Raw genomic sequence first — 121,898 nt, 5'->3', positions numbered from 1 at the left:
ACACACACACACACACACACACACACACACACACACACACACACACACACACACACACACACACACACACACACACACACACACACACAGACATATTTGTGTTTTCTTCACCTTGAGGTCTTGAAGTCTCACTGGTCAGCAGTCACACAACTAATATCTGTAATCACTTAGCTTCAAGCTGTAAGTAATGTTGCACGTCACATAACAATAATCACCAAGGCACAATACGTACAATCATACAAATATATCTGTTTGTTTTATTGAATAATATTCTATAGTAAGACATCTCCTCTCGAGTCAGGTGTGAGTTACTATAGAAACACGTCTGATGGTAAACATCTCCCATTGAGTCAGGTGTGAGTTACTATAGAAATGAACTCAGGTCTGATGATAAGTATCTCTCCTCCAGTTAGGTGTGACATACTATAGAAATGTACACAGGTCTGATAGTAAACATCTCCCCCCGAGTCAGATGTGAGCTACTATAGAAATATACACAAGTCTGATGGTAAACTCAGGGAGAGGGTGAGGAGAGGGGCCTCTGTGTCACTAGTTACTGAAGAAGATGTGTCATCCCTTATTGTGGGAGTTGGTAAATGGTGGTGCATGCATGTTATGAAAAACTGATCATGTCAACCTGGACTTGTTGTCCTTATTGCAGACTTCTGGACTGTTTAGTATCCTGTTAGTCCTCCTTGCTGGCTGTTAATCCTTGCTGAAGACTGTTTGTCGTCCTTGCAAGTTGGTTGTCCCCATGGCAGATTGTTAGTCCTCGATGCATTGTTATTACACTCTAGTCTTTTTGTTGTGGCTGCAGAGTTAGTAGATCCATCTCTGCTCTATCGCCATGTAAAGTCGCACCTGTGTTCATTGTCCCCTGGGAACGGTGGGAGGGGTCAAAGGAGTCAGCCCTTCTTTCATTGGCTCCATCTGTGCCAAGGCCCATCTTATTAATAAGTATGGCTCTTGTTGGAAGACGTCTGTAACTTTTGGAAGACAAGAGGAAAGGATTGAGATCAACCAAGAGCCGAGAGGAGAAAGGAGATGGCGTGGTTAGTTTTTGGAAGACTTGTGTCACCCTAACGCTGGGCCCAGTGGGTGCTGGGACAGTCTGGACATTGCTGGGAATGGTCATAACTGACTGACAGACCAGTCCCTCTAGGATTTCGCAGGGATGTTTTGTGATATTTTTGCTGGGGGAAATGTTTTATTTTGCTGCAGCAATTCTGATAGTCTGCATGGCAATATGCAGTGATTTTGTCCAATTTGTTGTGAAAATGCGCTAACGAGGGAAAAAGTTTATTGGAGTGTAGCTTATTTTTCCTATATTTAACTGTGTAGCTTAATTGAACTCTATGTGGTAAATGTGCAGTGATTGGTTGGAATTGCAAGCCATATTTTTGTGCTGCGTATGGGTCTGTTTTATGCGATAATGCAATGATTTTACTCTTTTATGAGGAAATAGTGCTGTGATGCAGGGAATTCTTGATTTTGCTAAATAATTTGCCAAGGCGGAATCCGGGAGGGACTGACAGACAGGTGCTGGCTTTAAGAGGACAGATCTATCTGACCCTTTGCATGTTTCCACACACTTTTCCTCTGACTACATTTACAGTTTAGTGTTAAATCTCTTGCACCCTGTGTAACTCAATCACACTGTAGGATTCAGTGAGTGCATCATTTAGCATTCTGTGGGAATGATGAACCAGTGTCTTTACCACTTCACCCCACCAGAAAACTTTTGTTCACCTACAAAACCACACTGAAGGGAGGATTGGTCTGAGGAAAGCAAAAACCTCCCTCCCTTAAGTCTCCATCAGAAAAACATGACAAAGCAGAACAAAAGAAAACACAACAAGAAACATTTATCACATTCATTCTTCAAGATATTTTCTGAAAATATGTCAACACAAGACCTCACATTTCACAGATATTTTTTTTTACACAGACATAGCTATATAGTAATATTTATATGAAACAATGAGCCAGGAGAGCACCATTCAAAAGGGTAAGTTTGTTCTAAATGACAGCCCCTATACCTTAAACATCCCTGTTTAATCACAATGGTTACTGTAAGCCAGACTTTGGTCTTGGCAGTACCGTCAAGTCCTTCAGAAGAACCCTATAAGCGTTCATTATTATTATTATAACGTTTAGCCACTCTTTTTTTCTTTTTAGTATGAGAGAGGTGTTCCCCGTTTGACCCCAGTTTTGATTCGAACCCAAGACCAAGATCCTTGTAACATATAGAGTGCACTCTAGTGGAGTTCTATAGCAGTGAACTTTGAATACATTCCCTGGTTTTCCCAACCAGAAACTTGGACCAAAGTGCCCGGAACTTTGCAACCGTAGGCCCCACTGTCTCAGAAAAGGACTGTAAAAGTACAGAAAAACCAGGCAGCTCAATGCATGGCCAAATCATACTGGCCAGTGGTAATGGTCCAGTTCTATTGGGCTATTGGTCTCTAAAGTGTGCCATAAGATGGAATAATATCTCCCCCACAGCTGTTGTGAAAGAGGCCACTTTGTCCAGTTTACAGGTTGGAATCGGACAACACTGCTCTGAGTTCATTATCAACAAACTTGGTTTGCTCCCCCCTCTGCACCTAAGGGAAATTATTGCTCTCAACGCTAGACTATTGCTCTCCAGCTTGGCTTTTATTGAGTCTATTGATCGTCACTCTCATGCCCTCTTTTTCTATCTTTTCCTCTTTCTTTCTCTCCTTTTTCTCTCTCACACACTCATACACACATACAGGTAGGTCATTACACTCACTCAGTCAGTCTTACACACACCTACATGTACAAAGACACACACACACATAGTGTGCTACAGCGAAGGGTACTGGGCAGTAGACACATAGAACACTAGTTGGGGAGATTGAGCAGGAAATGAAGCGTGACTTCCAAGCACATATGAGAGGGCATGTGTGAACCACATTCTCAATGTCACTACCCCTCACTTCATGGGACCTGCTCTGTCTTAGGCATACACCTCACCAAATATTGATCTGCCGTTCATTCGCCAGGTTGGTTTTAGGGACCACTTGATGGTGGGCGGCAGTCAGCGATTCTACATGTTTGCACTCTGTTTGCAAATTACAGCTGGCAGTCTGTTCAGAGGTGTTAAGTACTCTAAGCTGGCGAACGCTACCGGTGTTTTTATTTTTGCCTCAACCAGGTAAAGATCTCTCTGGCATACTCTCAATATCAGAATCTAAGAGCCCTGCCTCACATTATATTTCAGAACTATTTAACTTTCTCTGCTTCACATCCAATTTCAGAACTATTGAACTTTCTCCGTCTCACATTCTATATCAGAACTAGTGAACTTTGTTTGTCTCACATTCTATCTCAGAACTATTGAACTTTGTTTGTTTCACATTCTATCTCAGAACTTTGAACTTTCTCTGTCTCACATTCTATCTCAGAACTATTGAACTTTGTTTGTTTCACATTCTATCTCAGAACTTTGAACTTTCTCTGTCTCACATTCTATCTCAGCACTTTGAACTTTCTCTGTCTCACATTCTATCTCAAAACTATTGAACTTTCTCCGTCTCACATTCTATATCAGAACTAGTGAACTTTGTTTGTTTCACATTCTATCTCTGAAATATTGAACTTCCTTTGTCTCACATTCTATCTCAGAACTATTGAACTTTCTCTGTCTCACATTCTATCTCAGAACTATTGAACTTTCTCCGTCTCACATTCTATATCAGAACTAGTGAACTTTGTTTGTTTCACATTCTATCTCTGAAATATTGAACTTCCTTTGTCTCACATTCTATCTCAGAACTATTGAACTTTCTCCGTCTCACATTCTATCTCAGAACTATTGAACTTTGTTTGTCTCACATTCTCTCAGAACTATTGAACTTTGTTTGTCTCACATTCTATCTCAAAACTATTGAACTTTGTTTGTTTCACATTCTATCTCAGAACTTTGAACTTTCTCTGTCTCACATTCTATCTCAGAACTTTGAACTTTCTCTGTCTCACATTCTATCTCAGAACTATTGAACTTCCTTTGTCTCACATTCTATCTCAGAACTTTGAACTTTCTCTGTCTCACATTCTATCTCAGAACTATTGAACTTCCTTTGTCTCACATTCTATCTCAGAACTATTGAACTTCCTTTGTCTCACATTCTATCTCAGAACTATTGAACTTCCTTTGTCTCACATTCTATCTCTGAACTATTGAACTTCCTTTGTCTCACATTCTATCTCAGAACTATTGAACTTCCTTTGCCTCACATCAGTGACATGGCAGGAGATGTTTTGAAACAATTACTGCTTCACATACAAGCCAGTGAATTATATGCGTTACAGCTGGATGAGTCAACAGACGTGGCGGACCTGGCACAGCTCCTTGTATATATCCGTTACATTTATGGGGGGTCAATTAAACATCCTCTTCTGCAAACCACTGGAAACCAGGACAACAGGAAAGGATATTTTGTAAGTACTGGACAGCTTTGTGACAGCAAATGGACATTGATGATCTAGATGTGTTGGTATCTGTACTGATGGCGCAAAAGCCATGACAGGGAGACATAGTGGAGTGGTAACGGGCGTGCAAGCAGTTGCTCCCAACTCCACTTGAGTACACTGCAGCATCCAGTGAGAGGTTCCTGCTGCCACGGGAATGCCTGACAGCTTGAAAGACGTTTTGGACACTACAGTGAAAATGGTTAACTTTGTTAAGGTCCCTGAACTCTTGTGTATTTTCTGCACCATGCAATGATCTAGGAAGCGACCATGTAACGCTTTTACAGCATACAGCAGTACACTGGTTATTAAGGCACAAAGGATTGCCACGTTTTTTAAAAGCTTAAAGTTTTCTATACTGACTGTAATTTTCACTTGTCTGACCTCGTGCATGATGACGAGTTTCTCACACAACTATCCTGTCTGGGTGATGTTTTTTCTCGCCTGAATGATCTGAATCTAGGATTACAGGGACTCTCCACAACTATATTCATTGTGCAGGACAAAATTGAGACTATGATTAAGAAGTTGGAGCTCTTCTCTGTCTGCATTAAAGGACAACACATGTCTTTCCATCATTGTATGATTTCTGTGTGCAATTGAACTCAAGCTTACGAACAATGTCAAATGTGATATAGCAAAGCACCTGAGTGAGTTGGGTGAGCAATTACACAGGTACTTTCCTGAAATGGATGACACAAACAACTAAATTCGTTATCCTTTTCATGCCCTGCTTCCAGTCCACTTACCGATATCTGAACAAGAGAGCCTCACTGAAATTGCAACAAGCGAAAATTGAATTTAATCAGAAGCCACTGCCAGATTTCTGGATTTGGCTGCGCTCAGAGTACCCTGCCGTGGCACATCACGCTGTTAAGACACTGACGCCCTTTGCAACCAGGTACCTATGTGAGAGTGGATTCTCAGCCCTCACTAGCATGAAAACTAAACTAAACACAGGCAGAGTGTGGAAAATGATACAATACAAGCCAACATTGTAGAGTTATGTGCGTCCTTTCTCATTAACCTGTGGTGAGTTATTCACAATTTTAGATGAACACATAAGGTTTTATGTAATATGGTTAAATGAAGAGCAAAATTATTGATTATTATTATATTATTATTTGTGCCCTGATCCTGTAAGTGCTCTTTGTCACTTCCCACGAGCGGGTTTGTGACAAAAACTCACACTCATTCTTATGTTTAATAAATGTATCGTATAGTTTGTGTGTTTCAGGCTTACAATGATGGCAAAAAACAACATTTGAGAGTGCGCTGACCCTGGTGCTGGAGGGGGTACGCAGCTGGAGGTTGAATGTTTGAAGGGATACAGGACTATACGGGGCGGCAGGGCAGCCTAGTGATTTGAGCGTTGGACTAGTAACCAGAAGGTTGCAAGTTCAAATTCCTGAGCTGACAAGGTACAAATCTCTCGTTCTGCCCCTGAATAGGCAGTTAACCCACTGTTCCTAGGCCGTCATTGAAAATAAGAATTTGTTTTAACTGACTTGCCTAGTAAAAAATGTTTTTTAAAGGTTTGGGATCCACTGCTCTAGACCATCTCAGACATACTCTCGTCCTTAATAACATGCAGAAAACACCCATCTCACAGTCTGTACATTCTGGAACATTTGTATCTATTCTCCCTCTCTGTGTGCATTCTTCTGTAATGTTGGTCAACATATTTACAGGCAGTCCACTGCGACTGGATTTTTCTAAGCAGGATTCTCCAAGAGACTGTGGTATAAGTCTCCACATTGGCTGGATATTAAAGGAGGTCAGTGCAGTGCTGCTCTGTAATATACAATGGCATGCTAGCTCACTCTAACAGCATAGTCGCCATGGCAGGAACATGCTACGCTGCTATGTACAAGGTCAGAAATGTCTTTCGGCATTTTACTGTACATATCCCCATGCCTAGAAAAGCAACCTTCTGTACACTGGGCTGTTCCTGTATATGTTGTGCTGTGCTGTTGTCCACAATTTGTTTTAGATTTTATTGCCCATTGATACCTGCAGCACTCTCAGGCCAATAACAATACCGTGACAGTGCTGTGTTTGAAAGGTGGCCATTTGCCCCACAAATGTCACCTCCCCAGAGAAGGACATCACAAAGAGAGCCCTCCCAGTGCCCTATGTTCAGGGTGAAGGACATTGCAGAAGTCACCTCCCACTTAACACACACACGCACGCACACAAACCCACACATGCACACACAGGCATGCACACACAATGCACTCCCAAAATAAACTCACATATTCCCACAAACATCGCTACACTGGGGGAAGAACACAATCACAAACAGCCACGCACACAAAGAAATCCATATTTGCGAGTGGATTCCTCTGTGCTGATTTGATAAGGCTGGTGAGTGGATAAGGAGTGGGACGTCTGTAGAATAGTAAGTAGGGGCTCCAGCTCAGAGCCTCCTCAGGCTTTGATGTCAGCTTTAAACTCGGCTTTATGTCGGCAACAGTTGCCAAGCAAAGGATACACTCAACAATCACTGGCATTACCTTTCAGGTGACAGAGAATCTAATCAATTTAAGTTCTCTGAAATACTGTATTTTTGTGCATTATGGTCAACAAAAAAGAGCACCACAAGCTGAGTTAGGGAGGCTGGCAAATAGGGAGATTGTTAAGCAGGCGCATTCATAACCACTCACTCAGTAACTATCTCACACACTTGCAAAAAAGCTGACTTTCTCTTTTAACACAGCCCAGCTCTTAAAGAGACTCAAAACTGTACAAATATTGCAGAGACTAGTTACAACATTTTACACAAATGTAGGTGAATAATTCAAGCAATGATGGCTGTATTCCATAAAACCCCCTGGAAAGAACCTTCAAAGAGTTACATCATAATAACATAGCCTCATTTTGGGCCCATAGGGTATTTAGCTCCATCACGCTCTCACATGCTCAGAGTCAGCCTGCTGATCACAAACTGAAATCATCTCTGTCAGGCTACTGTTATGTGGGCCAGACATGGCAGTCATGTACAAGTCGGGGCTCTCATAGTTTTTTGGACATGGTGCTTTCATGGCTCCAGAAGGGAAAATGGCTATTCACTTCAGATAATGGAATACCCTGAAATTTCTGTCTGTGAGATTATTGCAAAGTTATACAGTAGTTGAATCATCATTATCACCATAATCACCGTAACCATTGTAATTATTATTATCATCATCATCCTCATGATTTATTATCATAAACTTCTTCAGTTCCCTCCATTATTACCTTCCTCATTGTGATTGATCGTTAGAGAAAGGAACTTTGAAAGAGGGAGATAGAAAAGGTCATCTTGTAGCCTGTAGATATAACTCTGATCCCAAAAGGGCTTGCTTGACTTGTCTCTTTCAACAGATGATTTGGCTTTTTTGAAATTGATTTGCTGACTGCAGTTCAACAGACAGCCCTGCTACCAAATAAAAATAGATCCCCCCCCCCCGATGTTGTCCAATAAAACATCATTTTGATGTCCCGCCTCCGGCTGTGAGGTGTGTGATTTGCAGGTGGACAGATGGTGGAGGCCAGGCATAGTCACACTTTCACCGCGGTGATTGCCATTAATTAGAAGAGTGGACTCGAGAGTAGTAATTATGATGACATGAAGTGATTATTGTTACACACCTCTCTCTCACACATACACACAGACACAATCACACATTTGCACATCAAAATACAACAATTATAAATTAAAGTGTGTGCGCGAGTGGAGGTGATTTCTAGAAACTAGGACAGGTGATGGGAAGGCAGTAGATGAATGACAGAGAGATTATACAGGCTGTGCCTTTGGTAGTGAGTGTGCTAGAGGAGAAGGGGTAAAGGTGATTGACAGGGAGGAAGGGTGGTGGTGCTGACTTGGGCCCTTGTCTATCTTCCTCTCTGGTGGCAGGTGAGAGGAATTCCTCCCAGACCCAGACCTGATGGGCTGTTGACCCCTGACACTTCATCATGGTGCAGCCCAGTGCACTTCTGGGGAAAGGGGACCATTCCTCCAGCCAGCCCAAGTGCATGATGGGCGATTAAGTCCCTATTTAGTTCTCAGTGTCACTGCTGCCCTTCCCCCACCATCGGTCCCCTGTGCTACGAGGCATCAGCCTTGGGGGCTTTTTTTTCTTTCCTGCAGTTCTTGATGGAGAAAGTTCTTTCATGACGTTCTTCTGACGTCTTCACTGTCTTCTGGGCAGGGCCTTCTTTCTCTTTCTCTTTCTCTTTCTCTTTCTCTTTCTCTTTCTCTTTCTCTTTCTCTTTCTGTTCGTTGACTAGCTCGTGTAGCGATGGCTCCTTATACATGGCAACTGTGGGGCAGATAAGGGAAACAGTTGAAGTGTCCCAATGGTGAACATAAGCATCTATAAGCATTTATAATAACTTTACACGTTTCTGATATATCCCTGTTTAGTAAAACAATCAGCACAGCATGGACAGGAGGGCACGTGACCAACCTTCTATAACTTTAGGCAGGAAGTGTGCAGCACCTTTGGTCTTCTTCACCCGGTTGCCCTTCATGACTTGTCCGTCGCGGTTGATACCGATATACCAGGAGCGGCCCGACTGGCTCTGTCTGTAGAGCATGGAGGAGTACGTCACGTAGTAGTTCTCAAACACACTCTCCTTGAACTTACACTCGGGGGTGAAGTGTTCCTAAAGAGGGAGACAGAGACACAGAGAGAGAGAGAGAGAGAGAGAGAGAGAGAGACAGAAGAGAGAGAGAGACAGAAGAGAGAGAGAGACAGAAGAGAGAGAGAGAGAGAGAGAGACTGTCACATTAACAAACAATCAGGCAAACTAAAACAAACATCATGAGAGGAACTGCTATACACATTCAGTTAACACTGAAACACAAACATACATTCATACAAATGTATGCATAGTATGTGCTCACACATACTGTACACAAGCACACACAAGCTCAGTGAAAAACAGATGAATTATGAAAGTTGTGTCTAAAGGGAATCGAAGGGAAAGCTAGGATTCTATGTGTATTCATGTTTCTTTGAAAGCGAGAACATCCTGGTCTTTGGGGAGAAGGGTGTGGAGTGATTTCACTCGTAGTGAGGCATTACATTATAGCATCAGTGGTACAAACTTAACACAAACTAAGGTACAGAGGAAGAGACAAACCACTGGGAAATCCACCTACAAATACAAACACATAGTATGCAAATTAACAAATATACACATATTAACTTACTTTGGAAGCAGATGAAAGTTCAGAGGCAGAACAAATGGTTCAAATGGAAGTCCCTTTCAACCTTCAAATGAAAATATTCAATCCAGAGCATTCACACTGTCCTACTAGGTGACAGTGAACACACAGCAGCACCCACGGCTTCCAAAGTTAAATCTTTCAAACAGTTAGAACACAGTTATTGGCTGTTAGCACATATCCCCAGTACCCACACCAGTGCTTAACCCTCCTACCTCTAGCACTAACATAAGGACCATTAAACCCTGCAGAATGTTTCCTGGTGATTGTAACCACTAGCGACAGGTATACATCTCTCTTAGTCACCGTCAGGGTCCTTCCCCTGTCAGAGAGCAAACCCAATCTGCACGATTGATTTAGTGAGAGCAGCAGGGCAGAAACAGCTGACTGGATACTTTCTCTGAGACTTAGGGAGATTGGTGGAGATGGAGGACTCGTCAGGGATGAAGGAGCTCCATGGTCACACATTCACAGATCATCACCTCTCACCTTCAAGGTGCTGTGGCATGCATGTCTGGGAAAGCCAATCACGTGCTGTATCTACGAGTGGTACCATACCCTTGCCCGCCCACCCTCACCCCTATTCTCTGTCGTACCCCCGGTACCACCTCAGCCCCACCCCTATTCTCTATCGTACCCCCGTACCACCTCAGCCCCACCCCTATTCTCTATCGTACCCCCGGTACCACCTCAGCCCCACCCCTATTCTCTATTGTACCCCCGGTACCACCTCAGCCCCACCCCTATTCTCTATCGTACCCCCGGTACCACCTCAGCCCCACCCCTATTCTCTATCGTACCCCCGGTACCACCTCAGCCCCACCCCTATTCTCTATCGTACCCCCGGTACCACCTCAGCCCCACCCCTATTCTCTATCGTACCCCCGGTACCACCTTTTCTGTCGTATCCCCGATACCACCCCAGCCCCACCCCTGTTCTCTATCGTACCTCCAGACCACCCCAGCCCCACCCCTGCTCTCTATCGTACCTCCAGACCACCCCAGCCCCACCCCTGCTCTCTATCGTACCTCCAGACCACCCCAGCCCCACCCCTGCTCTCTATCGTACCTCCAGACCACCCCATCCCCAGCCCTGCTCTCTATCATACCTCCAGACCACCCCAGCCCCACCCCTGCTCTCTATCGTACCTCCAGACCACCCCAGCCCCACCCCTGCTCTCTATCGTACCTCCAGACCACCCCAGCCCCACCCCTGCTCTCTATCGTACCTCCAGACCACCCCAGCCCAACCCCTGCTCTCTATCGTACCTCCAGACCACCCCAGCCCCACCCCTGCTCTCTATCGTACCTCCAGACCACCCCAGCCCAACCCCTGCTCTCTATCGTACCTCCAGACCACCCCAGCCCCACCCCTATTCTCTATCGTACCTCCAGACCACCCCAGCCCCAGCCCTGCTCTCTATCGTACCTCCAGACCACCCCAGCCCCAGCCCTGCTCTCTATCGTACCTCCAGACCACCCCAGCCCCACCCCTATTCTCTATCGTACCTCCAGACCACCCCAGCCCCACCCCTGCTCTCTATCGTACCTCCAGACCACCCCAGCCCCACCCCTGCTCTCTATCGTACCTCCAGACCACCCCAGCCCAACCCCTGCTCTCTATCGTACCTCCAGACCACCCCAGCCCCACCCCTATTCTCTATCGTACCTCCAGACCACCCCAGCCCCACCCCTGCTCTCTATCGTACCTCCAGACCACCCCAGCCCCAGCCCTGCTCTCTATCGTACCTCCAGACCACCCCAGCCCCAGCCCTGCTCTCTATCGTACCTCCAGACCACCCCAGCCCCACCCCTATTCTCTATCGTACCTCCAGACCACCCCAGCCCCACCCCTGCTCTCTATCGTACCTCCAGACCACCCCAGCCCCAGCCCTGCTCTCTATCGTACCTCCAGACCACCCCAGCCCCACCCCTGCTCTCTATCGTACCTCCAGACCACCCCAGCCCCACCCTGCTCTCTATCGTACCTCCAGACCACCCCAGCCCCACCCCTGTTCTCTATCGTACCCCGGTACCATCCCAGCCCTGCTTACCTATAGGTACATTCCACCTCTACATCACAGAGTTATTTATAGATCTTCTGACAAGTCTGATATCTTCAGCTGCACTCACACACACCAGAGGAGATCAATAGATGATCTGCTTCATTCATTATTAATCAGGCTGGAGAGAGGCCTGCTCCCCTGGACCTGCAGGGGAAAGCAGTGCACGAAGGCATTTTCAATGAGTCTCCAATCACCATAACCCAGGACTCCACCACTGACCTATGTGTCCCCATAACCCAAAACTAAACCTCTGATCATCACCAGGCATTATAACCCATCACTAAGACCTAGATTACCTTAAATTCTGAAATGACCCTCATGGTAACAACCTTCGTTCTCTGAAATTATACCATCAGAAAAACCCACAAGGCGACTTCTGAACATTACCATGTTGATAATCCTTGATGAATTCTGTGGAATGATCCTTGTGATAACCCACTTCCTCATCATAACATCTATCTAACAGCATTTTGTAGCCAGGCGTCTCCTGAGAATTCCTGGCAAGATGTCAGCAGAGAGGAATTACCCTGATCATAACCGACTGCTAAACCCCTGAACTAATCATCCTGATAACCCCCAACTCAGCTACCATGGCTGCTACAGTATATCTAACTCACACAGCCTAGTTTCTGTAATTACCATACCTTTAATCCATGACTCAGCCTCAAGGTAACCCACTATCTATCTTTGCAGTATGGTAGAGGACTCCCCATGATGTGACCTTCAAACCTACACTGATTTAGCTACCTTCTACCTTTGAGCCCACCTTAAGAACCAGTTGAGTAAATATGTGTGTGGAACCTGACAGGGAGGGTCACCCTTTTTAAGTGCAGAAGAGGGACATTTTCATTTAAAGATGAGTGCTTGGACTAAAGTATAAAATGGAATAAAAATCTCATCCTTCACTGGTGACTTATTGACTGACTCAGGCGGGTTCCTTCCCCTGCATCTCCAGCCAGAATGAATTCTAATGAAATCCTGCGAGAGAGGTAATATCCAGCGTCCGTGCAGAGAATCCTGAGGATGGGTAGAACCTCTTTATCATGCAAAGCAGTATCCCTACCTTCCCCTCCCCCTCTCTCCTCCTCTACCTCCTTCTCCCTCAGCCAGCCCTTATGTCTGATTACATCTACCTACCTGCTCCAGGACGCTTAACTCCTAACACCACCTTATGCTACGCTGCTCTGCTCTGTTCTCCTGGAACAATAATCAAGCCAAGGACTCAGACCAGGGGCTAGCACACCAGGCAGCTACAAGCTACACCTAACAGTGTTTACACAACCTTTCAGATCAATTGGTGTAACTGGTACCTCTTCTCCAGCCATGCAGTTGGGTCCATTCATACATGTTCATAGTGGGGGAGTTCTCTCCCACTTTTAATTTGAGGCCTATTTTAACACTGAAAAAGCAGTTTCTAAATTAAGTTAAAACATCAATGTGACATTATTACATACAAAGATATACGATGACATTTAAAATTGTAAATGTAATAAAACAACAAACTTTTCTATGGAGTTTTTATGACATGCGCCCCATTAAAAGACCGGTAGCTTCCCGGTAGCCTTCACATGTGTAGCTTGTTGTTTATGTTTGCCAATCAAAGAGTCAATACAGGCACTGTTATACTGTATGGGATGATACAAAGTTAGCTAGTCTTGGCTGTAGTCAAGTTGCCTTGGCTACTGCATCTCTCCCTCTGTCTGCTCCTCCCATCTCACACACACGGGCCCCTCCGCTGCGGCAGCAAAAGAGCTCCAGCCTCTCTCTCTTGCACAGCAGTGCTCACGTTAAAACAGTACCTAAAAAAAACATAGGTATTTTGAATATCTAGATATCCATCAAAAATGTATGATACTGTTCGAATAGTGAAATTATTCAAATGCCCGTTCCCTAGCTAAAAATTGAGGTACTGTTTCCTTGGCGTAGTCCTCTGTATTGCCACCAGGGGTTGTAGTGACACATTAGGCAGTCCTGCCTGTGTCTGTTGATCACCCCCAGCAGTCCCTTGGTAATCTAGGGCCTTTTACCTTTCCCTGTCTCCTCCATCCTCTGTGACCCGGAAACCGATAATTGGTCAAGTGGTCGGGGAGAGTGTCATTTCGTTAGTAGGTGAACGGAAGAGTGTCCTCCTCGATATAGCCATCTTTCATCGAGGATAGTCATGTGTATCCTACCTATGTCTTTCACGGAAGAGTTTTTAAAACCAGCTTTTGTTTAGTCAGAGGAGAAAAGCATGCATACTTTTAAAAACATATGCTACTTCTGGTTTTAGCTCGAAAATGTTTTTACACAACTAATTAATTAGCTTTTATCACTTTATACATTTATTTTGGGCTACACCAATGTAATCTTCAATTACCTGATTTCATACAAGCAAATCTCCCCGATTACCTTTGACATTTTTCAAAAATAGGAAAGAGAGAGGATGGAGTAGAGAGATCACAGGAGTTGAGCAAATCCAATTAAGAAAAGGCCTAGGATATGCTGTGAAATCTGCCTATCTGTAGTAATCCCGCCATGTTTCCATGCTGCTGCATTAACGCTGCAGCAGCAACCCACCTTCAGATCGTAACTTTCACTGACTCTCCTAATGGGTCTTTCCTCTGGCTGTGTGTGTGTGTGTGTGTGTGTGTGTGTGAGAGAGAGAGAGAGAGAGAGAGAGAGAGAGAGAGAGAGAGAGAGAGAGAGAGAGAGAGAGAGAGAGAGAGAGAGAGAGAGAGAGAGAGAGAGAGAGAGAGAGAGAGAGAGAGAGAGAGAGAGAGAGAGAGAGAGAGAGAGAGAGAGAGAGAGAGAGAGAGAGAGAGAGAGAGAGAGAGAGAGAGAGAGAGAGAGAGAGAGAGAGAGAGAGAGAGAGAGAGAGAGAGAGAGAGAGAGAGAGAGAGAGAGAGAGAGAGAGAGAGAGAGAGAGAGAGAATGTGTGTGTGTTTCGAAGTGTGCAGAGGCGGGGGACACCTGCACATGTTGTTGATGCATTTAGAACCAGGTGCAGATGTTCTGTGACATGGCACATTACATAAGTCAATAAGGCATAGATGCACTTTTAACCCCTAGAGTCGTTTGATGCACGTTTATGTCACACAGTTAAGCCATTTGTATATTGAATAGCTCCCCGGTCTACACAAGAGGATCTGGACAGGAAAATCGTCACAACAATGTCTGTAAAACCCAAACCATTAGAGCTACAAACGAGTAAGTCACCACCATCAAAAGATGAGACTATCAGTTGTTTTGTTCCACGACACACACAAGTTTCAGGGGAGTCATCTGAAGGTAACGGGCTGTAAAAATGGCAGAACATGCATAGGAGGTAAAAAGCTCCACGAATAACGTGACCAAACACCTTCAGTTTTCTTATATCGTTCATATATAGGACAGGCACTTCAAAACCTTCCTTTTGGACTGTCTGTTTTGCCATGTACAAATGTGTTATTCAATGCGTTTCTAAGGGCTATAGCAGTAAAGGCCAATTTTTTATATAAATGCTTTATATACCTACAGGGTCCTAAAATTCAAAATAAAATGGCTAAATTATAAATTTTATGACCGTCTTAAAATAATTATATATGTTAGCTTAGTAGATATTGTGGTCTGAGGGCTTAACCACCACATGGCCCTTCTTTAGTGGTTTATGATGCCACAGCCTGGTATGATGTGTGTGCAACAACTGAGCAGAGTAGGTGGGGTCTAGGGGATGTGTAGTGATGTCTACTGGCTAATCTACTGTACAGCCGTCTCTGGGTTGGCTGACATGTGGAGAATCTGTTGATGTGATTCACGTGGGAGGGGAGTGGCAGCTATGACCACGCATCGACCTCTCATCCCTTTATTCCTCCATTTGTCACCCGCTGCTCAATGTCCCGTTTATGGGAGAGAGAAAGCGGAGGGAGATGGAGAGCGGGAGAAAGATAGAGAGATATTGTACTTGTGATGTTTCTGTTTCATAAAAAAAGGGTGTACTTCTCTGCATGTGTATTGGGTTTTTAAGTGTTTGTGTGTATGTGTGTGTGTGTGTGTGTTGTGAACAAAGAGCATTGCTGACAAATGTATCAGGGCTGTAGAATTTACCTAAGACTATCACAAAGACTAGAACAATGGCTGTCACTGGTGCTGCAGGCAAGTCTACATCTCTTACTTAGTACTTACTATCTTAGCAGAGAGCCTTGGTGCTGGACTAATGATAAATGAATAGAAAGAAGGAACCCTGCCTGCAGACAGTATTACTTCTAGCTAAGTGCACTTAATTGCCTGGATGGCAACATGTCTCCCTCTGTACCATTCCATTCCATTTCTCTCTACCTCATCCCTTCTTTCTCTATCCCTGCAGTTTTGCCCGATTACTTTTCTCTTCTCTCTCCTGTTCTTTCTCCCCCATTGTGATGGAGATGATGCTATCTGGCTGGCTGTGTTGTCCTGCATCTCAATGCAGCCCTCGCAGGTGACAAATGGACTACACAGCCATTTATCAGGAAAGGTCTCTCTCTCGCTCTCTCTCCGCCTTTCCTTCTCCCTCCCTCTATCTCTCTATCACGCACACACACACACACACACACACACACACACACAAACAAACGTCCAAATGTCCGAACACGAACACCACATAACACAGTGATTTATATTTACAAACACAATAACAGTTACTCATACAAGCACAAACCATACAAAACACTATTAACCAACACACACAACAACCACTACACAAATACACAAAAGAGTGTACACTGAGTGTATAAAACATTAACACATTTAATTTTTTATTTTTTTTTATTGAATATCCAAAACATATTTTTAAAGAAAAGAAAATAATAAAAAAGATAATTAATTCCATTCCCCACACCCAAGAACCCCCCCCCCCCCCCCCATGCACCAACAACCAAGAAAATTAACTCATGAGAAAAAAGAAAAAGACAAAACAAAACAGAAAACAACAATGCAAAAAAAAAAACAAAGACATCAAGGACAACTAAAATCATAAGAGCAAGGCCAACTGTATATATTTGAGTGTATGTCTGGCACTAATTACATATGTGTGTGTCTGTGTATGTGTGTATTTGAATGAAAAAAAAAACACTGCCCCTCAGTGTCATTCAAACTTACTTTTTATTATGTTTTATTTGACTTTATTTTTTATACTTTATCTTTGACCATCATTCTATCTCCTGCCCAGCAACTCCACTCCCACTTGTCTCCAATTCCACATCCCAACCCTCAGATTCCCTCAGCCCATCGCACCTATCTCTGTAGGCCACCCTCTTCGGATTTCTATACAACATATATCTTTCAACTATGCTGTGATGTTTAACGTACAATTTCAATCAATTTAATCCAATATAATCCATAGATTGCGATTTGAAGATAATTGACTGACCCAGTCTCTCCAGATCTCAGTACTATTGCTAGGGTCAATTTTCTATCAATGTTATGCATTTTTAGCCCTTCCTGAACCTGAGACAGGCTACCTGAGGGCAATACCAAAATAAATTGTCTATCGATTCTGTATCCTCACAACAAAATCTGCGGAGCTTCGATGATTTTATGCCCCAAATATTCAACATATTGTTGGTGGCAAGAATTCTACATAATAATTTTAGCTGAAAAGCACGAAGTCTTGAATCTTGCGTCATTTTATACATCAACTCATACACCCTGTACCATGGAATCGGTACATCAAAAATCTCTTACCAACTATTTTGCAATCTCTATGGCACAGTTGTCAACATACTGGTCCTCAAATGAAACTGGTATACTTTCCAATTTATGCTATTTTTATTCCTCCGTCAGTTTTGATCCTTTATACTGGGCAGACAGACTTGTTCCCTACCTCCTCCAGCTGCCACCTGCTATAAACAATTTGGTTGTACTCTTGGATTGAGCAGACCTTCCTGTACAATTTTGATAACTCCATAAAATGCATATCCATTCCAATTTACAATATCATTTAAAAAATGATAAAATACCCTTTTCAAACATCTTTCCCATAAATACAGGTATTTTATCAACCAGCACATTTGAGTTCAGCCATAATATTTGTTGTAATATTTGTTCTATCTTTTCAGGGGGATGAAATAGAAATTGTAGCCAGCTCTGCAATGCTTTTTTTTAAAAAGAGAGATACTTTGAAAAAGTATCATATTCAAATAATCGAAAATGAGACATGGCAATCTGCACAAAGGCAAAAAGGACATTTTTAAACTATGGATGAGCTTTTCATAGTAATTTACTTGAGAACCATTTAGAATTCAAGTCAAACATTTGAATAAGTGAAGCTTTTAGAGAGGAGGTTAGTGCTTTATTATTTAATCTTCTCAACCCACCCAATTCATATTCATTACAGTATATAGATAGGCACGCTTTATTTTGTCTGGTTTAGCTTCCCAGATAAAGATAAATATTTTTTGCTCATATGATTTGAAAAACGAATCATCAGGAGTAGGCAGTGAGTAAACTGAGATATGACTAAGGAGTTAATCAGGGTATTTTTTTCCATAAATAGACAGGTATTTAACTCTCCATGGTTGCAGGATCTATCTAAGTTTTCTATTGAAATTCATTGTGGAGAGCTTATTTATATATTTTGTGATATGAATACCAAGTCAGCCCATTTTATAGGTAAACTGCAGGGTAATGTAAAATGTGTATTTTTTAAAGATCCAATCCGTAATATTGTAAACTTAATCATAATTAGGTTTTAGTCCAAAGAGTCCATAAAAGTTATCTAGATCTTCAATGAGACATTGCAGGGATCAAGCTTGTGGACTTGAGTCATCGGCATACATGGACACCTTTGTTTTTAAGCCTTGGATTTCTAATCCTCTAAGGTTGTTATTGGATCTAATTTTAATAGCTAGCATTTCACTGAACATAACGAATAGATATGGTGACAGCGGACACCCTTGTTTAACTCCTCTTGAAAATGTAAAACTCCCTTAGAAGTAGCTGTTATTTACTATTTTACACCTGGGGTTGCTATATATTACTTTTACCCATTTTATAAGAGAATCACCAAAATTGCCATTTATAAATAAAATCCAGTCTTACTTTATCAAATGCCTTTTCAAAATCCGTAAATGCCAGGCCTGGCTTCTTAGATGTTTTATGACGTTCTTGTCACAAGAAGTGGACCAAAGTGCAGCGTGGTGTGAATGCATCATTTAATAGATTACAAAAAACACGAAGTAAATTGTACAAAACCAATAAACAAATAATGACCGTGAAGCTATAATAAGCACTGTGCTAACACAAGCAACTAACATAGACAATCACCCACAAACAAACAGTGAAACCCAGGCTACCTAAGTATGATTCTCAATCAGAGACAACTAATAACACCTGCCTCTGATTGAGAACCATACTAGGCCGAAACATAGAAATCCCAAAATCATAGAAAAACAAACATAGACTGCCCACCCCAACTCACGCCCTGACCATACTAAATAATGACAAAACAACAGAAATACAGGTCAGAATGTGAACGTTTCTAGAAGTTGTTGTATAATATCTCCAATGTATCGTCCATGTAAAAAAAACACCCTTTAGCGGGATAATTTTCGTCAACATCCGCTGAATTGCAGAATGCCAAATTCAAATTAAAATTACAAAAAATATTTAATTTTCATAAAATCACAAGTGCAATATACAAAAACACAGTTTAGCTTGTTGTTAATCCACCTGGCATGTCAGATAAATAAAAAAAAGCTTTACAGCAAAAGTAAACCAAACGTTTATGTTAGGGCAGCTCTCTCAGCAGACAAAACATCACGAAAGTCAGAAAAGCAATCAAATGAATCACTTACCTTTGATGATCTTTGGATGTTTGCACTCACGAGACTCCCAGTTACACAATAAATGTTTGTTTTGTCCAAAAACCTCCATTTGGTTGGCGTGTTTTGTTCAGTCATCCACAGGCTCGCTCGCGTAGGTCACGACGGGCAGACGAAGATTCCAAATAGTATCAATAAGTTCGTAGAAACACGGCAAACGTTTTTTATAATCAATCCTCAGGTTAATTTTACAATAAATAATCGATAATATTTCAACCGGACGGTAGCTTTTTCAATAGGAGAGAGAGAGAAAAGGTCTGCTCCAAGCTGCTCACGCATGCGAAAATCTAAGAACACCCAGCTATCCACTGACTCGATGTGATCATGAAACTATGTCTATAGACTGTTCACACCATGTGGAAGCCATGGGGAAAGGAATCTGGTTGATATCCCTTTAAATGGAGGGAAGGCATGCAATGGAACAGAGAGGTTTCAGAAAAACTGCACTTCCTGGTTGGATTTTCCTCAGGTTTTCGCCTGCAATATCAGTTCTGTTATACTCAATATTTATACTGTTATATTGTTATACTCAATATTTTTGACAGTTTTGGAAACTTTACAGTGTTTTCTATCCTAATCTGCCAATTATATGCACATTCTAGCTTCTGGGCCTGAGAAATAGGCAGTTTCATTTGGGTACGTTTTTCATCCAAACATCAAAATACTGCCCCCTAGTCTCAAGAGGTTAATAGCCTCAAAAATATATTCCTCTGTAATTTGGCCTTTGCACTGATCTTTCTGTACATTTCTTAAACGTTATATATTTTTCTATTATTTCAAAATAATTCCTTACAGTAATCTTCATTCAGTGGGAGAGGATGAGACGGAAAATAGAACATCTATTTGAAATATTTAGCTTCCTCTTTTAAAATATAATTAGTAGAATCATAGATGACACCGTCTTCAGTAATGAGTTTCTGCAAATTATTTTTGTAAGTGTTTCTGTGTTGGAGATTCAGGAAGGATTTTGTGCATTTTTCTGCATATTCCATCCTGTTTGCTTTATTTTACATTAGATCGTTCTTGAATAAGTTCCTCAAGTTCTTTTTGTTTTTCCACTAACTTATTTTCTATCTCTGTAGTATTGTTTTTTATTGCCATCCACCTGTACTATAATGTATTTCCCTTGTTAGTCTTGTCTCTTTATCCAGATATTGCTTTTTTATTATTGAATTGAATGACCTCTGAAGGTACATTTAAAGGTATGCCAAACAATAAGTGGATTTGCTGTTCCTATATTATACTGGAAGAATTCAGTCATAAATTATTTTGTCTTAGTTAAAAATAAGTTGTCCTCCAGTAAACTTTGATAAAATTTCCAATATCCCCATCCACGTGGAAATTATATAAAAGTTATGTGAAGGCCAATTAGATGATGATCCGATTCCATTCTATTATTGAAACTTTTTCAACCTTCGACGCAAGAGAGAAAGAGACAAGAAAGTAGTCAAGATGACCAGCTTGATTAAGTCTCCTCCATGCATATCTCACTAGGTCGTGATTTTTTAGTCTCCAAATATCCACTATTTCTAATGTGCTAATAATATTTGTGATTTCCTTAAGGGAACAGTGATGATAGTTTGTAGAGTGATTTCCTTTACGTTCCATTGAGGTACTTAACACTGTGTTATAGTCTCTTACCATAATGATTTGATCATTTGTTGCCTGTAGGATCAATAAATTGATATAAATATTTTCGAAGAAGTATGGAACATCCTGATTTGGACCACAAATATTAATGAGCCAAATCTCTTTCTCATCCACTTTCATATTCAAAAAGATACATCTTCCTTGAGAATCATTCCTAACTACTTGCACATTCAGATTGACATTTTTGTTAATGAACACCATCACACATTTTGAGTTCTTTTGTCGATGACAGAAAATTATTTTAACACCCCATTCCTTTTTCCATGCAACTTCATCTTAGGATGTAGTGTGAGTTTCCTGTAAACAGTATACAGTTGAAGTCGGAAGTTTACATACAAATACATAGACAAATACATTGAGGTCAGGGCTTTGTGATGGCCACTCCAATACCTTGACTTTGTTGTCCTTAAGCCATTTTGCCACAACTTTCGAAGTATACTTGGGGCCATTGCAAATGGGAAGACCCATTGGCGACCAAGCTTTAACTTCCTGACTGATGTATTGAGATGTTGCTTCAATATATCCACAAAATGTTCTCTCCTCATGATGCCATCTATTTTGTGAAGTGCACCAGTCCCTCCTGCAGCAAAGCACCCCCACAACATGTTGCTGCTTCACGGTTGGGATGGTGTTCTTCGGCTAGCAATCCCACCCCTTTTTCCTCCAAATAAAATGATGGTCATTAAGGCCAAACTGTTCTATTTTTTGTTTCATCAGACCAGAGGACATTTCTCCAAAAAGTACAATCTTTGTCCCCATGTGCAGTTTCAAACCGTAGTCTAACTTTTTTTATGGCGGTTTTCGAGCAGTGGCTTCTTCCTTGCTGAGCGGCCTTTCAAGTTATGTCGATATAGGACTCGTTTTTACTCTGGATATACTTTTTTTTACCTGTTTCCTCCAGCATCTTCACAAGGTCCTTTGCTGTTGTTCTGGGATTGATTTTCACTTTTCACACCAAAGTACATTCATTTCTAGGAGACAGAACACGTCTCCTTCCTGAGCGGTATGACGGCTGCGTGGTCCCATTGTGTTTATATTTGCGTACTATTGTTTGTACAGATGAAGGTGGTACCTTCAGGCATTTGGAAATTGCTCCCGAGGATGAACAAGAGGTCTTGGCGGATTTCTTTTGATTTTCCTATGATGTCAAGCAAAGAGGCACTGAGTTTGAAATACATCTACAGGTACACCTCCAATTGACTCAAATTATGTCAATTAATGATGTCAAAATGATGTCAAATCCTCTGCCAGCTTGCTACCCATGGCCCGGCTAATCGTCGTGACCCCAACCAACCTCACTACTCACTGGACCCTTATGATCACTCGGCTAAGCATGCCTCCCCTTAATGTCAATATGCCTTGTCCATTGCTGTTCTGGTTAGTGTTTATTGGCTTATTTCACTGTAGAGCCTCTAGCCCTGCTCATTATCCAACCTTTCAGTTCCACCACCCACACGTGTGAGGACATCACCTGGTTTCAATGATGTTTCTAGAGACAATATCTCTCTCATCATCACTCAATGCCTAGGTTTACCTCCACTGTATTCACATCCTATCATACCTTTGTCTGTACATTCATTATACCTTGAAGCTATTTTATCGCCCCCAGAAACCTCCTTTTACTCTCTGTTCCAGATGTCCCAGACGACCAATTCTCATAGCTTAGCCGTACCCTTTTCCTACTCCTCCTCTGTTCCTCTGGTGATGTGGAGGTGATTCCAGGCCCTGCAGTTCCTAGCTCCACTCCCGTTCCCCAGGCACTCTTTTTTGATGACTTCTGTAACCATAATAGCCTTGGTTTCATGTATGTTAACATTAGAAACCTCCTCCCTAAGTTTGTTTTATTCACTGCTTTAGCAAACTCTGCCAACCCGGATGTCCTAGCCATGTCTGAATCCTGGCTTAGGAAGACCACCAAAAACTCTGAAATCTCCATCCATAACTACAACATTTTCAGACAAGATAGAACGGCCAAAGGGGGCGGTGTTGCAATCTACTGCAGAGATAGCCTGCAGAGTTCTGTCCTACTATCCAGGACTATACCCAAACAATTTGAACTTCTACTTTTAAAAATCCACCTCTCTAAAAACAAGTCTCTCACCGTTGCCGCCTGCTATAGACCACCATCTGCCCCCAGTTGTGCTCTGGACACCATATGTGAACTGATTGCCCCCCATCTATGTTCAGAGCTCGTGCTGCTAGGTGACCTAAACTGGAACACGCTTAACACCCCAGCCATCCTACAATCTAAGCTTGATACTCTCAATCTCACACAAATTATCAATTAACCTACCAGGTACCACCCCAAAGCCGTAAACATGGGCACCCTCATAGATATCATCCTAACCAACTTGCCATCTAAATACACCTCTGCTGTTTCCAACCAAGATCTCAGCGATCACTGCCTCATTGCCTGCATCCGTAATGGGTCAGCGGTCAAGCGACCTCCTCTCATCACTGTCAAACGCTCCCTGAAACACTTCAGCGAACAGGCCTTTCTAATCAACCTGGCCTGGGTGTCCTGGAAGGATATTGACCTCAGCCCGTCAATAGAGGATGCCTGTTTTTTTAAATAAGCATGCCCTATTCAAGAAATATAGCACCAGGAACAGATATAGCCCTTGGTTCTCTCCAGACCTGACTGCCCTTAGCCAACACAAAAACATCCTATGGTGTTCTGCATTAGCATCGAACAGCCCCCGTTATATGCAACTTTTCAGGGAAGATAGAAACCAATATACACAGGCAGTTAGAAAAGCCAAGGCTAGCTTTTTCAAGCAGAAATTTGCTTCCTGCAACACAAACTCAAAAAAGTTCTGGGACACCGTAAAGTCCATGGAGAATAAGAACACCTTCTCCCAGCTGCCCACTGCACTGAGGATAGGAAACTCTGTCACCACCAATAACTCAACTATATTTGAGAATTTCAATAACCGTTTTTCTACGGCTGGCCATGCTTTCCACCTGGCTACCCCTACCCCGGTCAACAGCACTGTACCCCCCACAGCAACTCGCCCAAGCCTTCCCCATTTCTCCTTCTCCCAAATCCAGTCAGCTGATGTTCTGAAAGAGCTGCAAAATCTGGACCCCTACAAATCCGCCGGGCTAGAAAATCTGGATCCTTTTTTTCTAAAATGATCTGCCGAAATTGTTGCAACCCCTATTACTAGCCTGTTCAACCTCTCTTTCGTGTCGTCTGAGATTCCCAAAGATTGGAAAGCAGCTGCGGTCATCCCCCTCTTTAAAGTTGGGGACACTCTTGACCCAAACTAATACAGACCTACAGTGGGGCAAAAAAGTATTTAGTCAGCCACCAATTGTGCACGTTCTCCCACTTAAAATGATGAGAGAGGCCTGTCATTTTCATCATAGGTACACTTCAACTATGACAGACAAAATGAGAAGGAAAACAATCCAGAAAATCACATTGTAGGATTTGTAATGAATTTATTTGCAAATTATGGTGGAAAATAAGTATTCTGTGGACAACTACAAATACCTAGGTGTCTGGTTAGACTGTAAACTCTCCTTCCAGACTCACATCAAACATCTCCAATCCAAAGTTAAATCTAGATTTGGCTTCCTATTTCGCAACAAAGCATCCTTCACTCATGCTGCCAAACATACCCTGGTAAAACTGACCATCCTACCAATCCTCGACTTCGGCGATGTCATTTACAAAATATCCTCCAATACCCTTCTCAATAATTGATGCAGTCTATCACAGTGCCATCCGTTTTGTCACCAAAGCACCATATACAGTGCCTTGCGAAAGTATTCGGCCCCCTTGAACTTTGCGATCTTTCGCCACATTTCAGGCTTCAAACATAAAGATATAAAACTGTATTTTTTTGTGAAGAATCAACAACAAGTGGGACACAATCATGAAGTGGAATGACATTTATTGGATATTTCAAACTTTTTTAACAAATCAAAAACTGAAAAATTGGGTGTGCAAAATTATTCAGCCCCCTTAAGTTAATACTTTGTAGCGCCACCTTTTGCTGCGATTACAGCTGTAAGTCGCTTGGGGTATGTCTCTATCAGTTTTGCACATCGAGAGACTGAAATTTTTTCCCATTCCTCCTTGCAAAACAGCTCAAGCTCAGTGAGGTTGGATGGAGAGCATTTGTGAACAGCAGTTTTCAGTTCTTTCCACAGATTCTCGATTGGATTCAGGTCTGGACTTTGACTTGGCCATTCTAACACCTGGATATGTTTATTTTTGAACCATTCCATTGTAGATTTTGCTTTATGTTTTGGATCATTGTCTTGTTGGAAGACAAATCTCAGTCCCAGTCTCAGGTCTTTTGCAGACTCCATCAGGTTTTCTTCCAGAATGGTCCTGTATTTGGCTCCATCCATCTTCCCATCAATTTTAACCATCTTCCCTGTCCCTGCTGAAGAAAAGCAGGCCCAAACCATGATGCTGCCACCACCATGTTTGACAGTGGGGATGGTGTGTTCAGCTGTGTTGCTTTTACGCCAAACATAACGTTTTGCATTGTTGCCAAAAAGTTCAATTTTGGTTTCATCTGACCAGAGCACCTTCTTCCACATGTTTGGTGTGTCTCCCAGGTGGCTTGTGGCAAACTTTAAACGACACTTTTTATGGATATCTTTAAGAAATGGCTTTCTTCTTGCCACTCTTCCATAAAGGCCAGATTTGTGCAATATACGACTGATTGTTGTCCTATGGACAGAGTCTCCCACCTCAGCTGTAGATCTCTGCAGTTCATCCAGAGTGATCATGGGCCTCTTGGCTGCATCTCTGATCAGTCTTCTCCTTGTATGAGCTGAAAGTTTAGAGGGACGGCCAGGTCTTGGTAGATTTACAGTGGTATGATACTCCTTCCATTTCAATATTATCGCTTGCACAGTGCTCCTTGGGATGTTTAAAGCTTGGGAAATCTTTTTGTATCCAAATCCGGCTTTAAACTTCTTCACAACAGTATCTCGGACCTGTCTGGTGTGTTCCTTGTTCTTCATGATGCTCTCTGCGCTTTTAACGGACCTCTGAGAGTATCACAGTGCAGGTGCATTTATACGGAGACTTGATTACACACAGGTGGATTGTATTTATCATCATTAGTCATTTAGGTCAACATTGGATCATTCAGAGATCCTCACTGAACTTCTGGAGAGAGTTTGCTGCACTGAAAGTAAAGGGGCTGAATAATTTTGCACGCCCAATTTTTCAGTTTATGATTTGTTAAAAAAGTTTGAAATATCCAATAAATGTTGTTCTACTTCATGATTGTGTCCCACTTGTTGTTGATTCTTCACAAAAAAATACAGTTTTATATCTTTATGTTTGAAGCCTGAAATGTGGCAAAAGGTCGCAAAGTTCAAGGGGGCCGAATACTTTCGCAAGGCACTGTACTACCCACCACTGCGACCTGTATCCTCTCGTTGGCTGGCCCTCGCTTCATACTCGTCGCCAAACCCACTGGCTCCAGGTCATCTACAAGACCCTGCTGGGTAAAGTCCCCCCCTATCTCAGCTCGCTGTTCACGCAGCACCCACCTGTAGCAGGCGCTCCAGCAGGTATATCTCTCTGGTCACCCCCAAAACCAATTCTTCCTTTGGCCCGCCTCTCCTTCCAGTTCTCTGCTGCCAATGACTGGAACGAACTACAAAAATCTATGAAACTGGAAACACTTATCTCCCTCTCTAGCTTTAAGCACCAGGTGTCAGAGCAGCTCACAGATTACTGCACCTGCACATAGCCCACCTATAATTTTGCCCAAACAACTACCCTTTCCCCTACTCTATTCATTTATTTTGCTCATTTTCATCCCATTATTTCTATTTCTATCTATCTTCCACTGCAAATCTACCATTCCAAAAATGTGTCCCGTACAATATGTTATTATTCCCCAATGTCCCTATTCTGATATCGCCCCCTTGCTTGTTATAAACATATATAAACATGTAGACAAAGACATAGAAAAGATAAACAAACAAGAAACGTAAAATTATAGAACAGTTCTCGACAATAGAGAGAGAGGTGAGAGAGGGAGAGAAGAGAAGAGAAAAGAGAGAAAGAGAGTGAGAGAAGAGAGCGAGATCAAGTGTGTATGTGTATGTATTAGTCCGCGTCTGAGTACGTGTGTGTTCATATCCACTTCATAGTGTTCAGATATTTTTACAGTTCCAATCAATTTTTCGTAACCTGAAGTCCCTGTAGAATTTAGTAAAGCCATGATGTTATGGAGCTGTCTCTGAATAGCTGTCCATCTATAAAGAGTTTGTCCACAATGAGAAAGGCACGCTTACCCCTCTCCCTCTGTTGCCTCTGTACAGGATATAGTCTCTTGTGATGTTCATTTATCTCCTGTGGAAATTGGTCATTGAGCCCGAATTTGGTCCCTTTAAAAGCTCCCTTCGCCTGCTTTTGTTCAGCTCCATTTGTTGGTATTGTACAAATTTTGCGATGATCGGTTGGGGACCCTTGGTCTTGTCGCTCCGAGTTCCAAGTCTGTGTACACAGTGGAAAGCCACCTTGTTTACAGTCTCTAGAGGAATTTTCATGATCGCTCCCTCTGGATTATTGGATGCGTCCTCAGGAATCGCAGAAATATTAGATTTTCACACATGCTACGACTTTGTATGTCTAGCAGCGACTCCTTGATCACCCTGTTTTCCCTGAGTAGACAATCCATTTTAGAATCGTGGATTTTTACCTTTGCTGTGAGTGCCTTGTTCTCTCCTTGGAACGTGAGAATTTCACTCTCGCTAAACTCCAAACTCCCCCCTCAGCCCTGCTACCTTCTCACACAACTTTTCCAGTGTTGCATGGATTCCAGCCAGAGCACTAGCCTCTACTTCAACGGTAAGTAAGTTGTCCGTGTCTGTAGATTAATCTGTTTTTATTTTTTTGGGGGGGTTAGAGTTCTTTTGTGAGGTAGTCGGATCTTTCCATGATGGAGAATGTTGTTCCTCCGTAGCTTAAAGCTGTTGGTACTTGTCAATTTCCCTCAGGATCTCCTTAGTATCCAGGTTTGCTCTTCACTGCAACCAGTCGTTTTTCAAAAGTTTTTAACAATGCGTCTTTCCAACGACAACGACCGGTGTCTGTAGTACAGCCACCTAGCACTGTTGTTTGGTTAGCAGTGTTTCCTAGCTGAACATGTTGCGGAATCCACGCGAAAACAAGTTTGGTATTCTTATTTAATTTAATCAATAGCGGTTTTGTTTTAATCAAAAATGACAAACCGAGTGTTTTCCAGCATACAGTGTTCTGCTGCGCACTCTGATAACGTGTGATTGAGAACACTTACTCTTTCCATGACATAGACAGACCAGGTGAAAGCTATGATCCCTTATTGATGTCACTTGTTAAATCCACTTCAATCAGTGTAGATGAAGGGGAGGAGACAGGTTAAAGAAGGATTTTTAAGCCTTGAGACAATTGAGGCATGGAATGTTGTATGTGTGCCATTCAGAGTGTGAATCGTCAAACTAAATATTTAAATGCCTTTGAACGGGGTATGGTAGTAGGTGCCAGGAGCACCAGTTTGGGTCAAGAACTGCAATGCTGCAGGGTTTTTCAATAGTTTCCCATGTGTATCAAGAATGGTCCACCACCCAAAGGACATCCAGCCAACTTGACACAACTGTGGGAAGCATTTGAGTCAACATAGGCCAGCATCCCTGTGGAATGCTTTCGACACCTTGTAGAGTCCATGCCCTGATGAATTGAGTTTGTTCTGAGGGCAAAAGGTGGTGCAACTCAATATTAGGAAGGTGTACTTAATGTTTTGTACACACATGAAAAAAAACTACATTTTACTATACAATTCTACAGTCCTTACTATAGAATTCTAGAGTAAACTGAAGTATACTGTAGAATACTATATATACTAGTATCCCTCAATACTAGTATCCCTCAATCATGTGCAGTACTTACTATAGAATGTTGTAGTATACTATAGTTAATACTACAGTATTTTCTGCAAAAAAAACACTGTAAAGACTACGGTAATATCCGCAAAAACACGACAATCCGTAAAAAAACAACCCTTTTTTTTTACTTTAGTAACTACTACAGTATTTAATTTGCATATACCCTGCCCATTCCCCTCCCCAATATCCCAATTAGTCCCACTCAAATGTAAGAAACTTACATGTCAAGTCTAGACCATGTATTGTGTTCCCTACAGGTTATAGAAAAGAGCAGGTTTGAACTATCCGTTTAGACCCCAGTCCTTCCTTCCTTCCTTTCTTCCTTTCTTCCTTTCTTCCTTCCTTCCTTCCTTCCTTCCTTTCTTCCTTCCTTCCTTCCTTCCTTCCTTCCTTCCTTCCTTCCTTCCTTCCTTCCTTCCTTCCTTCCTTCCTTCCTTCCTTCCTTCCTTTCTTCCTTTCTTCCTTCCTTCCTTCCTACCTACCTGAGAAAGCCTCCTCTTCTATGTCAAAGATAATTAAACAAAAAGGTTACAGTAAATACTACAGTCCGAAAAAAACATGACATTAATTCCTACAGCATATACTACAGTTTTCTTTTACTGAAGTATTTATACTATAAATACTTCAGTATACTACAGTACACTACAGTAAATACTACAGTTTTTTAGTCTGCAAAAACAGTACAGTGAATACAACAGTAAAGTCTGCAAAAACAGTACAGTGAATACTATAGTATTTGTACCATCGTGTACTATAGTATCATAGGCATTATAATTCAAGGTGTGCACAAGCAATTTACTGTATACTACGCACACATCAACACACCCATTAAAAAGGCAATCATCGGTTAATTTCAGAGGCCTGATTGACATGCATGGAAACTGCATCTGTAAAATCTAGAATCTCTCAATTGTGTCACCTCCCACCCACCATCTCTCTGTCTGTCTGTGTCTCACACACACACACACACACACACACACACACACACACACACACACACACACACACACACACACACACACACACACACACACACACACACACACACACACACCATCGCCCCATTTACTCACACATCTCCCCCATCTCATGGCCCAGGAGGGTTTTCCAGAGCACACAGACAATAAAATGGGTCAGGACAGAGCTGAGTACTATTTTTTACAAAAAAATAAGCCATTTTCCTGGAGTCTCCTACAGATATAGGGATGCTGATGCTGAGGCTCATAGCTTAGACAACAGAGCAGTGTCATGGAGTTCCTTGTCATTAGCTCCTTACTGTTCTCCTGGGCTCTATGTGCACTTCACTAGCCTGACAAGGCTGGCTGATTACGCTTTTACTGCAATGAACAGCTGACTTGAATAGAAGAGGACAACAAATCAAAGTCAGAGAGAGGATGGAGGGAGAGAAAGAGAGGGAGAGGGAAAGAGAGGATGGGGAGAGGGAGAGAGAGAGAGAGAGAGAGAGAGAGAGAGAGAGAGAGAGAGAGAGGGACGGGGAGAACGGGAGGAACAACCGTAGAGAGAGGGACAGCAGGAGAGAGAAGGTGAGAGAAAGAGATAGAGAGAGAGGAAGAGCCCTGCAGAGGTTTTCCCCGATAGCAGTGTCCTCTGTGTCTCTTGCTGTCACTCACCTCAGTCTCTGTGACAGTGATGAGCTTGTTTGTCACCGGTCAGAACATTTGTCTGCACTGTCATGCACTCTCCTGAGGTGACATCCCCCCTCTATCTCCAGCTGTTACAACACACACACGGACAGAGACAGACGGACGGAGACAGACGGACGGAGACGGACGGACGGAGACAGATAGAGAGACACAGACATGCTTGCATGCACCTGTGCACACACACACAATCACTCAACAGAATACATGACATATTCATCCTTGCCCACACACACCAGCTTACCAGTGTGTGACTGTAACACACGCCACCCACATAAGGTTACACATCATCAGCATAACATCACACACTCATGAAAACGTTGCATGAAAACACTCCTCATATAAAAGACACCCAGTCAACTCAAGGTTAAATAGACATCTGTGTGTGTGTGTGTGTGTGTGTGTGTGTGTGTGTGTGTGTGTGTGTGTGTGTGTGTGTGTGTGTGTGTGTGTGTGTGTGTGTGTGTGTGTGTGTGTGTGTGTGTGTGTGTGTGTGTGTGTGTGCGTGTGTGTGAAGGGAAGACACTGACTGGATGTTTGCAGGGAAGTACAGCAACAATATCTCAATGTTTCCCTTCGAAATCGTCTCTGTTCAGACAAGAGACAAAAGCCTTCTCATTGTCGCATGCTAATCGCCAGCTCAGGGATATTCTCTCTCTCTCTCTCTCTCTCACACATTGTGGGGTAGCTGTTACACCCTTACACATCCAATGCTCCAACAACTAACAAATGATTGTTTTCCGTGACCCTCCACACTTTCATGTTTCTGCCCTATATGCACTGTATGCTGGCAGATATTATGTATGACGTATGGCAGGGTAAAAAAAATAATACTTAGGTACATGCTCACACAAACAAACACGCAGCGAGAGAGAGAATGTTCCACCTCCTCTGTGTGCTAATACTATTACTCTATGTCCATTTGTTAGGAATTTTATGAATAATGACTAAACAATATCTACATTTAAATAGAACTTTTACTAATTAGTTAATCTTGATATGGTTTGTGTCTGGAGTGAGTGAGTTAAGGGGGTTGGAATAAACTTTTGAGCCTGTTTTGTCTTGGTCGATAGGAGGAAGGATATTTCATAACCTATGACGTCAAATGTTGTATATAAACTGTTTGTGGTTCCATGGCAGCGCGCTCCGAGAATAAATACTATTATCTCATTTTGATAAGACTGATCTCTATCTATTTTATGCAAATAAGAATCTTACAAATTCATATATAATAGACTGAGTGAATTTGATTAATGAACACATATGGGAATTATGAAATTCCTATGACACCATTAAAGGGAAAGATACCAAGTCAGTTGTACAACTGAATGCCTTCAACTGAAATGTGTCTTCATCATTTAACCCAAACCCCTCTGAATCAGAGAGGTGCAGGTGGCTGCCATAATTGACATACACGTCTTCAGTGCCCGGGGAACAGTGGGATAACTGCCTTGCTCAGGGGCAGAATGACAGATTTTTACCTTGTCAGCTCTGAGATTCGATCCAGGAATATTTCAGTTACTGGCCCAATGCTCTAACCACAAGGCTACCTGCCACCCCTTAAAGTAGCACCAAGCACAGTGTAGGTACTGTAATGGGCTACTTTCTTATTATTATTCAGATGTTTTTATGTTGTCTAGACACTCAAGGCACAGGATTCTTCCATCCTTAAATACACACAGAGCTTACAGTATAACATATTACCCAGGTACTCAGCTTGGTAAAGAGACAACACTGAACATTACATCTCCAGCGTGTATACAGACCCTGTACTATACACCACAGGATGTTGGGGAGGACGGGCTCCTGGTAATGTTTGGAGCGGAATAAGTGGAATGGTATCAAGTACATCAAAAACATGGTTTCCATGTGTTTGATGCCATTCCATTTGTTCCGTTACAACCATTATTATGAACCGTCCTCCCCTCAGCAGCCTCCACTGCTATACACACTGTCCTCAATCGCATAAAATTGCACATCGCAGATTCAACACAAATGTACGCCTGCAGGCTACAGGGACATGAAGCACAAAAAACAACAGTATATCTAAGTGTCTGCACAGGATATGCAACTCCAGATTGAAGTCAATTTCAGCCCCATGGACAGCAACATAATTCTCCTGGAACAGAGTTCTGCACCACGGACAGCAATAACACAGACAATAATTGAGGAGATTTAGCAACAGCGGTCGACTCCTGATACGGCTGTTCCAGCCGTTACATTGTCATTATAACTGTCATTTAGAGAGTCAACTCAAAGCTTCACGGAGTGTCTCTATTACTGGCGCTGGCCCATTGCCACACAGTCATTTCCTGAACATAACTATAGGAGACGGATTGTCCAGTATTTATTTTGGTTTATTTATTGTTGAGCATGTGGACTCACAGAGGTGTAAAGGTACCCGTCGCTGTTCATGCCCAGGTAGAGCCCTGTCTTCGCCCCCTGGATCGCCACGATCCTCAGACCCACAGGAATCAAGTTGAACTGTGCTGCAGAGGGACAGAAAGAGGGAGGGAGGAGATATAAACGTTAGAACATGAGACTAACATTCGACCGATCCAGAGTGAATCAAACAGAGCTTCCCTGTCTTCCATAGCTTCCCTGTCTTCCAAGTAATATGTGTCACCTCTGGATAACCCGCTCTTGCTGCGGGTGATTCCCTGATCCACCTCTACAGAGATGACACCATTCTGTAACATCTGACCCTTCTTTGGACACTGTGTTAGCAAACCTCCAAACAAGCTTCAATGCCATACAACACTCCTCCGTGGCCTCCAACTGCTCTTAAACGCTAGTAAAACTAAATGTAGGCTCTTCAACCGATCGCTGCCCGCAATCGCCCGCCTGACTAGCATCACTACTCTGGACGGTTCTGACTTAGAATATGTGGATAACTACAAATACCTAGGTGTCTGGCTAGACTGTAATATCTCCTTCCAGACTCATATTAAACATCTCCAATCCAAAATTGAATCTAGAATTGGCATCCTACAAATCGTCCTTCACTCACGAAGCCAAACATACCCTCGTAAAACTGACTATCCTACCGATCCTCGACTTTGGCGATGTCATTTACAAAATAGCCTCCAGCACTCTACTCAGCAAACTGAATGCAGTCTATCACAGTTCCATCCGTTTTGTCACCAAAGCCCCATATACCACCCAACACTGCGACCTGTATGCTCTCGTCGGCTGGCCCTTTCTACATATTCGTTGCCAGACTCCAGGTCATCTATAAGTCTTTGCTAGGTAAAGCTCCACCTTATCTCAGCTCACTGGTCACTAAAACAGCACCCACCCGTAGCACGCGCTCCAGCAGGTATATCTCACTGGTCATCCCCAAAGCCAACACCTTCTTCGGCCGCCTTTCTTTCCAGTTCTCTGCTGCCAATGACTGGAATGAATTGCAAAAATAGCTGAAGTTGGAGACTTATATCTCCCTCACTAACTTTAAACATCAGCTGTCTGAGCAGCTAACCGATCGCTGCAGTTGTACACAGCCCATCTGTAAATAGCCCATCCAACCAAATACCTACCTCATCCCCATATTTTTTTATTTACTTTTTTGCACTCCAGTATATCTACTTGCACATCATCATCTGCACATCTATCACTCCAGTGTTAATTTGCTAAATTGTAATTACTTCACTACTATGGCCTATTTATTGCTTTAACTCCTCATGCCATTTGCACACACTGTATTTTTTTTATTGTGTTATTGACTGTAAAAAATATTATTCCATGTGTAACTCTGTGTTGTTGTTTGTGTCGCACTACTTTGCTTTATCTTGGCCAGGTCGCAGTTGTTAGGGTGCAACACCTCACTAAAAACAGCTATGAGGAAAGACAAGGGAGACACAAAGGAAGAGAATGAAAGCATGTGGGAGAGATGGCGAGAGAAAACAAGAGAGAATCTCTCCAAGATGAAAGAGAGCATGAACAACAGAGAGGTTGAATGACAAACAGATGGCAGAAATAGACGGCAGGAAGGAGCAGAGACGGGAGGAAGGAAGAGAAAGGACAAGCCTATCTTCTATCTAGCCTGTCTCTTCTCACCATCTCTCTGAGGTGTGCTGGGTTTCAGGAGTGTTACTGAGCTCTTCTACAAAGAGACCAATGCAACCATCAGATCAGGAGAACAGAGAGGAGAGATTAGAAGACAGATAGGGTGGAAAAGATAGGGTGGAAAAGAGAAGGTACTAATGAGAGAGAAAAGGGAACAATTATTGCCTCCATATACTTTGAAATGTGCCCCCTAAATATCATTATCAAATTCACACCTATTCTGAAACCTATACCCATTGCAATAAGGAGCACAACGTCTTTGGCAACACGTGATGGTTGTCTGTTTATTTGCAGATCTTGCTGCATGTGAGGGGGCATCTGACTTCCCAATCTCTAAATATACTTGAATAAGAATTTTGTCAAATAAATACGTTAATATTGAAAGTCATTAAATAATTCAAATCCATATTAAAAGTCAATAAACAATACAATCAAGTAATGAACACTTGCAAAGTGAGCGGTCCTTGAGGATGTCTCAAGTGGTTATTTATTTACCTATTGCATAACCACTATATTCTTGTAGAATGGTGTCATAGTATATCAACAAAGTAGCCATATCTATACGTCTCTGTTGTTGGGATCTCTACCTCGCCATGCTACTGTCCACTCTCTTTCATACTCATCACTCTGTAGTGTCGTAGTCGCCACGGGCCAAAACCCTACAACAGCCTCCAGCCCAATCAAAGACTAGTCTATCTCCTCCACACGCTCCACTCCACTCGGCTTCTCACACAGACAGACAGCTGGGCTGGAGGAGAGCTGAGGACAGGCCCAGTCATCTCGAACACACATACACATCCCTCTCTGTGCCCCTCCCTTCCCCCTCTTTCTGATCCATTCTCTCCCCTCCATCTCTCCTTCTCTATTTCTTTATTGCTCTATTGCTCCATTTCACTCTCATTCTTTCTCTACTTCCCTCTGTCTTCTCTGCACATGACCTCACCGTATGTAGGATTTCATGGTTGAGTGATTTTTTTGCACCTTGTCATGTTAAGCATGTCACTAACTGTTTCAGTGATTCAAATAGAGAGTGTAACACTGAACGTTTCAGTGATTCAAATCGAGAGAATGTAACACTGAAGGTTTCAGGGTTTCAAATTGAGAGACAGTAACACTTAATGTCTCAGTGTTTCAAATTGAAATTGTAATACTGAATGTTTCAGGGTTTCAAATGGAGAGAGTGTAATACTGAATATCTCAGTGTTTCAAATTGAAAGTGTAGTATTGAATGTTTCAGTGTTTCCACGTCATTTCAACAACAAAACATCTAGGTGATAAGTTTGAATTTTGCAAAGTCCTCAACGGAAGAGAATGTTGTGTTTTTTTCACCCAACTTTGAACCTAAATCCAATGACATGGTGAATGTTCTTTGTTGATTTCACGTTGAATTGATGTTAGTTGACAACTCCAACTCGTCTATGCTCAGTGGGAAGTATCTTTTTGTGTTCTTTTACCATACCCCATGTACCGTCAAATAAAATACATATTTAACAGATGTTATTGCGGATGTAGTAATATGCAGTAATATCTAACAATACACAACAATGAGCACGACTCTAAAAGTAAAAGAATGGAATTAAGAAATATAGAAATATTAGGATGAGCAATGTCAGAGTCCGGAGTATAATATATATAAATATTCTGGTCAAAAGTTTTAGAACACCTACTCATTCAAGGGTTTTTCTTTATATTACATTTTTACCAGGTAAGTTGACTGAGAACACGTTCTCATTTGCAGCAACGACCTGGGGAACAGTTACAGGGGAGAGGAGGGGGATGAATGAGTCAATTGTGAACTGGGGATTATTAGTGACCGTGATGGTTTGAGGGCCAGATTTGGAATTTAGCCAGGACACCGGGGTTAACACCCCTACTTTTACAAAAAATGCCATGGGATCTTTAATGACCTCAGAGAGTCAGGACACCCGTTTAACTTCCCATCTGAAAGACAGAACCCTACACAGGGCAGTGTCCCCAAACACTGCCCTGGGGAATTGGGATATTTTTTTTAGACCAGAGGAAAGAGTGCCTCCTACTGGCCCTCCAACACCACTTCCAGCAGTATCTCGTCCAGGACCAGGACCAACCCTGCTTAGCTTCAGAAGCAAGCCAGCAGTTGTATGCAGGGTGGTATGCTGCTGGCTAAATAATAGTGAAGAAATCAAAACTATGCAATAACACATATGGAATCATGTAGTAACCAAAAAAGTGTTAAACAAATCTAAATATATTTTAGATTTTAGATTCTGCAAAGTAGCCACCCTTTGCCTTGACAGCTTTGCACACTCTTGACATACTCTCTACCAGATTCATGAGGTAGTCACCTGGAATGCATTTCAATTAACAGTTGTGCCTTGTTAAAACTTGTTAAGGATGCTGCAAATTTTCGCAGCTTTTTGTTAAAAATCGCGCAACATTTCAAAGTCCTGCTACTCATGCCAGGAATATAGTATATGCATAAGTGTGTGTGTATAGAAAACACTCTGAAGTCTCTAAAACTGGTTAAATTGGGTCTGTGGCTATAACAGAACGTGTTTAGGAGTAAAAATCCCTGGTAAAACTGTTTACCAAAAACACAAAAATAATATTCATCCGCCATTCAATGAATTGTCTAATATATAAAAAATATATGCGAATCCCCTGTAAACGCCTACAGCTTCCACACGATGTCGCCATTGCTGTCAATTTCTGACTCATTTATCCTTGGTTACGTCACGAATAGGCCCTTCCTGTCTTGAGGCGCACCACAGAATGTTGTGAAATTGAAAACATGGACGATGATTTCCAGACTTGCTGCTATCGAATACAGATCGACCCGTGATCAATTTTTGGGATTATTAACGTTTATTAATACCTAAAGTTGGTTTAGAAAAGTAGTTTGAAGTGATTTGTAAAGGTTTATAGGCAACTTTTATAATTTTAAAAAGTGATGTTGCGCCTTGTAAATGGGCATTTTCCAGGAACTGACTGGCCTTCAGCAAATGACATTTTGGGTATACAATGACGGATTTAAATCGGGAAAAAGACCCAATTGTGATGTTTATGGGACATATAGGAGTGCCAACAAAGAAGCTCGTCAAAGGTAATGAATGTTTTATATTTTATTTCTGCGTTTTGTGTAGCGCCGGCTACCGCAAAATCTGTTGTTTAGGTGACGTTTTGGTATTTTGGGGGGGTGCATGCTATCAGATAATAGCTTCTCATGCTTTCGCCGAAAAGCATTTTACAAATCTGACTTGGTGGCTAGATTCACAACGAGTGTAGCTTTAATTCATTACCTTGCATGTGTGTTTTAATTAAAGTTTGAGATTTATCGAGACATATACTATAGTACTATAGGTGGCGCTCTGAAATTTCCGCTGAGGTGTTCCTGTGCAGGGATCACGTCGGTAAGAGGTTAAAAGTTCATTTCTGGAATTTCTTTCCTTCTTAACACGTTTGAGCCAATCAGTTGTGTTGTGAAAAGGGATGGGTGGTATACAGAAGATAGCCCTATTTGGTAAAAGACCAAGTCCGTATTATGGCAAGAACAGCTCAAATAAGTAAATAGAAATGACAGTCCATCAATACTTTAAGATATGGTCAGTTAATCCAGAAAATGTCAAGAACTTTTAAAGTTTCTTCAAGTGCAGTCGCAAAAACCATCAAGCGCTATGATAGCTGGCTCTAGAGAGGACCGCCGCGGGAAAAGAAGACCCAGAGTTACCTCTGCTGCAGAGGAAAAGTTCATTAGAGTTACCAGCCTCAGAAATCGCAGCCCAAATAAATGCTTCACAGAGTTCAAGTAACAGACACATCTCAACATCAACTGTTTTTAGGAGACTGTGTGAATCAGGCCTTCATGGTCGAATTGCTGCAAAGAAACCACTACTAAAGGACACCAATAATAAGAAGAGACTTGCTTGTGCCAAGAAACACGAGCAATGGACATTAGACTTAGTGGGACTATCATTTCTTTTTCAACAGGATAATGACCCAACACACCTCCAGGCTATGTAAGGGCTATTTGATCAAAAAAGGAGAGTGATGGAGTGCTGCATCAGATGATCTGGCCTCCACAATCACCTGACCACAACCCAATTGAGATGGTTTGGGTAGAGTTGAACCGCAGAGTGAAGGAAAAGCAGCCAAGTGCTCAACATATGTGGGAACTCTTTCAAGACTGTTGGAATAGCATTCCAGGTGAAGCTGGTTGAGAGAATGCCAAGAGTGTGCAAAGCTTCTTCTTTTTTTTTTAAGAGTATGCAAAGCTGTCATCAAGACAAAGCGTGGCCACTTTGAAGAATCTAAAATCTAAAATCTAAAATATATTTTGATTTGTTTAGCACTTTTTTGGTTACTACACTATTCCATATGTGCTATTTCATAGTTTTGATGTCTTCACTATTATTCTACAACGTATAATAAATAGTACATGTATAATAGTAATACAATGTATAATACAATGTATAATAGTAATAGTAAAAATAAAGAAAAACCCTTCAATGAGTAGGTGTGTCCAAACCTTTTATGTGTAAGTATATGTAAGTATATATATATATATATATATATATATATATATATATATATATATATATATATATATACATACATACATACACACAGTTGAAGTCGGAATTTTAAATACACTTTAGTCAAATAGATTTAAACTCATTTGTTTCACAATTCCTGACATTTAATCCTAGTAAAAAAATGCCCTGTCTTAGGTCAGTTAGATTCACCACTTTATTTTAAAAATGTGAAATGTCAGAATAATAGTAGAGATAATGATTAATTTCAGCTTTTATTTCTTTCATCACATTCCCAGTGGGTCAGAAGTTTACATACACTCAATTAGTATTTGGTAGCATTGCCTTTAAATGGTTTCACTTGGGTCAAATACTTTGGGTAGCCTTCCACAAGCTTCCCACAATAAGTTGGGTGAATTTTCGCCCATTCCTCCTGACAGAGCTGGTGTAACTGAGACAGGTTTGTAGGCCTTCTTGCTCGCACACACTTTTTCAGTTCTGCCCACAAATGTTCTATAGGATTGAGATCAGGGTTTTTTGATGGCCTCTCCAATACCTTGACTTTGTTGTCCTTAAGCCATTTTGTGACAACTTTGGAAGTATGCTTGGGATCATTGTCCATTTGGTAGACCCATTTTGACCAAGCATTAACTTCCTGACTGATGTCTTGAGATGTTGCTTCAATATATTCATATAACTTTCCATCCTCATGATGGCATCTATTTTGTGAAGTGCACCAGTCCCTCCTGCAGCAAAGCACCCCCACAACATGCTGCTGCCACCTCGGTGCTTCACGGTTGGGATGGTGTTCTTCGGCTTGCAAGCCTCCAAACATAATGATGGTCATTATGGCCAAACAGTTCTATTTTTGTTTCATCAGACCAGAGGACATTTCTCCAAAAAGTACGATCTTTGTCCCCATGTGCAGTTGCAAACCGTAGTCTGGCTTTTTTATGGCGGTTTTGGATCAGTGGCTTCTTCCTTGCTGAGCGGCCTTTCAGGTTATGTTGATATAGGATTTGTTTTACTGCGGATGTAGATTATTTTGTGCCTGTTTCCTCCAGCATCTTCACAAGGTCCTTTGCTGTTGTTCTGGGATTGATTTGCACTTTTCGCACCAAAGTACGTTCATTTCTAGGAGACAGAACACGTCTCCTTCCTGAGCGGTATGATGGCTGCGTGGTCCTATGGTGTTTATACTTGCGTACTATTGTTTGTACAGATGAATGTGGTACCTTCAGGCGTTTGGAAATTGCTCCCAAGGATGAACCAGACTTGTGGTGGTCTACAATTTTTTTCTGCGGTCTTGGCTGATTTCTTTTGATTTTCCTATGATGTCAAGCAAAGAGGCACTGAGTTTGAAGTTAGGCCTTGAAATACATCCACAGGTACACCCCCAATTGGCTTCTAAAGATATGACGTAATTTTCTGGAATTTTCCTTTCTGTTTAATGGCACAGTCATCTTAGTGTATGTAACCTTCTGACCCACTTGAATTGTTATGCAGTGAATTATATGTGAAATAATCTGCCTGTAAACAATTGTTGGAACAATTACTTGTGTCATGCACAAAGTAGATGTCCTAACCGACTTGCCAAAACTAGAGTTTGTTAACAAGACATTTGTGGAGTGGTTGAAAAATGAGTTTTAATGACTCCAACCTAAGTGTATGTAAAGACGTGTAAACATACATTATGGGATGTATAGACATTATGGACAGTATGTTTATAGAATATATAGTATATCTGAAGAGTACATGGATAGATTAGTATATCTACTGCATGAATTGATGTCATTGGTGAATGGAGTGATGGGTGATACATCGAGTTGTGTGTTATCTTTGTGGGTAAGGTGTAGATATATCTGTAGGCCCAGCAGTATACCAGTATCGCTGTAAGAGAATAGGCCCCAGTACATCATCCACAGACACCAATAGCCTTGATCAGCAGTTGTTGAATGAGCAATCAACTGGTGCCAGTGACCAGACACAGAGAAATATACAATACCTGGGTGCTGGTCAGAATATGCCAAAAAACACAAAGACACTATACACCACACCACTACACACCATACTACATATTACACACACACACACACACACACACACACACACACACACACACACACACACACACACACACACACACACACACACACACACACACACACACACACACACACACACACACACACACACACACACACACACACACACACACACACACACACACACACACACACACACACACATTGACTCGTTTTAATTTAAAATTTGACCTGATCATTCTCTTTTATTTATGACCTTTTTCTGTTGGTCATGAACTTTCTCAAACAGGTATTACTGTGCATCACTCAGGGCAAATTATGCATACCTCCATATAAAAGCCTAAATGTAAGAAAATAAATGTGCCAAATGATGAGCTCTGTCAGAACTCATAGAAACTCTGCAAAGATGTCAAGAGACAAACATTTATTATACTTCTGGCATGAAACATAATGTGATATCATATATTCTGAAATGGTGAAAAAAAGGATGTGAGTAAAGACTACATCCCGAGGTCCAGGAAATTTTACCAGCCGAACAAGCCTTATTGGAATTTTTGTATTTGTATTTATTATGGATCAAAAAATGATGGAACAAAATGGTTGTCATAAATCCAGAGTCTGTATCGACCGTATCTTCTCGGCCTGCACAATAGTCAGAAATAGATTACAGGAAAATAAGCCTACTTTTGCATGTTGCATTGATTTCCAGAAAATAAGTATATTTTAGCCTATAAATTGATAAAGACAGGGGTTCATGGGAAATTTTATCACGCAATCTAGTCTCTCTACAAAGCACCAAATGCCTGTGTGCGTGTTAAAAATATTGTACAGGGTGTAAAACAAGGAGACACCTTATCACCCACTCCGTTTGCTATGTCTATGAATGATTTGGCGAAATAAAATACACAGTTAAATATTGGAATAAGATATGATGATGAAATGTTAAGTATACTCTTTTATGCTGATATTATTTTGATGGCAGAAACTGAACAAGACCTGCAGAAAATGTTCTTATTTGCAGTCAATTGGTGTGAATAGAAAAAAACACAGATCATGTATTTTAGTAAACCTGGCAGTAGGAGAAGTTGTTTTTCAGTTTTCAAGTGGGCCTTCGTGAATCAGCAAACAAAATAAATGAAGGGTGCTTAGCAACAACGAGAATAGCTTACCAACAAGGCTAATTCTGAGGAAGAGTAAACGTAAAAACGTCAGTCATCTGTTCGCATCCTGTACAATTGATTAAAGTGAGAAAAAAAAAATTACTCTGCCTTTTTTTCTCGAGTTCACCAACTCCTTTTTACTTCGAATTAGTTGTTTTGGAAGTTTTTCTTGGTCAGCCATTCTCATGTTTTTCAGTTTTGTTTTGGTAAAGAAATTCTTGAGTTTACTAGCAATTATAAATATTTGGGTCTTTATTTTCATGAACATTTGACCTTTCTGTACAGTACATCTGCCCTGGACAACGCAGTAAATATAGCTCTTATTGACAAAGCTTTTGTCCGGTTGAAATATTATTGATTATAGGAAAAACAAAAACACTCAAATATATTGGCTATGCCACGTATTCCAAATTGTATCAGACATGCGAGTGTCCTGTTTTGGACTATTCAACAGGAGTGTGGGGTGCTACGAGGTCTCTCAAAAACCTAACAGACATAACAGAGCAGTACGTTATTTTTTTAGGCATCCAAAAGTTTGCACCTAAATTGGCAATAACTGAAGACATTGGCTGGGAACCCTATGAGATGAGATGGAAGGCATGTATGGTGAGACTTTGGAATAGACTGATAGATATGCCAACTGTCAGAACAGCCAGCAATGTTTTTGATCGTGATCTCTCCATTGGGGGAGCCTGAGAACTGAAATGTCTGACCTTTTCCAACAGTCTGACTGTGAACATTTCTATGAAAACCAAATTAAGGGAGACATAGATGCTATTAAAAAACAACTGATGATGCCATATTAAAAGAAATGGGTGGAAGATATTAATCATAAACCCAAATTGAGAACCTTTTGTTTGATTAAGGGTGAATTCGTGTTTGAGGGATATATTATGTATAACCTACCAAAAAGCAAGAGATCGCTATGTGCACAGGTAAGTAAGATCAGGGATATTGCTCCTGCTTATTGAAACAGGTCAGTATAATGGTTAAATGGAAGAGGAAATACTATGTAACTAACTAATGTGACTTCAAGGAGATAGAGAATTAAATTAATTTAATCCTCTATTGCCCTTTCTACCATGATATACGCTTCTCCTTTTTACGGAAAGCCAACCAGATATGCCCTGGTATAATGTGGCTGAGCCATGAGGAGAAATTTAAACGTTTTTTGTCCATTGTGTATTTCTGTTTGCTGAATTTTTTATAAAGCCTGGAATAAAAGAAAAAAGGTGACCTATAATGACATTTAATTAAATCCAGACATAAAGCAAAGTGCACGAATGTATATAAATTGAGTCTAGGCCTATACAGTATGTCTCATGCTTTAAAAGGATGGGCCCCTTTTTTCAATTTTCGCCTAAAATGATAGGCAAAAATTAGATACCCAAATCTAACTGCATGTAGCTCAGGCCCTGAAGCAAGGATATTAATATTATTGAAAGGAAACACTTTGAAGTTTGTGGAAATGTGAAAGGAATGTAGGAGAATGTAACACATTAGATCTGGTAAAAGATAATACAAAGAAAAAAACTGTTTTTTTGTATTTGTTTTGTACCATACTGTGTGAAATGCAAGAGAAAGGCCATAATGTATTAATCCAGCCCAGGTGCAATTTAGATTTTGACCACTAGATGGCAGCTGTGTATGTGCAACGTTTTCGACTGATCAAATGTCGGGAAATTCGTAATTCGTTAATTTATTCATTCATTTATTCACTCATTAATTATTTCATTCACAACACACCAACCATCCTACACACACACCAACCATGCTACACACTACACACCAACCATGCTACACACTACACACCAACCATGCTACGCACCACACATCAACCATGCTACACGCACGCACACACACCAACCATGCTACACACACACACATACACACATACACACGCGCGCACATAAGCACACACACTACTCACACTTACAGAAGGAGCTGCTTTCGTCCCTTGTGCCGTCCATGGTGCCATCCGGATGCATCTGCAGGTAGTATCCGTGCTGACTGTACAGCCTGGTCACGATGCCTTTCAACTGGGGCTCTGCATTGAAAACAGTTAACACACAGCTTTATTAGACGGGGCCCATGGACAGAGACATACAGGGCCCATAGACAGAGACCTACAGGGCCCGTGGACAGAGACAGGCAGGGCCCATGGACAGGGACAGATAGGACCCGTGGACAGAGACATACGGGGCCCGTAGACAGAGACAGACAGGGCCCGTGGACAGGGACAGATAGGACCCGTGGACAGAGACATACGGGGCCCGTAGACAGAGACAGACAGGGCCCGTGAACAGGGACAGATAGGACCCGTGGACAGAGACAAACATGGCCCGTAGACAGAGACATACAGGGCCTGTAGATAGAGACAGACAGGGCACGTGGACAAGGACAGATAGGACCCGTGGACAGAGACATACGGGGCCCGTAGACAGAGACAGACAGGGCCCGTGAACAGGGACAGATAGGACCCGTGGACAGAGACAAACATGGCCCGTAGACAGAGACATACAGGGCCTGTAGATAGAGACAGACAGGGCACATGGACAAGGACAGATAGGGCCCGTGGACAGGGACATACAGGGCCCATAGACAGAGACAGATAGGGCCCATGGGCAGAGACAGACAGGGCACGTGGACAAGGACAGATAAGGCCCATGGACAGAGACAGACAGGGCCCGTGAACAGAGACAGACAGGGCCCATGGACAGAGACAGACAGGGTCCGTGGACAGAGACAGACAGGGTCCGTGGACAGAGACAGACAGGGTCCGTGGACAGAGACAGATAGGGCCCGTGAACAGAGACAGACAGGGCCCATGGACAGAGACAGATAGGGCCCGTGAACAGAGACAGACAGGGCCCATGGACAGAGACAGACAGGGTCCGTGGACAGAGACAGACAGGGCCTGTGAACAGAGACAGACAGGGCCCATGGACAGAGACAGACAGGGCCCGTGGACAGAGACAGACAGGTTCCGTGGACAGAGACAGACAGGGCCCATGGACAGAGACAGATAGAATAGTAGTGTAATAGATATTTAGTGGCGAGAGGAACTTGAAATTGCATAGAAAGGGTTAATAGCAGCGTGTCAGTAAGGAAGGCAGAAAAATGATTTTGATAGTCTGAATTTATAACACACACAACCAAATATGGCTTTTAAAAGGGTATATAAATTATTCAATTGTCAATGCAATAAAGCACACACAGATTATAAAGGGAAAGACAGGCAAATCATGGACATACCTCTCTTCCGGACAAGGTAAACACCTTGCCCTCTTCAAGGAAAACAACACCGATGTGGGCCCCTGCCGCTCCCCTTTCCTTAACACCATTGTGTCCTCCAAGCTCATCACTAAGCTCAGGGCCCTGTGTCTGCGCAACTGGGTCCTAGACTTCCTGATGGACCAATCCATTTGGTGAAGGTAGGCAACAACACCTCCGCCACACTGATCCTCAACACGGGGACCCCACAGTAGCCACGCACATCTCCAAATCAATCACCAAGTTTGCTGACGACACAACAGTAGTAGGCCCAGTGGTGGGCAGTCAAGGCCAGCAAGGCCTTCTCTGCTGGCCTAAACATCATCAGAATATCATTTTTTTGAAATATATTTTCCCACAAATATGTATTAAATTATTCCCCAGAGTAAGAGTTATACTCTTCATTTCATAGCTTTCCTCTTGGTTGCACTGCTTCCAGCCCCAGGTTGAGATTTGGAGGGCTGGTCTTTATGTTATATCTTTTATCCAATCATATTCAGCCATCATGTGTTGCCAGGGGTCTAAAATCTGCCCTCAGGCCTTCAGAATCAACAGTGCGGGCGCTTGTAGCTTAAAGTGAATGGAAATACAAATTTAGTGTCAGCCAAGCAGCTTTAGAGTTGGCTATTGTACGCCTGCTGGCTGGCTCCAGTGTTACACAGGAGCCAGCTAGCAGGCGTAGTGCGTGCACGTCTTTTGATTGGATTACCAATATTGAGAGGCAGGTCCTATGGGCAGGTCTATGCAGAACCTCAGAACTAGGAAACTGAATTTGATAAACAAATTAATTTGCTTAACAAATTAACAAGCTTTTGAAAACTTTTGGGGACACCCGAGTGGATCTACAGCTCAACGAACAAGCGCACAGGGCAACGGAGCTGCAGAATGAAAAGGTGAAGAAAAGTAGGGAAATATTGAAAAGACTCATTGATTGTGTCATGGCATCATAATGATGGTAATAAGAGGTGGATTAATTCGAGTGGGACTGTGTAGGACCTCACTGAAGGCCCAGGCCCCAGGCCCACGGCACGCCACTGAGTAGGCCTGATTACCAACAACGACGAGGCCGCCTACAGGGAGGAGGTGAAAGTCCTGGCGGAGTGGTTCCTCAACAAAATTAAGGAGCTGATTGTGGACTAGAGGAGACAGCAGAGAGAGCATGCCCCCATCCACATCAACGGGGACGCAGTCGAGAGGGTAAAAATCTTCAAGATCTATGGCATGCACATCAATGAGGTCCCTTCACACCTACAGCATGGTAAAACGGTGGAACAGGGCCTCCTCAACCTCAGGAGGCTGAAGACATTTGGCTTGGCCCCTAAAGACCCTCACAAACGTCTACAGATGCACGATCAATACACTCTTATAAAAATAATTTCCTTATAGAAGCAAAAATGGTTCTATCGCTTGCTTCATATATGGAACCCCTAAAAGTTCTATGTAGAACCCTTTTATAGGGTTCTTTGATCTGAACCCTGGAGGTTCTTCGTCACTGAACCAAAATGGTTCCATATAGAACCCTGCATGGTGCTATTTAAGAATTATGGCTACTACTTTTAAATCGTAATATTTTGATCTAAGAATATAATTTAATAAACAATTAAATAATGGACAAAATAATACCAGCATAGTTTTAAGCATTTATTGTAATTATATGCAAACATAGTTTGGAAATATGCGCTGGTGGCTAGCGAGGCATCTCTTTGTTTGAATGATGGCCCAGGTCAACTCTGGCTGACTTCTTTAGAATACAATACAATACAATACTTTGTCCATTGGTTACAGTGTCAACAGAAATGGGTCTTCTTCTTTGTTCTCAACCCCCCTCCCAAACAGCAGACCTCACACATACAGTTGAGACAAGTACAGGTTCAAGATGAATGACAAGCCCCTGGTTTAAGAGCATGTTGTGGGGTTAAGAGCCTTACTCAAGGTCCCAACAGAAAGGGAATATTTTGAGGATGTGAACCCAGCAGCCTGCCACAGGTCCCATCTCCTGCCACAGGTCCCAGCTCCTGCCACATGTCCCAGCTCCTGCCACAGGTCCCAGCTCCTGCCACAGGTCCCAGCTCCTGCCACAGGTCCCAGCTCCTGCCACAGGTCCCAGCTCCTGCCACAGGTCCCAGCTCCTGCCACAGGTCCCAGCTCCTGCCACAGGTCCCAGCTCCTGCTACAGATCCAAAAGAGCAAAAACAAGTTCATCTTCAGAAATAAACACAAGTTAATCTGCCCAAAACATGCCAGGCAGACATATCATTATTATGATGTAGAATAACAATTTACATGCAGTTGATGTCAGCAGCAGCCGAAAGAGAGATCCTCTGCCTCTGATAGTTCTGGGATACTGCCAGGCTTGAGAAAAACATAAATAGCGTGTTATAAGTAATGTAATGATTAACAAGGCTATTGAATCACCAAGATACATAATTTATTATAAATAATTTATACATAACTTACCTCCTCTCAGTCAGCAAAAGTCTTCTAATGGCTTCATGAAATATAGGCTAGTCCCCTCAATTGACTCCACACTGAAATACTGAAATAAAATAAATAATTTGCTATTTGCCAACATCAGGCTGGGTCTGTAGCTCTATTTGACAAATCCCATAATAGAAAATAATGTTTATTTGAAAGGGTTACTGTAACCTGCCTATCTTGTAAATGGACTAAATAAAGTAGCCTGGCGTTTTATGTTTAGCTAGCTTAGCAAAGTGCTCAAATTCTAATAACGTTATACTCTAATAGCCTGTATTTTATCATACAACTTTGGCTTCATGTATTTGAATTAAATGATACCTTAATATGTTGAAAAATAACATACTTATATGCTAGTTGCAAGTTAGTTCAGCCACTGTCCTCTTGTGTTGTCATGCTGGAGTGGATTGGCAGTTGTTTTTTGAATCGGAATGGCAGTTACATTTTTAATTGACTAAAAAGCTCTATATAGAACCCCCTTTACTAGCCATGCTAGTTGAATGTCCTCCCGTGTAAGCATCCGGAAAGTATGTTGCTAATATGTTTACGGTAAAATAGCATTGTATCTGGTCAAACACCATTTTTTCCAAACATTTACTAATGGTCGTTTTGCTATATTGTGAATAAAGAGTTACCTGTCTAACAGAACACCAGAACCTCTCCAACATAATTCAGGTAAAATCAGTAATTACTCAGGGCAGTTGTCTAGGCCTTTTACTTTTTTCAATCTTTACTAATGACATGCTAATGACACACTGGCTTTGAGTAAAGCAAGTGTGTCTATGTATGTGGATGACTCAACACTATACATGTCAGCTACACCAAACTGGAAGTCTTCCGACTAGCTTGGAAAGACAGTACCGTGCAGTATCGAAGAGGCCTCACTGCTGCTCGATCATCCTATTTTTCCAACTTAATTGAGGAAAATAAGAACAATCCAAAATGTATTTTTGATACTGTCGCAAAGCTAATTAAAAAGCAGCATTCCCCAAGAGAGGATGGCTGTCACTTCAGCAGTAACAAATTCATGAACTTATTTGAGGAAAAGATCATGATTATTAGAGAGCAAATTACAGACTCCTCTTTAAATCTGCGTATTCCTCCAAAGCTCAGTTGTCCTGAGTCTGCACAACTCTGCCAGGACCTAGGATCAAGAGAGACACTCAAGTGTTTTAGTACTATGTCTCTTGACACAATGATGAAAATAATCATGGCCTCTAAACCTTCAAGCTGCATACTGGACCCTATTCCAACTAAACTGCTGAAAGAGCTGCTTCCTGTGCTTGGCCCTCCTATGTTGAACATAATAAACGCCTCTCTATCCACCGGATGTGTACCAAACTCACTAAAAGTGGCAGTAATAAAGCCTCTCTTCAAAAAGCGAAACCTTGACCTAGAAAACATTAAAAACTAAAATCGGCCTATATCAAATCTTCCTTTCTATTCTAACATTTTAGAAAAAGCTGTTGCGCAGCAACTCACTGCCTTCCTGAAGACAAACAAATGTATACGAAATGCTTAAGTCTGGTTTTAGACTCTATCATAGCACTGAGACTGCACTTGTGAAGGTGGTAAATGACCTTTAAATGGCGTCAGACCGAGGCTCTGCATTTGTCCTCATACTCCTAGACCTTAGTGCTCCTTTTGATACCATCGATCACCACATTCTTTTGGAGAGATTGGAAACCCAAATTGGTCTACATGGACAAGTTCTGGCCTGGTTCAGATCTTATCTGTCGGAAAGATATCAATTTGTCTCTGTGAATGGTTTGTCTACTGACAAATCAACTGTCAATTTCGGTGTTCCTCAAGGTTCCGTTTTAGGACCACTATTGTTTTCACTATATATTTTACCTCTTGGGGATGTCATTCAAAAACATAATGTTAACTTTCACTGCTATGCGGATGACACACAGCTGTACATTTCAATGAAACATGGTGAAGCCCCAAAATTGCCCTCACTAGAAGCCTGTGTTTCAGAATGGCTGGATGGCTGCAAACTTTCTACTTTTAAACTCGGACGAAACAGAGTTGCTTGTTCTAGGTCCCAAGAAACAAAGAGATCTTCTGTTGAATTTGACAATTAATCTTGATGGTTGTACAGTCATCTCAAATAAAACTGTGAAGGACCTCGGTGTTACTCTGGATCCTGATCTCTCTTTTGATGAACATATATAAAAATAAAAAAATCCATCTACGTAACATTGCAAAAATCTGAAACTTTCTGTCCAAAAATGATGCAGAAAAATGAATCCATGCTTTTGTTACTTCTAGGTTAGACTACTGCAATGCTCTACTTTCCGGCTACCCGGATAAAGCACTAAATAAACTTCAGTTAGTGATAAATACGGCTGCTAGAATCCGGACTAGAACCAACATTTTTTATCATATTACTCCAGTGCTAGCCTCCCTACACGGGCTTCCTGTTAAGGCAATGGCTGATTTTAAGGTTTTACTGCTAACCTACAAAGCATTACATGGGCTTGCTCCTACCTATCTTTCCAATTTGGTCCTGTCGTACATACCTACACGAGGCTACGGTCACAAGACGCAGGCCTCCTAATTGTCCCTAGAATTTCTAAGCAAACAGCTGGAGGCAGGGCGTTCTCCTATAGAGCTCCATTTTTATGGAATGGTCTGCATACCCATGTGAGAGACGCAGACTCGGTCTCAACCTTTAAGTCTTTACTGAAGACTCATCTCTTCAGTAGGTCATATGATTGAGTGTAGTCTGGCCCAGGAGTGTGAAGGTGAACGGAAAGGCTCTGGAGCAACGAACCACCCTTGCAGTCTCTGCCTGGCCGGTTCCCCTCTCTCCACTGGGGTTCTCTGCCTCTAACCCTATTACAGGGGCTGAGTCACTGGCTTACTGGTGCTCTTCCATGCCGTCCCTAGGAGTGCACTAAGTGTTAGTGCGTCACTTGAGTGGGTTGAGTCGCTGACATGGTCTTCCTGTCTGGGTTGGCGGCCCCCCTTGGGTTGTGCCGTGGTGGAGATCTTTGTGGGCTATACTCGGCCTTGTCTCAGGATGGTAAGTTGGTGGTTGAAGATATCCCTCTAGTGGTGTGGGGGCTGTGCTTTAGCAAAGTGGGTGGTGTTATATTCTGCCTGTTTGGCCCTGTCCGGGGGTATCATCAGATGGGGCCACAGTGTCTCCTGATTCTTCCTGTCTCAGCCTCCAGTATTAATGCTGCAGTAGTTTGTGTGTCGGGGGGCTAGGATCAGTCTGTTATATCTGGAGTATTTATCCTGTCTTATCCGGTGTCCTGTGTGAATTTAACCTTTCTGATCTCCCCATCCCGGATCCGGGTTCGTGAATACAGACTCAAGCTCATTACCATAACGCAACGTTAACTATTCATGAAAATCGCAAATGAAATGAAATAAATATGCTAGCTCTCAAGCTTAGCCTTTTGTTAACAACACTGTCATCTCAGATTTTCAAAATATGCTTCTCAACCATTGCAAAACAAGCATTTGTGTAACAGTATTGATGGCTAACGTAGCATTTAGCATTAGCATTCAGCTGGCAACATTTACACAAAAAAACAGAAAAGCATTCAAAAAAATCATTTACCTTTGAAGAACTTCAGATGTTTTCAATGAGGAGACTCTCAGATAGCAAATGTTCAGTTTTTCCTGAAAGATTTGTTTAGGACAAATCGCTCCGTTTTCTGCGTCACGTTTAGCTATGAAAAAACCCCTGTATCCAGGATTGTGTAAATCTATCAGCAAGCTCATTAGCATAACACAACGTTAACTATTTATGAAAATCGCAAATGAAATGAAATAAATATGCCATCTCTCAAGCTTAGCCTTTTGTAAACAACACTGTCATCTCAGATTTTCAAAATATGCTTCTCAACCATAGGAAAACAATAATTTGTGTAAAAGTAGCTAGCTAGAGTTAGCATTTCGCGTTAGCATTTAGCGTTAGCATTAGCGTTAGCATCCAGCACGCAACATTAACAAAAACATAAAAGCCTTCAAATAAAATAATTTACCTTTGAAGAACTTCTGATGTTTTCAATGAGGATACTCTCAGTTAGATAGCAGATGCTCAGTTTTTCCAAAAAGATTCCTTGTGTATTAGAAATAGCTCCGTTTTATACATCACATTTGGCTACCAAAAAAAATCCATAAATTCAGTCCTCAAAACGCAAACTTTTTTCCAAATTAACTCCATAATATCGACTGAAAACATGGCAAACGTTGTTTAGAATCAATCATCAAGGTGTTTTTCACATATCTCTTCATTGATACATCGTTCTTGGACACATGCTTTCTCCCCTGAATCAAATGGTAAAGTAGAAGCAGCTGGCAATTGCGCACCGAATTCGACGCAGGACACCAGGCGGACACTTGGAAAATGTAGTCTCTTATGGTCAATCTTCCAATGATATGCCTACAAATACGTCACAATGCTGCTAAGACCTTGGGCGAACGACAGAAAGTGTAGGCTCATTCGTTGCGCAATCACAGCCATATAAGGAGAGAATGGAAAACAGAGCTTCAGAAATTCTGCTAATTCCTGGGTGATGCATCATCTTGGTTTCGCCTGTAGAATGAGTTCTGGGGCACTTACAGACAAAATCTTTGCAGATTCTGAAACTTCAGAGTGTTTTCTTTCCAAAACTGTCAAGAATATGCATAGTCGAGCATCTTTTCGTGACAAAATATCGCGCTTAAAACGGGAACGTTTTTTATCCAAAAATGAAATAGCGCCCCTAGAGCTCTAACAGGTTAAGTATGCTCTCTGTAATTCTCTCTCTCTTTCTCTCTTGCTTTCTTTCTCTCTCGGAGGACCTGAGCCCTAGGACCATGCCTCAGCTGGCATGATGACTCCTTGCTGTCCCCAGTCCACCTGGCCGTGCTGCTGCTCCAGTTTCAACTGGTCTGCCTGCGGCTATGGAACACTGAACTGTTCACCGGACGTGCTACCTGTCCCAGACCTGCCGTTTTCAACTCTCTAGAGACAGCAGGAGCGGTAGAGATACTCTGAATGATCGGCTATGGAACCCTGACCTGTTCACCGGACGTGCTACCTGTCCCAGACCTGCCGTTTTCAACTCTCTAGAGACAGCAGGAGCGGTAGAGATACTCTGAATGATCGGCTATGGAACCCTGACCTGTTCACCGGACGTGCTACCTGTCCCAGACCTGCCGTTTTCAACTCTCTAGAGACAGCAGGAGCGGTAGAGATACTCTCAATGATTGTCTATGAAAAGCCAACTGACATTTACTCCTGAGGTGCTGACTTGTTGCACCCTCGACAACTACTGTAATTATTATTATTTGACCATGCTGGTCATTTATGAACATTTGAACATCTTGGCCATGTTCTGTTATAAAAAAAATCAAATCAAATGTATTTGTCACATACACATGGTTAGCAGATGTTAATGTGAGTGTAGCGAAATGCTTGTGCTTCTAAATCCGACAATGCAGTAATAACCAACGAGTAATCTAACCTAACAATTCCAAAGCTACTACCTTATACACACAAGTGTAAAGGGATAAAGAATATGTACATAAAGATATATGAATGAGTGATGGTACAGAACGGCATAGGCAAGATGCAGTAGATGGTATCGAGTACAGTATATACATATGAAATGAGTAATGCAGGGGATATAAACAAAGTGGACTAGTTTAAAGTGGCTAGTGATACATGTATTACATAAAGATGCAGTAGATGATATAGAGTACAGTATATACATATACATATGAGATGAGTAATGTTGGGTATGTAAACATTATATTAAGTAGCATTGTTTAAAGTGGCTAGTGATATATTTTACATCAATTGCCATCAATTCCCATTATAAAATTGGCTGGAGTTGAGTCAGTGTGTTGGCAGCAACCACTCAATGTTAGTGGTGGCTGTTTAACAGTCTGATGGCCTTGAGATAGAAGCTGTTTTTCAGTCTCTCGGTCCCTGCTTTGATGCACCTGTACTGACCTCGCCTTCTGGATGATAGCGGGGTGAACAGGCAGTGGCTCGGGTGGTTGTTGTCCTTGATGATCTTTATTGCCTTCCTGTGACATCGGGTGGTGGAGGTGTCCTGGAGGGCAGGTAGTTGGCCCCCTGTGATGCGTTGTGCAGACCTCACTACCCTCTGGATGCTGTCTGTGTGGATGGACCAATTCAGTTTGGCTGTGATGTGTACGCCGAGGAACTTAAAACTTACTACCCTCTCCACTACTGTCCCATCGATGTGGATAGGGGGGTGCTCCCTCTGCTGTTTCCTGAAGTCCACAATCATCTTCTTAGTTTTGTTGACGTTGAGTGTGAGGTTATTTTCCTGACACCACACTCCAAGGGCCCTCACCTCCTCCCTGTAGGCCGTCTCGTCATTGTTGGTAATCAAGCCTACCACTGTAGTGACATCCGCAAACTTGATGATTGAGTTGGAGGCGTGCATGGCCACGCAGTCGTGGGTGAACAGGGTGTACAGGAGAGGGCGCAGAACGCACCCTTGTGGGGCCCCAGTGTTGAAGATCAGTGGGGTGGAGATGTTGTTACCTACCCTCACCACCTGGGGGCGGCCCGTCAGGAAGTCCAATACCCAATTGCACAGGGCGGGGTCGAGACCCAGGGTCTCGAGCTGGATGACGAGTTTGGAGGGTACTAATCTCCATCCGGCTCAGCCAGAAGAGGACTGGCCACCCCTCATAGCCTGGTTCCTCTCTAGGTTTCGGCCTTTCTACACCTGCATTGCTTGCTGTTTGGCGTTTTAGGCTGGGTTTCTATACAGCACTTTGATATATCAGCTGATGTAAGAAGGGCTATATAAATACATTTGATTTGAGCTACTACAGCGAGTTAAATCACTGCAACACTAGTTTCAGAATGGGCAAGGAATAAGTTAGTTGTAAATATTTCAAAAATGAAAAGCATTGTATTTGGGACAAATCATTCACTATACCCTAAACCTCAATGAAATCTTGTAATACATAATGTGGAAATTGAGTAAATTGAAGTCACTAAACTGCTTAGTGTAACCCTGGATTGTAAACTGTCATGGTCAAAACATGTCAATACAGCAGTAGCTAAGATGGGGAGAAGTTTGTCCCTAATAAAGCCTTTATAACAACACTATCAACAAGGCACGTCCTACAGGCCCAGTTTTGTCAAACCTGGACTACTGTTCAGTCGTGTGGTCAGGTGCCACAAATAGGGACCTCAGAAAATTACAATTGGCTCAGAACAGGGCAGCACGGCTGGCCCTTAAATGTACACGAAGAGGTTTCATTAATAATATGCATGCAAATCTCTCATGGCTCAAAGTGAAGGAGAGATATAATTAATCACTACTTGTTTTTGTAAGAAGTGTTGACATGCTGAATCAAATAAAATAAAACAGTATTTGTCACATGCGCCAAATACAACAGGTGTAGTAGACCTTAGAGTAAAATACTTAATTAAAATCCCTTAACCAAAAACGCAGTTAATAAAAATACCCCCTCCCCCCCACCCCCCAAATAAGAAATAAAAGTAACAAACAATGAAGAGCAGCAGGAGGTGTCTGTTTAAAATACTGGCATACAGCTGGGACACCCATCCATACCCCACAAGACATGCCACCAGAGGTCTCTTCACAATCCCCAAGTCCAGAACAGACTATGGGAGGCGCACAGTACTACATAGAGCCATGACTACATGGAACTCTATTCCACATAAGGTAACTGATGCAAGTAGAATCAGATATTTTTTTAAATGATAGAAATACACCTTAAAGAACAGTGGGACTGTGAAGAGACACACACACACACACACATGCACATGATAAGACACGCACTCTAAACACAAGTACACATGGATTTTGTATTGTAGATATGTGATAGTGGAGTAGTGGCCTGAGGGCACACACTTAGTATGTTGTGAAAAGTGTTATGAAATGTAACAATGTAATATTTTAAATTGTATATAACTGCCTTAATGTTGCTGGACCCCAGGAAGAGTAGGTGCTGCCTTGGCAGGAACTAGTGGGGGATCCTTAATCAAATACAAATCATAGCTTTCACCTGGATTCACCTGGTCAGTCTATGTAATGGTAAGAGCATGTACAGTCAGAACCTTTTTTAGTAAAGGGTTTTTTAATCTCATCCAACGAACCAAAAGGTTCTATATAGAACCCCAAATAACCTTTTTTTCTAAGAATGTAGCATTCTGTCGGGCTGTAACACTGCCTGGTACGGCACTGCCCACAACCGCAGGGTTCTCCAGAGTGTGGTGCAGTCAGCCCAACGTATCATCGGGGGCACACTGCCTGCCCTCCAGGACATCTACAGCACCCGGTGTCACAGGAAGGCCAAGAAGATCATCAAGGACCTCAGCCACCCGAGCCACGGCCTGTTCACCCCGCTACCATCTAGAAAGTGGAGACAGTACAGGTGCATCAACGCTGGGACCAAGAGACTGATGAACAGCTTCTGTCCCCAGGCCATCAAACTGTTAAACATTCATCATCTGCCGGCCTCCGCCCAGTACACTGCCCTGAACCTTACACACTGTTACTAGCCAGCTACCACTAGGTACCCTACCCTGCACCTTAAAGACTGCTGCCCTATGCACCTAGAGTCAATGAAAACTGGTCACTTTAATAATGTTTACATACTGTTTAATCCACTTTATATGTGCATATTGTAATCTATTCATGACTAATCCTATATAACTACTACCAACCACACCGTTTCTATTCATGCTGTCTATACACACCATTCACATACTATACATACTATATATACACATATAGATTTTGCATTTGAATTACTGTTACAGTGCTATTTGGGTTGTTAATTAGATTCGTTACGACATTTCATTATTTATTTTTTCTTTTGTCGGGGGTCGATTATTTATGTTCTTGTTTTACATTTTACTGCAATGTTAAGAGCTAGTAACAGAAGCATTTTACTGCAATGTTAAGAGCTAGTAACAGAAGCATTTTACTGCAATGTTAAGAGCTAGTAACAGAAGCATTTTGCTGCAATGTTAAGAGCTAGTAACAGAAGCATTTTACTGCAATGTTAAGAGCTAGTGACAGAAGCATTTTACTGCAATGTTAAGAGCTAGTAACAGAAGCATTTTGCTGCAATGTTAAGAGCTAGTAACAGAAGCATTTTGCTGCAATGTTAAGAGCTAGTAACAGAAGCATTTTGCTGCAATGTTAAGAGCTAGTAACAGAAGCATTTTACTGCAATGTTAAGAGCTAGTAACAGAAGCATTTTACTGCAATGTTAAGAGCTAGTAACAGAAGCATTTTGCTGCAATGTTAAGAGCTAGTAACAGAAGCATTTTGCTGCAATGTTAAGAGCTAGTAACAGAAGCATTTTGCTGCAATGTTAAGAGCAAGTAACAGAAGCATTTTGCTGCAATGTTAAGAGCTAGTGACAGAAGCATTTTGCTGCAATGTTAAGAGCTAGTAACAGAAGCATTTTACTGCAATGTTAAGAGCTAGTAACAGAAGCATTTTACTGCAATGTTAAGAGCTAGTAACAGAAGCATTTTACTGCAATGTTAAGAGCTAGTAACAGAAGCATTTTACTGCAATGTTAAGAGCTAGTAACAGAAGCATTTTACTGCAATGTTAAGAGCTAGTAACAGAAGCATTTTACTGCAATGTTAAGAGCTAGTAACAGAAGCATTTTACTGCAATGTTAAGAGCTAGTAACAGAAGCATTTTGCTGCAATGTTAAGAGCTAGTAACAGAAGCATTTTACTGCACCCACTGAAGTATCTTGCAAACTGTATACGCAACCAATAAACTTTGATTTGAAATATTTGTAACATCAACTAATAATGATGAATAACAGTTTAATAAAAGCTAAAGACAAAAATAGACAAACTGATGGCATGAACAGAGCCCCCGCGAGCACCTTATCTCTCTCTCTCTGCCCATTGTCTTTGCCAGTGCTGTTTTCAGCAAGGTTTTGGGTCATTGGAGGATTAAGTCAAGTGAGAGAACGAGCCTGTCTTCTGCTCCATAAAATATACATCAGCATCACACATTTATTTGTGATGGGCAAGAGAACAGGAGGAGGAGGAGGAGAAGAACTGAATGTTTCATGAGCAGGATCCCTGCAGTCTACTTTGTGTTCATTTAAGAAACCGACAGAAAAATAATCCTTGCAGCTCAGAGGCATCCAGCCAGCTGAGTCTGGTCCGGTTCACTCCGTCAACCTCTTCCTTTCCAAATCTAAGTTCCCCTCCTCACTTACCCTCCCCCTGCTCTGTGGGACTCCTAGTTGACAATCCCCCAGCAGGAGTCTGCAGGTGCCGTGGTGCCGTGCCTTAATGCTCAGTCACTCTCAGTTAGAGGGAACAGCCTGGTCCAGCTAGCAGGCTGCCTCTCCTCCACAATGCAGCTTTAATAAGGGGGATGAAACATGGATGAGTGAGGGGTTTGTGAGGAAACCTTGAGGACTGAGGGTCAGATGGTAGTTCCCATGTTTCTAACCTCCACCTCCGCCAGCCTCCCTTGAGAGCCAGGTAGGCAGGGCACTGCGCAATCCGCTCACCTTTTTCCTCACACTCAGGACAGTGTGTGTGTGTGTGTGTGTGTGTGTGTGTGTTTATGTGTGTGTGTACTCACTATGTGGGTATGTGATTGGGTATGTGATTTGAAGGGCTTTTATTACCCATAGGAACAGAGCCAGGGTCGGGACATCAGTAACAATGTGACAGAGACTCCCATGGTTACAATTGTGTAGCTACAAGGCTCCCTCTTTCTCCTTCTCTCCCTCTAATCTCTCCCTTTTTTCTTTATCACACTCTCCCTCTCCCCCTCTCTCTCTCTCTATCCCATATCCTTTGAGTTATGTGGGCTTTCATCCTATCCAATAACACCATACATCACCCAATCAGAGAAGTGAGGCCGTTTATTACATGTCCCTGAGGATGTGTGACAATGGGGGGTGGGGGTGGTGACAACAAGGAAATCAGAGAAACAACAAGGGATTGTAGAGCGAGAGAGCGAGAGAGATGACAGTGTCATTTTATTAGGTCACTTGGCTGTATGTGTGCTGAAGAAACAGATGTTCATTAGACAGACGTTCAATAGACAGCTCAAGCAAGATGGGACTAATCAACACCACTGCTTGATGTCTGTCTTGGCCAATAGATCTATTGTTTCACTCCCACACTGAACAGGGTCCACTGTCCAAACATACTGTAATGTACACAAAGGCTGCTGTTAACAAATGGAAGACAAGAGCCAGAACAACTCCTCATCATACCAGAGATACTCTGTGTACTAAACATTAGGAACACCTTCCTAGTATTGAGTTTGCCCTCAGAACAGCTTCAATGTGTCAGGGCATGGACTCTACAAGGTGTTGAAAGCATTCCACAGGGATGCTGGGCCATGTTGACTCACACTCAATAGTTTCCTGTGTGTATCAAGAAAGGTCCACCACCCAAAGGACATCCAGCCTACTTGACACATCTGTGGGAAGCATTGAAGTCAACATGACCTAGCATCACTGTGGAACGCTTTCGAGACCTTGTAGAGTCCATACCCTGATGAATTGAGGCTGTTCTGAGGGCAAAAGTGGGTGCAGAGGGTAGAGGGGATGTCTGGGTGGCAGCAGGACCAGAGGGGAGAGGGGATGGCTGGGAGGCAGCAGGGCCAGAGGGTAGAGGGGATGTCTGGGTGGCAGCAGGACCAGAGGGGAGAGGGGATGGCTGGGAGGCAGCAGGGCCAGAGGGGAGAGGGGATGGCTGGGAGGCAGCAGGGCCAGAGGGGAGATGGGATGGCTGGGAGGCAGCAGGACCAGAGGGGAGAGGGGATGGCTGGGAGGCAGCAGGGCCAGAGGGGAGAGGGGATGGCTGGGAGGCAGCAGGACCAGAAGGGATGGCTAGGATAGTTCTTAGTTTATCTCAGTGTAGGCATAAATGTTATTTAGCCAATTACCATCTACCGATATGTTCACCAATATGGGCAGGGCCGGCTCCAGGCATAAGCGACATAAGCGGTCGCTTAGGGCCCCACCCCACCAAGACATATATATTTTTGGAAATCAGTCAGCCAACTTACTGTTGAGAGTTAGAATACACAAGTTGTAGGTTTGAAGTTTGGTTGTGCATCAGAAGTACAGCTAACAATGTTTTGATTGGTAAGTTAGTCAAGCCAGTTATCTAAACTTGTGGTGAAAATGGCCAAATACGCAGGGACCCTGACATCGAGGGGGCCGCCACTGATGTTGTTACTCACTTCAACATTTTCTCTCTGACCCATGGCAAAATGTGTAGAACTGTAAGCACGTTTTCTAAACACTGCAACATTTTCTCTCAGACCCATGGCAAAATGTGTAGAACTGTAAGCACGTTTTCTAAACACTGCAACATTTTCTCTCAGCCCCATGGCAAAATGTGTAGAACTGTAAGCACGTTTTCTAAACACTGCAACATTTTCTCTCAGACCCATGGCAAAATGTGTAGAACTGTAAGCACGTTTTCTAAACACTGCAACATTTTCTCTCAGACCCATGGCAAAATGTGTAGAACTGTAAGCACGTTTTCTAAACACTGCAACATTTTCTCTATTCCCCTTGGCAAAATGTGTAGAATACAGAAAATGTACTCTCATAAAACTTGCATTATTCTCTCCACCATCAAAAGGGGGGGACCACAAAAAAAATTGCCTGCTTAGTGGGGAGGCATCCCAACCAAATCTCACTTAGGGCCCTTTAGACTAGCCGTCCCTAAATATGGCTGCTTAGTGGGGAGGCATCCCAACCAAATCTCGCTTAGGGCCCTTTAGACTAGCCTTCCCTAAATATGGTTGCTTCAAAGCTCATTAGCTGTTTTAAAAAACTTCCTCCAGCATCAGCAAAGACGTATGAGTGCACACACACATTTGATTGGACATATTGCGCAATGACATTGACGTGGGAGTCAAACAGACAGCAGACTATTATAGTGCAGAATCATAACACTGACTCCCGGTCATAGGATACTGCAGCCATGCACTACAGACACCTCTCTCTCACAAACACACATCCTAGCTAATGCTCTGGTAGCATACGGGTAGGGGTGAGAGCCTAGGTGCCACAACAGACAAGTCACACTGGCTGTGTCCGAAATCTGTCTTGCCTGCTACTTCCTAAAACTTCCTACTATGTACTAATCATACTACATGCTATTTAGAACATACTGTTTTGTAAATATGTACGCAATAAGCATCAAATATTAACATTACAAGCCTCACTTACAGTATGCTGAGAATGCGTCATCCAATGCGCCGTTGTTTCCGCCATTCTTTCTTTCCTACATCGCATCTCATTATCAGTTGATTATCAACTGCTGTCATACACACGTGGATCTGAAATGATGATTCTCTTCCTCAATAGCATGCAGACAAAACGAGTATGACATCCTGGCATTTAAATTGTACTCAATTTGGAAATTTCACATACTTTAAAAGGTTCTGTTTGCATACCCAAGTTGCCTGCTATTTAAAATGCAAATATGGATATTTGGACACAGCCAGAATCACCACGGTAACAGATCCATGCTAATTTCATTCATCAGACAGGGTAACACTCACCTACGTACACAAACATACATAGATGCACTCTCTACCCACAATACTCTTCTTTTCATCACTAGCTCTGTCTAATTTAATCTCACGCATCAATACCCTTTAATTAACATAATACGATTTTCTTGCTGTTTCCTTTTGCTTCCTTCTCGCTGCTTCCCCAGTGTGAGCCTATTAAAGAGGAAGCCAACACTTTGGATGCATGTTCCTCACACTGCTCCCCTCGTTGGCACCAATAGGCTGAGCCATCACTATTTCATCACCATTCCACACCAGTCCAGGGTGAGGGCAGTCATACATAAAACTGTTACATATGTGCCGTCATCAAACATGGATGCCAGTGTGACGTCCGAGCTAATCAGACCCCGGGCTGACTATTATGTACATTGCAGAGCTCCCAATGTGTTCCACACACAGGGTGGAATGTCAGTAGGATCTCTATGGTTCTGCAGCTGGATGCTCAAATCAAATCAAATGTTACTCGTCACATGCTTCGTAAACAAGAGGTGTGGACTTACCCAACAATGCAGAGAGAAAGAAATTAGAGAAATAAAATACAAGTAATAATAGATACACAATGAGTAAGGATAACTTGGCTGTTTACAAGAAGTACCGGGAAGATGTGCAGGGGTATGAGGTAATTGAGGTAGATATGTACACATAACTAAAAACAAAGGGACAGATAATAAACAGTATGTGATGAGTCAAACAATGGAGTGTAAAAAGGGTCAATGCAGATTGTTAAATAGTTAACCAATAGCTATCCAGACTAACTATTTAGCAGCCTTATGGCTTGGGGGTAGAAGTTGTTCAGGGTTCTTGCCGTGCTGTAGCAGAGAGAACAGTCTATGACTGGTGGCTGGAGTCTTTGATAATTTTTAGGGCTTTCCTCTGACAGCGCCTGGTATAGAGGTCCTGGATGGCAGGGAGACTCGGCCCCAATGATGTACTGGGTCGTACGTATTACCCTCTAAAACGTCTTACAGTCAGATGCCAAGCAGTTGGCATACTAAGCGGGGATGCAGCCAGTCAAGATGCTCTCAGTGGTGCAGCTGTATAACTTTTTGAGGATCTGATGGGCCCATGTCAAATCTGTTCAGCCCCTGAGGGTGAAGAGGCGTTGTCATGCCCTCTTCACGTCTGTGTGGGTGTGTTTGGACCATTATAGATCCTTAGTGATGTGGACACCGAGGAACTTGAAGCTCTGCATAGTGTGGAGAAGCTTTCTTATAGATACAGCATCTCTCTGGCTCATGACCCAAGCCTGAGACACCACAACCCAACCACAAGATCATCTTTTATAAACACAATGACACACTCACACCGCCGCCACCCACCAGCACAAATAGAGGACATCAAGGTCACTTTAATCACCGGCAGTACAGGAATGTTATTACTCAGAAAAACACATTGTGCTGAAGTCAAGTTGGATAGGGTGCAGTGAGGTAGCAAAGCAATTTCCACATAATGTGGATTAATGAACCCCTGTAGAGCTAACATGTTTGTTCTATGTGCTTCTTAACTACTGTTGTGCATAGATTGGGGTGTGTGCGTGTGTGTTTGTGTGTGAACTGTATGTGTTCGTGTGTGTGTGTTCGAGTGTGTGTGTGCAAGTGTCTTTTTGTGTGTCTTCATGCGTGTGTGTGTGTATGTTAGTGAGTGTGTCTGCCATACTGTTTTACTGTCTTGCTTCCTGAGAGCTGTAGGTTTCTGGGGTTCTCTGTGGCTTACCTCATCTTGATAAATGTGGAGGGTAATCACAAGCACTGCTTGACTGAGTAGCCAAGGGCATTCTCCTCTGTGACCGAGGCCAAACTGCAGGGGCTTCCCTCTCCTTTCCTTTCATTTGATGGACCTCTTCCCTCATCATTCTCCCTCACTCTTTCAAGCCCTCGCTCTCGGCCTTCCTCTTTCTACCAGATTGTGAGTGAATTTGTGAGTGTGTGTGTGTGTGTGTGTGTGTGTGTGTGTGTGTGTGTGCGCGCGCTGGAGTATTCAATCGTACTTCAAATGAAAAGAGAAAAAGGTTGTGTCTTTTTTTCCCTCCAAACTGGGCCATGCGCTCTGGAGTATCGCTAGTAATTATCAATGCTACGTGGGGAGAGCGAGAGAGAGCGCGAGAGAGAGAGAGAGAGAAATTGTGAAAGAGAAAACCAGATAACAATAAGGAAGCAGGGAAGAGGATGATGAAGAAAGTAAAAGAAAGAGGACAGAGAGAAGATGAGATGAGGAGAAGAGGAAGGATGTGTGTGTGATATGAGAATGGAATAACAGAAAGGATGAAACATTAGGAGGAAGAGAGAGGTTGATTGGGTAAATCATACAGTATTAGTGTGAGAAAGGCATTGTTAATGACCTTTTCATCTGCCAATCAAACACTCCTCTCTCACTTTCACTTATACCACGGTAAAACTGTTACATATGACACACACAGCAGCCAGCCATCCAGCCAGCCAGCCAGCCAGCCAGCCATCCAGCCACTCAGGCAGCCAACCAGCCAGGCAGGCAGTCAGGCATCCAGCCATCCAGCCAGGCAGTCAGCCATCCAGCCAGGCATCCAGCCACCCAGGCAGCCAACCAGCCAGCCAGGCAGGCAGTCAGTCAGGCATCCAGCCATCCAGCCGGGCAGCCAGCCACCCAGGCAGCTAACTAGCCAGCCAGCCATCCAGCCAGGCAGGCAGTTAGGCATCCAGCCATCCAGCCAGGCAGCCAGCCATCCAGCCAGGCAGCCAGCTAGCCGGCCAGGCAGCCATCCAGCCATCCATCCAGCAAGGCAGCTAACCATCCAATCATCCAGGCAGCAAGGCAGCTAGCCATCCAACCATCCAGCCAGCCAAGCCAGCCAGGCAGGCGAGAGTTACTGCTTATTAATGAAGGTGACAAGGACATGTCAAACACACAGCAGCGCAAATAGATCTCCTACCTATTCCTTAGTTGACACACATTAAATATGCACATATTTAATATCTGTCTCATTGCCATTCTGACAGGTCCGTGTCATTAGTAATTAGCAATAAAGTTGTCATCTGAAGACAGTCTGAGGTGCTGTCAGCTCAGAAAGAAAGAGAGCAGCTTACTGCACCCCACGGACCGCTCTTACTACATACATACCTCCTTTCTCCATAACAACTAGCTGCAGACTAATGCCTCCACGCTGCTTACTTGGAGAAATAAGGACCAGAGGCAGGTGAAGAGAACCCATTCTAAGCAGCAGGAGTACTGTCCAACATCATACACACTCTTCACTCTCCCTTGAGTCCTATCAAACAGCTTCCAATGACCCTCAAACCTCATCTACTATGTACTTTCCCTTGAACCACCTCACACACACACACACACACACAGCCTCTGTTAGATGTACCAGAGAAGAGAAATGCTGTCCCATGGGTGTTCCTACTCACTACAAAAGAAAGGTTTTCGTCCCTCTACAGCAGTGCTTAGCGTGGTGTGTAAGGGGAACAATCTGTCAACCCGGAGAACATGGGAGTTGCGTTAACCTTGGTGGCCTGGAGGACTGTGTTCAGTCAGGAGTTTGGGTCTTAATGTTCGAAGCACAAGATCATGCTAATAGGCCAGTGTATATGGTGGAGTGTACATTAAATAAACATTATGAACAATGCCGGTTGGTACTAGAGTTGGTATATAGTTTTCTAGGGGTAGATTGTTGAAGCATAGAGGAACTGAAGTAGTGTGACAACATTGTGGTAGCGCTAGTGTTGTGATATAAAACGAGTTTTGTGTTGTTGTTGTGTTGGTGTTGCCATGGATCCCTGTGGGACACAACATTGCATGAGATAGAGTACAGCTGACACAAAGTCAATAAATACTAACCACACAGAAGTACAGTTCACACACACAGACGCGCGCACGTGGGCATACATATGTACTCCCACACAATTGCACACACAGACAAATACAAACACATTTACACATTGTTTATACACCTAGATTACCGTAATCCAGATGGACAGGAATGATACATGGATGCAGTCATAGGAGGGTTGTGTAACTGTCCCATATGTCTTTACACCCCCTCTGTTTCTTGCTCTCTCTCTCTCTACACACCCCTCTCTCTCTTTCACATACCCTCCATCTTTATCTCTGTCTGTCATCCACCCCCACCCGCCTCTCTCTCTCTGTCTTTCTCTTGTTAGAGGTTAAACTCAATCTGTCCTTGTCAGGTTTAATCAAAGTATCCACAAATTCAATTTCAACTGTTATGTGGGAGGCTATGATAGCGTTCTTTGTCATTTGCGATATCTTTAGGGAGAGAGAAGGCAAAAAGGTGCTTCCTGTGCATACATATTGCCTCAGCTGAGATGGGTGACAGTTAATAAGTGGCAACACAAACGGTGGTAACACAAACACCCTCAGTACACACTCAGGGACACACAGCATAGCCACAGTGTGAACTCTTAGCACTGCACAATACTACTGCACAATATTGCCGCACAATACTGCCGCACAATACTGCCGCACAATACTAATTCATGACCAGACTGTATTTTACATTCCTGTTTGCAGGGATTTAGTATTTAGTAGGAAATTATGAAGTAACAGTACTATCTGGTACTTACTTCAATCAGTACAACACAACCTGATGCCAAGTGGTAATGGTGCTGGTTTTAATGAATCCCAGATAAAAACATCTATTATTATAATGTAATTACCATTTTACTATGTAACTTGAGTAAACCATAACAGCGTTACTAAAACAGCCCCCTATCTTCATTACTGCCACTACAGCTGAAGGCTACTGTACTCCAATATCACTGTGTGTTTGGCCAAAGGCCACATTTCCCCTGATCCGATTCAAAGAGAATGATAATGCATGATAATGATAATGCATTTTTGTGTTGATATCACATGATTCTGGAAGCTTTCCGTCTGCTGTTCACTGCAGCTGTGTTAGAAACTCCAGCCTGGAGACTTATTTTAGGGATAGAAAATTAAACCTCTAAACCAAAAACATCAATCCCTTCTCTTCTAATTGATTTTTTCCCTTTTGAACAAAAACAACAGTCCTAAAAGATTATGGAATGGACCCAAATCTTTGTTGTTGCGTACAGCTGTAATCTGATGCTTGCATATTGAGCATTCTCATTTTCAAACACCGGAAGAGAGCAATTGATTCTCCGTCTGTTCCAAAACTAATCCAAAATGGTTACGCATGGATACCAGCATCCTGGTCCTTGGATGTTATTTGCCAAGAGGTAATTTAGTCCTTTGGTTGTTCAAGTACAAAGTTGAAAATACCCAGAAATTGGTAGGACAACGCCAAGGTGATCTCTGCTCATTGTTTTGTCCAGAGACAGACAGACACTTGCTGGGTGCCGACACTGCAAAACTCTCAACCATTGTTATACTACCTTCCAGAATGCATATAAGGCCCTCTCATGCCCTACCTTTCGGCAAATCGGACTACGATTCCATCTTGCTCCTCCCCTCCAATAGGCAGAAACTCAAACAGGAACCACCCGTTGTAAGGACTATTCAATGCTGGTTTGACCAATCGGAATCCACGTTTCAAGATTGTTTTGATCACGCGGACTGGGATATGTTCAGTTCCATCAGGCATAGATACTAAACAGAAAAACACCCCACAAATCCCAAATGGAAAATTACAACTTATATATGATCCCCAATCAGAGACAACGATAGACAGCTGCCTCTGATTGGGAACCACACTTGGCAAAAACAACAAAGAAATAGACAACATAGAATGCCCACCCCAAATCACACCCTGACCTAATTCAAATAGAGAAATAAAATGGCTCTCTAAGGTCAGGGCGTGACAACCATTGACTGTTAAACAGCCATCTCCAGCATATAAGAGGCTGCTGCCAATAGACATTGATTAGGAATCCATGGCCACCTTAAGGAAATTAAATGCTAGCCACTTGAATAATGTCTGTGTATCTTGCATTACTCATCTCATATGTGTAAACTGTACTCTATACTATTTTTCGGTATCTTAGTCACTTTAAATGTGTGTAAATATTGCATCACCCATTTCATATGTGTATATACTGTATTCTATACCTCTGTATCTTAGTCCAATGCCGCTCTGACGAATATGGATATATTCTTAATCCATTTCTTACTGAGATTTACGTGTATTTTGGGTATACAGTTGTAGTCGGAAGTTTACATACACCTTAGCCAATTACATTTAAACTCAGATTTTCACAATTCCTGACATTTAATCCTAGTAAAAAAATCCCTGTCTTAGGATCACCACTTTATTTTAAGAATGTGAAAGGTCAGAATAAAAGTAGAGAGTTTTTTATTTCAGCTTTTATTTCATCACATTCCCAGTGGGTTAGAAGTTTACATACAATCAATTAATATTTGGTAGCATTGCCTTTCACAAGCTTCCCACAATAAATTGGGTGAATTTTGGCCCATTCCTCCTGACAGAGCTGGTGTAACTAAGTCAGGTTTGTAGGCTTCCTTGCTCACACACACTTTTTCAGTTCTGCCCACAAATCTTCTATAGGATTGAGGTCAGGGCTTTGTGATAGCCACTCCAATACCTTGACTTTGTTGTCCTTAAGCCATTTGGCTTGGGGTCATTGTCCATTTGGAAGACCCATTTGCGACCAAGCTTTAACTTCTTGACTGATGTCTTGAGATGTTGCTTCAATATATCCACATAATTTTCCACCCTCATGTTGCCATCTATTTTGTGAAGTGCACCAGTCCCTCATGCAGCAAAGCACCCCCACAATATCATGCTGCCACCCCCATGCTTCACGTTTGGGATGGTGTTCTTCGGCTTAAAAGCCTCCCCCTTTTTCCTCCAATCATAACGATGGTCATTATGGCCAAACTGTTCTATTTGTTTTTTTTTCATCAGACCAGAGGACATTTCTCCAAAAAGTATGATATTTGTCCCCATGTGCAGTTGCAAACCATAGTCTGGCTTTTTTTATGGCAGATTTGGAGCAGTGGCTTCTTCCTTGCTGAGCGGCCTTTCAGGTTATGTCGATATGGGACTCATTTTACTGTGGATATAGATACTTTTGTGCCTGTTTCCTCCAGCATCTTCACACGGTCCTTTGCTGTTGTTCTTGGATTTATTTACGCTTTTCGCACCAAACCCAACGCACACCAGTAACATAGCGTACAACCACAAACAAACAATTCCACACAAGGACATGGGGGGGGAACAGAGGGTTAAATACACAACAATTAATTATGGAAACGAAAACCAGGTGTGTAAGAAAACAAGTGGAAAATGAAAAGTGGATCGACGATGGCTAGAAGACAGGTGACGCCGACTGGAACACCGCCTGAACAAGGAGAGGAAAGTCGTGACACCCATGGTGTTTATACTTGCGTCATATTGTTTGTACAGGTGAACGTGGTACCTTCAGGCATTTGGAAATTGGTCCCAAGGATGAACCAACATTGTGGAGATCTGTTTTTCTAAGGCCTTGGCTTTTGATTTTTCCCATGATGTCAAGCAAAGAGGCACTGAGTTTGAAGGTAAGCCTTGAAATACATCCACAGGTGCACCTCCAATTGACTCAAATTATGTCAATTAGCCTATCAGAAGCTTCTGACATCATTTTCTGGAATTTTCCAAGCTGTTTAAAGGCACAGTCAACTTAGTGTATGTAAACTTCTGACCCACAGGAATTGTGATACAGTGAAATCAGTGAAATAATCTTCTGTAAACATTTGTTGGAAAAATGACTTGTGTCATATACAAAGTAGATGTCCTAACCGACTTGCCAAAACTATAGTTTGCTAACAAGAAATTTGTGGAGTGGTTGAAAAACGAGTTTTAATGACTCCAACCTAAGTGTATGTAAACTTCCGACTTCAACTGTATGTTGTGAAAATGTTAGATATTACTTGTTAGACATTTTCTGCACTGTCGGAGCTAGAAGCACAAGCATTTCGCTACACCTGCAAGAACTTCTGCTAAACATGTGTATGTGACCAATACATTTAATTTGATGGGTTTTATTCCATACTCTGAAAATAGATACAAAATGTTATTTTTAAACCTTGTTTCTCATGGCTAAACACATTTTTAATCTCAAATAAAACACCAAGCTTAAAGATAGGATTGCATATGGTCTACTGGTGATATAAGCACGTAATCGTTTTAATCATTGTGCAGATGTGATGGCTATCACGACAGCCTATTGGAAGTACAGTAGACTATAGCGCTGTCAGATACTATGTGACAGTGCTTGTTCTAATGCTTTAGTCGGTCAAAATGGGAAAGAAGGACTTAGCTTGTAGAAATACATAATTTTTCTATTGACAGTGGTCCTTCAACGTCATGGCCTCACTCTCTCAGTAACATCTCTACATGCCTTCTCTCTATGACAGGATCCCTCACATCTCTCTCCTCCCCCTCCTTTTCCTTTCTCAAACGAAGCTCTCTCTCTCTTCTTCTCTCCATTGTCAATTCCCTCTTTATCTATCACCATCCCCATATCCTCCATCCTCCCCTGGTCAAACTCAGATCCCCATCCCCATATCCTCCATCCTCCCCTGGTCTAACTCAGATCACCATCCCCATATCCTCCATCCTTCCCTGGTCTAACTCAGATCACCATCCCCATATCCTCCATCCTCCCCTGGTCTAACTCAGATCACCATCCCCATATCCTCCAACCTCCCCTGGTCTAACTCAGATCACCATCCCCATATCCTCCATCCTCCCCTGGTCTAACTCAGATCACCATCCCCATATCCTCCATCCTCCCCTGGTCTAACTCAGATCACCATCCCCATATCCTCCATCCTCCCCTGGTCTAACTCAGATCACCATCCCCATATCCTCCATCCTCCCCTGGTCTAACTCAGATCCCCATCCCCATATCCTCCATCCTCCCCTGGTCTAACTCAGTATCTTCTTTGATCTGTATCTGTACCTCCATTTTTATTACCTCTGTCTCTCTCTCTCTCTCTCTGTCTTCCTCTTCCTCTCTCTCTCTGTCTTCCTCTTCCTCTCTCTCTCTGCCTCTCTCTCTCTCTCTCTCTCTCTCTCTGTCTTCCCCCCTTTCTCTCTCTCTCTCTCTCTCTCTCTCTCTGTCTTCCTCTATCTGTGTCTTCCTCTCTCTCTCTCTGTCTTCCTCTCTCTGTGTCTCTCTCTCTCTCTGTCTGTCTTCCTCCCTCCTCTCCCTCTCTCTCTCTCGCTCTCTATATCTTCCTCCCTCCTCTCTCTCTCTCTCACTCTGACCCCTGTCACAGGGCTACCTAACACTGCACAGTGTGATCAGATGTTGTCTAGTAAGCAGCTTTAGGGCCCTGATCTCTTGTGGTCAGCTTAATGCTATCCTCATCTGGATCTCACCTCATGACCTGGTCTCCTGCTCACCGATAGGGGCCCAAATTTGTGACCCAAAGAACTTTTCCAGAGTGCAGCATATTGACCCTGCTCATACCCTGCCACCTCTGCACTAGAAGACGTCTGTTACTATACTACACTTCCTCTCTGTGTGACTGTAATTAAATGTTAACTGCAGATCAAACATGTCTCTTTAGCTTTGGTTCATTACACTGCCTCATTCTCATCTTGCCCAGGTGTAATTTGGCCGGGTTGTAGGTGTGTGTTGACGTACATATTTATGTGTGTGTGAATGTGTGCATGTTTGTGTGTGTGGGTGTGTGTGAGAGCACACGTGCATGTGTGTGTGTGTAGGTGTGAGTAAGAGAGAGAATGTTAGAGGGTCTGTGTGAGGGGAGAAGGGTGTCACTGCTCGATATCCCACCCTTCCCAGGTCAAATTCCTCCTTGGACAAACTAAGAGGGTGATTATTGATTAATCAGTATAAATTAGTGAGCTGGATCGATTGCAGATCACTGACAGTGGAAGCGAGCTTTCATTGCTTTCATCTAGTGGGCCGGCGGCGGCCATCTTAAAAGGGACCAGGACAGGAAGAGGTGGAGGCAAGGTGGGAACAGAGGCTGATGCTGCATTCTGCAACTATCACACATGGTTGATGGTAACATGACATCCCTAGCACTAGACACCTACCACCATTATAGGACATTTGTATACTGAAAATATTTGTTTTCATGACCCTAGAAAATATAGCTGTTTATGTGATTATAAAAGTATTACCATGACGATACTGATGGCTTGATAGCAGAATAAACGAACATGCATTTAAAATGGAGGAAGTGACGAAGGATCACTTATACAACACTCTCCTCACACCCCCAAAATGAAAGACACAAACACTAAACAAAGTGAGTGCCTTAAAGTGAACCCAACTATGAGACATTTAGTGGCCTGAAGCTGTGTTACGCAAATATGTGAGAGCATCAGAGCTTTCCTGTTGTTTTTCACTGTTGTTTTGTCACTCACAGATGCAACATCAATGTACATTAACATAACAAAGCTTTGAGGCATGGCAGTGCACTCTGTAGCTACTGATGGAGTAGGCATGCAACACTGTGCTATTTCAGGCTCATGGAGAGGTTGTTATCATCCATTACTCAGGGGCTTTCACACACTGGCACACAGAGACATAAACACACACATAAACTCATACAAATACATATGGTAGGAAACCACTCACTCACACACACATGTACATACACAGTAGACTGAGTGAACAAAACATTAAGAACACTTATTCTTTCCATGACATACACAGACCAGGTGAAAGTTATGATCCCTTATTGATGTCACTTAAATCAGTGTAGATGAAGGGACCAGACAGGTTAAATAATTATTTTTGAGCCTTGAGACAATTGAGACATGGATTGTGTATGTGTGCCATTCAGAGGGTGTTTGAGCAAGCCAAAATATTGAAGTGCCTTTGAACGGGGTATGGTAGTACTGTAGGTTCCAGGCGCATCGGTTTGTGTCAAGAACTGCAACGCTGCTGTGTTTTTCTCGATCCACAATAGTTTCTCATGTGTATAAAGAATGGTCCACCACCCAAAGGACATCCAGCCAACTTGACACTAATGTGGGAAGCATTGGAGTCAACATGGCCCAGCATCCCTGTGGAACACTTTTGAGACCTTGTAGAGTCCATGCCCAGACAAACTGAGGCTGTTCTGTGGGCAAAAAGGGGGGGTGCAACTCACCATTAGGAAGGTGAATGTTTTGTACACTCAGTATATACACAGACGTGCGCACACATACACACACACAAGCAGTCTTCAACACTCTTGTATGTCAATTCTGATCTACAAACAATCACCAAGACACACAGGAAATGCATGTCACGTATAATAACTTATAGCTGACACAACAGATGAGAATGCCATAGCAAAATCAATGTCTCTGATAATGCAATGCCAATGGCCACAGGAAGTAACAAGGATTTACATAGAGCTTTCTATTGTGAGCCCTGTCTGACATTTCCTAGCTGTGTCCCAAAACACCACCTGTTGACTCTGCAACACCATACAGCAACATCTGGTAGACATAATTATTACGTAGGAGACATTATAGTCTTGGTAGAAAATGTATGATTCTCCAAACAGGGATTATATAGAGAGACTAAAATGTGAATTACACTACAGGTTATATTTTCAATATGGAGGCTGCTATTATCCTTTACATTCAACTCTTCACTATCCAGAAGCACAGAAGAATTCACAGAAACCAGACATTTTAAAGGCCACCAAATGGATTTTGAAAAGAACAATGTTGTTAACATTGGATTTTTTTTGCCAGTGGCAAGGTTACGTAGATTAGAACACAGTTTAGATTGGTCTCAATCTGAAATGCATTAATCATCTCTGGAGTGTGGGAGGAAAGGGTTGAAGGATCTTCAACCTAATTGAATATTAACAGTAGGTGTAGTTACAGTGCACATTACCAACACACCTGGAATATACACAATACACACACGCACACACACACACACACACACACACGCACACATACACACACACACACACAGTAATAAGTGTCTCTAATTACCCAAAGACAGGTGCAAAAAGGTGCAAAGAACTCAGAATAGTGTATTCATGTGGGATGTGTGCTTTCTCTATGTCACCTACTACAACAAGTGGTCATGGTCAGACAGAGTAACAATCCACCTCACATGACATACCCACTACCCAACTAGCCACTACCCAGGGTGGGAACTCTAATGCTGTGTCTATGGGAACCCAGCAGCTGTGTACTACCCAGGATGGGAACTCTAAGGCTGTGTCTATGGGAACCCAGCAGCTGTGTACTACCCAGGATGGGAACTCTAAGGCTGTGTCTATGGGAACCCAGCAGCTGTGTACTACCCAGGATGGGAACTCTAAGGCTGTGTCTATGGGAACCCAGCAGCTGTGTACTACCCAGGATGGGAACTCTAAGGCTGTGTCTATGGGAACCCAGCAGCTGTGTACTACCCAGGGTGGGAACTCTAATGCTGTGTCTATGGGAACCCAGCAGCTGTGTACTACCCAGGATGGGAACTCTAAGGCTGTGTCTATGGGAACCCAGCAGCTGTGTACTACCCAGGATGGGAACTCTAAGGCTGTGTCTATGGGAACCCAGCAGCTGTGTACTACCCAGGATGGGAACTCTAAGGCTTAGAGGAAGGCTGACTGCAGTGTGAGGGGAGAGTCCTTCTAACTACTCCTCATTAAGCTCTGTTGTCTCTCTATGCATCCTTCCTCTAGGACTAGGGAATACATAATACAACCAGGGGCTCAGAATATGGCACTTCTTTTTATTCTGACATGAACTGATCCAAACAAACAAATTCTATATTCGCGCATATCTTCTCATTCTCAAATCAATCATTCATTAACATTCTGCCAATTAATTCGAACAGGAACATCCCCAAATGTTACATTATATTTATTATGAATAAAAAATACATTTAAAAAAGTTTACCCCTCAAAGTATATATTGCGTTTTCATGTGACCACCATTCCAACAACTAATCAATGACTTGGCAGGGAGGAAGAGGAGGAGATGGAGAAGGAGGAAGAGGAAGAAGAGAGAGATGACTCACCCGGTCTCTTTTCTTTTCGACTTTTTCGACCCCCACATAGCCGCACTTTAGAGATAAGGACTAGGATCTGTTTCTGGCACAGAGACTTGTTGCTCTTGGGACAAGGCTTCCTCTTGTTGGCTACCGGTCGGTTTTGTCCGTCGTCCTTGACCGCCCGTTTCTGTCTGATGAGAGAGCTGGCGAGAGCTGCCATCTTCCCCCCCCTCTCACCTTTGGGAGGGGGGTGTCTTCCTACCCAACAGCCCCTCTTCTGGCGGGGCTGTCTGTGTCCTCAAGCAACAGAAAATGGTGGGAAGGTCCAGAGAGAGCCCCCAGAGAGGGGAGAGGGGTTTTACACAGGGTTAAAGAGAGAGGGTCTAGGTTAAGAGCCCCCTGGAAAAGGGAAGAGCAGGGGACGGTGAGAGTTCAAGTGCAGTCACACATCCAAAGCGGACCCTCCAGTGTGACGAGCAATAAATGCAGCAACACTAAAAAACACTGAAAAACAGAGACCACTAAGGTCACATCGTCAGTAAAAAAGAAAGACGGGTGAGTGAGGTTAGAATGTCTCTGTTTGATAAAAATAAAACATGAAAAGACATCAACAATTCCTACATTTCTAACCTCCCTCCCCACTCATCTTGTCCCTCACAACCAAATCACCAGCGACAACGAAGTTCAAAATATAGCAAAATCACTAGCCTATCCTATAAGTAAACAATCCCCAAAAAAGAGACGGAGCTCTTTTCTCTGTCATATTAAAATCACACTTCATTTTGAAGCTCAAACAGCATACAAATTCAAGAGGAAATGAACAGGCAGTCAACATATAGTCTCTGGATGCCCAACTTTGCCTGCCGTGGAAATTCAAGCGTCAGGAGCAATGAGCGGAGAAACGGAGCTGTAATCCAGGAGACTTAGATCCAGAGGCAGCACAGCAGGCGGGACGGTGACGGACTCCCAAGAATGAATCCAGGAACGGAACAGAGGGTTGGACAGAGAGAGATTTATCTTCCTCCTCTTCTGGCATTCTCTCTCTCCACACAGTCCTCAACTAACTCCCCACCGCCCCCCACGGGTGAGTGTGAGAGTGTGAGAGTGGTCTGTGAATTCCAGCAGCAACCATCAGCAGAGGTGACATTCATGAGAGAGAGAGAGAGAGAGAGAGAGAGAGAGAGAGAGAGAGAGAGAGAGAGAGAGAGAGAGAGAGAGAGAGAGAGAGAGAGAGAGAGAGAGAGAGAGAGAGAGAGAGAGAGAGAGAGAGAGAGAGAGAGAGAGAGAGAGAGAGAGAGAGAGAGAGAGAGAGAGAGAGGGAGGGAGGGAGGGGCTGTGATGGGTGAGAATGAGATCGACTGGGAAAGGGAAGATGAAGAAGAGAGAAAGAGAGAAACAGAGAGGGGCTGAGGAGAGAGAAAGAGAGAAGTAGACAGAGGCTGAGGAGAGAGAAACAGAGAGAGGCTCAGGAGAGAGAATGAGAGAAGCAGCGAGAAGCTGAGGAGAGAAACCATGCAGCCACCTCTCTCCTCAGTTAACGTTCTAAGACGAGCTACAATGTCTCTGTCTCGCCCCATCCTTCTGACTGTCCTTCAGAGGCGGAGAGGGGGTGTGAGAGAGAGAGAGAGAGAGAGAGAGAGAGAGTTTGTGTGTATTTGTCTGTATGGAGGAAAAAGAGTGCTTAAGGTACATGTGCTGTCACCTCGGGTGGAGCATCCTCACTATGCGCTGTGAGTGAGTCACACACCTGCGTGCACGCGTACACACAAACACACACACACCTTTGGGACTATAGAGCATTCAGTTATCTCTGTGTGAGGAGAATGTGTCGTATAAGTAGGGGAACATCTCTGCATACGGTATGTGCTTCTGTTTGGTGTGTTTACGCTAACTGTCATTCACCATCTTCTGTTTGGTGTGTTTACGCTAACTGTCATTCACCATCTTCTGTTTGGTGTGTTTACGCTAACTGTCATTCACCATCTTCTGTTTGGTATGTTTACGCTAACTGTCATTCACCATCTTCTGTTTGGTGTGTTTATGCTAACTGTCATTCACCATCTTCTGTTTGGTGTGTTTACGCTAACTGTCATTCACCATCTTCTGTTTGGTGTGTTTACGCTAACTGTCATTCACCATCTTCTGTTTGGTGTGTTTACGCTAACTGTCATTCACCATCTTCTGTTTGGTGTGTTTACGCTAACTGTCATTCACCATCTTCTGTTTGGTGTGTTTACGCTAACTGTCATTCACCATCTTCTGTTTGGTGTGTTTACGCTAACTGTCATTCACCATCTTCTGTTTGGTGTGTTTACGCTAACTGTCATTCACCATCTTCCTTACATTATGTCACACTGACTCTCTCTCTCTCTCTCTCTCTCTGGAGACTGTCTCTCCCACATCTCTCCCCCACCTTCTTTCCTTCTACATTCCCTGACAACTCTCTCTCTTTCTCTCTCTGGAGACTGTCTCTCCCACATCTCTCCCCCACCCTCTTTCCTTCTCCATTCCCTGACAACTCTCTCTCTCTTTCTCTCTCTCTCCCTCTCCCTCACACTCTCTTCTCTTTTTCTCTCTTTCGCCCTCAGTTCAGTTCAATGTTTTCAATTTAAGAGCTTTATTGAAATGGGAAATATATGTTAACATTGCCAAAGGAAGTGAAATAAACAATAAAAATTAACAGTAAACATTACACTCAGAAAAGTTCCAAAAATAATGTCATATTATGTGCAAATAGTACAAAAGGATAGTACAAAAGGAAAAATAAATAAAGAAAAATGGGTTGTATTTAAAATGGTGTTTGTTCTTCACTGGTTGCCCATTTCTTGTGGCAACAGGTCACAAATCTTCTTGCTGTGATTGCACACTGTAGTATTTCATCCAATTGATATGGGAGTATATCAAAATTGTATTTGTTTAAATACAATGTGTGTGTGTGGGGGGGTCTGTGTAATTTGGCAGTGTGCACATAGCCTGTATTCTCTTGAGAGCCAGGTCTGCCTTTGGCGGCCTTTCTCATTAGTAAGGCTATGCTCACTGAATCTGTACATAGTCAAAGATTTCCTTCATTTTGGGTCAGTCACAGTGGTCAGGTATTCTGCTACTGTGTACTCTCTGTTTAGGGCCAAAAGCATTATAGTTTGCTCTGTTTTTTTTGTAAATTCGTTCCAAGTAATTATCTTTTTGTTTTCTCATGATTTTTGGTTGGGTCAAAATATGTTGCTGATGGCTTTGTTATGGAAGGTTTGGGAATACTTTTAGGTGGTTCTATAATTGATTCAAGTATTGTTAGCCAGATCCTAATTGGTATGTAAAATTTGATGTTCCTTTAGATGGCCCTTCTTACCTTGTTTCTTAGATTGTTCACAGCTTTGTGGAAGTTACCTGTGGCGCTGATGTTGAGGCTGAGGTATGTATAGCTTTTTGTGTGCACTAGGACAACGGTATCTAGAAGGAATTTGTATTTGTGGTCCTGGCAACTGGACCTTTTTTGGAACACCATTCTTTTTGTCTTACTGAGATTTACTATCAGGGCCCAGGTCTGACAGAATCTGTGCAGAAGATCTAGGTGCTGCTGTAGGCCATCCTTGGTTGAGGACAGAATGAACCAGATCATCAGCAAACAGTAGACATTTGACTTCAGATTCTAGTAGGGTGAGGACAGGTGCTGCAGACTGTTCTAGTGCCCTCGCCAAGTCGTTGATATATATGTTAAAGAGGATGGTTCTTCAACTGCATCCCTGTCTCACCCCCCCGGCCCTGTGGAAAGAAACGTGTGTGTTTTTTGCCAATTTTAACTGCACCCTTTGTTGTTTGTGTACATGGATTTTATAATGTCGTATGTTTTTCCCCCAACACCACTTTCCATCAATTTGTATAGCAGACCCTCATGCCAAATTGAGTCAAAAGCTTTTTTGAAATCAACAAAGCAAGAGAATACTTTGCCTTTGTTTTGGTTTGATTGTTTGTTAGTTGAATATGTGGTCTGTCATATGGTAATTTGGTAAAAAGCCAATTTGACATTTGTTCAGTACATTGCTTTCACTGAGGAAATGTACATGTCTGCTGTTTATGATAATGAAGAGGATTTTCCCAAGGTTGCTGTTGACGCATATCCCCCGGTAGTTACTGGGGTCAAATTTGTCTCCACTTTTGTGGATTGGAGTGATCAGTCCTTGGTTCCAAATATTGAGGAAGATGCCAGAGTTGAGGATGATGTTAAAGAGTTTAAGTATAGCTAATTGGAATTTGTGGTCTGTATATTTGATCATTTCATTTAGGATATCATTAACCCCAAAGGTATTTTTGGGTTGGAGGGTTTGTAGGGTTTTGTAGGGTTTTGTCCTGCAGTTCATTCAATGTTATTGGAGAATTCAGTGGGTTCTGGTAGTATTTAATTGTTCATTCCAAGATTTGTATTTGATCATGTATATGTTTTTTCTGTTTGTTCTTTGTTATAGAGCCCAAAAGATTGGAGAAGTGGTTTATCCATCTCCATTTTGGATAGATAACTCTTCGTGTTGTTGTTTGTTTAGAATTTTCCAATTTCCCCAGAAGTGGTTAGATTCTATGGATTCTTCAATTACATTGAGCTGATATCCGACATGCTGTTCCTTCTTTTTCCGTAATGTATTTCTGTATTGTTTTAGTGATTCATCATAGTGAAGGTGTAGGCTCAGGTTTTCTGGGTGTCTATGTTTTGGTTGGATATATTTCTCAATTTCTTTCTTATGTTTTTGCATTCTTCATCAAACCATGTGTCAGTGTTGTTAATTTTCTTAAGTTGTTTGATTTACATTTTTAGATTTGATAGTGAAGCTGAGAGGTCAAACTGTTTAGGTTTTCTACTGCCAAGTTTGCACCTTCACTATTACAGTGAAACCTTTAGTCCAGGAACATTTCTAGAAGGAATTTGTTGTTGCCTAATTGTTTTTGGTAGATTTTCACTCTATTTTCCTTCCATCTATAGCATTTCTTAATATTATTCAGTTCCTTTGGCTTTGATGCCTTATGATTGAGCATAGCTTTGTTCAAGTAGAGTGTGATTTTGCTGTGATCTCACAGGGGTGTCAGTGGACTGACTGTGAATGCTCTAAGAGACTCTGGGTTGAGGTCAGTGAAAAAGTAGTCTACAGTACTACTGCCAGGAGATGAGATATACAGTAGGTGTACCTACCATAGGAGTCCCCTCGAAACCTACCATTGACTATGTACATACCCAGCATCCGACTTTTTGCAACAGGTCTGGCAGTAACATTTAGTTCCTCAAAGGAGGTGTGTAGGGGTAGACTGTTTGTAGTAACCACAGAAATTAACAACAGGGGTCCTTATAAATGTGTATGCGCCTAACACAGGGAGCGAGAGATGGCGTATGTTTGGTTGTCTTAGGAACTCTTACAGGCAGCTCCTAAGGGGACGCTAGTGGTAGACGGGGACTGGAACTGTACGATGGATTTTTACAAAAGATAGAAATGGGAGGAGCCTCATTCAAGCTTAGTGTGGGTGTTAAGGGACAACATTAAGCAGTTTGAACTAGTGGATGTTTGGAGAACTAGACATCCCAACACAAGACAGTATACAGTTGAAGTCAAAACTAAACCTAGAACTAGACTAGACCTCTTTTGCGTGTTGCGTGAGTTCGTTGGGGTAGGAGAGGTGCCGATGAGCTGCCGTCAGGTGGTTCTGACTCTCCTGCCCAAAAAAGGGGACTTGTGTGAACTTAAGAACTGGAGGCCTGTGGCATTGCTCTGTGTGGACTACAAGATATTTACCAAAGCCCTCGCTAACAGACGGAACTCCCATCTGGACTCTATAGTACACAAGGACCAGACATATTGTGTACCGGGACGCTCAATCACAGACAACTTGTTCTTAATCAGTTTGAACTTTGACTGGTCTCTTTAGACCAAGAGAAGGATTTTGATAGAGTGGACCATGAGTATCTGTTTAAGGTAATGTCTGTTTTGGGGTTTGGGGAAAGGTTTTTGGCTTGCGTGAAGATGTTGTATGCTGGGGTGTCATGTATGGTCAAGATGGAAGTGGGGCTCAGTAGGTCAGTCTGGGTGAGGCCGGGCATTAGACATGGATGCCCTTTATTGGGGTAGTTATGTACACACTAGCCATTGAGCCTTTTTTGGGCCTCGTACGCAGGATACTGCAGGGAGTGTGCTGGACAGGCATGAGTGTGTTGACCGGCATAGCAGTGTCGGCGTATGCAGATTGCGTTTCTGTGATGGTCATGGATAGGCAGGATATGCGGGCATTATTGACAAGTCTGAAGGTGTACGAGGGAGCTTCGTCAGCTAAGGTGAACTGGGGAAAGAGCAAAGCTCTGTTATGTGGGGCATGGAGGGATAGGGCCCCTCCCCCCTCTAATTCCAGCAAGTTTTTACAGTGTGGTTGTGAAGGGCTTTTTGGGGATGTACCTGGGCTTGGAGAGGTGGATCAGGAAGAACTGGGAGGGGCTGTCACAGGTAGTGTTGTCAAGACTGGCCAGGTGGAGGTTTCTCCTGTCCCAAGTGTCATATAGAGGGAGGGTGCTGATAATCAACAACCTGGTGGCATCCTCGCTGTGGTATAAACTGGCTGTCCTCAACCCCCCCGCCAGTCTGCTCTCAGACCTGCAATGCAAGCTGGTGGATTTTTTCTACTCCCGCTGGTGCAAGCTTGTGGATTTTTGCTGGTCGGACCACCACTGGCTGAGGGTGGCAGTGTTGTACATGTCCGTCCACGAAGGAGGACAGGGCCTGGTGGAACTGGAGAGCAGGGTGTTTGCATTAAAACTAAAGGCGGCACAGAGACTGCTGTACCATACTGATGTCGGCTGGAGGGAACCAGAATGCGCGATGCTGAGGAGAGCTGGCGGATTAGGGTTGGACCGGCAACTGGTCCCCAAGAGTCTGCAGTACAGCAGGTCTCTCTGATTTTTTTACTCTACGGTGCTGAGGGCCTGGCAGCTGCTAAGGACCACACGAGAAGGGGGTGTGGAGCCTGGGCTGTGGGTGTGGGAGGAATCTATCTTCCACAATCCAGGAATCCTGCAGAAGCGACTAATGGCAGCGTGTTTACTAAGGCTGGGTGACCTGTGGCTGCTAGGGAAGGAAGGGTGGAAATCCCCGGAAGTCCTGGCACCAGAAACAGGACAAACAACTCTTAGGCTGCTGGAGAGATTCCTGGGGGAGATCCAGGAAGCACTGTCTGAGCCGATAAGGGGGGTGTTTGAGCGGCCAAAGGGGGAGGGGCCACCAATGTTTCAATGTATGATGGATTTTAGATGGAGGGGGCTCTACAAACTCCCAGTACCAAAGAGATCAGGGGACCTCCAGTGGAGGGTTCTACATGGAGCCCTGGCCACTAATAGCTGGTTGGCACGGGTCGACCCGGGAGTCGGACAGGGGTGTCCTTTCAGTGTCATGAGTGAAACTGTGCATCATGTGTTTTATGTGTGCATCAGGTTAATACCATTAATGTCTCTGTTGGAAGGTCTGTGTGAGAGGTTGGGGGTGGAGTTTACTGTCGGATGTTTATAATGAGGTACAGGTATTCGAATAAGGAAAAGGCCAAATGTGTGTTGTTGAATTTTCTGTTTGCTCAGGCAAAGTTGGCAATTTGGCTAACAAGGAGGAACAGGGTCAAAAGTGGGGGGATAACAGACCCTTTACTGTTATTTAATGGGATGGTCTCTGCGCGCCTTAAGGTGGAATTTGAATTCAATAAATTATAAAACGTGTGGAGATATATGGTATGTCGGGGAGGCTGTCTGTATAGCTGGGGAAGATGAGTTGGATATACGGTTGTAGAAGAGGTGAGGTTTTGGTTATTGTGATGTGTGATGTTGTTTTGTATCGTGGGGTAGAGAACAAGGTGAGTATGCAGCACAGGGAATATTTGTTTTTTTAAAGGGGGTGGGGGTGGTGGTGGTGAGTTTTTAATGAAATTAGGATGTATCATTAAAGAAAGACAAAAAGTCAAAAAAAGTATATCTCTTTCTGGAGACTCAGCCACATCTCTCCCCACCCTATTCCCTGCTCTAATCCCTTATCTTTCTCTTTTTTCTCGCTCTCTGTTTTTGTTCTCTCTCTCTCCCTCCCTCTCTCTAACTCTCTCTCTTATTTTCTGTCTTTCTCGCTCTCTTTTTCCCTTTCTCTCTCTTTTGTTCTCTCTCTCGTTTCCTCTTTTTTTCTCTCTCTTTTCTCTTTTTCTCTCTCTTTCTCTCTCTCTCTTTCTCTCTCATATGAAATGGAGGCTGCTGGCTTACGTTATCCGTGACAGATACACGACCAGGGACAGATTGAGTTAGACAGCCTCCCCCTCATCCCCCCACAAAACACACCTCTCCCACACCATATTCCCTTATCTCTCTCTCTCTCTTTCTTCTCTCCTCTCGCTCTCTCTCTCTCTCTCTCATTCATTAATTCATTCTCTCTCTCATTCGTTCATTAATTATCTCTCCCACTCTCCCTCTCTCTCTCTGGAGACTCAGCCACATCTCTCCCCAACCTATTCCCTTATCTCTCTCTCTCTCTCTTTTATTCTCTCCTCTCTCTCATTCTCGCTCACTTTTTCTCTCCTCTCTCTCATTCTCGCTGTTTTTCTCTCCCTCTCTCTCTCTTTTCAGACTCAGCCACATCTCTCCCGACCCTATTCTCATCTCTCTCTCTCTCTCTCTCATCTCTCCCCCACCCTATTCCCTTCTCTCTCTCTCTTCCCTCCTCTATTCCCTTTTCTCTCTCCCAGTCCTACTCCTCAAATTCCTCATATGAAAAGGAGTCTGCTGGCTTACGTTATCCATGACAGATACACGACCAGGGACAGATTGAGTTAGACAGTCTCCCCCTCATTCCCCACAAAACATCACTGGCCCTGGTGCTCCAAGCCCGGTCCACCACAACAATCCATCCAGTATACACACACACACACACACACACACACACACACACACACACACACACACACACACACACACACACAACATACGCATGGTTCCTGGGTGAACCCATCCTGGAGAAATTGCTTAGTTGGTCATTAACATTAAACATATAGATGCAGTACAGTATCTACAGTTAAGAGGCTTATGAAGGAAATCTCCCACCCACTGTGTTATCATTTTTGTCATCGTTGTTTACCTTGCAAGGGCAGCACAACTGTTATTGAGCATAAAATCAGCCACACTTCTATTTTATTTGGCATTGCACCTCTTTTACAAAGCAATCGCCACAGAAAGCAGCAGTGGAAGCAAGTTGAAAATGCAAGGTCGATTTACATTAATTATCTTGAATGGGGAGCAAGGTTACCCATCTGTCAGCGGCTGATTGACAGGTGACAGTAAATGTCCAGTCTCCATGGGGAGTAGGGGTGCGGGGGTTGGCAGTAGGCATTGACAAGGAAACAGGAAATATATGTTCCCCTTTTCCTCCTATCTGATCCTCCTACAGTGTCTCTGTGTGTTTGCCGCACCTTATGCAGACTCGTAAAGATGGAGAAGACATTACACACATTGCCAAGACTTTAAGTACTTCTTCCTCTCTCTCTGTCAATGGTCTAATACAGTTACCCCTGATGAAAGCTAAGTGAGTTTTTTGTGGATGTAAGGTTGGCACAAGGTTACCAAATGTTGGGAGATTTCATTCATGTCTGATTAATGTTGTCAATGTGGTTAAAAGATGAAATATTTGTTTGTTGGATCCAATAGCACCTGTTACGTGCTGTGATGGAGAGAGAGATAGAGGGAGAGAGATGGAAAGAAAGGTGGATGAATGTTTGTGTTAGAGGAGTTTGTGTTTTTAAGGTAGCTGCAGGGATGTTGTGTCTCTCAGTATGTCTCTGTGGCTCTCATCATAGAGGACGGCTGGAGTGCGACCTTGATCTGCTTTCCAAAGCTATTACACTCCACAAAGGACCCCCAGATCTACTTGACAAATGTGGACATCCCTTCCCCTGAGTCCCCCTTCATTGTGGGAGGCCACAAACAAACACTCGCACACACATACATACCCAGGCACGTCCAAACAGCTGGCCCAGTTCTGTCTATCTTTCTCACTCTACCCCCCCCCCCCCCCCCCTCCATCCATCACTGCTACACACAAATGACAGGAGGTATTATTCAGTAATTCCCCTTGCATTATGTAACCATGTGGAATATCAGCCTCTCTTTTGGTTGTAGAGATGATATTCATAACGTCCAGGACATCCAGATCAGCTCCTTATTCACAGTGAGCTGCAGATATCATTTTAATGATTTGGTATTTACTCAGACCGCCTGGTAATTAGGTTTGAGGCCTGAGTGCCGTTTTGCATTTTCTGTGTGTGTGTGTGTGTGTGTGTGTGTGTGTGTGTGTGTGTGTGTGTGTGTGTAATGTGAGAGGTTAAGTGTACAGTACGTCGATGTAACGTTAGTGTGCGTGGCTGTCTGTCCACGCCCAGTAACCAGATGTTTAGAATATGTCAATCAAAGCACTCAGTCGGGGTCTCAACGTACTGTTGAGAGTTACAAAAGTAGAATACACAAGGCTGCAATTTTAAAATGTGATTGTGCATCAGCAGTTTTCCTCTTATGTCAGTCAATTAGCCCATGTCAGCTAACATGTTTAAGATGGCTAAGTTAGTTTAGCGGCCAGCAATCCAAACTTGTTATCATGGTCGAATTACCGGCTGGTGGGCCCCCTTTGATTTTGTTAGTCAGTCTCACTCAGACATCATATGAAAAACTGTCAACATTTCCCTACACCCTATGGCAAAATGTGTAGAATTGCAGGAAATTAGCTATGCAACAGCTCATTTTCCTCTCCACCCATAGCAAAATTAGTAGAATTGCATGAAATGAGATATCAAACTGCAACATTTTCTCTATACCCCATGGCAAAATTGTTAGAATTACATGAAATTAACTCTAACACGTCAAAAATGTATCTCCGCTGTCAAGTGGGAGGCCACTAAAATGTTTGTGTGTATTTCCCATCCCTGCCATACATGTGTGTGTATTGCCCATCCCTGCCATATATGTTTGTGTGTGTTGCCCATCCCTGCCATACATGTTTGTGTGTGTTGCCCATCCCTGCCATACATGGGTGTGTGTGTTACCCATCCCTGCCATACATGTTTGTGTGTGTTGCCCATCCCTGCCATACATGTTTGTGTGTGTTGCCCATCCCTGCCATACATGTTTGTGTGTATTGCCCATCCCTGCCATACATGTTTGTGTGTGTTACCCATCCCTGCCATACATGTTTGCGTGTATTGCCCATCCCTGCCATACATGTTTGTGTATTGCCCATCCCTGCCATACATGTTTGTGTGTGCTGCCCATCCCTGCCATACATGTTTGTGTGTGCTGCCCATCCCTGCCATACATGTTTGTGTGTGCTGCCCATCCCTGCCATACATGTTTGTGTGTGCTGCCCATCCCTGCCATACATGTTTGTGTGTGCTGCCCATCCCTGCCATACATGTTTGTGTGTGCTGCCCATCCCTGCCATACATGTTTGTGTGTGCTGCCCATCCCTGTCATACATGTTTGTGTGTGCTGCCCATCCCTGCCATACATGTTTGTGTGTGCTGCCCATCCCTGCCATACATGTTTGTGTGTGCTGCCCATCCCTGCCATACATGTTTGTGTGTGCTGCCCATCCCTGTCATATCTGTTTGTGTGTGTATATCACATTTTCAAACAGACCAAATGGCAGTGACACAGATCCCTAAACATTGCCGTTATAAAAAATTATGCAATAGTTCCATGTTATATAACAGGGAATACTGCTTTGGAATAGTCTTTTGGTTTATCTCTTTGAAAGCCCTTGTGACTTCAAGGACATTTGAGAAAGCGACGTATTGACTTCCCTCTTGAAATCCCAATCCTCTCTTTAGATTGTCTCCTTATTTCCCCAGGAATGAATGAAAACACAAATATGAATGATAGGTTAATATGACCCTTAATCTGATGGATTAGGGGAGGAGTTAGGATAATATTCTGCAGACAATAACTTCTGTGATTTCATAGTTTATCTACCAAAAACAGCTTCTCATCCGACCAAAATCTCTGTAAATACAGACAGAGACCGGAAGGAAAGGGCCCTGAACAGTGTGTGTGTGTGTGTGTGTGTGTGTGTGTGTGTGTGTGTGTGTGTGTGTGTGTGTGTGTGTGTGTGTGTGTGTGTGTGTGTGTGTGTGTGTGTGTGTGTGTGTGTGTGTGTGTGTGTGTGTGTGTGTGTGTGTGTGTGTGTGCGTTTCTGTATGCTCGCGCATGTGGGTGTGTGCGAATGTGCACATGCATGAGTGTGTTTGACTCTTAAGAGAGAGTAGGGGACAGAAAAGAAGAGGTGGCGAGAAGCCAAGATGTAAAGATATCCTGGGAGTCTCAGGGGCCATAAAGATCACAGTAATATCTCTGAACGGCATGTAGCCAAGAGTCTACAGCAGAATGCCTCAGTACATTCACTGCCCTGAGCGGAAAGGAAAATAGGGGTCAGATCAGACATGTGGACAGAGATTTGTGGGCTCAATATTGCATGTCTCCTAAAGCGTTTAATGAGTCAAGCAGATGGTGACCACAGTGTCAAGCCATCTCCCACCTCTGGTTGGTGAATAATCCAACCTATTGGATCTAATGAATCCTAATGATATGGAGTCAGATGAGAGGTGGTGTGGTGAACTATTGATGATACCATTTCTCTCACTGTGGCTGGAGGTGTCCTCCAAATGAGCCCATAATTAAGCAGCTGAGTCTGGGGTAGAGCGGAGTAGTGGGGTGGAGGTAGGAGAGTCTGAGGGAACGAGGATTAAACTCATTAAAGGAATGGAGTTTTGAGTGGAGCGGGGAGAAAGGAGCGGGCTCCATTCTAAACACACCAGGTAGTCAAAGGCACAGAAATACCACACCCAGCGCCAGGCAGGGAACAACTACAGATAAAGGGAACTGAGAGGCCAGGTCTCATAGACCACTGATGTATCCACATAGCAGCTATATTTACAGTAAACTCAACAACATATGCAACATAATCATTAGGAGAGGTTGTTATTAGATTTGTTTGGTGATGTGTTGTGTAAAAGGGAGGACTGATTGCTCTTGGGTGTGACTGAGTTAATGGTTTATTCTCCTTTACTCTGTTATTTGAGTGTGATTAAATATCACTGCTAAACAAGGGGGCTATGAACCTGTAGAAATAGCATCCCGGCGCTCCCATTCTTTTCGAAGCTATCTGCTTTTTAACAACCACTCCAAATTATGCTTTAATTTTTGCTTTAATTAAAATATTTTAAGTGCCTTACTTAAAAGCATTAGTGGTCACGAGGCTTAGTGCAGTAACAATTTGTGTGAGATTATGGTAAGGGACATGATGTGGCCATGCGGAGTCAGATTATGTAAGGGACATGTGTGCATGCAGAGTCAGATTATGGTAAAACACATGATGTAGCCATGCTCACTGAGATTATGGTAAGGGACATGATGTGGCCATGCTGAGTGAGATTAGGTTAAGGGACATGATGTGGCCAGGCTGAGTGAGACTAGTTTAAGGGACATGATGTGGCCATGCTGAGTGAGATTAGTTTAAGGGACATGATGTGGCCATGCTGAGTGAGATTAGTTTAAGGGACATGATGTGACCATGCTGAGTGAGATTAGTTTAAGGGACATGATGTGGCCATGCAGAGTGCGATTAGTTTAAGGGACATGATGTGGCCATGCAGAGTGAGATTAGTTTAAGGGACATGATGTGGCCATGCTGAGTGAGATTAGCAGCACTGGTGAAACAAGTCGGCTACTGACAGATTGAGAGTTAAATAACCTCACAGCAATAAACATGACCCCAACACAGCAGGAGATGAGAGGAGAGAATAGGACAGGGTGTGGGGAGGAGAGGAGAGAACAGTGTGTGGAGAGGTGAGAAGAGGACAGTGTGTGGAGAGGAGAGAAGAGAAGATGAGAGGAGAGGAGAGGAGAGGAGAGGAGAGGAGAGGAGAGGAGAGGACAGTGTGTGGGGGGAGGAGAGGAGAGGGCAGTGTGTGGAGAGGAGAGGAGAGGACAGTGTGTGGGGAGGAGAGGAGAGGACAGTGTGTGGGGAGGAGGGGAGAGGACAGTGTGTGGGGAGGAGAGGAGAGGAAAAAAGAGGACAGTGTGGGGAGGAGAGGAGAGGGCAGTGTGTGGGACGAGAAGGTAAAGGCAAATATAAGAAAACTATGAAAAACATAGCTTTCCAGAAAAATAAAACAGGACTAAGATAGAATGCCACATAAAGAGACTGACTGTAAGGTTAGAATAGAGTTAAAATAAAAGAAAATACAGGAAGTAGAGAGAGAGAATTTGAGACTTTTGAGTTTGCAGCGAGGTCCCAGTCCTGTACTGAGTGAGAGAGAGATGTGGAGTGGGCTCATCTTCACAGAAGGGCTTGCCCAGGCGTGAATCCCTCAGGAGCAGTTACTGAGCCCAACGTTCCTTTTTTCCCTCCCATCGGCTTCTTTCATTCTGTCTCTCTTCTCTGTTCTCTCTCACCAAGCTGGCTCTGGCTCTGCATGGCTCTTCAGGAAAGAGAAAACAGCCCTTTCACTCTGACTTACATATGCATAATGCATGATGAATGTGCATAATCACCAGGTGTCTCAATTATCACCCCCATGCATTTAACTCTTCCCTCCCTCCAGCAGTGCCACACTCAACTCTCTTTCTGTATCCCATCCCTCCCTCCCTGCCTCTCTTTCCCTTCCTCCCCCTCTCCCTCCCTATTTTCTGTCTAATAAGCAAACCTCCAGTGATACCTCTCACATTGTCTGCTACTGCCCAGCAAGGGCCACAGTCAGCTGTCGCACACAGCCAGTCTCCCAGCCATACTGCAGAGGTAGATTTAGATGTAGTGGGCCCTGGGGGCCGGAGGTTACCTGCATCCTCGCAGGCCACTGATCAGGCACTCTCGGTCCCTGCCGCCTGTAGAGCCTCATTAAATGATCCGCATGACTAAACCAAACTAATAAATTAGGGAAACAGTCCACTGAGCAAAGGGATGATCTTAACTGAGTGAATTAGAGAGTGTCGTCGGAGCTGAGAGTTCTGTCTGGATGAGACCCTGGCCCTGGGGATCAGAGAACTGAGGGTCAGACTACTATCTCCCTCAGGATGACTCAGCACAGACACATTACTGTAAAGCATATGGATCAGATCTGTGATGTAACCTTCAATCAGGGAAGAACACTTAGAATAAAAACAGTGTGGAAAACAGAATTGGAAATATTAACATGTTAAAATATGACTGGAATATGACCAACATTTTTCTACAGTGAAAAGTTCAAATATGACAGTAACTTGTAAGATATTTACTACTTGCCAAATCTTCTCTCAGAGGTTATATTCAGATATACAGTTGTGGACAAAAGTTTTGAGAATGACACAAATATAAATTTTCACAAAGTCTGCTAACTCAGTTTGTATGATGGCAATTTGCATATGTAACCAATGTGAAATGGCTAGCTAGTTAGCGGTGGTGCGCGCTAATAGTGTTTCAGACGGTGACGTCACTCGCTCTGAGACTTGAAGTAGTGGTTCCCCTTGCTCTGCAAGGGCCGTGGCTTTTGTGGCGAGATGGATAACGATGCTTCGTGAGTGACTGTGGTTGATGTGTGCAGAGGGTCCCTGGTTCGAGCCCAGGTAGGGGCGAGGAGAAGGACGGAAGCTATACTCCAGAATGTTATGAAGAGTGATCAGATGAATTGCAATTAATTGCAAAGTCCCTCTTTGCTATGCAAATGAACTGAATCCCCCAAAAAACATTTCCACTGCATTTCAACCCTGCCACAAAAGGACCAGCTGACATCATGTCAGTGATTCTCTCGTTAACACATGTTGACGAGGACAAGGCTGGAGATCGCTCTGTCATGCTGATTGAGTTCGAAAAACAGACTGGAAGCTTCAAAAGGAGGGTGGTGCTTGGAATCATTGTTCTTCCTCTGCTAACCATGGTTACCTGCAAGGAAACACATGTCGTCATCATTGATTTGCACAAAAAGGGCCTAACAGGCAAGGATATTTTTGCCAGTAAGATTGCACCTAAATCAACCATTTATTAGACCATCAAGAACTTCAAGGAGAGCGGTTCAATTGTTGTGAAGAAGACTTCAAGGCGACCAAGAACGTCCAGCAAGCGCCACGACGGTCTCCTAAAGTTGATTCAGCTGCGGGATCGGGGCACCACCAGTACAGAACTTGCTCAGGAATGGCGGCAGGCAGGTGTGAGTGCATCTGCACGCAAAGTTAGACAAAGACTTTTGGAGGATGGCCTGGTATCAAGAAGGGCAGCAAAGAAGCCACTTCTCTCCAGGAAAAACATCAGGGACAGACTGATATTCTGCAAAAGGTACAGGGGTTGGACTGCTGAGGACTGGGGTAAAGTCATTTTCTCTGATGAATCCCCATTCCGATTGTTTGGGGCATCCGGAAAAAAGCTTGTCCGGAGAAGACAAGGTGAGCGCTACCATCAGTCCTGTGTCATGCCAACAGTAAAACATCCTGAGACCATTCATGTGTGCGGTCCGAGAGCAACTTCTCCCAACCATCCAAGAACAGTTTGGTGACGAACAATGCCTTTTCCAGCATGATGGAGCACCTTGCCATGAGGCAAAAGTGATAACTAAGTGGCTCGGGGAACAAAACATTGATATTTTGGGTCCATAGCCAGGAAACTCCCCATACCTTAATCCCATTGAGAACTTGTGGTCAATCCTCAAGAGGTGGGGGGACAAACAAAAAAACACAAATTCTGGCAAACTCCAAGCATTGATTATGCAAGAATGGGCTACTATCAGTCAGGATGTGGCCCAGAAGTTAATTGACAGCATGCCAGGGCGGATTGCAGAGGTCTTGAAAAAGAAGGTTCAACACTGCAAATGTTGACTCTTTGCATCAACTTCATGTAATTGTCAATAAAAGCCTTTGACCCTTATGAAATGCTTGTAATTCTACTTCAGTTTTCCACAGTAACATCTGACAAAAATATCTAAAGACACTAACGCAGCAGACAAATTTACATTTGTGTCATTCTCAAAACTTTTGGCCACGACTGTAGGTGGATGTTGAAGGTCTTTCAGTGGTTAGATTTAGTATACCTTGTATGATTGTTTCTGACCTTTTCAAGGGTAAAGTATGTAATTTCCAAATCCAGATGTACATATGTTTCATAACACGTTATGCCGATATGGAGAGAATGACATCTTATTTGAGAGCCTTAATCACTAAGTCAATAATATCTGGTGGCTAATGCTCGGGTCCCCTGTGATCACTGGAGTCTTGCTGTTGCATTTTTAATCTCCTAGCATCCATGAGGCTGATGAGAGGACGGCTCATAATAATGAATTGAATAGAGTGAATGGAATCGAAGTGTTTGATGTGTTTGACACAATTTAATTTATTCCGTTCCAGCCATTACTATGAGCCCGTCCTCCCCGTTTTAAAGTGCCACCAGCCACCACTGGACAGGATGCAACAAGCAACCAGCCAGCAGGTAGTTGCCCTTCCCAACCTAACTCTGTCATCACACCTGTGATAGAGGACATCCCCCATTCAGACTTCATCTATTACCGTGGTAAGTCTCTTAACAGACGACCTGGCAGCGCCTGCAGATATTATGATGTGTTCTAATCTGCCCAGTGGACACATGTTAATAAGCCCACAGATGCCTCTCACCCACAATGTGGATGTTGGGCTGCCAGGGGAGACAATGCAGTGTGAAGAGGGAGGGAAGTGGAAGAGCGTGAGTGTCTCTCGCTGTCACCGGTCTGTTGGATCTGTGAAGATAATGTGACTAGATGCGTCAGCCAGCTCCTCTCACACACACACACACACACACACACACACACACACACACACACACACACGAGAGGGTGAGTAAGAGAATGCAACAATATCCCACAGCCAATGAGAAACAAGACAGACACTTTAATACCCCTGTATGTCCTCACCTGCACTTTACAGTACTTGAGTGCGCCTGTATGTTCGTGACATTTTGATTAGATGCTCAGGCACTAGTGTGTGTGGGTAGACAGAGAGAAAGTCACTCATCAAAAGTCTGTATGAAATATCCTAACAAATATATTCTGGACCTCTGACTGCAGACCCATTTACCCAAACACAGCAGATTTCTGGGGGAGCTATTCAATCCTCATGGTAGGAAATGGCAGTGCTTTTAGGAAAAGGTTGCATTGCCATTACCTAAGGATAATGCAGGCACATTTATGAACAAAGTGGTTCCAAGACCATTCCACTTACAGTCCCTTATCTATGTATTGGAATGGGTCAGTGCTCATCCATATTTAATGATGTATAGCCTTTGTTGGCAGTCAGTACTTATGGCCCTGTCACATGCTGCTAGTTAGATGGAGGAGTTGTCAGCGACTACCCCTTACATTCCCAGACTAGGCCAGCTACTGTCATGTCCTCAGAGACCCTGCAATTCATTTTGTCGACTAATGGACATTAGTTTTTGGTCTATATATTTGAGGCCATACATGCCACTGTCCTGTTATACCTTTGAGATGACATTCTGGGCTTTTCAAGGATATCACTTTTGGGGATGTGACCTTGATAACTTTCTCTTCCTGGTTTTTCAAAATGGCTTCCATCTCAATTAGCACATTTGATGTAATTATCCTTTTTAGGAGTTGATTCTACTCCTACATCCATCCAGACTAGTCTATCTAGACATCTCCCTCTGAGTCTCATTACAATCCTTTGTTGGACTGGAGCCTATTTCAAGAGGCATGGCTCACAGTGGCCTTAGTCACACCACCACTCACTGGACTGTGGGTGTCCACATAGATACATGGCACTGATACTGCAAAGGTAGTTTTCAAAGTTTAAATCAACCATCTTGGTTCACAGACCAAGGTTTGCTTTAGAGCTTATGTCAGTTACTGTTCAACCAAAGGTTAGGGCTAATGCTAATGTTTGTTTAAATAGCTAACATTGGGTTTATGATTGAAGGTTAGAAATTAACTTGAGCTACAAGCAGACTTAGTTGGTGCTATGATCAGGTAGTTTACCCTACCTTCCCAAAGATGTAACTTGAAACTTTTTGCTCCTCTATTTAATAGAATTGATAGAATTGATAAGTGTAATAACTTAAGTTCCCCGGCAAGAAGAGGGAACTAACGAAGAGTCACTGACAACAACCAAAACAGGTGGGGTTTTAAGAGGGGTTCTGAAAGACACTCATGGGGTGTCCATTGAGAGCCGACAAGCAACAACTCAAACCTAAAAGACACCCACTATGAGCGGCCATTAAATTTGTCCAAGAAGAGGCAAACAGAATAAAAACCCACAACAAACTTGAAGACACAAAGCAAAGCAAAGCAAACCAAACCAAACCAAACCAAGCCAGATTGTTTGTCTAAACCTCAAACTAGGGTGCGCCAACCAAAGGTGTTACCCCTCCACATCTATCAGGACAACTGAAACACTGGGCCAGCCACTCTTATTAAACAGCACCTGGGCCAGCACAGGTGAAACCCATACTGACAAACGAGGTGACACCAATCAGTGCAGCCTGCGTGCTAGCGAGCTATACATGCTAAAGTCCAACCTCAAAAGATAAATGGAAAAACCAAAGCCTTTAACACCTTCCCCCTGAAGACAACAAATACTGTGTATTCTATATTTAGTTGGACAAGTTTGCTCATCATCAAAAAAAAATAGTATATATATGTACAGTGCCTTGCGAAAGTATTCGCCCCCCTTGAACTTTGCGACCTTTTGCCACATTTCAGGCTTCAAACATAAAGATATAAAACTGTATTTTTTTGTGAAGAATCAACAACAAGTGGGACACAATCATGAAGTGGAACGACATTTATTGGATATTTCAAACTTTTTTAACAAATCAAAAACTGAAAAATTGGGCGTGCAAAATTATTCAGCCCCCTTAAGTTAATACTTTGTAGCGCCACCTTTTGCTGCGATTACAGCTGTAAGTCGCTTGGGGTATGTCTCTATCAGTTTTGCACATCGAGAGACTGACATTTTTTCCCATTCCTCCTTGCAAAACAGCTCGAGCTCAGTGAGGTTGGATGGAGAGCATTTGTGAACAGCAGTTTTCAGTTCTTTCCACAGATTCTCGATTGGATTCAGGTCTGGACTTTGACTTGGCCATTCTAACACCTGGATATGTTTATTTTTGAACCATTCCCTTGTAGATTTTGCTTTATGTTTTGGATCATTGTCTTGTTGGAAGACAAATCTCAGTCCCAGTCTCAGGTCTTTTGCAGACTCCATCAGGTTTTCTTCCAGAATGGTCCTGTATTTGGCTCCATCCATCTTCCCATCAATTTTAACCATCTTCCCTGTCCCTGCTGAAGAAAAGCAGGCCCAAACCATGATGCTGCCACCACCATGTTTGACAGTGGGGATGGTGTGTTCAGCTGTGTTGCTTTTACGCCAAACATAACGTTTTGCATTGTTGCCAAAAAGTTCAATTTTGGTTTCATCTGACCAGAGCACCTTCTTCCACATGTTTGGTGTGTCTCCCAGGTGGCTTGGGGCAAACTTTAAACTACACTTTTTATGGATATCTTTAAGAAATGGCTTTCTTCTTGCCACTCTTCCATAAAGGCCAGATTTGTGCAAAATATGACTGATTGTTGTCCTATGGACAGAGTCTCCCACCTCAGCTGTAGATCTCTGCAGTTCATCCAGAGTGATCATGGGCCTCTTGGCTGCATCTCTGATCAGTCTTCTCCTTGTATGAGCTGAAAGTTTAGAGGGACGGCCAGGTCTTAGTAGATTTGCAGTGGTCTGATACTCCTTCCATTTCAATATTATCGCTTGCACAGTGCTCCTTGGGATGTTTAAAGCTTGGGAAATCTTTTTGTATCCAAATCCGGCTTTAAACTTCTTCACAACAGTATCTCGGACCTGCCTGGTGTGTTCCTTGTTCTTCATGATGCTCTCTGCGCTTTTGACGGACCTCTGAGACTATCACAGTGCAGGTGCATTTATACGGAGACTTGATTACACACAGGTGCATTGTATTTATCATCATTAGTCATTTAGGTCAACATTGGATCATTCAGAGATCCTCACTGAACTTCTGGAGAGAGTTTGCTGCACTGAAAGTAAAGGGGCTGAATAATTTTGCACGCCCAATTTTTCAGTTTTGATTTGTTAAAAAAGTTTGAAATATCCAATAAATGTCGTTCCACTTCATGATTGTGTCCCACTTGTTGTTGATTCTTCACAAAAAAATACAGTTTATATCTTTATGTTTGAAGCCTGAAATGTGGCAAAAGGTCACAAAGTTCAATGGGGCCGAATACTTTCGCAAGGCACTGTATATTACAATTTTTTCTATAGTTGCCTTAAACTCACACGTTTTTAAATGCAACCCATCTCCATGCCATGTAGTAACACATTGAAAACAGTTGCTGTGAAGAACTAGGGTGCCCCAGTGTCTCACATAATCTTCACAGGCTGTTTAACAGCATCGCCACTCTGCAGAGACAGAACCCATTAGTAACAAAGGGTTCATACTAGTGTTTTAATGGGCTGGAGTGTTCCCAATCCCAACTAGTGACTTAATGGGCTGGACTGCTCCCAATCCCAACCAGTGACTTAATGGGCTGGACTGCTCCCAATCCCAACTAGTGACTTGATCGGCTGGAGTGCTCCCAATCCCAACTAGTGACTTAATGGGCTGGACTGCTCCCAATCCCAACCAGTGACTTGATCGGCTGGAGTGCTCCCAATCCCAACTAGTGACTTAATGGGCTGGACTGCTCCAAATCCCAACCAGTGACTTGATCGGCTGGAGTGCTCCCAATCCCAAATAGTGACTTAATGTGCTGGACTGCTCCCAATCCCAACCAGTGACTTAGTAGGCTGGAGTGCTCCCAGTCCCAACCAGTGACTTAATGGGCTGGAGTGTTCCCAGTCCCAACTAGTGACTTAATGGGCTGGAGTGTTCCCAGTCCCATCCAGTGACATAATGGTCTGGAGTGTTCCCAATCCCAACCAGTGACTTAATGGTCTGGAGTGTTCCCAGTCCCATCCAGTGACTTAATGGTCTGGAGTGTTCCCAGTCCCATCCAGTGACTTAATGGTCTGGAGTGTTCCCAGTCCCATCCAGTGACTTAATGGTCTGGAGTGTTCCCAGTCCCATCCAGTGACTTAATGGTCTGGAGTGTTCCCAGTCCCATCCAGTGACTTAATGGTCTGGAGTGTTCCCAGTCCCATCCAGTGACTTAATGGTCTGGAGTGTTCCCAGTCCCATCCAGTGACTTAATGGTCTGGAGTGTTCCCAGTCCCAACCAGTGACTTAATGGTCTGGAGTGTTCCCAGTCCCAACCAGTGACTTAATGGTCTGGAATGTTCCCAATCCCAACCAGTGACTTAATGGTCTGGAGTGTTCCCAATCCCATCCAGTGACTTAACGGTCTGGAGTGTTCCCAATCCCAACCAGTGACTTAATGGTCTGTAGTGTTCCCAATCCCAACCAGTGACTTAACGGTCTGGAGTGTTCCCAATCCCAACTGGTGACTTAATGGGCTGGAGTGTTCCCAATCCCAACCGGTGACTTAATGGTCTGGAGTGTTCCCAATCCCAACCAGTGACTTAATGGGCTGGAGTGTTCCCAAACCCAACCAGTGACTTAATGGTCTGGAGTGTTTCCAGTCCCAACCAGTGACTTAATGGGCTGGAGTGTTCCCAATCCCAACCAGTGACTTAATGGTCTGGAGTGTTCCCAATCCCAACCAGTGACTTAATGGTCTGGAGTGTTCCCAATCCCAACCAGTGACTTAATGGTCTGGAGTGTTCCCAATCCCAACCGGTGACTTAATGGGCTGGCGTGTTCCCAATCCCAACCAGTGACTTAATGGGCTGGAGTGTTCCCAATCCCAACCAGTGACTTAATGGTCTGGAGTGTTCCCAATCCCATCCAGTGACTTAACGGTCTGGAGTGTTCCCAATCCCAACCAGTGACTTAATGGTCTGTAGTGTTCCCAATCCCAACCAGTGACTTAACGGTCTGGAATGTTCCCAATCCCAACTGGTGACTTAATGGGCTGGAGTGTTCCCAATCCCAACCAGTGACTTAATGGGCTGGAGTGTTCCCAATCCCAACCAGTGACTTAATGGTCTGGAGTGTTCCCAATCCCATCCAGTGACTTAACGGTCTGGAGTGTTCCCAATCCCAACTAGTGACTTAATGGGCTGGACTGCTCCCAATCCCAACCAGTGACTTGATCGGCTGGAGTGCTCCCAATCCCAACTAGTGACTTAATGGGCTGGACTGCTCCAAATCCCAACCAGTGACTTGATCGGCTGGAGTGCTCCCAATCCCAAATAGTGACTTAATGGGCTGGACTGCTCCCAATCCCAACCAGTGACTTAGTAGGCTGGAGTGCTCCCAGTCCCAACCAGTGACTTAATGGGCTGGAGTGTTCCCAGTCCCAACTAGTGACTTAATGGGCTGGAGTGTTCCCAGTCCCATCCAGTGACATAATGGTCTGGAGTGTTCCCAATACCAACCAGTGACTTAATGGTCTGGAGTGTTCCCAGTCCCATCCAGTGACTTAATGGTCTGGAGTGTTCCCAGTCCCATCCAGTGACTTAATGGTCTGGAGTGTTCCCAGTCCCATCCAGTGACTTAATGGTCTGGAGTGTTCCCAGTCCCATCCAGTGACTTAATGGTCTGGAGTGTTCCCAGTCCCATCCAGTGACTTAATGGTCTGGAGTGTTCCCAGTCCCAACCAGTGACTTAATGGTCTGGAGTGTTCCCAGTCCCAACCAGTGACTTAATGGTCTGGAATGTTCCCAATCCCAACCAGTGACTTAATGGTCTGGAGTGTTCCCAATCCCATCCAGTGACTTAACGGTCTGGAGTGTTCCCAATCCCAACCAGTGACTTAATGGTCTGTAGTGTTCCCAATCCCAACCAGTGACTTAACGGTCTGGAGTGTTCCCAATCCCAACTGGTGACTTAATGGGCTGGAGTGTTCCCAATCCCAACCGGTGACTTAATGGGCTGGAGTGTTCCCAATCCCAACCAGTGACTTAATGGGCTGGAGTGTTCCCAAACCCAACCAGTGACTTAATGGGCTGCAGTGTTCCCAATCCCAACCAGTGACTTAGTGGGCTGGAGTTTTCCCAGTCCCAACCAGTGACTTAATGGTCTGGAGTGTTCCCAATCCCAACCAGTGACTTAATGGTCTGGAGTGTTTCCAGTCCCAACCAGTGACTTAATGGGCTGGAGTGTTCCCAATCCCAACCAGTGACTTAATGGTCTGGAGTGTTCCCAATCCCAACCAGTGACTTAATGGTCTGGAGTGTTCCCAATCCCAACCAGTGACTTAACGGTCTGGAGTGTTCCCAATCCCAACCGGTGACTTAATGGGCTGGAGTGTTCCCAATCCCAACCAGTGACTTAATGGGCTGGAGTGTTCCCAATCCCAACCAGTGACTTAATGGTCTGGAGTGTTCCCAATCCCATCCAGTGACTTAACGGTCTGGAGTGTTCCCAATCCCAACCAGTGACTTAATGGTCTGTAGTGTTCCCAATCCCAACCAGTGACTTAACGGTCTGGAGTGTTCCCAATCCCAACTGGTGACTTAATGGGCTGGAGTGTTCCCAATCCCAACCAGTGACTTAATGGGCTGGAGTGTTCCCAATCCCAACCAGTGACTTAATGGTCTGGAGTGTTCCCAATCCCATCCAGTGACTTAACGGTCTGGAGTGTTCCCAATCCCAACTAGTGACTTAATGGGCTGGACTGCTCCCAATCCCAACCAGTGACTTGATCGGCTGGAGTGCTCCCAATCCCAACTAGTGACTTAATGGGCTGGACTGCTCCAAATCCCAACCAGTGACTTGATCGGCTGGAGTGCTCCCAATCCCAAATAGTGACTTAATGGGCTGGACTGCTCCCAATCCCAACCAGTGACTTAGTAGGCTGGAGTGCTCCCAGTCCCAACCAGTGACTTAATGGGCTGGAGTGTTCCCAGTCCCAACTAGTGACTTAATGGGCTGGAGTGTTCCCAGTCCCATCCAGTGACATAATGGTCTGGAGTGTTCCCAATACCAACCAGTGACTTAATGGTCTGGAGTGTTCCCAGTCCCATCCAGTGACTTAATGGTCTGGAGTGTTCCCAGTCCCATCCAGTGACTTAATGGTCTGGAGTGTTCCCAGTCCCATCCAGTGACTTAATGGTCTGGAGTGTTCCCAGTCCCATCCAGTGACTTAATGGTCTGGAGTGTTCCCAGTCCCATCCAGTGACTTAATGGTCTGGAGTGTTCCCAGTCCCATCCAGTGACTTAATGGTCTGGAGTGTTCCCAGTCCCATCCAGTGACTTAATGGTCTGGAGTGTTCCCAGTCCCAACCAGTGACTTAATGGTCTGGAGTGTTCCCAGTCCCAACCAGTGACTTAATGGTCTGGAATGTTCCCAATCCCAACCAGTGACTTAATGGTCTGGAGTGTTCCCAATCCCATCCAGTGACTTAACGGTCTGGAGTGTTCCCAATCCCAACCAGTGACTTAATGGTCTGTAGTGTTCCCAATCCCAACCAGTGACTTAACGGTCTGGAGTGTTCCCAATCCCAACTGGTGACTTAATGGGCTGGAGTGTTCCCAATCCCAACCGGTGACTTAATGGGCTGGAGTGTTCCCAATCCCAACCAGTGACTTAATGGGCTGGAGTGTTCCCAAACCCAACCAGTGACTTAATGGGCTGCAGTGTTCCCAATCCCAACCAGTGACTTAGTGGGCTGGAGTTTTCCCAGTCCCAACCAGTGACTTAATGGTCTGGAGTGTTCCCAATCCCAACCAGTGACTTAATGGTCTGGAGTGTTTCCAGTCCCAACCAGTGACTTAATGGGCTGGAGTGTTCCCAATCCCAACCAGTGACTTAATGGTCTGGAGTGTTCCCAATCCCAACCAGTGACTTAATGGTCTGGAGTGTTCCCAATCCCAACCAGTGACTTAACGGTCTGGAGTGTTCCCAATCCCAACCGGTGACTTAATGGGCTGGAGTGTTCCCAATCCCAACCAGTGACTTAATGGGCTGGAGTGTTCCCAATCCCAACCGGTGACTTAATGGTCTGGAGTGTTCCCAATCCAAACCAGTGACTTAATGGGCTGGAGTGTTCCCAAACCCAACCAGTGACTTAATGGGCTGGAGTGTTCCCAATCCCAACCAGTGACTTAATGGGCTGGAGTGTTCCCAGTCCCAACCAGTGACTTAATGGTCTGGAGTGTTCCCAATACCAACCAGTGACTTAATGGTCTGGAGTGTTTCCAGTCCCAACCAGTGACTTAATGGGCTGGAGTGTTCCCAATCCCAACCAGTGACTTAATGGTCTGGAGTGTTCCCAATCCCATCCAGTGACTTAATGGGCTGGAGTGTTCCCATTCCCAACCAGTGACTTAATGGGCTGGAGTGTTCCCAGTCCCAACCAGTGACTTAATGGTCTGGAGTGTTCCCAATCCCAACCAGTGACTTAATGGTCTGGAGTGTTCCCAGTCCCAACCAGTGACTTAATGGGCTGGAGTGTTCCCAATCCCAACCAGTGACTTAATGGTCTGGACTGCTCCCACAAGAACAAACATATTTTTCTTGCTCTCACTTTTCTGTTTCATCTTAGGACACAGAGACAATGTGTCCTTTCTCATGGCAGTAATGAAACACTGGAGGATACAAAAATAATGTTGTCTGCCAACCTTTATCTTTGTGCACTGTCAAAATGGACTGAAACCTTGCAGTAGGAGGTGACTTCTCTGGATTGCTTTCTGCGTAGGGATAACTACTGGATCCTTTGTTTGTGAAGGTAGTTTTATTTGTCAACAAACTCATCTGCAAGAACTGCAGCTTTCTCAAGAGTGAGATCCTAGTGCTCATAGATATAGGTTGCAAACTTTTCGTGAAGGCAATTCTTGAACTGCTCGAGAAGTACAGTTTGAGTGTCTTTAAATCCTCAAGGTCCTTGACCTCTTGAGAACCAGACCACCGATCAAAAAGACATGCTTGTTCCTTTGCAAACTCAACGTGGCATTTTGATTCTGTCTTTCATAATTTACGGAACTGTTGTCTGTATGCCACTGGGACCAACTCGTAAGACCAAAGGATAGCAGCTTTAACAGTGTCATAATCTAAACTCTGGTCAAGACATGAAGTAGCGTACACTTTCTGAGCCTTTCCCACTAGAACATTTTGTAATAGCTGTGACCAAGTATCTCGCTGCCTTTTTAGGGATATGGCAATCCGCTCAAACAAAGTAAGATATACATTCACCTCCTTTTCATTGAAAGGCGGTACAAGTCAGCTGTTCCGACCAAGATCAAACTCTGTTGAGGGTGCAGGATGGCCCGACTAGTTTTGGAGTGCTTCCAGATCTATCTCCCTTTGTTGCGCTTCCAGCTCCATCTCTTTTAATCGAATGGCATGTGCACATTCTTCTTGTTTCAGTCTGGCTGCAAGTTGTTTCTGTATGGTTGCTCATCTTGTCTTTCCCTGTGGTCCAACTGTAATTTCTGTTGTTCCAACTCTCCTCACGTACTCTTTTCTTTTCCTTGTGCTCAAGCTCTAATTTCTGTTGTTCCCATGTTGCCTTTAGTTCTACCTCTCTCAGTTGTGCATCTGTGGGGTGTACTCTACCACCCGTGGGACCCTTTTCATCATCCTCCCTCTCTGTAAGGATTGCCTCCTCCACCAAAGCAGTACTGATCATCTCTTTGACTACTGCTTTTTGATCACCAGATGCCACTTTGATGTCATAATGCTTTGTAGTGATGAGCAGATTTGACCTTCGTACATTTATCTAGCATCTCCCATGTAGGGTTTTCAACAAATACTTAAAACTTAAATTCCATGGCTTTATTTTTGAGAAGATGTGTTTTTATGCAACTTTCAAAATTATTCCACCAATCTTATGCCCCTCAGGGTGGATGTCAGTGACAGAAACTCTATGACAAGTGTATTTTGAACAGTCAAACATCTGGGCACAGCAGGGCTTCAGAGTATGTGACTAGAGCGACTACCAAATTCATGGGAAACAACACCCACCGTGAGCTCCAGCTAAATTCGCCAAAGAAGAGGCAAACAATATAAAAAACACGCCAAACTTAAAGACAGGAAGAGAAACAAAAACAGGGAAGATCAGACAAAGTCTAGAAATCAAAATAGGGAGAGCAAACCAATGGTGTCAACCCTCTGTTCCTATCAAGACAACTGGAGCACTGGGTCACCCACTTAATAAATGCATGTTAAAAAAAGATCTCTCAGATATAGGAGAGACACTTCAGAACAAACTTCCTTTTAATATTTTTGGGGGGCTATCTGTTGTTCCATGTAGTGAATGCTGTATTCCATGTGGTTGTATGGGCTAATAGTAGTTCATATCTATTAAAGTCCAACCTCAAAACATAAATAGAAAAACCAAAGCCTGTAACATAACAGTAAAACAATAATGTATTGATCTGCAGTTTTCAAGAAGGGTGTCTGGGACTTTTCTCCGAGCATAACAGGCTAACAGCAGAATGTGCCTCCCGACCTGACATTGAGCTGGAAGAACAGCAATGGAGTGAGTGAGAGTAGATATAAATGATCATTTTTTCCCGTTCTGCTCTTAATGACAGTGTAGAGAAAGAATGCACAATATTGTGATGCTCGCCTGACAGAGCATCTTAGACTGGAAGAATAGAGAGAATGGGAAATAAAAAGTGAATTTGAGACAGGATAATTGAGAGAAAGAGAAAGAGAGGGAGAGAAAGTGAGTGTGAAAGAGAGAGGGGTAGTGAGGGAGAAAGGAAGGGGAGAGAAAGTGAGAGTGAAAGGAGAGGAATGACTGATTGCATATATACCCCCTCTACTCTTAATCAAGTTCTCAATAGTCAACTTCAGCAGTTTCACTTCAAAGGTTTTGAGACACGGCCAATTACGTTGCATCCAAGTGTTGCTTTTCAAATTCCGCAAAATATAATTAAAGAGAATTTTAATTAATATACAGTCGAAGGCAGAAAATAAATATTTTAGCTGTCTCAGGGTTCACAGAAGTTTCTTTCACAACCATTAAGTCGCTCCTCCAGAAAGCATGAGCATATGCAAGTGACAGACCCATTCTAGTATAGAGAGACTTTTATAGACCCACTGCAGTGAATGGGAGAATCTTAGTTAGGCTACCAATCTTAGTTAGGCTACCAAGGAGCCAGTGAATCTGACACAACCACTCCAATGCACAAAAGACTTAACATATCCAATCTAGTGAGGTCAAAATTCTTGCAAACATGCTTTTTTGGGTCCTTGGAACAGAGAGGGAGAGCGGGAGGATGGGGGATGAGGGACTATTGGGGTTGAAGGAAGAAAGAGACAAATGTGCAGACTGATAAATGTAGAGAGAAGACAGGGGAGAGGGCAGGCTGGTCTCACAGACTATACGTAACATAGAAAATGTAAATCCGGGACACTGAAATTAGTATGATATGTTACATTTGATATGCTTACATAAGACAGATGGTTTACTTAAGAAAACATTTAAGTAAGGGTGGTTGGTCGGGTTGGATGAGTGGGCGTGTAACAGGAACGTGTAGCAACCCAAAGGTTGCGAGTTTGAATCTCATCACAGACAACTTTAGCATTTTAGGTAATTAGCAACTTTTCAGCTACTTACTACTATTTAGCTACTTTGCAACAACTTAGCATGTTAGCTTACACTTCCCCTAACCTTAACCATTTTAGCAAACCCTTCCGCTAACTCTAACGCTAACCTTAACCCTAACCTTAATCATAACCCCTAACCCTAACCACTAGGCTAGCTAATGTTAGCCAGCTAGCAAATTCTTAACATATAATACAAATTGTAATTCGTAACAAATCATACGAAATGGGTGATGCACATCCACAAATTAATACATACTGTACCATACGAAACACAACATATCATAGAGATAGAGACATAAAATACCCTGTCAATGGACACTATTTATTCCTTAGCAAATCCCCCATCACACTTCCTCCCCTCCAAACTCCAGCAGCCATATCCTTTCTGTTTCGCCCCAGAAACTATTAATACTTGACTCTGTTAATGGAGATTAATGGACATGGACAACAACACTCCATGGAAATGGAATGGGGGAGAGAAACAGCATGAGGGGGGAGAGAGGGGCCAAATGGGGGTAGGTAGAAACAAGGACAGAGCGAAAGATGGATAGATTTTATTAGGGAGAGAAGAAGGGAACACTGACTTCCGTGCTGAAAAAAAACCTTGATACCGTGGCTCTGAAAAGCCCCTCCCCTGGAGCAAGGTGTCCTCCTAATGATTACAGCTTATTGTCCCTGGCCCTGCTCAATGAGAGAGCTATAGGGGGTTAGTCACACACACAGCCCAGCATGGTGCAGTATGGCACAATATACAGTGGCACTACCGCCAAGCCCTTTGTCTCTGCTCAATGTGGAAACGTGTTACAGCACAGAAGAACACAGTCGAGCATAGAGGAAGCTAGGCAGAACAGATCATGGCAAAGGATAGCACAGTTCACTGTAGCACAGGCCAGGCCAGCTCATTGTATGTGGATATGAAACTATCCAGGAGACAGCTGCCAAGCTGTTCCATTATCTGAGACAGTGTCAAGTGGTCAAACTGTTTCAGACAGCTGTAGTGTCCGACTGCTGCAGACTATTGACAGTAAACAGTGCTGCATGCTGTTTGGGACAGTGTCCTGCTGTTTGGGGTCCTGCTGTTTGTGGACAGCTGTTTGTGTGTGTGCGTGTGTGCGTGTGTGGGTGTGTGCGTGTGTGCGCGTGTGCGTGTGTGCGTGTGTGCGTGTGTTCGCGTGCGCGCGCGTGTGCTGAGGGGCTGGGCTGTAGTTTGGTCGGTTACATAACCAGAGCTGTGACAGACTAGGGCGTCCTAGCATGAGAGAGGGGGGGCTACAGCAGAGTACATTCCAGGAAACTCAGAGGGACGTAATCTTCTTATCCATGGCAGATTGGTGCGTGTGTGTGTTGTGCAGTTTGTTTGTCCTAGCATCCCTCCCACTCATACACAACTCTTCATCTCTCAATATTCTACATGCTTTCATTTGTTTAACCCTCAACCTTCTCCCACACCTCCCCACAACCCATTCAACTCTTTGTTTCATCCTCCTCAACACTCCATCTCTCTATCCCTCCGTCTCTCAATCTGTCCCATCCTCCTTTGTGATCAGAATATGAAAGTTCCCATCAGAGAAGAGAAATACAGGGTGTTCTCCCTCTGCCCACTTGGATGGCTGGGGATTCTCTCTGGCTCTGACCATGGGGCGATGGAGGGGGTGGAGGGGCGAGGGAGGGAGGCAGGGAGGCAGGGAGGGTGAGTGAGTGAGGCAGGGTGAGGTGGGCTATCAGCTAGATTCTGCTGATTGTGGGAAATTATACCCCCCAATGACTCCAAAGGAGATAAGCCTTGGGGAGAGAATATGAGGAGGAAGTATCTGAGAGAAGAAGTGACACAGAAAGGGGGATGGCTATGCAAAGTTAGGGCAAATCCAACAGGGGAAGACAGGGGAAAAGAGGATGGGAAGAGAGACAGAATTTCAGAGGGGGAAAAGGGTTCTTCTAAATTGAGCCATGTCCTTAAGGAGAGCTCTTCCATCCCCCCGATTATATACACACACACACACACACACACACACACACACACACACACACTTGCCAATGCTCACATCTTTCTGCCTCTCCAGTACCACCTCCATCTCGCCTCCTTCTCCGCCCTCCCTCCTTCTTGTCCTGGGACTCCCTCTCCTTCCTGGTGGTCTCCCTCCCTCTTGTCCTGGTCTCCGTCTCCTCCCTGATGTTACCTCTCCTCCCTGATGGTCTCTGTCCCTCTTGTCCTGGTCTCCCTCTCCTCCCTAATGATACCTCTTCTCCTTGATAGTCTCCTTCTCCTCCCTGATGAAACCTCTCCTCCCTGATGATACCTCTTCTACTTGATGGTTTCCCTCTCCTCCCTGATGATACCTCTCCTCCTTGATGGTCTCCCTCTCCTCCCTGATGATACCTCTTCTCCTTGATAGTCTCCTTCTCCTCCCTGATGATACCTCTCCTCCCTGATGATACCTCTCCTACTTGATGGTTTCCCTCTCCTCCCTGATGATACCTCTCCTCCTTGATGGTCTCCCTCTCATCCCTGATGGTCTCCCTCTCCTCCCTGATGGTCTAACTCACATACCGTGACTAAATCCCACAAACAGAGCTGCCACTGGATTAGAAGAAGAAGAAGAAGAAGGTTAGTGCAGGCAGCCAGCCCCTCCTGCTGGCCACAGTCAAAACAGAACCAGCCATGGTGTCCTCCTTGAGAAACAGAGCAAGGGCAATGTGTTATTGATTCAGTGATTCATTCTGGAAGAGGAATGAATCCATGATTACAGGACAAAGTAATCTCATTCATTTGTCTTATTAATGGTCGCAACATCTTTGTGAATCTTACGGGTGACTCATTGCTGATTCATTTGTGTTATTAATAGGCATGTTTACACGTAATACATTCAAAGCTCTATTTGCAACTAGCTCTCACAACCTCACGTCAGAATTAGACATTCACACAGTCATATGTCAGAATTAGACATTCATACAGTCTCATGTCAGAAGTAGACATTCACACAGTCTCTTGTCAGCATTAGGCATTCATACAGTCCCATGTCAGAATTAGACATTCATACAGTTGTCATGTCTTTGGCTATCCCGGAATAATTGCTATGACATGCTATTCTATAAAATAATTTCTCCGTAATTAACATCACCTGATTGAGCTAATCATGTAAATGTAATTAACTAGATAGTCGGGCACCACAAAATAATATTTATAGAGCTGTTATCTTCCGAATAAACTCTTAAAAGATTTAGTAATATTTTACATCAATAGCAGGCAAAATTAATCGTCATCTTACTTCAGTCTCATAATCTGAAAGTTGTTTATCTTCAAGAACCCTGACTAACAATTTGAATCAGCAATACAAAATTGGGTTTAATTATTTATTTACTAAATACCTAACTAATCACACAGAATTACATATACAAAGAACGAATTATACCTAGATAATTCTTTACGTCATAGGAAAACGTCCCTAGCGGGCGGAACAGATATGACAGCTTGTTACACAAAAGAAAAGGGGCTGGGTTGAGTGAAGGAGCGGGGAGACTGGGGAACAAAGGGAAGAAGCTGTGCTATCGTAAATACAGTATCTTATGCATTCTAAATATTTATATATATATATTTATATATATATATATATTTACTCTGAGCTGCGCTTCATTAGGTTGGTGGTAGATGGAAGACCGTGTTGCCAAACCGAGTCCTCTGTCCTTTGAAAAATGTCTCTGGTGGTCACTTGGATAAGTTGTAGTAACGTCGTTGTGTAGTAGATGGGATACTCTGTCTGTTCATTCCTAACCTGCGTTTGCAGCTGTGGTCGCTAACTCAACGACTAGGAGGTATCACTTCTGTCGTGAATAAGAGTTCAAAGTTCATACCATTCGCAACCAAAGCTCATGCTGATGTTGGCTTCGTTCTGTAGTTTTATCTGAACCATTCTGACATAGGATCGTCATCCTACCTCATTGGAACAGATAGTTATGTTGTCGTCAAGAGCTTATATAGGAAGGAAGAGGGGTGTGTGTGAAACGTGTCATAGCCCTTGTCCCTTCACTGGCAACTGAATTTATGAAAATCCAAATCTCACATTTTAGAAGCTAAAATCACATTTTAGAAGCTAAAATCACATTTCGTCCCATCACAAATCATTTCATATTCAAACATTTAAATTGAACAACAATTCCATGTGAATCTGATAACTCTGATGTGTAGACCTTCCACTGTAGAGTTTGTCATCTTATCATTGATGAGAATGTCTCAGATGACAACCGAACAGACATCATATTCATTAAGTACCACTGCATATGTTCAATTGGTCGGATTACCAGAATATAGTTCATTTCCCCCCACATTCTGACGTTCCCAGAATCTCTATGTTAACCAAGGGGTTTTGCATATGTAACCTTAGTAGGGTAGAGAGAGGAAAAAGGGGGGAAGAGGTATTTATGACTGTCATAAACCAACGTCATGACACAGTCTCATGTCAGAATTAGCTATTGATACAGTCTCTTGTCAGAATTAGATATTGATACAGTCTCACATCAGAATTAGACATTGTTGGGGAATAATCGGAATTGGTTGGTAACATAGGTAAGATGTTTTATATTCATCATATGTTTGTAAGTTACTTCTCATCAGAATGTTATTTTTGTATAATACTGTGGCGGGGTTGCAGTATCTGTTCTATGTCAAGACTAAGTTGCTTGGGCCGGAAAGAGGGGAGAGGTCAAGTGTGTATCTCTTGGCTCCACAATGTCTGTGTGCCAGTCAGTGTGTCTCTGTGATCTTGTCAAGATAGGATGGATTTGATATATGCCTGTTGATATGGAGGATTGGTTTATGGTTCTGAGTTTGAGAAATGAACATGTTTTAGGAGACAAAGCTGAACGATGAATTATGCCGATGCTGTGTTATCCTGTGTGTGTCTTTGCTACAAAGGATCTCAGTTGAAATGTGGAAGGGACTCTCAGAGAATTCATTGATAGACACTGAATTGATCTGAGAGTCACAGGGTTGTGATAGAGCTCATATAATTAAAAATTGACTTTGTGATAACTAACTCTGACTTGTGTGTGGTTTACTCTCATGATTTGGTAAATAGAGGAAATTTCCATGACAACATTCACACAGTCTCACGTCAGAATTGAACATTCATACAGTCTAACGTCAGAATTAGACATTCATACAGTCTCACATCAGAATTAGACATTCATACAGTCTAACGTCAGAATTAGACATTCATACAGTCTCACATCAGAATTAGACATTCATACAGTCTCACATCAGAATTAGACATTCATACAGTCTCACATCAGAATTAGACATTCATACAGTCTCACGTCAGAATTAGACATTCATACAGTCTCACGTCAGAATTAGACATTCATACAGTCTCACATCAGAATTAGACATTCATACAGTCTCACATCAGAATTGAACATTCATACAGTCTCACATCAGAATTAGACATTCATACAGTCTCACATCAGAATTGAACATTCATACAGTCTCACGTCAGAATTAGACATTCATACAGTCTCACATCAGAATTAGACATTCATACAGTCTCACGGCAGAATTAGACATTCATACAGTCTCACATCAGAATTAGACATTCATACAGTCTCACATCAGACTTAGACATTCATACAGTCTCAAGTCAGAATAAGACATGCATCAAAGTTGTTCCAAACTTCAAATTTTGAAGTGTTGAATGATAAGTTTAGGCAGTAACTCCAAAATCATAAGGTTAGGCATTTACTCCGAATGGTTAAGGTAAGGGTTATGGTTTGGGATAAGGTTATGAATGGATAAGGTAAGTGTTAAGGTTTGGGATAGGGTTATGAATTGTTTAAGGTAAAGGTTAAGACACAGTGATGCATATTTGTTAGTTTCTGTCTCATCAGTACCAAACACTAACTAAGGATTTACTGTGCATGCCATTCAAGCATAGTTGATATTGTGCTTTTTAGAGTAGAAATACATTTTCTATTCAGAATTTAACATTTCAAATTGGATATGGAAATGAATCAGTGGGAACAAAAGACTGTGAAACATTTGAAGGTTGTGACAGACACAGGTACGCTCCACAAGCGCTATCTCATGTCTGCTTCACTCGCTTTTCTCTTTCTCTCTGTCTCCATCCCTCTCTTTCTTTATTTCTTAATCTCTCCATCTCCATCCATCTCTTCTTCTCTCCTATCAAAGCGAACAGCCTGAGGGCTCTCATTAAACCTGCCTGATCAAACCAGTTACATCAAACCAGTTACAAGTGTGTTCCTCTGTTAAACACGTGTTCCTCACTCCTTGTCATCGTGGGGTGAGCTATGGTAATGTTAAGGAGCCCTTTATATCTACAGGGTCTGAGTTTAGGTGACAGAGCAGTCTTACGGTACTTAACTGTCAATTACTACAGTCCTTGTCTTTTTCAGAAGCTCTCCTCCTCACTAACATTGTTCTTCACACAGCACAGCAGTACCTCTTGATTGGGAGTTTGAAGATGGTGGAGGAGAGGGGAGGGAGAACACACAAACACACTGACGTTTATTCCTTTACTCTTTATGCCCCTGTCACTGTCCTTCTGGGACCCATGCTGTTAGTCAGAAGTCAATGGGAGTGACAGTGTGTGAGTGACTGAAAGAGAAAGGAGAGGGATAGTAGAGAGAGAGAGAGGGGGGGGGAGAGAGCTTGGGCGCACTACAGGGCTGAGCAGCAGAGGTTTAAATCCTTTAACACGATTTCCCTCATCCTATTACAGACACGGCTATGGGAAGTGAGAATGTTAAATACAGCACGTGTGTGTGCACGAGTGTGTGTGCGTGTGTGTGAGTGTGTGTGTGTTGCATGTGCTGTCATCGTTACCATATATCAACATTTGAAGAAGATGTATCTTCTGCTTGGATAGTTCCATCGGTCACACTTTATTTGGATAGTCAGATGCTCTACAGATGGTCATACTAACAAACTATCTGTTGATAAGCAACTGCTTGCTAAGGTTACAGTTAGGGTTAGGGTAAGGTTAAGAATAAGGGTTAGGGTAAGGTTAAGCTTAAGGGTTAGGGTAAGGTTAAGAATAAGGGTTAGGGTAAGGTTAAGAATAAGGGTTAGGGTAAGGTTAAGAATAAGGGTTAGGGTAAGGTTAAGAATAAGGGTTAGGGTAAGGTTAAGAATAAGGGTTAGGGTAAGGTTAAGAATAAGGGTTAGGGTAAGGTTAAGAATAAGGGTTAGGGTAAGGTTAAGAATAAGGGTTAGGGTAAGGTTAAGAATAAGGGTTAGGGTAAGGTTAAGAATAAGGGTTAGGTTAAGGTTAAGAATAAGGGTTAGGCTAAGGTTAAGAATAAGGGTTAGACTAAGGTTAAGAATAAGGGTTAGGGTAAGGTTTAAGGTTAAAAGTTAGGGCAACGACACACAGCTGTACATTTCGATGACACATGGTGAAGCTCCAAATTTGCCTACCCTGGAAGCCTTTGTTTCAGACATAAGGATGTTGATGACGGCAAATGTTTTAACTTTTAAACTCGGACAAAAAAGAGATACTAGTTTTAGGTCTCAAGAAACAAAGATCTGCTGTTGGATCTGACAATTCATCTGGATGGTTGCACAGTCGTCTCAAATAAAAGTGAAGGACCTCAGTGTTACTCTGGACCCTGAACTCTCATTTGACAAACATTTCAAGAATATGTCAAGAGCAGCTTTTTTCTGTCTACATAACATTGCAAAATAAATCTGAAACGTTTTGTCCAGAAATTATGCAGAAAAACGAATCCATGCTTTTGTCATTTCTAGATTAGACAACTGCAATGCTCTACTCTCCGGCTACCCGGATGAAGCACTAAATACATTTCGGTTAGTGCTAAACATGGCTGCTAGAATCTTGACCCAAACCAAAAAATGTGATCATATTACTCCAGTGCTAGCCTTTCTGGCTTCCTGTTAAGGCTAGGGCTTATTTAAAGGTTTTACCACTAACCTACAAAGCATTACATGGCATTGTTCTTACCTATCTTTCTGATTTGGTCCTGACGTACATACTTATACGTACGCTACGGTCACAAGACGCAGGCCTCCATATCGTCCCTAGAACTTCTAAGCAAACAGCTGGAGGCAAGGCTTTCTCCCATAGAGCTCCATTTTTATAGAATGGTCTGCCTATCCATGTGAGAGACGAAGACTCAGTCTCGATCTTTAAGTCTTTACTGAAGACTCATCTCTTCAATAGGTCCTAAGATTGAGTGTAGTCTGTCGCAGAAGTGCGAAGGTGAATGGCAAAGCATTGGAGTGACGAACGGCGCTTGCTGTCTCTGCCTGGCCGTTCCCCACTCGCTACTGGGATTCTCTGCCTCTGACCCTATTACGGGGGCTGAGTTACTGGCCCCTACTAGCGCTCTTGCATGCCGTCCCTAGGAGGGGAGCTTCAAGTCGTGCCATGCTTTTTTCGCTACACTTGACTTCAGTGGGTTGAGTCACTGACGTGACCTTTCTGTCCGGTCTTGCATGCCCTCGGGCTCATGTGGTGGAAGATATCTTTGTGGGCTATACTCAGCTTTGTCTTAGGGTAGTAAGTTGGTGGTCTGTTGATATCCCTCTAGTGCAGGGGTGGGCAACTCCAGTCCTCAGGGGCTTGATTGGTGTCAAACTTTTTCTCCATTCCTAGCAAACACAGTTGATTAATCAAATTGCATTCTAAACTGAAGATCATGATCTGGTGATTATTGGAGTCAGATGAGTTAGCTGGGGCTGGGGCAAAACTATGACACCAATCAGGCCCTCAACGTCTGGAATAGTCCACCCCTGCTCTAATGGTACCTAAAGTACTGCTGAGGTAACCTAACGTAATTATGAGGTACCCTAACATACTGATGAGGTACCCTAACATGCTGCTGAGGAAACCTAACATACTGCTGAGGTAACCTAATGTACTGCTGAGGTAACCTATCATACTGCTGAGGTAACCAAACATACTGCTGAGGTAACCTAACATACTGCTGAGGTAAACTAACATACTGCTGAGGTAACCTAACGTAATGATGAGGTACCCTAACATACTGATGAGGTACCCTAACATGCTGCTCAGGAAACCTAACGTACTGCTGAGGTAAACTAATATACTGCTGAGGTAACCAAACGTGATGTTGAGGTAACCTAACATGCTGCTGAGGTAACCAAACATACTGCTGAGGTAACCTAACATGCTGCTCAGGAAACCTAACGTACTGCTGAGGTAACCTAACATACTGCTGAGGTTTTCTAACAAACTGCTGAGGTAACCTAAAATACTGCTGAGGTAACCTAACACACTGCTAACATACTGCTTAGGTAGCCTAACATACTGCGTAGGTAACCTAACATACTGCTGAGGCGACCTAACATTCTGCTGAGGTAACCTAACATAATGCTGAGGTAACCTAACTTACTGCTGAGGTAACCTAACATGCTGCTGAGGTAACCAAACATACTGCTGAGGTAACCTAACATACTGCTGATGTAACCTAACTTACTGCTGAGGTAACCTAACATACTGCTGAGGTCACCTAACTTACTGCTGAAGTAACCTAACGTACTGCTGAGGAAACTTAACGTACTGCTGAGGTAACCTAACATACTGCTGAGGTAACCTAAACTACTGCTCAGGAAACCTAACATACTGCTGAGGTAACCTAACATACTGCTGGGGTAACCTAACGTACTGCTGAGTTAACCTAACCTACTGCTGAAGTAACCTAATGTACTGCTGAGGTAACCTAACATACTGATAACATACTGCTGGGGTAACCTATAATACTGCTAACATACTGCTGAGTTAACCTAACATACTGCTGAGGTAACCTAACATCCTGCTGAGGTAACCTAACATACTGCTGAGGTAACTTAACATGCTGCTGAGGTAACCTAACATACTGCTAACATACTGCTGAGGTAACATAACATACTGCTGAGGTAACCTAACATACTGCTTAGGTAACCTTACATACTGCTGAGGTAACCTATCATACTGCTAACATTCTGCTGAGGTAATCTATCATAATGCTGAGGTAACCTAACTTACTGCTGAGGTAACCTAACATGCTGCTGAGGTAACCAAACATACTGCTGAGGTAACCTAACATACTGCTGATGTAACCTAACTTACTGCTGAGGTAACCTAACATACTGCTGAGGTCACCTAACTTACTGCTGAAGTAACCTAACGTACTGCTGAGGAAACTTAACGTACTGCTGAGGTAACCTAACATACTGCTGAGGTAACCTAAACTACTGCTCAGGAAACCTAACATACTGCTGAGGTAACCTAACATACTGCTGGGGTAACCTAACGTACTGCTGAGTTAACCTAACCTACTGCTGAAGTAACCTAATGTACTGCTGAGGTAACCTAACATACTGATAACATACTGCTGGGGTAACCTATAATACTGCTAACATACTGCTGAGTTAACCTAACATACTGCTGAGGTAACCTAACATCCTGCTGAGGTAACCTAACATACTGCTGAGGTAACTTAACATGCTGCTGAGGTAACCTAACATAGTGCTGAGGTAACCTAACAAAGTGCTAACATACTGCTGAGGTAACCTAACATATTGCTAACATTCTGCTGGGGTAACCTAATATACTTCTTAGCTAACCTAACATACTGCTGAGGTAACCTAACATAATGCTAAGGTAACCTAACATTCTGTTGAGGTAACCTAATGTACTGCTCACATACTGCTAAGGTAACCTTTCATACTGCTAACATACTGCTGGGGTGTACTAACATACTTCTGAGGTAACCTAACAATTTGCTGGGGTAACCTAACATACTGCTGATGTAACCTAACATACTGCTAACATACTGCTGAGGTATCCTAAATACTGTTGGGGTAACGTAACGTACTGCTGAGGTAACCTAACATACTGCTGAGGAACCTAACATACTGCTGAGGTAAACTAACATGCTGCTGAGGTAACCTAACATAGGGCTAACATATTGATGAGGTAACCTAACTTACTGCTGAGGTAACCTAACATGCTACTGAGGTAACCTAACATACTGCTGAGGTAACCTAACTAACTGCTGAGGTAACCTAACATAGTGCTAACATACTGCTGAGGTAACCTAACATGCTGCTGAGGTAACCAAACATACTGCTGAGGTAACCTAACATACTGCTGATGTAACCTAACTTACTGCTGAGGTAACCTAACATACTGCTGAGGTCACCTAACTTACTGCTGAAGTAACCTAACGTACTGCTGAGGAAACTTAACGTACTGCTGAGGTAACCTAACATACTGCTGAGGTAACCTAAACTACTGCTCAGGAAACCTAACATACTGCTGAGGTAACCTAACATACTGCTGGGGTAACCTAACGTACTGCTGAGTTAACCTAACCTACTGCTGAAGTAACCTAATGTACTGCTGAGGTAACTTAACATGCTGCTGAGGTAACCTAACATAGTGCTGAGGTAACCTAACAAAGTGCTAACATACTGCTGAGGTAACCTAACATATTGCTAACATTCTGCTGGGGTAACCTAATATACTTCTTAGCTAACCTAACATACTGCTGAGGTAACCTAACATAATGCTAAGGTAACCTAACATTCTGTTGAGGTAACCTAATGTACTGCTCACATACTGCTAAGGTAACCTTTCATACTGCTAACATACTGCTGGGGTGTACTAACATACTTCTGAGGTAACCTAACAATTTGCTGGGGTAACCTAACATACTGCTGATGTAACCTAACATACTGCTAACATACTGCTGAGGTAACCTAACATACTGCTAGGGTAATCTAACTTACTGCTGAGGTAACCTAAATACTGTTGGGGTAACGTAACGTACTGCTGAGGTAACCAAACATACTGCTGAGGTATCCTAAATACTGTTGGGGTAACGTAACGTACTGCTGAGGTAACCTAACATACTGCTGAGGTAACCTAACATACTGCTGAGGTAACCTACCGTACTGCTGAGGTAACCTAACATGCTGCTGAGGTAACCTAATGCAGTGCTGAGGTAACCTAACATAGGGCTAACATATTGATGAGGTAACCTAACTTACTGCTGAGGTAACCTAACATGCTACTGAGGTAACCTAACATACTGCTGAGGTAACCTAACTAACTGCTGAGGTAACCTAACATAGTGCTAACATACTGCTGAGGTAACCTAACATACTGCTAGGGTAATCTAACTTACTGCTGAGGTAACCTAACATAGTGCTGAGGTAACCTAACTTACTGCTGAGGTAACCTAACATAGTGCTGAGGTAACCTAACATAGTGCTGAGGTAACCTAACATAGTGCTGAGGTAAACTAACATAGTGCTGAGGTAACCTAACATGCTGCTGAGGTCACCTAACATGCTGCTGAGGTAACCTAACATACTGCTGAGGTAACCTAACATACTGCTGAGGTAACCTAACATACTGCTGAGGTAACCTAACATACTGCTGAGGTAACCTAACATACTGCTGAGGTAACCTAACATGCTGCTGGGGTAACCTAACATAGTGCTGAGGTAACCTAACATAGTGCTAACATACTGCTGAGGTAACCTAACTTACTGCTGAGGTAACCTAACATGCTGCTGAGGTAACCTAACATGCTGCTGAGGTAACCTAACATACTGCTGAGGTAACCTAACATACTGCTGAGGTAACCTAACATACTGCTGAGGTAACCTAACATACTGCTGAGGTAACCTAACATACTGCTGAGGTAACCTAACATACTGCTGAGGTAACCTAACTTACTGCTGAGGTAACCTAACATAGTGCTAACATACAGCTGAGGTAACCTATCATACTGCTGAGGTAACCTATCATACTGCTGAGGTAACCTAACATACAGCTGAGGTAACCTAACTTACTGCTGAGGTAACCTAACATACTGCTGAGGTAACCTAACATACTGCTGAGGTAACCTACCGTACTGCTGAGGTAACCTAACATAGTGCTGAGGTAACCTAACATAGGGCTAACATATTGCTGAGGTAACCTAACTTACTGCTGAGGTAACCTAACATACTGCTGAGGTAACCTAACTTACTGCTGAGGTAACCTAACATAGTGCTGAGGTAACCTAACTTGCTGCTGAGGTATCCTAACATAGTGCTGAGGTAACCTAACATAGTGCTGAGGTAACCTAACATGCTGCTGAGGTAACCTAACATGCTGCTGAGGTAACCTAACATGCTGCTGAGGTAAACTAACATACTGCTGAGGTAACCTAATGTAATGATGAGGTACCCTAACATACTGATGAGGTACCCTAACATGCTGCTCTGGATACCTAACGTACTGCTGAGGTAAACTAATATACTGCTGAGGTAACCGAACGTGATGTTGAGGTAACCTAACATACTGCTGAGGTTTTCTAACAAACTGGTGAGGCAACCTAAAATACTGCTGAGGTAACCTAACACACTGCTAACATACTGCTTAGGTAGCCTAACATACTGCGTAGGTAACCTAACATACTGCTGAGTCGACCTAACATTCTGCTGAGGTAACCTAAAATATGGTTAAATACTGCTGGGGTAACCTAACATACTGCTAACATCCTGCTGAGGTAACCTAACATACTGCTGAGGTAACCTAACATACTGCTGAGGTAACCTAACATAGTGCTAACATACTGCTGAGGTAACCTAACATACTGCTGAGGTAATCTAACTTACTGATGAGGTAACCTAACATAGTGCTGAGGTAACCTAACTTGCTGCTGAGGTATCCTAACATAGGGCTAACATATTGCTGAGGTAACCTAACTTACTGCTGAGGTAACCTAACATACTGCTGAGGTAACCTAACTTACTGCTGAGGTAACCTAACATAGTGCTAACATACTGCTGAGGTAACCTAACATACTGCTGAGGTAATCTAACTTACTGATGAGGTAACCTAACATAGTGCTGAGGTAACCTAACTTGCTGCTGAGGTATCCTAACATAGTGCTGAGGTAACCTAACATAGTGCTGAGGTAACCTAACATGCTGCTGAGGTAACCTAACATGCTGCTGAGGTAACCTAACATGCTGCTGAGGTAAACTAACATACTGCTGAGGTAACCTAATGTAATGATGAGGTACCCTAACATACTGATGAGGTACCCTAACATGCTGCTCTGGATACCTAACGTACTGCTGAGGTAAACTAATATACTGCTGAGGTAACCGAACGTGATGTTGAGGTAACCTAACATACTGCTGAGGTTTTCTAACAAACTGGTGAGGCAACCTAAAATACTGCTGAGGTAACCTAACACACTGCTAACATACTGCTTAGGTAGCCTAACATACTGCGTAGGTAACCTAACATACTGCTGAGTCGACCTAACATTCTGCTGAGGTAACCTAAAATATGGTTAAATACTGCTGGGGTAACCTAACATACTGCTAACATCCTGCTGAGGTAACCTAACATACTGCTGAGGTAACCTAACATACTGCTGAGGTAACCTAACATAGTGCTAACATACTGCTGAGGTAACCTAACATACTGCTGAGGTAATCTAACTTACTGATGAGGTAACCTAACATAGTGCTGAGGTAACCTAACTTGCTGCTGAGGTATCCTAACATAGGGCTAACATATTGCTGAGGTAACCTAACTTACTGCTGAGGTAACCTAACATACTGCTGAGGTAACCTAACTTACTGCTGAGGTAACCTAACATAGTGCTAACATACTGCTGAGGTAACCTAACATACTGCTGAGGTAATCTAACTTACTGATGAGGTAACCTAACATAGTGCTGAGGTAACCTAACTTGCTGCTGAGGTATCCTAACATAGTGCTGAGGTAACCTAACATAGTGCTGAGGTAACCTAACATGCTGCTGAGGTAACCTAACATGCTGCTGAGGTAACCTAACATGCTGCTGAGGTAAACTAACATACTGCTGAGGTAACCTAATGTAATGATGAGGTACCCTAACATACTGATGAGGTACCCTAACATGCTGCTCTGGATACCTAACGTACTGCTGAGGTAAACTAATATACTGCTGAGGTAACCGAACGTGATGTTGAGGTAACCTAACATACTGCTGAGGTTTTCTAACAAACTGGTGAGGCAACCTAAAATACTGCTGAGGTAACCTAACACACTGCTAACATACTGCTTAGGTAGCCTAACATACTGCGTAGGTAACCTAACATACTGCTGAGGCGACCTAACATTCTGCTGAGGTAACCTAAAATATGGTTAAATACTGCTGGGGTAACCTAACATACTGCTAACATCCTGCTGAGGTAACCTAACATACTGCTGAGGTAACCTAACATACTGCTGAGGTAACCTAACATAGTGCTAACATACTGCTGAGGTAACCTAACATACTGCTGAGGTAATCTAACTTACTGATGAGGTAACCTAACATAGTGCTGAGGTAACCTAACTTGCTGCTGAGGTATCCTAACATAGTGCTGAGGTAACCTAACATAGTGCTGAGGTAACCTAACATGCTGCTGAGGTAACCTAACATGCTGCTGAGGTAACCTAACATGCTGCTGAGGTAAACTAACATACTGCTGAGGTAACCTAATGTAATGATGAGGTACCCTAACATACTGATGAGGTACCCTAACATGCTGCTCTGGATACCTAACGTACTGCTGAGGTAAACTAATATACTGCTGAGGTAACCGAACGTGATGTTGAGGTAACCTAACATACTGCTGAGGTTTTCTAACAAACTGGTGAGGCAACCTAAAATACTGCTGAGGTAACCTAACACACTGCTAACATACTGCTTAGGTAGCCTAACATACTGCGTAGGTAACCTAACATACTGCTGAGGCGACCTAACATTCTGCTGAGGTAACCTAAAATATGGTTAAATACTGCTGGGGTAACCTAACATACTGCTAACATCCTGCTGAGGTAACCTAACATACTGCTGAGGTAACCTAACATACTGCTGAGGTAACCTAACATAGTGCTAACATACTGCTGAGGTAACCTAACATACTGCTGAGGTAATCTAACTTACTGATGAGGTAACCTAACATAGTGCTGAGGTAACCTAACTTGCTGCTGAGGTATCCTAACATAGTGCTGAGGTAACCTAACATAGTGCTGAGGTAACCTAACATGCTGCTGAGGTAACCTAACATGCTGCTGAGGTAACCTAACATGCTGCTGAGGTAAACTAACATACTGCTGAGGTAACCTAATGTAATGATGAGGTACCCTAACATACTGATGAGGTACCCTAACATGCTGCTCTGGATACCTAACGTACTGCTGAGGTAAACTAATATACTGCTGAGGTAACCGAACGTGATGTTGAGGTAACCTAACATACTGCTGAGGTTTTCTAACAAACTGGTGAGGCAACCTAAAATACTGCTGAGGTAACCTAACACACTGCTAACATACTGCTTAGGTAGCCTAACATACTGCGTAGGTAACCTAACATACTGCTGAGGCGACCTAACATTCTGCTGAGGTAACCTAAAATATGGTTAAATACTGCTGGGGTAACCTAACATACTGCTAACATCCTGCTGAGGTAACCTAACATACTGCTGACGTAACCTAACATACTGCTGAGGTAACTTAACATGCTGCTGAGGTAACCTAACATAGTGCTGAGGTAACCTAACAAAGTGCTAACATACTGCTGAGGTAACCTAACATATTGCTAACATTCTGCTGGGGTAACCTAATATACTTCTTAGCTAACCTAACATACTGCTGAGGTAACCTAACATAATGCTAAGGTAACCTAACATTCTGCTGAGGTAACCTAATGTACTGCTCACATACTGCTAAGGTAACCTTTCATACTGCTAACATACTGCTGGGGTGAACTAACGTACTTCTGAGGTAACCTAACAATTTGCTGGGGTAACCTAACATACTGCTGATGTAACCTAACATACTGCTAACATACTGCTGAGGTATCCTAAATACTGTTGGGGTAACGTAACATACTGCTGAGGTAACCTAACATACTGCTGAGGTAACCTAACATACTGCTGAGGTAACCTAACATACTGCTGAGGTAACCTAACATACTGCTGAGGTAACCTAACATACTGCTGAGGTAACCTAACATACTACTGAGGTAACCTACCGTACTGCTGAGGTAACCTAAAATGCTGCTGAGGTAACCTAACATAGTGCTGAGGTAACCTAACATAGGGCTAACATATTGATGAGGTAACCTAACTTACTGCTGAGGTAACCTAACATGCTACTGAGGTAACCTAACATACTGCTGAGGTAACCTAACTTACTGCTGAGGTAACCTAAGATAGTGCTAACATACTGCTGAGGTAACCTAACATACTGCTGGGGTAATCTAACTTACTGCTGAGGTAACCTAACATAGTGCTGAGGTAACCTAACTTACTGCTGAGGTAACCTAACATAGTGCTGAGGTAACCTAACATAGTACTGAGGTAACTTAACATAGTGCTGAGGTAACCTAACATAGTGCTGAGGTAACCTAACATGCTGCTGAGGTCACCTAACATGCTGCTGAGGTAACCTAACATAC

General features: G+C 43.2%; 1 protein-coding gene across 1 annotated transcript; it reads right to left on the bottom strand.

Annotated features, from left to right (window-relative positions):
- Nucleotides 1-7,040: 7,040 nt before the first annotated feature.
- LOC110509401 (fibroblast growth factor 11-like) lies at nt 7,041-75,795 on the bottom strand. Its single transcript, XM_036967672.2, has 5 exons — nt 74,832-75,795; nt 44,529-44,639; nt 33,200-33,303; nt 8,949-9,147; nt 7,041-8,801 (listed from the first exon to the last, which is right to left on the bottom strand). The coding sequence occupies exons 1-5, from the start codon at nt 75,022-75,024 to the stop codon at nt 8,587-8,589; spliced, it is 822 nt and encodes a 273-aa protein (XP_036823567.2). The 5' UTR covers nt 75,025-75,795; the 3' UTR covers nt 7,041-8,586.
- Nucleotides 75,796-121,898: the final 46,103 nt, after the last annotated feature.

Source organism: Oncorhynchus mykiss, chromosome 29 (genome assembly GCF_057628025.1).
Source record: "Oncorhynchus mykiss isolate SJ-2025 chromosome 29, ASM5762802v1, whole genome shotgun sequence".
Classification (NCBI taxonomy): domain Eukaryota; kingdom Metazoa; phylum Chordata; class Actinopteri; order Salmoniformes; family Salmonidae; genus Oncorhynchus; species Oncorhynchus mykiss.
The sequence above is the reverse complement of the archived record's forward strand: the minus strand, read 5'-3'. Positions and strand labels throughout refer to the sequence as shown.

What these genes read in the sequence shown, in the direction of transcription:
- LOC110509401 (XM_036967672.2), bottom strand. Translation starts at nt 75,024, where the DNA reads ATGGCAGCTCTCGCCAGCTCTCTCATCAGACAGAAACGGGCGGTCAAG. An exon ending in TCGAAAAGAAAAGAGACCGG is followed by an intron (nt 44,640 to 74,831) that starts GTGAGTCATCTC and finishes TTTTCAATGCAG; the next exon opens with AGCCCCAGTTGAAAGGCATC. An exon ending in GGACGAAAGCAGCTCCTTCT is followed by an intron (nt 33,304 to 44,528) that starts GTAAGTGTGAGT and finishes GTCCCTCTGCAG; the next exon opens with CACAGTTCAACTTGATTCCT.